This window comes from Cetorhinus maximus, chromosome 13 (assembly GCF_964194155.1).
Source record: "Cetorhinus maximus chromosome 13, sCetMax3.hap1.1, whole genome shotgun sequence".
In the NCBI taxonomy this organism is placed as follows: Eukaryota; Metazoa; Chordata; class Chondrichthyes; order Lamniformes; family Cetorhinidae; genus Cetorhinus; species Cetorhinus maximus.
The window spans coordinates 92,947,102-93,090,659 of NC_135891.1; the positions used below are offsets into that span (position 1 = coordinate 92,947,102).

Sequence of the window (143,558 nt, forward strand, 5' to 3'; positions counted from 1 at the left end):
GACGTTTGGTTAATACACAGTATGGACAGTAGTTTGCTTCATGTGCAGCAGTTCACTGACAACGGGAAACACTGTCAGTTATCGAGCACAGAGCTGGCAGGTGAGGCAGGGTCCATGTTCAACCCGTTGCACAAACCTTCCCACACAAACCTTTCCATTTGTGGGATCTTGCTGTGCACATATTGGCTGCCGCTTTTCTCCGTGTTACAACAATGACTAAACTTCATAAACTTCATTGCTTGTCAAAACGCTTTGGGATGTCCCGGGGTCGTGAAAAGGGCTATAAAACCGCAAGTGTTTTCTTTCTATTAAGTGACAACGGTTTAGATCGATTAAATAACCTTAAACACAACCTTGTCCCAATCTGTCTAACCTCAAGGTACGTTGTGCTGATATGTAAACCCAGTGAGGACTTGTTGCCATCTGCTGACCAGGAGGACACAGCCGTTTTGTTACTTAGGTGAATTGGCAGCTTGTACTGGCTGAGTGGGGTAGGAGTCCCTGACAATTATTCACAGCCATTTCTCTGAAGTGTGGCTCTGATTTAAAAGGTCCCAAACAGTTATCATGGAGATATCAGAGGAAGGGGAAAGCTGATCAGGGGCTTTCTGATTTCAGACCCTTGAATTTGACCTGGAGCCAGGGCCAGTTTAACTAAATAGAATCATACAACACAGAAGGAAGCCATTTGGCCCATCATGTCTTTGCAGGCTCTTTGAAACAGCTATCCAATTAGTCCCATTCTGCTGCTCTTTCCCCACAACCCTGCAAATCTTCCTGCTTCAAGTATTTACCCAATTCCCTTTTGATGGTTACTGTTGTGATATCGCTTTAAGTGAGAATTATCTAATGAGTTAGTAGCCAGAAAGTAAACATGTGACCAGCAGGCATTGTTCAGAGAAGCTTTCAGTTTAGCTAGCAGCATGTGGTGTGAAGCAATTGCTGCTGTACTCTCCTGTTAACAATAGCTGTTGAATCTTTATAGTAAATCTGTCTGCTGAGCAATCCTGTACTCCATCTTCAAATAAGCCAAACCTACATTTAGTTTACCAATCCAGTGTGAGATTGGTAAGTTTGTATTACGTAAACATAGAAATGCAACAGTTACTATTGAATCTATTTCCACCACCCTTTCAGGTAATACATTTCAGATCAAATGCATTCCAAATGCTAACAACTTGCTGTGTAACAAATAGATGGAGTGGGTTTCCAGTGGATCTTTACTGGAGAATATTTCCTAGCAGAGGCACTGGGAGTCAGGTTGGAATCTATTTCACACATTGGCAAAATCAGAGGGGCTGGAAAGGCAGGCACCTCTTCCACCTTCCCCACCCTCACGCCGATGGGGGTGTGGATGGGGTTGGGTGGGGGGGGTGGAGTTGGGGGGGTGGGATTTGGTTGTCCCGGGATTCCTGACATACACTCCACTTTTAGACCTAGATGGTCTTACAGCCACAGAGGGATGGCTGTAGGTGCTGTTCAAAGTCGCAGGTAAACTTCACTTAGCGTCAAACCAAGCAATCACTCCCTGAGAGAATCGGCTGTCATTTAATACAGGAGCCAGTATCGAGGGAGCATCTCCCCAAAGTCACATCAAAATCAGGCACCACTGGGGGGAGATGGTGGCATAGTGGTAATGTCACCGAACTGGCAATCCAGAGGCCCAGGCTAATTTGCTGGGGACATAGGTTCAGATCCCACCACAGCAGCTGGTGAAATTTAAATTCAACTAATAAATCTGGAATATAAAACTAGGCTCAATAATGATAAACCCACCTTGTTCACTAATGACCTTTAGGGAAGGAAATGTGCCATCATTACCTGGTCTATATGTGACTCTAGATCAACAGCAATGTGGTTGACTCTTAGCTGCTTTCTGAAATGACCTAGTGAGCTATTCAGTTCAAGGGTAAATAGGGATGGGCAATAAATGCTGGCCTTGCCAGTGATGCCCACCTCCCAGGAAAGAATAAAGAAAAAAAATAATGCCTTCAGGCTAAGTGGTCTCGGCAGAGGCAGGACATGGCTGTGTTAGCCAGTGGGGTAGGAAACCCCTGGAACATCAGGGAGGATGCATGCCCTTAATATGGTGATGACTCCAATTCCCAGGATTTGGTTGGGGTCATGATGATGTCTGTCTCTCCATCAATGCAGCAGAAAGTCTACTCTAACAGGGTGCAGGTGCACCAGGTGGTTCTCCCACTGCTGCACCAAAACAGGCAGAAGGGCTGCAGAAAAAACTTTTGCCATTTTGTTGTGATTTCTGCAGATCTTCTGGTGGGATGAGTGAGATAACCACTGCATCCTTCCGTCATCCATGAGGATGAATTCAGTTAAGATTGTTGCTTGTGAGGAGAGGCTGCCATCTGGTGGCTTATCCAAGAACTGACAACAGAAACAACAAAAACAGAAACAGAAATACTTGGAAAAACTCAGCAGGTCTGGCAGCATCGGCGGAGAAGAGCACAGTTGACGTTTCGAGTCCTCATGACCCTTCAACAGAACTAAGTAAAAATAGGAAAGGGGTGAAATATAAGCTGGTTTAAGTGGGGGGGGGGAGAAGGGGGGGTTGTTGGGACCAGCAAGCAGTGAAAGGAAGAGATAACCAAAAGATGTCACAGACAAAAGAACAAAGAGGTGTTGAAGGTGGTGATATTATCTAAAGGAATGTGCTAATTAAGAGTGGAGAGCAGGACAAACAAGGTACAGATAGCTCTAGTGGGGGTGGGGTGAAATAAGACTAAAAGGGCATAAAAGGTATAGATAAACGATGGGTGGAAATACATTTAAAAATAATAGAAATAGGTGGGAAAAGAAAAATCTATATAAATTATTGGAAAAAACAAAAAGGAGGGGGAAGAAACGGAAAGGGGGTGGGGATGGCGGAGGGAGTTCAAGATCTAAAATTGTTGAACTCAATATTCAGTCCAGAAGGCTGTAAAGTGCCTAGTCGGAAGATGAGGTGCTGTTCCTCCAGTTTGCGTTGAGCTTCACTGGAGCAATGCAGCAAGCCAAGGACAGACATGTGGGCAAGAGAGCAGGGTGGAGTGTTGAAATGGCAAGCGACAGGGAGGTCTGGGTAATGCTTGCGGACAGACCGCAGGTGTTCTGCAAAGCGGTCACCCAGTCTGCGTTTGGTCTCTCCAATGGAGAGGAAACTGCATTGGGAGAGTGAATGCAGTAGACTAGGTTGAGGGAACTGCAAGTGAAATGCTGCTTCACTTGAAAGAAGTGTTTGGGCCCTTGGACGGTGAGGAGAGGGGAAGTGAAGGGGCAGGTGTTGCATATTCTGCGTTTGCATGTGGAGGTGCCGTAGGAGGGGGTTGAGGAGCAGGGGGTGATGGAGGAGTGGACCAGGGTGTCACGGAGGGAACAATCTCTACGGAATGCCACCAGGGGGATGAAGGGAAGATGTCTTTGGTGGTGGCATCATGCTGGAGTTGGCGGAAATGGCGGAGGATGATCCTTTGCATGCGGAGGCTGGTGGGGTGATAGGTGAGGACAAGGGGGACCCTATCATGTTTCTGGGAGGGAGGAGAAGGCGTGAGGGAGGATGCGCGGGAGATGGGCCGGACACGGTTGAGGGCCCTGTCAACTACCGTGGGTGGATAACCTCGGTTAAGGAAGAAGGAGGACATGTCAGAGGAACTGTTTTTGAAGGTAGCATCATCAGAACAGATGCGACGGAGGCGAAGGAACTGAGAGAATGGGATGGAGTCCTTACAGGAAGCGGGGTGTGAGGAGCTGTAGTCGAGGTAGCTGTGGGAGTCGGTAAGCTTGTAATGGATATTGGTGGACAGTCTATCACCAGAAATTGAGACAGAGAGGTCAAGGAAGGGAAGGGAAGTGTCAGAGATGGACCATGTGAAAATGATGGAGGGGTGGAGATTAGAAGCAAAATTAATAAATTTTTCCAGGTCCCGACGAGAGCATGAAGCAGCACCGAAGTAATCATCGATGTACCGGAGAAAGAGTTGTGGGAGGGGGCCGGGTTAGGACTGGAACAAGGAATGTTCCACATACCCCATAAAGAGACAGGCATAGCTGGGGCCCATGCGGGTACCCATAGCCACACCTTTTATTTGGAGGAAGTGAGAGGAGTTAAAGGAGAAATTGTTCAGTGTGAGAACAAGTTCAGCCAAACTGAGGAGAGTAGTGGTGGATGGGGATTGTTCGGGCCTCTGTTCAAGGAAGAAGCAGAGAGCCCTCAGACCATCCCGGTGGGGGATGGAGGTGGAGAGGGATTGGACATCCATGGTGAAGAGGAGGCAGTGGGGCCAGGGAACTGGAAATTGTTGATGTGCGTAAGGTGTCAGAGGAATCACGGATGTAGGTGGGAAGGGACTGGACAAGGGGAGAGAGAAGGGAGTCAAGATAGCGAGAAATGAGTTCCGTGGGGCAGGAACAGGCTGACACGATCGGTCTGCCGGGACAGTCCTGTTTGTGGATTTTGCGTAGGAGGTAGAAGCGGGCCATCTGAGGTTGGGCAACTATCAGGTTGGAAGCCGTGGAAGGAAGATCTCCAGAGGAGATGAGGTCAGTGACAGTCCTGGAAACAATGGCTTCATGTTCAGTGGTGGGGTCAAGGTCCAGGGAGAGGTAGGAGGAAGTGTCTGCGAGTTGACGCTCAGCCTCCGCGAGGTTGAGGTCAGTGCGCCAGACAACAACAGCACCACCCTTGTCAGCGGGTTTGATGACAATGTTGGGGTTGGACCTAAGAGAACGGAGTGCAGTGAGTTCAGAGAGAGACAGATTAGAATGGGTGAGAGGAGCAGAGAAATTGAGACGACTAATGTCACGCCAACAGTTCTCAATGAAAAGATCAAGAGAAGGTAAGAAACCAGAGGGAGGGGTCCAGGTGGAGGGAGAATATTGGAGGCGGGTAAAAGTGTCCATTGAACGGGGAGAGGACTCCTGCCCAAAGAAGTGAGCACGGAGACGAAGGCGGCGGAAGAAGAGTTCAGCATCGTGCCGAGCCCGAAATTCATTGAGATGAGGGCGTAAGGGTATGAAACTAAGTCCTTTGCTGAGCACTGAACGTTCAGCATCGGAGAGGGGAAGGTCAGGGGGTATAGTGAATATGTGGCTGGGGCTGGGATTGGAAGATGGGGTGGGGACGGAGGGACAGGCAGGGGTGGAGGGTCCTGGATGGGTGTTGGTGTCGATGAGTTGTTGGAGCTTGAGTTCCTTATCACTTGAGAGAAAGAGAAAAAGTTTCTTGTTGAGGCGTCGGAGAATAAAATGAAACTGGGGGCACGCACAGCTTTGAAAAAGGGTGCGGCAGTGCTGCTGGAGGGAGAGGTCGAGTGTGTTCATATGGCGGCGCATGGCACTGAGTGTGGATCTCAGAATGCGATGGGAATTCCAAATAGCTGAAGGCATGACCACCAATGGTAGGGTGAAGTTTAGGAAGGCAAATGGCATGTTGGTCTTTATTGCAAGTGAATTGGGGTAGAGAAATAAAGAAGTCTTGCTACAATTGTGCAGAGTTATGGTGAGACTGCGTTTGGAATACTGTGCACAGTTTTGGTCCCCATATATAAGGAAGAATATACTTACATTGAACGCATTATAGCGAAGGTTCACTAAATTGGTCCCTGGGATGAGGGGATTATCATTTGATGAGAAGCCAAGTAAATTAAGCCTATATTCTCTGGAGTTTAGAATAATGAGAGGTGATCTCATTGAAACATACAAGATTCTGAAGGAATAAAGGCAAAATACTGCAGATGCTGGAAATCTGAAACAAAAACAAAAAATGCTGGAAAAACCCAGCAGGTCTGTCAGCATCTGTGGAGAGAGAGACATAGATAACGTTTCGAGTCCATATGACTCTTCTTCAGATCTAAAGGGAGGCAGAGATGTGGTGAAATATATACTGATGAAGGGGGGTGGGACAGGTGAAGCTGGATAGAAGGTCAGCGATAGGTGGAGGCAAAGGAGAGATGGCAAAAGATATCATAAACGAAAGGTCAAAGAGTTGTTGATGGTGGTGGTGCTGGCTAAAGGAGGTGCTAATGGTGACATTAAGAAAGCAAAATGTGACAATGGCCGGACCAGGGTAAGCACACTGGAAAATGACAGATGGCCCTAGTGGGGTGGGGGGAGGTAGTGGGTGGTGGGAAGAAAGATCGAAAATAGGCCAAAAGCTGGGGATAAAACAATGAATGAAAATGGAAATAAATTTAAAAAGTAATAATAATGAAAATAAGTGGGGAAAAAATTAATAAAAATTTAAAAAATATAAATGAATATGGAAAAAAGGGCGGGGGGGGGGATGGAGGAGAGAGTTCATGGTCTGAAGTTGTTGAATTCAATATTCAGTCCGGAAGGCTGTAAAGTGCCTAGTTGGAAGATGAGGTGCTGTTCCTCCAGTTTGCGTTAAGCTTCGCTGGAACATTGCAGCAGGCTAAGGATAGACATGTGGGCATGAGAGCAGGGTGGTGTGTTGAAATGGCAAGCGACAGGGAGGTCTGGGTAATGCTTGCAGACAGACCGAAGGTGTTCTGCAAAGCGGTCATCCAGTCTGCGTTTGGTCTCTCCAATGTAGAGGAAACCGCATTGGGAGCAACAAATGCAGTAGACTAAATTGAGGGAAGTGCAAGTGAAATGCTGCTTCACTTGAAAGGAATGTTTGGGCCCTTGGACGGTGAGGAAGGGGGAAGTAAAGGGGCAGGTGTTGTACCTTCTGCAGTTGCACAGGAAGGTGCCGTGGGAGGGGGTTGAGGTGTTGGGGGTGATGGAAGAGTGGACCAGGGTGTCCTGGAGGGAATAGTCCCTGTGGAATGCTGACCGGGGGGGCAAAGGGGAGATGTGTTTGGTGGTGGCATCATGCTGGAGTTGGCGGAAATGGCGGAGGATGACCCTTTGAATGCGGAGGCTGGTGGGTGAAAAGTAAGGAGAAGGGGGACCCTATCATGGTTCTGGGAGGGAGAGGAAGGTGTGAGGGCGGATGCACGGGAGATGGGCCGGACACGGTTGAGGGCCCTGTCAACCACAGTGGGTGAGAAACCTCAGTTAAGGAAGGAGGAAGACATGTGAGAAGCACTGTTTTGGAAGGTAGCATCATCGGAACAGATGTGACGGAGGCGAAGGAACTGAGAGAATGGGATGGAGTCCTTACAGGAAGCGGGGTGTGAGGAGCTGTAGTCGAGGTAGCTGTGGGAGTCGGTAGGCTTGGAATGAATATTGGTGGACAGTCTATCATCGGAAATTGAGACAGAGAGATCAAGGAAGGGAAGGGAAATGTCGGAGATGGACCATGTGAAAGTGATGGAGGGGTGGAAATTGGAAGCAAAATTGATAAATTTTTCCAGGTCCAGGCGAGAGAATGAAGCAGCACCGAAGCAACCATCGATGTACCGGAGAAAGAGTTGTGGGAGGGGGCTGGAGTAGGACTGGAACAAGGAATGTTCCACATACCCCATAAAGAGACAGGCATAGCTGGGCCCATGCGGGTACCCATAGCCACGCCTTTTATTTGGAGGAAGTGAGAGGAGTTTAAGGAGAAATTGTTCAGTGAGAGAACAGGTTCAGCCAAACGGAGGAATGTGGTGGTGGATGGGGATTGTCCGGGCCTCTGTTCGAGGAAGAAGCGGAGAGCCCTCAGACCATCCCGTTGGGGGATGGAGGTGTAGAGGGATTGGACGTCCATGGTGAAGAGGAGGTGGTTGGGGCCAGGGAACTGGATATTGTTGATATGATGTAGGGCATCAGAAGAATCACGGATGTAGTTGGGAAGAGACTGGACAAAGGGAGAGAGAACGGAGTTCAGATAGCTAGAAATGAGTTCCGTGGGACAGGAACAGGCTGACATGATCGGTCTGCCAGGACAGTCCTGTTTGTGGATTTTGGGGAGGAGGTAGAAGCGGGCTGTCTGAGGTTGGGAGACTATGAGATTAGAATCTGTGGAGGGAAGATCTCCAGAGGAGATGAGGTCAGTGACAGTCCTGGAAACAATGGCTTGATATTCAGTGGTGGGGTCAAGGTCCAGGGAGAGGTAGGAGGAAGTGTCTGCGAGTTGGCGCTCAGCCTCCGCGAGGTAGAGGTCAGTATGCCAGACAACAACAGCACCACCCTTGTCGGCAGGTTTGATGACAAAGTCAGGGTTGGACCTGAGAGAATGGAGTGCTGCAAGTTCAGAAGGAGACAGGTTAGAGTGGGTGAGAGGAGCAGAGAAATTGAGACGACTGATGTCATGCTGACAGTTCTCGATGAAAAGATCAAGAGCAGGTAAGAATCCAGAGGGAGGGGTCCAGGTAGAGGGAGAATACCGGAGGCAGGTGAAAGGATCCGTGAACGGGGTGGGGGGGGAGATGACTCCTGCCCAGAGAAGTGAGCACGGTGATGAAGGCCGCGGAAGAAGAGTTCAGCATCGTGCCGAGCCCGGTATTCATTGAGGTGAGGGGGTAAGGGTATGAAACTGAGTCCTTTGCTCAGTACTGAAGATTCTGAAGGGGCTTGATAGGGTAGACGCTGAGAGGTGGTTTCCGCTGGTCGGGGAATCTAAAATGTGGGGACACAGTCTCAGGATAAGGGACCGATCATTTAGGGCTGAGATGAGGAGAAATTACTCTACTCAAAGGGTTGTGAATTTTTGGAGTTCCCTACCCCAGAGGGTTGTGGATGCTCCATCATTGAACACATTTAAGGCTGAGATAGACAGAATTTTGGTCTCTCAGTGATTCAAGGGATATGAGGAGTGAACAGTTGAGGCCCAAGATCAGCCATGATCATATTGAATGGCGGAGCAGCCTCACCAGGCCATATGCTCTACTCCTGCTCCTGTTCTTATCTGAGTTGTAGGGTTGGAGGAGATTACAGGAATAGGGGGGACTGAGGCCATGGAGCCCTCTAAACATGAGGAAGAACATTTTAAAAATTGAAGTGTTGCTGGACTGGAAGTGTACGATGATCAGTGAACACCGACTGATGGGTGATGGGGCTTGGTACATGTTAGGATTTGAGCAGCAGAGTTTTGAATCAGTCAAATTAATGGAGGGTGCAAGTTGGGAGATCAGCAAAGTGTTGGACGAGTCAAGTGTGGAGTAACAAAAACATGGATGAGTGTTTTAACAGCTGGATCCAAAGAAGGACCCCACAGTCTCCATCAGTATAAGACCTTCTCTGGCTGATGGGCACTGCAGTGACTGGAGTCTGTGGTCAACACCAGGAACAACACATTGATTCGATTGGTAAATTTCCTTTTGGTTTCTTTATCATTTCAAGTTTATTGTTTCTGCCCCTTTAGACAGAAAGAATTTTTGTTTCTCTGAATTCTGTTGCCATCCAATTCAGTGTTTAAAGAAAATCAGAAAGAACCAACAGGAATTTGAGATGCCAGTGAGTGCTTTAAGACTAGGAGGAGAATGGATAGAACTCCTGACGCACATAGTCCAAGTGCACATCCCAGGAGTTTTAGGGAATTCTGTAATTACAAAAGGTTTGTATGCAGATACAGCAAGTAATTAGGAAAGCTAATAAAATGTTATCATTTATTGTGAGGGGTATTGATTACAAAAGTAGGGAGGTTATGCTTCAATTGTACAGGGCATTAGTGAGACCACATCTGGAGTATTGTGTACAGCACTGGTCTCCATATTTAAGAAAAGATGTGAATATGTTAGAGGCAGTTCAGAGAAGGTTTACTAGATTAATATCAGGAACGGGTGGGTTGTCTTATGAGGAAAGGCTGGACAGGTTAGGCTTGTATCCACTGGAGTTTAGAAGAGTAAGAGGCAACTTGATTGAAACCTTTAAGATCCCTGAGGGGTCTTGACAGGGTGGATGTGGAGAGGATGTTTCCTCTTGTGGGAGAATCTAGAACTAGGAGTCACTGTTTAAAAATAAGGAGTCGCTCAATTTAGTCAGAGATGAGGAGAATTTTTTTCTCTCAGAGGGTCGTGAGTCTTTGGAACTCTCTCCCTCAAAAGGCAGTGGAAGCAGAGTCTTTGAATATTTTTAAGGCAGAGCTAGATAGATTCTTGATCAACAAGGGGCTGAAAGGTTATTGGGGGTAGGTGGGAATGTGGGGTTACATTCAGATCAGCCATGATCTTATTAAATGGCAGAGCAGGCTTGAGGGGCCGAGTGGCCTACTCCTGTTCCTAATTCGTATGTTCGTATAAACAGATGTGACCAGCAGAGGGGGCCCATGGATTTCATTCACAAGGTTGAGTCAGTCGACAATTATGGTACCAACCCTCCTGGATTTCCTGGGAGTCTCCAGGATTTCAAGGTTCACCTCCTGGATGCTAATGCGAGAAACCCAGGGGGAAAAAATCTTAAGTGCATTAAAAAAACGTTTTCATGCTTTCTTTTAACACTGTATAAGAACAGAGCAGCTGTGGGGAGAAGGGGAAATATTTTACCAGCTTGTGGAGTTGGAGGTCATGTGATGAATTCTCCAGGAATATGCCCCATCAGAATTGGCAATGCTAGGATCAGGCTCAGCTCCGGTCCTGTTACATAGAATTAGATAGTATTTGCTTAACAGAAACAGGCTGTTTGGCCCATCTGGTCCATGTTCCACATGTGTCTGTGCTGCACATGAACCACCTCCCACCATATTTCATCTATCTCTATCAGCATATCCTTCTATTCCTTTGTCCCTCAGGATTTTATTTTGATTCCCCTTCAATACATCTTCACTGTAACTCCTCCCCGGGGCAGCTGGTCCCACATTCTAACCGCTCTCCCTCTGGGCGAAGACGTCCACCTGAGTTTCCTATTGGATTCATTCGTGACTATTTTATATTTATGACCCCTAACTTTGAGCTCCCCACAAGTGGAAATCTCTGTCTCCGCCCAATCAAACACTCCTATAATCTTAATGGGATTGACCCGTTTCCATTGAGAGATGGGTTAGGACAGGGAATGGACAAAATAATTAGAGGGGGGAATGTGAAAAGTTTCTTTGACGCAGATACAGCTGGAAAGAGCGGTGGAAGCAGATTCAATAATAATTTTCATAATGGATCCCAATAAATCCTTGATGTTGAGAGGTTAAAGGGTTATAGAGAGAGGAGGGTGTGGAAATAATTGGATAGCTCTTTCAGAGAGACAGCACAAACAAGGTGTGCTGAATGGCTGCCTCCTCCTATGATTTAAAGACTTCTATCTGGTCACCTCTCAGCCGGCACTTTCCTGTTGTGGATCGTTATTGGTTTCTGTTATTAAACCTGTCTGCTATTTGCTTACACAATGTTGCATGTTGACACTTGTCTCTCCACTACCTCACAGTTTGTGCTGACACTGTTTTACTGTCCTTCCCCCACCCCCTCCCCATCAGTTCATCTTAGCCCCCTGCTCAAAGCCACAGGATGCATCAATTTAGGGGAATGCAAAACTCACTTTGACCTTCCATTCACAGTAATGCCCTGTCTGCCAGACACTAGCAGTAGCATAGGCCAGGGACTGGTGGGTTTTTTAAAAATTCATTCTATGAGATGTGGGTATCACTGGCTAGGCCAGCATTTATTGCTCATCCCTAAGTGCCCTTGAGAAGGTGGTGTTGAGCTGCCTTCTTGAACCGCTGCAGTCCATGTGGTGTAGGTACATCCACAGGGTAGATAGGGAGGAAGTTCCAGGATTTTGACCCAGTGACAGTGAAGGAACGGTGATATATTTCCAAGTCAGGATGGTGAGTGACTTGGAGGGGAATTTCCAGGTGGTGGTGTTCCCATCTATCTGCTGCCCTTGTCCTTCTAGATGGTAGTGGTCGTGGGTTTAGAATGTACTGTCGAAGGAGCTGTCGAAGGAGCCTTGGTGAATTCCTGCAGTGCATCTTGTAGATGGTACACACTGCTGCTACTGTGCGTCGGTGGTGAAGGGAGTGAATGTTTGTTGATATGGTACCAATCAAGCGGGCTGCTTTGTCCTGAATGGTGTCAAGCTTCTTGAGTGTTGTTGGAGCTGCAATGTCGGAAAGTGTGGAATAAGGAATGTGCTCAGTGTAGAGAAAGCTTCATAAAGTGGGATGAATGAAGAATAGTGTATGAGGAGTGAGGAATGAGGAATGAGGATCATGGAACAGGGTTTGGGTGATGGGGAAAGGCGGACTAGGGAGCAAGGGACATTTCTATTTAATATTCAAAGAGACTAAAAAAGTTCCATAAACTGGGAATGTCCTGGGTAAGGACAACATCAACTGAGGCACAGAGGCCAGGAGGACTCATGTTTCAGCCCAGGTCGGTGCCCTGTTAGCGCAGCTCAGCTGGGTTGGGGTAAGCTGCTGCAACTGCTCTCAGTACCACAGGCTAGGGGGAGAATGAGCGCAGGGTTTCTGCTCATTATAACTGGGCAACAAAGTGGATGCTCGTGGACATTGAATAACAGAATCACATAATTGTTACAGTGCAGAAGGAGGCCATTTGGCCCATCATGTCTACACTGTGCCCTCCGAATGAACAATTCATCTAGTACCATTACCCCGCCTTCTCCCCGTAACCCTGCACATTCCTCCTTTTCAGATAACCGTCTAATTCCATCTTGAATGCTTCAATTGAAGCTGCCTCTACCACACTCCACTGCATTCTAAACCTAGCCACTCACTCTGAAATAAAAGTTTCTCCTCATATCCCTTTTGCTTCTTTTACTAATTACTTTAAATCTGTGCCCTCTCATTCTTGATCCTTTCACGACTGGGGACAGTTTCTCCCTCGCTACTCTGTCCAGACTCTTCATGGTTTTCTATACCTCTACCAAACCTCAGGTGTGTGTGTTTACCCCCCCAGTCCCAAGTGTGTGTGTGTTGGTGTTCCCCCCAGTCCCAGATGTGTGTGTGTGTGTGTGTTGGTGTTTCCCCCAGTCCCAGGTGTGTGTGTGTTGGTGTTCCCCCAAGTCCCAGGTGTGTGTGTGTTGGTGTTCCCCCCAGTCCCAGGTGTGTGTGTGTTGGTGTTCCCCCCAGTCCCACGTGTGTGTGTGTGATGGTGTTCCCCCCAGTCCCAGGTGTGTGTGTGTCGGTATTCCCCCCAGTCCCATGTGTGTGTGTGTGTCGGTGTTCCCCCCAGTCCCAGATGTGTGTGTGTGTGAGTGTGTTGGTGTTCCCCCCAGTCCCAGTTGTGTGGGTGTTGGTGTTCCCCCCAGTCCCAGGTGTGTGTGTGTGATGGTGTTCCCCCCAGTCCCAGGTGTGTGTGTGTTGGTGTTCCCCCCAGTCCCAGGTGTGTGTGTGTTGGTGTTCCCCCCAGTCCCAGGTGTGTCTGTGTGTGATGGTGTTCCCCCCAGTCCCAGGGTTGTGTGTGTGTGTGTGTGATGGTGTTCCCCCAGTCCCAGGGATGTGTGTGTGTGTGTGATGGTGTTCCCCCAGTCCTAGGTGTATCTGTGTGTGATGGTGTTCCCCCCAGTCCCAGATGTGTGTGTGTCGGTGTTCCCTCAGTCCCAGGTGTGTGCGTGTGTGTTGGTATGCCCCCAGTCCCAGGTATGTGTGTGTGTGTGTGTGTTGGTGTTCTCCCCAGTGCCAGGTGTGTGTGTGTTGGTGTTCCCCCCAGTCCCAGGTGTGTGTGTGTGTGTGTGATGGTTTTCCCCCCCAGTCCCAGGTGTGTGTGTTGGTGCTCCCCCCAGTCGCAGGTGTGTGTGTGTGTGATGGTGTTCCCCCCAGTCCCAGGTGTGTATGTGTGATGGTGTTCCCCCCAGTTCCAGGTGTATGTGTGTGTGATGGTGTTCCCCCCAGTCCCAGGTGTGTTGTGATGGTATTCCCCCCACTCCCAGGTGTGTGTGTGTGATGGTGTTCCCCCCAGTCCCAGGTGTGTGCGTGTGATGGTGTTTCCCCCAGTCCCAGGTGTGTGTGTGTGTGTGTGTGATGATGTGCCCCTCAGTCCCAGGTGTGTGTGTGTGTGTGTGTGTATGTGTGTGTGATGATGTGCCCCCCAGTGCCAGGTGTGTGTGTGTTGGTGTTCTCCCCAGTGCCAGGTGTGTGTGTGTTGGTGTTCCCCCCAGTCCCAGGTGTGTGTGTGATGGTGTACCCCCCAGTCCCAGGTGTGTGTGTGTGTGAGATGGTGTTCCCCCCAGTCCCAGGTGTGTGTGTGTTGGTGTTCTCCCCAGTGCCAGGTGTGTGTGTGTTGGTGTCTCCCCAGTGCCAGGTGTGTGTGTGTTGGTATTCCTCTCAGTCCCAGGTGTGTGTTTGTCGGTGTTCCCCCCAGTCCCAGGTGTGTGTGTGTGTGTGTATATGTGTGTGAGATGGTGTTCCCCCCAGTCCCAGGTGTGTGTGTGTGATGATGTGCCCCCCAGTGCCAGGTGTGTGTGTGTTGGTGTTCTCCCCAGTGCCAGGTGTGTGTGTGTTGGTGTTCCCCCCAGTCCCAGGTGTGTGTGTGATGGTGTTTCCCCCAGTCCCAGGTGTGTGTGTGTGTTGGTATTCCCCCAGTCCCCGGTGTGTGTGTGTGTGTGTGTGTGATGGTGTTCCCCCCAGTCCCAGGTGTGTGTGTGTGTGAGATGGTGTTCCCCCCAGTCCCAGGTGTGTGTGTGTTGGTGTTCTCCCCAGTGCCAGGTGTGTGTGTGTTGGTGTCTCCCCAGTGCCAGGTGTGTGTGTGTTGGTGTCTCCCCAGTGCCAGGTGTGTGTGTGTTGGTATTCCTCTCAGTCCCAGGTGTGTGTTTGTCGGTGTTCCCCCCAGTCCCAGGTGTGTGTGTGATGGTGTTCCCCCCAGTCCCAGTTGTGTGTGTCTTGGTGTTCCCCCCAGTCGCAGGGGTGTGTGTGTGTGATGGTGTTCCCCCCAGTCCCAGGTGTGTGTGTGTGATGGTGCTCCCCCCAGTCCCAGGTGTGTGTTTGATGGTGTTCCCCCCAGTTCCAGGTGTGTGTGTGTGTGATGGTGTTCCCCCCAGTCCCAGGTGTGTGTGTGTGTGTTGGTATTCCCTCAGTCCCAGTGTGTGTGTGTGTGATGGTGTTCCCCCCAGTCCCAGATGTGTGTGTGTGTGTGTGTGTGTGTTGGTGTTCCCCTAGTGCCAGGTGTGTGTGTGTTGGTGTTCCCCCAGTGCCAGGTGAGTGTGTGTTGGTGTTCCCCCAGTCCTAGGTTTGTGTGTGTTGGTGTTCCCCCAGTCCCAGGTGTGTGATGGTGTTCCCCCAGTCCCAGGTGTGTGTGTGTTGGTGTTCCCCCAGTGCCAGGTGTGTGTGTGTGTTGGTGTTCTCTCCAGTGCCAGGTGTGTGTTGGTGTTCCCCCAGTGCCAGGTGTGTGTGTGTTGGTGTTCCCCCAGTCCCAGGTGTGTGTTGGTGTTCCCCCAGTGCCAGGTGAGTGTGTGTTGGTGTTCCCCCAGTCCCAGGTGTGTGTGTGCTGGTGTTCCCCCAGTCCCAGGTGTGTGTTGGTGTTCCCCCACTCCCAGGTGTGTGTGTGTCGGTGTTCCCCCCAGTGCCAGGTGTGTGTGTGTCGGTGTTCCCCCACTGCCAGGTGTGTGTGTGTTGGTGTTCCACCCAGTCGCAGGTGTGTGTGTGTTGGTGTTCCCCCAGTCCCAGGTGTGTGTGTGTTGGTGTTCCCCCAGTGCCAGGTGTGTGTTGGTGTTCCCCCAGTGCCTGGTGTGTGTGTGATGGTGTTCCCCCCAGTCCCAGGTGTGTGTGTGTGTGTTGGTGTTCCCCCAGTCCCAGGTGTGTGTGTGTGTGTGTTGGTATTCCCCCAGTCCCAGGTGTGTGTGTGTATTGGTGTTCCCCCAGCGCCAGGTGTGTGTGTGTTGGTGTTCCCCCAGTGCCAGGTGTATGTGTGATGGTGTTCCCCCCCAGTCCCAGGTGTGTGTGTGTGTGTGTGTGTGTGTTGGTATTCCCCCAGTCCCAGGTGTGTGTTGGTGTTCCCCCAGTCCCAGGTGTGTGATGGTGTTCTCCCCAATCCCAGGTGTGTGATGGTGTTCCCCCAGTCCCAGGTGTGTGTGTGTTGGTGTTCCCCCAGTGCCAGGTGTGTGTGTGTGTTGGTGTTCTCTCCAGTGCCAGGTGAGTTTGTGTTGGTGTTCCCCCAGTCCTAGGTTTGTGTGTGTTGGTGTTCCCCCAGTCCCAGGTGTGTGATGGTGTTCCCCCAGTCCCAGGTGTGTGATGGTGTTCCCCCAGTCCCAGGTGTGTGTGTGTTGGTGTTCCCCCAGTGCCAGGTGTGTGTGTGATGGTGTTCCCCCAGTGCCAGGTGTGTGTGTGATGGTGTTCCCCCAGTGCCAGGTGTGTGTGTGTTGGTGTTCCCCCCAGTCCCAGGTGTGTGTGTGTGTGTGTGATGGTGTTCCACCCAGTCCCAGGTATGCGTGTGTTGGTGTTCCACCCAGTCCAAGATTTGTGTGTGTTGGGTGTTCCCCCAGTCCCAGGTGTGTGATGGTGTTCCCCCAGTGCCAGGTGTGTGTGTGTCGGTGTTCCCCCAGTCCCAGGTATGTGTGTGTGTGTTGGTGTTACCCCAGTGCCAGGTGTGTGTGTGTTGGTGTTCCCCCAGTGCCAGGTGTGTGTGTGTTGTTGTTCCCCCAGTGCCTGGTGTGTGTGTGTTGGTGTTCCCCCAGTCCCAGGTGTGTGTGTGTTGGTGTTCCACCCAGTCCCAGGTGTGTGTGTGTTGGTGTTCCCCCAGTGCCAGGTGTGTGTGTGTTGGTGTTCCCCCATGCCCAGGTGTGTGTGTGTTGGTATTCCCCCCAGTCCCAGGTGTGTGTGTGTTGGTGTTCCCCCAGTGCCAGGTATGTGTGTGTTGGTGTTCCCCCAGTGCGAGGTGTGTGTGTGTTGGTGTTCCCCCAGTCCCAGGTGTGTGTTGATGTTCCCCCAGTGCCAGGTGTGTGTGTGTTGGTGTTCCCCCAGTCCCAGGTGTGTGTTGGTGTTCCCCCAGTGCCAGGTGAGTGTGTGTTGGTGTTCCACCCAGTCCCAGGTGTGTGTGTGTCGGTGTTCCCCCAGTGCCAGGTGAGTGTGTGTTGGTGTGCCCCCAGTCCCAGGTGTGTGTGTGCTGGTGTTCCCCCAGTCCCAGGTGTGTGTTGGTGTTCCCCCACTCCCAGGTGTGTGTGTGTCGGTGTTCCCCCCAGTGCCAGGTGTGTGTATGTCGGTGTTCCCCCAGTGCCAGGTGTGTGTGTGTTGGTGTTCCACCCAGTCGCAGGTGTGTGTGTGTTGGTGTTCCACCCAGTCCCAGGTGTGTGTGTGTTGGTGTTCCCCCAGTCCCAGGTGTGTGTTGGTGTTCCCCCAGTCCCAGGTGTGTGTGTGTCGGTGTTCCCCCAGTCCTAGGTGTGTGTGTGCTGGCCTTACCCCAGTCCCAGGTGTGTGTTGGTGTTCCCCCAGTCCCAGGTGTGTGTGTGTCGGTGTTCCCCCCAGTCCCAGGTGTGTGTGTGTCGGTGTTCCCCCAGTGCCAGGTGAGTGTGTGTTGGTGTTCCACCCAGTCCCAGGTGTGTGTGTGTTGGTGTTCCCCCAGTGCCAAGTGTGTATGTGTGTGTGTGTTGGTGTTCCACCCAGTCCCAGATTTGTGTGTGTCGGTGTTCCCCCCAGTCCCAGGTGAGTGTGTGTGTTGGTGTTGCCACAGTGCCAGGTGTGTGTGTGTTGGTGTTCCCCCAGTGCCAGATGTGTGTGTGTGTTGGTGTTCCCCCAGTCCCAGGTGTGTGTGTGTGTTGGTGTTCCCCCAGTCCCAGGTGTGTGTGTGTGTTGGTGTTCCCCCAGTGCCAGATGTGTGTGTGTGTGTGTGTTGGTGTTGCCCCAGTGCCAGGTGTGTGTGTGTGTTGGTGTTGCCCCAGTCCTAGGTTTGTGTGTGTTGGTGTTCCCCCAGTCCCAGGTGTGTGATGGTGTTCCCCCAGTCCCAGGTGTGTGATGGTGTTCCCCCAGTCCCAGGTGTGTGTGTGTTGGTGTTCCCCCAGTGCCAGGTGTGTGTGTGATGGTGTTCCCCCAGTGCCAGGTGTGTGTGTGATGGTGTTCCCCCAGTGCCAGGTGTGTGTGTGTTGGTGTTCCCCCCAGTCCCAGGTGTGTGTGTGTGTGTGTGATGGTGTTCCACCCAGTCCCAGGTATGCGTGTGTTGGTGTTCCACCCAGTCCAAGATTTGTGTGTGTTGGGTGTTCCCCCAGTCCCAGGTGTGTGATGGTGTTCCCCCAGTGCCAGGTGTGTGTGTGTCGGTGTTCCCCCAGTCCCAGGTATGTGTGTGTGTGTTGGTGTTCCCCCAGTGCCAGGTGTGTGTGTGTTGGTGTTCCCCCAGTGCCAGGTGTGTGTGTGTTGTTGTTCCCCCAGTGCCTGGTGTGTGTGTGTTGGTGTTCCCCCAGTCCCAGGTGTGTGTGTGTTGGTGTTCCACCCAGTCCCAGGTGTGTGTGTGTTGGTGTTCCCCCAGTGCCAGGTGTGTGTGTGTTGGTGTTCCCCCATGCCCAGGTGTGTGTGTGTTGGTATTCCCCCCAGTCCCAGGTGTGTGTGTGTTGGTGTTCCCCCAGTGCCAGGTATGTGTGTGTTGGTGTTCCCCCAGTGCGAGGTGTGTGTGTGTTGGTGTTCCCCCAGTCCCAGGTGTGTGTTGATGTTCCCCCAGTGCCAGGTGTGTGTGTGTTGGTGTTCCCCCAGTCCCAGGTGTGTGTTGGTGTTCCCCCAGTGCCAGGTGAGTGTGTGTTGGTGTTCCACCCAGTCCCAGGTGTGTGTGTGTCGGTGTTCCCCCAGTGCCAGGTGAGTGTGTGTTGGTGTGCCCCCAGTCCCAGGTGTGTGTGTGCTGGTGTTCCCCCAGTCCCAGGTGTGTGTTGGTGTTCCCCCACTCCCAGGTGTGTGTGTGTCGGTGTTCCCCCCAGTGCCAGGTGTGTGTATGTCGGTGTTCCCCCAGTGCCAGGTGTGTGTGTGTTGGTGTTCCACCCAGTCGCAGGTGTGTGTGTGTGTTGGTGTTCCACCCAGTCCCAGGTGTGTGTGTGTTGGTGTTCCCCCAGTCCCAGGTGTGTGTTGGTGTTCCCCCAGTCCCAGGTGTGTGTGTGTCGGTGTTCCCCCAGTCCTAGGTGTGTGTGTGCTGGCCTTACCCCAGTCCCAGGTGTGTGTTGGTGTTCCCCCAGTCCCAGGTGTGTGTGTGTCGGTGTTCCCCCCAGTCCCAGGTGTGTGTGTGTCGGTGTTCCCCCAGTGCCAGGTGAGTGTGTGTTGGTGTTCCACCCAGTCCCAGGTGTGTGTGTGTTGGTGTTCCCCCAGTGCCAAGTGTGTATGTGTGTGTGTGTTGGTGTTCCACCCAGTCCCAGATTTGTGTGTGTCGGTGTTCCCCCCAGTCCCAGGTGAGTGTGTGTGTTGGTGTTGCCACAGTGCCAGGTGTGTGTGTGTTGGTGTTCCCCCAGTGCCAGATGTGTGTGTGTGTTGGTGTTCCCCCAGTCCCAGGTGTGTGTGTGTGTTGGTGTTCCCCCAGTCCCAGGTGTGTGTGTGTGTTGGTGTTCCCCCAGTGCCAGATGTGTGTGTGTGTGTGTTGGTGTTGCCCCAGTGCCAGGTGTGTGTGTGTGTGTTAGTGTTGCCACAGTGCCAGGTGTGTGTGTGTTGGTGTTCCACCCAGTGCCAGATGTGTGTGTGTGTTGGTGTTCCCCCAGTGCCAGGTGTGTGTGTGTGTTGGTGTTCCCCCAGTGCCAGGTGTGTGTGTGTGTTGGTGTTGCCACAGTGCCAGGTGTGTGTGTGTGTTGGTGTTCCCCCAGTGCCAGGTGTGTGTGTGTTGGTGTTCCACCCAGTGCCAGGTGTGTGTGTGTGTTGGTGTTCCCCCAGTGCCAGGTGTGTGTGTGTTGGGTGTTCCCCCAGTGCCACGTGAATGTGTGTTGGTGTTCCACCCAGTGCCAGGTGTGTGTGTGTTGGTGTTCCCCCAGTCCCAGGTGTGTGTTGGTGTTCCCCCAGTCCCAGGTGTGTGTGTGTGTGTTGGTGTTCCCCCAGTGCCAGGTGTGTGTGTGTGTTGGTGTTCCCCCAGTGCCAGATGTGTGTGTGTGTTGGTGTTCCCCCAGTGCCAGGTGTGTGTGTGTTGGTGTTCCCCCAGTGCCAGATGTGTGTGTGTGTTGGTATTCCCCCAGTGCCAGGTGTGTCTGTGTCGGTGTTCCCCCCAGTGCCAGGTGTGTGTGTGTTGGTGTTCCCCCAGTCCCAGGTGTGTGTTGGTGTTCCCCCAATCCCAGGTGTGTGTGTGTGTGTTGGTGTTCCCCCAGTGCCAGGTGTGTGTGTGTGTTGGTGTTGCCACAGTGCCCGGTGTGTGTGTGTTGGTCTTCCACCCAGTGCCAGGTGTGTGTGTGTGTGTTGGTGTTGCCACAGTGCCAGGTGTGTGTGTGTTGGTGTTCCACCCAGTGCCAGGTGTGTGTGTGTGTTGGTGTTCCCCCAGTGCCAGGTGTGTGTGTGTGTTGGTGTTCCCCCAGTGCCAGATGTGTGTGTGTGTTGGTGTTCCCCCAGTCCCAGGTGTGTGTGTGTGTTGGTGTTGCCACAGTGCCAGGTGTGTGTGTGTTGGTGTTCCCCCAGTCCCAGGTGTGTGTGTGTTGGTGTTCCCCCAGTGCCAGGTGTGTGTGTGTTGGTGTTCCCCCAGTCCCAGGTATGCGTGTGTTGGTGTTCCACCCAGTCCAAGATTTGTGTGTGTTGGGTGTTCCCCCAGTCCCAGGTGTGTGATGGTGTTCCCCCAGTGCCAGGTGTGTGTGTGTCGGTGTTCCCCCAGTCCCAGGTATGTGTGTGTGTGTTGGTGTTCCCCCAGTGCCAGGTGTGTGTGTGTTGGTGTTCCCCCAGTGCCAGGTGTGTGTGTGTTGTTGTTCCCCCAGTGCCTGGTGTGTGTGTGTTGGTGTTCCCCCAGTCCCAGGTGTGTGTGTGTTGGTGTTCCACCCAGTCCCAGGTGTGTGTGTGTTGGTGTTCCCCCAGTGCCAGGTGTGTGTGTGTTGGTGTTCCCCCATGCCCAGGTGTGTGTGTGTTGGTATTCCCCCCAGTCCCAGGTGTGTGTGTGTTGGTGTTCCCCCAGTGCCAGGTATGTGTGTGTTGGTGTTCCCCCAGTGCGAGGTGTGTGTGTGTTGGTGTTCCCCCAGTCCCAGGTGTGTGTTGATGTTCCCCCAGTGCCAGGTGTGTGTGTGTTGGTGTTCCCCCAGTCCCAGGTGTGTGTTGGTGTTCCCCCAGTGCCAGGTGAGTGTGTGTTGGTGTTCCACCCAGTCCCAGGTGTGTGTGTGTCGGTGTTCCCCCAGTGCCAGGTGAGTGTGTGTTGGTGTGCCCCCAGTCCCAGGTGTGTGTGTGCTGGTGTTCCCCCAGTCCCAGGTGTGTGTTGGTGTTCCCCCACTCCCAGGTGTGTGTGTGTCGGTGTTCCCCCCAGTGCCAGGTGTGTGTATGTCGGTGTTCCCCCAGTGCCAGGTGTGTGTGTGTTGGTGTTCCACCCAGTCGCAGGTGTGTGTGTGTGTTGGTGTTCCACCCAGTCCCAGGTGTGTGTGTGTTGGTGTTCCCCCAGTCCCAGGTGTGTGTTGGTGTTCCCCCAGTCCCAGGTGTGTGTGTGTCGGTGTTCCCCCAGTCCTAGGTGTGTGTGTGCTGGCCTTACCCCAGTCCCAGGTGTGTGTTGGTGTTCCCCCAGTCCCAGGTGTGTGTGTGTCGGTGTTCCCCCCAGTCCCAGGTGTGTGTGTGTCGGTGTTCCCCCAGTGCCAGGTGAGTGTGTGTTGGTGTTCCACCCAGTCCCAGGTGTGTGTGTGTTGGTGTTCCCCCAGTGCCAAGTGTGTATGTGTGTGTGTGTTGGTGTTCCACCCAGTCCCAGATTTGTGTGTGTCGGTGTTCCCCCCAGTCCCAGGTGAGTGTGTGTGTTGGTGTTGCCACAGTGCCAGGTGTGTGTGTGTTGGTGTTCCCCCAGTGCCAGATGTGTGTGTGTGTTGGTGTTCCCCCAGTCCCAGGTGTGTGTGTGTGTTGGTGTTCCCCCAGTCCCAGGTGTGTGTGTGTGTTGGTGTTCCCCCAGTGCCAGATGTGTGTGTGTGTGTGTTGGTGTTGCCCCAGTGCCAGGTGTGTGTGTGTGTGTTAGTGTTGCCACAGTGCCAGGTGTGTGTGTGTTGGTGTTCCACCCAGTGCCAGATGTGTGTGTGTGTTGGTGTTCCCCCAGTGCCAGGTGTGTGTGTGTGTTGGTGTTCCCCCAGTGCCAGGTGTGTGTGTGTGTTGGTGTTGCCACAGTGCCAGGTGTGTGTGTGTGTTGGTGTTCCCCCAGTGCCAGGTGTGTGTGTGTTGGTGTTCCACCCAGTGCCAGGTGTGTGTGTGTGTTGGTGTTCCCCCAGTGCCAGGTGTGTGTGTGTTGGGTGTTCCCCCAGTGCCACGTGAATGTGTGTTGGTGTTCCACCCAGTGCCAGGTGTGTGTGTGTTGGTGTTCCCCCAGTCCCAGGTGTGTGTTGGTGTTCCCCCAGTCCCAGGTGTGTGTGTGTGTGTTGGTGTTCCCCCAGTGCCAGGTGTGTGTGTGTGTTGGTGTTCCCCCAGTGCCAGATGTGTGTGTGTGTTGGTGTTCCCCCAGTGCCAGGTGTGTGTGTGTTGGTGTTCCCCCAGTGCCAGATGTGTGTGTGTGTTGGTATTCCCCCAGTGCCAGGTGTGTCTGTGTCGGTGTTCCCCCCAGTGCCAGGTGTGTGTGTGTTGGTGTTCCCCCAGTCCCAGGTGTGTGTTGGTGTTCCCCCAATCCCAGGTGTGTGTGTGTGTGTTGGTGTTCCCCCAGTGCCAGGTGTGTGTGTGTGTTGGTGTTGCCACAGTGCCCGGTGTGTGTGTGTTGGTCTTCCACCCAGTGCCAGGTGTGTGTGTGTGTGTTGGTGTTGCCACAGTGCCAGGTGTGTGTGTGTTGGTGTTCCACCCAGTGCCAGGTGTGTGTGTGTGTTGGTGTTCCCCCAGTGCCAGGTGTGTGTGTGTGTGTTGGTGTTCCCCCAGTGCCAGATGTGTGTGTGTGTTGGTGTTCCCCCAGTCCCAGGTGTGTGTGTGTGTTGGTGTTGCCACAGTGCCAGGTGTGTGTGTGTTGGTGTTCCCCCAGTCCCAGGTGTGTGTGTGTTGGTGTTCCCCCAGTGCCAGGTGTGTGTGTGTGTTGGTGTTCCCCCAGTCCCAGGTGTGTGTGTGTGTTGGTGTTGCCACAGTGCCAGGTGTGTGTGTGTGTTGGTGTTGCCACAGTGCCAGGTGTGTGTGTGTGTTGGTGTTGCCACAGTGCCAGGTGTGTGTGTGTTGGTGTTGCCACAGTACCAGGTGTGTGTGTGTGTTGGTGTTGCCACAGTGCCACGTGAATGTGTGTTGGTGTTCCCCCAGTCCCAGGTGTGTGTGTGTCGGTGTTCCCCCAGTCCCAGGTGTGTGTGTGTTTTGGTGTTCCCCCAGTCCCAGGTGTGTGTGTGTTGGTGTTCCCCCAGTGCCAGGTGTGTGTGTGTTGGTGTTCCCCCAGTGCCAGGTGTGTGTGTGTGTTGGTGTTCCCCCAGTGCCAGGTGTGTGTGTGTTGGTGTTCCCCCAGTCCCAGGTGTGTGTGTGTTGGTGTTCCCCCAGTCCCAGGTGTGTGTTGGTGTTCCCCCAGTGCCAGGTGTGTGTGTGTCGGTGTTCCCCCAGTGCCAGGTGTGTGTGTGTTGGTGTTCCTCCAGTGCCAGGTGTGTGTGTGTTGGTGTTCCCCAGTCCCAGGTGTGTGTGTGTGTTGGTGTTCCATCCAGTGCCGGGTGTGTGTGTGTTGGTGTTCCACCCAGTCCCGGGTGTGTGTGTGTTGGTGTTCCACCCAGTCCCAGGTGTGTGTGTGTTGGTGTTCCACCCAGTCCCAGGTGTGTGTGTGTTGGTGTTCCACCCAGTCCCAGGTGTGTGTGTGTTGGTGTTCCACCCAGTGCCAGGTGTGTGTGTGCTGGTGTTCCCCCAGTCCCAGGTGTGTGTGTGTTGGTGTCCCCCCAGTCCCAGGTGTGTGTGTGTGTTGGTGTTCCAGCCAGTGCCAGGTGTGTGTGTGTTGGTGTTCCCCCAGTGCCAGGTGTGTGTGTGTTGGGTGTTCCCCCAGTCCCAGGTGAGTGTGTGTGTTGGGTGTTCCCCCAGTCCCAGGTGAGTGTGTGTGTTGGGTGTTCCCCCAGTCCCAGGTGTGTGTGTGTTGGGTGTTCCCCCAGTCCCAGGTGAGTGTGTGTGTTGGGTGTTCCCCCAGTGCCAGGTGTGTGTGTGTTGGGTGTTCCCCCAGTCCCAGGTGAGTGTGTGTGTTGGGTGTTTCTAGTCCCCCGCCCGTGTAAATATACAGATTATCAATTGGAAGTCTCCACCTCCTGTTAGACGATGCGGTAGTTGCAGGTTTTGCACTAGGTGGCAGCTGTAGTTTAGCTCAATCCTGCTCAGGCTGATTCCTCTACCTGGATTCCCATTCTGCAGTCTGAGCTCGTCTCTCTGAAGCTGTTCGACTTCATCCCGCCCTCACCGGTCCCGTCTTGGCAGTTCTAAAAAATCAACTGTTGTGTCGAAGCCCACATCAGCTGCAAGCGGCAGGTCGGTGAGAAACTTCTAGCTGTAAATTATTACCGCAACTTCTCAAGTTGTTGACGAAATGAAAGGGGCTGGAGCGAGTGCGGTCGGAGGGGAATGTGGTGTGGAGGTGGTGTGGATAGGAAGAGGGAGAGAAGCAGGAGAGTTAGAATTGGTCATGAAAGTGGAAATGAGCACAGCACAGAGAATGGGGCAGGGAGAATGAGATGGCAAGAGAGGAAAGGACTGAAGAATAGAGACTTGTTTTTTGCTTAATTCCTTTCTTTTTCTGACCTGTTCGTTTTGGCTGAGGACATTTACAGTTGCCTTTTCACTTAGTTTTATTTGAGATTGTGAAGCTGGTTAGCTGCCTGAAATTCTGGGGATTAACTCTCCACTCAGCACTGAGTTTGATTTGTGTATTTTAAGGTGTCCCTTTGGTTAGAAGATTTCTGGCTGGTAAATTGATAGAAAAACCATTCCTGATCACCTCTTTTCCCCCGCCCCTCTGCCTCTCATCTAGAACATTCTCAATGCAGTGGGCTGAATGATCTTTTGATTCTGGAGGTTGAATGGATGATTGTAGAGTAATTTTTGACTGGTTGTGAAGGATCAGAGAGCACTTTGATGTGATCCAGATTAAGCTGGTTGTGTATATGATGTGTTGGAATTGTTCTCCTTTAAGATAACCTCATGGGGAAATGGAGGGTGCCTCCTTCAGCTTGTATGAGATATCCACAACCATGCTGTCAGGTGGCAAAGATAAGAGATCCAGTTTCAGGGAAGAAGGGTTGTGCCTTGACCCTGGAGGGAGAAGCTGGCCAAAGCCTCTTGTATGAAGACTTGGATGAAGAGTAGGCCTAACTGAGTGTATCTACGCCACATGGACTGCAGTGGTTCAAGAAGGTTGCTCACCACCACCTTCTCAATGGCAATTGGGGATAGGCAATAAATGCTGGCCTAGCCAGCAATGCCCAAGTCACATGAAAGAATTTTTTAAAAGTCCAAGACGTTGGTCTTGGACTTTTCTGAGATCTCTGATTGTCCTACATGGGTCCTTCCAACCTGCTGGTGGCAGGTACCTGGTGATGAGGGAACACTGAGGCTCGGGATGATGGCTGCTGGAAGGTGTAGCTTGGAGGCTGGGTGTGTGCATACGTCCTCCTACCCAGGGCTCGGGATCTCCCGTGATTGGGTTGTCAAAAGGCAGGCATCTGCTCCATTGGGTGGAACCAACCTATGAGGGGATTTATATTGTGTGTCCTTGCTATGGCAACCTGTGCTTCTCGTGAAGAACATGGAAGATGGCCATTCAGCCCCTCGAGCCTGTCCTACCATTAAATTCAATCATCTAGATCTCAATTTGATAGAGCCGCTGCCTTGGCCCCATGCCTTTTATTATCTAAGACCAATCTATCTCAGTTTTTCAAATTTCTAATACACTTGAAAACTTGAGTTGGATTTGTATCAATTTTCCCCCAGCCTCAACAGCTTTTTGGGCCAAGCTGATAGTTTTCACAAACCTTTGTATGAAATGCACATCCCTGAATGACCTAGCTCTGGTTTTAAGAACTCCCACTAGAAAGACGAGTTTCTCTCTAGCTACCCTATCAACTTCTTCTCCGTCAACTCCACTAACCACAAGCACTTCATTAGATCAGCCCTTAAATTTTTATACTCATGAATTTCCCATGCAACCTGTACTTTTAACCCTTTCAGCCCCAGATCTCCAGGTACTTGCTTGTCTGCCTAAGTGTGATGTGCTGCTCATTTGAATCATTTTTTGTGGGAGGGGATGATTGAACCAGTGTCTATCGTCTGATAGACTAGGTAATCCATGTCAGTCTGTATGACTAAAGGACACTCATTGATGATTGACCCGTCATCTTGGCTGATACAATGGGGCCTGTTCGGTAGCCATGTTATTCCCACTCACCTCCAAATAACTAGCAGGGCCAATGCCCCATTGGGAAGCTTACCAATACTCTAATGAACTGTATGATGTGTGTTTGTTAAATTCCATCGGTATTCTGAAAACTTCCTGAGAGGTTGAAACTCTGAACCACTCTCTTAATTTGGGTCGGTGAAGAGAGAGAAAGAAACAATTCCTCATCGGGCAAACAGAAATGGTGGATTTAGGGGTCTCCAGATCAAACATAGGAGTAGGCCACAAAAACAAAAAATGCTGGAAAAACTCAGCAGGTCTGACAGCATCCGTGGAGCGAAAGACATAGTTAACGTTTCAAATCCGTATGACTCTTCTTCAGAAGACTCTTCTTCAGAAGACTCTTCTTCACTGACAAAGAATCATACGGACTCGAAACGTTAACTCTGTCTTTCTCTCCACAGATGCTGTCAGACCTGCTGAGTTTTTCGAGCATTTTTTGTTTTTGTTTCAGATTTCCAGCATCCGCAGTATTTTGCTTTTATCTTATTATAGGAGTAGGCCATTCGGCCTGTTGAGCCTGCTGTACCATTCAAACAGATCATGGCTGATCACCTATCTCTGCACCATTTTTCCCCACTATCCCCATATCCCTTGGTGATGTTAGTGTCCAGAAATCTATCGATCTCTGTCTTGAACATACACTGCAGCCCTCTGGGATAGAGATTTCCAAAGATTCACCACCCTCTGAAGAAATTCCTCCTCATCTCAGTCTGAAATGGCCTGCCCCTTTTTCTGAGACTGTGCCCTTTAGTTCTAGACTCACCAGCTATCCGAAACATCCTATCCACATCTACCCTGTCGCTCCCTGTAAGAATTTTGTAACTTTCAATGAGATCACCTTTCATCCTTCGAAACTCTAGAGAATACAGACCCAGTTTCCACAATCTCTCCTCGTAAAACAATCCCGCCATCCCAAGGATTAGTCAGGTGAACCTCTGTTGCACTACCTCAATGGCAAATACATCCTTTCTTAGATAAGGAGACCAAAACTGGATACAATATTCCAATGTGGTCTCATCAAGGCTCTATACAATTGCAGCAATATATCTTTACTCCTGTACTCAAACTCCCTTGCAATGAAGCCCAACGTACCATTTGCCTTCCTAATTACTTGTTGCACCTGCATGCTTGCTTTTAGTGACTCAAGAACAAGGACACCCAGGTCCCTTTGGACATCAACACTTCTCACCAACCTCTCGCCATTTAAGGAAATACTCTGCCTTTCTGGTTTTTCTGCCAAAGTGAATAATTTCACATTTATTCACATATTCCATATGCCATGCTCTTGCCCGTTCATTTAGCCTGTTCAAATCACTTGAAGCCTCCTTGCATCCTCCTCACAATTTACATTCCCACTTAGTTTTGTGTCATCAGCAAATGTGGAAATATTACATTTGGTCCCCACCTCCAAATCATTTATATAGATTGTGAACAGCTGTGGCCCCAGCACTGATCCTTGTGGTACCCCACAAGTCACAGCCTGTCAACGCAAGATTGACCCATTTATTCCTACTCTCCTTGTTCTGTCTGTTAACCAATTCTCAGTCCATAGCAGTTTACTACTCCCAATCCCTTGTGCTCTATAAACCACTGTGAATATTTTTTTTCAATGTCAGGCACCTTGCAAACCAAAAGCAATTTCTGGCTGAGACTGTCCAATCATTGTTTCATTCAAAAATTGGAATCTTTAACAGACAATTAGTGTCCTGATAATGAATTCTTTGACATAAAAATAGCTGGAAAAACTTAGCAGGTCTGACAGCATCTGCGGAGAGGAACACAGTTAACGTTTCCAGTCCGAATGACTCTTCATCAGAATGAATTCTTTGTACTGCCTTTGGAACATGCTGAACTGAAAGATGTAAGAAACTTTCCTGGAATACATTACACACCTAAGGTGGATTGTGTTGTGTGCCTTTCTACACTGAGATTCTGGACTGTGCGCTGTTTGCATGTGCGAGCAGGCCTGATACCATTGGTTCCTGGCTGGTTAGCAGTGTCTAGGTGGAGAGCTTGGGCCTCAGAATCAGGCATTGAAGCACAGCCTCCAGTGTCAAGACTGACACAAGTTACTTGGGGGGGCTCTGCAGCGCTGGCAGGGGGGTTGGGGGGGGGTGTGTTCTGCAGCGCTGGCCGGGGGGTTGGGGGGGGGTGTGTTCTGCAGTGCAGGGGTGGGGGAGGTGCGCTCTGCAGTGCAGGGGTGGGGAGGGTGCCCTGTGCAGTGCTGGGTGTGGTGGGGTGCGCTCTGCGGTGCTGGTTGGGTTGGGGGGGTGCCTCTACAGTGCTGGTTGGGTTGGGTTGGGTTGCAGGGGGGGGCCCTCTGCAGTGCTGGTTGGGTTGGGGGGGGGGGCCTCTGCAGTGCTGGTTGGGTTGGGTTGTGGGGGGGGGGCCTCTGCAGTGCTGGTTGGGTTGGGTTGGGTTGGGGGGGGCCTCTGCAGTGCTGGTTGGGTTAGGGGGGTGGCCTCTGCAGTGCTGGTTGGGTTAGGGGGGTGGCCTCTGCAGTGCTGGTTGGGTTGGGTTGGGTTGGGGGGGGCCTCTGCAGTGCTGGTTGGGTTGGGTTGGGGGGGGCCTCTGCAGTGCTGGTTGGGTTGGGTTGGGGGGGGCCTCTGCAGTGCTGGTTGGGTTAGGGGGGTGGCCTCTGCAGTGCTGGTTGGGTTGGGTTGGGGGGGGGCCTCTGCAGTGCTGGTTGGGTTGGGTTGGGGGGGGGCCTCTGCAGTGCTGGTTGGGTTAGGGGGGTGGCCTCTGCAGTGCTGGTTGGGTTGGGGGGGGGGCCTCTGCAGTGCTGGTTGGGTTGGGTTGGGGGGAGGCCTCTGCAGTGCTGGTTGGGTTGGGGGGGCCTCTGCAGTGCTGGTTGGGTTGGGTTGGGGGGGGGCCTCTGCAGTGCTGGTTGGGTTGGGTTGGTGGGGGGGCCTCTGCAGTGCTGGTTGGGTTGGGGGGAGGCCTCTGCAGTGCTGGTTGGGTTGGGGGGGGGGCCTCTGCAGTGCTGGTTGGGTTGGGTTGGGGGGAGGCCTCTGCAGTGCTGGTTGGGTTGGGTTGGGGGGGGGCCTCTGCAGTGCTGGTTGGGTTGGGGGGGCCTCTGCAGTGCTGGTTGGGTTGGGTTGGGGGGGCCTCTGCAGTGCTGGTTGGGTTGGGTTGGGGGGGGGGCCTCTGCAGTGCTGGTTGGGTTGTGTTGGGGGGGCCTCTGCAGTGCTGGTTGGGTTGGGGGGGGCCTCTGCAGTGCTGATTGGGTTGTGTTGGGGGGGCCTCTGCAGTGCTGGTTGGGTTGGGTTGGGGGGTGGCCTCTGCAGTACTGGTTGGTTTGGTGGGGGGCTCTGCAGTGCTGGGGGGTGTTCTGCATTATCAGAGACATTGTCCTTTGGATGAGACATTAAAACAAGGTCTCACTTGCCTATTCCAGTGATTCAGGTGAATGTTAATGATTCCGGATGTCCTGGCTTCATTGATCCTTCCAAGACCATTAAAAGCAGATTAACGGGGCACTCATTTTATTGTTTGAGTTCTTGCTGTGTGCAAACAGCCTCTGCTCTTTTTGTTTACATAAATCACTTCAAAGAATCTTCGAACAACAGGCCCTTTGAGGGATGTGATAAGTCACTATATAAATGCAGACCTTTTGAGAAACATATATATCAATACTGAATTTTAAGTATTGTAAGTTGCTTTATGAACCCACTTTTTTTCTTTTTGACCACAGTTCTGATCACTGGCTAGAACGCATCACACACATTAGGTAATTTTATGGAGAAGGGTTTGATTTTTTTTTGTGTGTGGGATGGAATAAGTCTGAAAGTTTCAGACACTAGACTGAATAGTGAATTAGAAAAATAACTTTTGAGTCACGGAATCAGCTTGTGGATATTGCATCTTTTAATGGGGTAAACTGTTAATTCAATAATTCATGGTGTGCTCCAGCTATGCGGGGACCCATAAAATATTGATGGCACTTTTGTTTAATGTTGGAGACACAAAGAATTTAGTGTTGACGAGCAGACGAACCAAGGTCATCTCGGTGCAGTTGGGTTTGTCGCAGTTTATAAAAGGCAATTGTGCACAGTTTGGATGCTGATTCATTGTCTTTTGTGAGATAATTACAGATGAGAAATGCTATTTGGCCTATCTTCATTCTTTCACTCACTTGATGTGTTTCCTGTACTGAGCACTCAGCCAGGTCTGTGCTGAACATGCTGCATTATCTCACACGCCACCACCCCCCCCCCAACCCCCCACCCGTGAGGGAAAAGATAAAGAGTTGGACAATGCCAGAAGGTTTAAATTGGATGGAATTAGCAGCAGCCAGTGTTGGTGAGAACGTTAGGATAAGGAGAGGAAGTGGGAAGCTTGGGTGAGAGGAGACAGGTCAGGGTGTGTCTAGGTAGGGGCTGTGAGCAAGGTGACAACTTGCAGTGGGATAGGAACACATTCTGCTTGAATGAAGATCAACAACTTAGAACCACTTTTAATCACAGTGGACGATGCAGCTTGTGATGGACAGGTCCAGCCAGCCCTTGGGAATAATATTGACTTTGGGTAGTGTAAAGTGAGCGATATGAAGATTCCTTTAGATACTTCGGTCCAGATTTTCAATACCATTGAAGTCAATGCAAATCTGCAGTGTGGTTGAATCAATCTCTCCTGTTTTACACCAAAACTCAATAAAATTTAACCCCCTCGTGTTTAGTGCTTCAAATGGGATGGAATATGCTAACTTGGAACCAATGGGGTGTGGTTATGGATGGGGGTGGGGGTGGTGTTCTTTTGCAGTGGTGCAGTTTGAAGACCCATGGAGCACCAACTTGGTATTCCCCCTGCAGACCCATGTTTGTTGGGGGTGGGCTGCAGCTACTAACTTCCGGCAAGTGGTGGATAGTTGGAACAACCACCTCCAGATATGCGCAGTCGCAGGCCCCGGTGGTAGGATGTTTAGGGTTAGGTGAGGTAAAGGGTGGTGCCTCTACGTCATTGAAAACCCCCATAAGCCTACTTTACAGCACCCGGTGACATGGCAAGCAAAGGCCATCATTCCATAAGTCACACCTCAACAAAATCCTTAAATGGTGTATCAGCTGATGGTTATGAAGGCTGATGAAAGGTTGCAACAGAACTTTGTCCTCAATTATATAGGCTGGCCTGATCATTGCAACCAGGCAATGTCCCAGCAAGACAATGTGGGGCCTGCAACAGACCTCCCACTCTAAAAGATACCATGCATAGCCCCTCCTACAGATGACCATGTCTGTTGTCTTCAATTATCACAAGCAGTTAGATTTTAATGCTCTCTCCATTTAAGCAATGTTTTTTTTTTCTTTTCTTTTAGAGCGGTATCTCTCTTTCTCTATTTGCACCATCGCCCTCACACCCAGTTCCTCCACTCTGCAGTCCCAGGTAATATCTATATGGAATCACCCAGGAGCTGCTGTCCCCTGTGAGCTGGTTTATTTAAATCTTGCTGCAATAATGATAATCTACTTGTATTCGGCAGATAGGGAATCAACAGAGTAAAGGAAATGGAATTCTTAAAACGTAAGAAGTATTCCTTCCTTGAGGATGTGCATGTGCCAAGGGGAGAGACGTTGCTAGATCCAGTTTAAAAAGTCAGAGGCTGGGGAGTTAAGTGTGGGTGAGCGGCTTGAGTGCAGTGACTATAATATGGTGAGGTTTAAGACCGAAATATGAAAGGTCAGTTTTTGGAAGGTGAATGAGCTAACTGAGGTGGAAAGAGAAATTGGCGCTCAGACTCTAAATCTACAATGGAATCTTAAAGAGACTGCAACGTTGTAGAATGAATGTATCATTAATAAAGGCAAATTCAATCTGAGAGCACTGGATAAATAAAGGTTAAGAAAGGAATAAGGCAATAGGGAGAGTACAGTGTGGGCTCATTACAGTGCAGTCTGTAGACTTGGAAAAATTAGGAAGAATTATGAAAGGATGAGACAGACTGTTTGTTTCCAATAGTTGGAATGAGGGGATGGATATAAGGTTAAATGCAGGAAACCTAGGAGAGCAGGATAGGCCAATTTTATTATCACGGAGAGTTGTGAGGCCCTGAAATGCAATAGCAGAGTTAGTGGTTGAAGCAGAGACACTGTCAACATTTAAGAGTAGGTTAGAAAGGTGGTGGATGATGAGGAATGAAGAGATATGGGCACAGGTTGGTTATATGAACGGAGTACTGTACTGCTTGCGTGTAGGTTAAACCCAAAAGTATTTGGCCCAATGGCCGCCTCCTGTGTCATTTCTGTGTAATTCTAGGACAATATTTGAGAAATCATTAGGTGACATGCCATTTAGATCATGCATTTAATAAATAATAGAGCAAAGCCTGTACTCAGTCAGACTCTTAAAATATCCCTCATACAGGAAGTAACTGAGGTCCTGTGTTGATCAGACAGGTTATTTTCTGCTTGGTGGTCTATAATTTGAGGACGTGGGAACATGGGACTTAGGAGCAGGAGTAGGTTATTCAGCCCTTTGAACCTTCTCCACCATTCAATAAGATCATGGCTGATCTGGGTGTGGTCTCAGCTCCACTTTCCAGTCTGCCCCCCCATGACCCTTGACTCCCTTGTCTAACAAAAATCTATCTAACTCAGCCTGGAATAAATTTAATGACCCAGCTTCCGGTACCTTCTAGGGAAGAGAATTCCACACTGTAATGACCCTCAGAGAAAATAAATTCTCCCTATCTCTGTCTAAAAAGTGAGATCTCTTATTCTGAAACATTTTCCCCCCACAAGAGGAAACGTCCTCTGGGTATCCACCCTATCAAGTGCTCTCAAGATTTTATATCTTTCAATAAGTTTATCTCTCTTTCTTCTAAATCCAGTGGATAATGGCCTAACCTGCTCAACCTTTCTTCATAAGATAAGCCCTTCATCCCAGGAATGAATTGAGTGAACCTTCTCTGAACAGCTTCTAATGCAATTATATCTTTTTTCAAATATATAATTGCTTTCAAAGCAGTAAAACAAAAAACTGTAAATTGGAAAGCAGCTTGTCTTTCTATTCACTTCTGTGTGATGTGATGTGGAGACATAGGGAGGTTCATTACTAAGGGTTCATCAACAACCTTTTCGTATTTAAGAAAGGATAGTAACTGTAGAGCAAGCCCAACCTCAGTTCCAGGAGATTCCCCGCTCCCCAGTCTCCAGTACATCCAATACATTCGTGCCTGATTCTGCTCTCTGCAGCATGTGCTGTAATTAATCTTCACCGAAAGCTGCATGCAAATTCTCCAATCTGAACACTGTTGGATTACCTGCAACAGCCTATTGTAAAATCCTGAAAAATTAAGGACTGTGACCAGGTCTTAATTTTAAAACCTGGATTCAAGTTTTCAAACTGCCATGGTGTATTAGTCGTCCATCTTAAAACAGGCTGATTTGAGGCCACTACACAGTGCATGGTACAAAAATATGGCTGCACACAGTGCAACTGTCACCTTGTCTGAATTGGCTTTGCCTTTGCCTCTTGAGTCAAGAGGTTATCAGTTGAAGTCCCATGCTTATCAATGACCATCCCTCCTTCATAAGATCAGCAGTGGGACTGTTTGTTCCACTATGTTCCGCTCTCCTTGCAACTCTTCCAATATTGAAGCAGCACATGCCAGCCTTCAGAAGAACCTGGGAAACATCCAGGTTTGGGTTGACCTGTTAGAGGGAATATTTACACAATATAAATGATAGATAATGGTCATCAGGAAGAAGAAAAGTACAACCACTTTCCCCTTACCCTGCAGTAATTCAAGGAGAAAGTCCATCATTTTATCATAGAAATGTGGGGTAAACAATGAAGGCTTCCACCAGGATTATCAACATCCCAAATTAGAAAAAAAACAGGGCGAGCACATCAAGGAATCTGAAACTTCAGTGCTGCGTGAGTGGACATGATGTAGCATCTTTAACAAAGTAAAAATCACGAGGCATCTTGGGCTGTTTTACCAACCAGCAATTTGGCACCAAGCCATAAGGAGAGGCGACCAAAAACTTGGTTAGAAGTAAAACTTGAGAAGCATCTTAAAAAGGAGGAGGGGTTTACATAGAATATTCAGCACTGAACCTGGCCATCAGGCCCAACTATGTGCTGGTGTTTATAATCCACACAAGTCTCCTCCCATTCCACCTGCCTTATCTCAGCTCCTCCTCGTATCCTTCTATTCCCTTTTCTCTCATGCTTTTAAAAGAAAACTAGATGGATACATCTGCCTTTTGTCACCACTATTTCCTGTGATAATGAGTGGTTAGAACCACTATGAATAAAGAAATTTCTCCTTATTTTCCCATTAGATTTATTAGTAACTATCTAGTAGTTATGGCCTTTAGTTTAGAACTCTCCCACGAGTGGAAACGTTATTTCCACATTCAGGCTGTTCAAATCATTCATAATTTTAAAGATCTCAATCGGGCCTTCCAGAAGTCTTTTCTTTTCCACAGATTATCCAACCCGTTCAGCTTTCCCTGGTAGTTGTGATATCATAGTTCTGATACCTTTCTTCTAAATCTTTTTTGCACTTTTTCCAATGCTTCTGTCCTTTTTATAATATGAAGACCAGAACTGTGCACAGTATTCTAAATGAGGCCTGGCCAGGGTTTTATGCAAGTTGACTTCACTACTTCTCAATTTTGTAGAAATAAAACAAGCGCTTTGGTAGCATTTTAATTGCTTTTCTGATCTGTCATGCTACTTTAAATGACTTGTACACCTGAATCCCTAGATCCCATTGCTCTCCTATTCTATTCGGCTTCTTATTTTCTAATGTGACGTTTCCATTTTTCCTACTAAAACGCTTAGGTGTAGAATTCCAGAGCTGGGGTCTGAGTAGCTGAAAGCTCAGCTGCCAATGCTGGTGCTGTAAAAATCAGAGACGACGAAGAGTTCAAAACTGGAGGAGTGACGAGACCTTGGAGAGTTGTAGGCCTGGAGGAGGTTATAGAGGATAGGAGGGATGAGGCCATGGAGATATTTGAACAAGTGGATGAGAATTTTAGAATTGTTTCATGTTCACCGTTCGTGGTTAAAGATCCTGCTCTGGAGTTTTGCTCACTGTTTATAGTTTTCACGAGCAAGTCCTTCAAATGTTATAAGGTGTACGAGTAGCAAGCCAAGTTGCAGAGAAGCTGTTGGGAAAGATGAGCTGTATCTAATTATCATTTTCTCCAGTTAGTCCTTTTTGTTTCCCCACTGATTATAGTCTGACAATTTTCCCACTCATTGCGTTACCTATCTGTAAGGTTGGTTGGGTGTGACTAGTGGTTGCTCAATGCCTGATCCACTAAATTAGCAGCAAATGGGTACCTCCGATCCTTCCTGGTTAGTCAGTGGCTTTGCATAATTGACCATTACTAATGTCTACAAGTTTATTTTTAGCAAGAGAATGGCAGTCTTTGAGAGATTATGTACAACACAGTGTTAAAAGAAAAGGAGGCAACACAGACTGAGTAAACAGCATGGGGAATGTATGCTATGCAAAAATAACAATCAATTAAGATTAAGACCTTTCTAAATTGTTCAGCTTTTAACTGTGGCTACAGGGATTGCGTTTCAAAAATATTCTGTTCCACAGCCCCTCCTATTCCATTGTAGTCAGGTCCTGTTGTCCTGATGCTAGTGTTGTAAGAAAATCTGGCAAGAGACAAGTCCCACAAGTTTGAAAAGAGGTAGCATGAGGAGGTAGTAAATCAGGAAAAAGTGATTAGGTGACGCCTAGCTTGGGTTTTAAACACCTGCAGATTCTAGTTGGTAGCTGAGACTAATGGAGCAGAGGAATTTACCAACCTTGAGGTTCTTGGAACAACCGAGCAACATGTGAACCTGCAGCTGGAGTAGGCCATTTGGCCCCTTGAGCCTGCTCTGTCATTCAATAAGATTATAGCTGATCTGATCTTGGCCCCAACTCCACATCCCAGCCTACCCTGATAGCCTTTGATTTCCTTGTTATTCAAGAATCTAGCGCAGAAGTCGGTGCAAGCGTCTTGATGTCAACACTGAGGATGCAGGGAGGAAGAAGCACATAGCCTGGAGATTTCAGATAATCGAAGCAGGGACGGTCCTCAGTGCAGCAATGTCAGTGTTTCTTTTACTGTGTGTTTCAGGGTTTATTCTGTCTTCCACTAGGTCCTTCCAATGTTATTGGCCACTCTTTGATTTCAAATAAAGTAGCAGGAAATTGTTTCTCATTTTAGCTGGCAAGAGAAAGTAAAATGGGGTTTGTCCCAAATAGAACTTGCATTTATATAGCACCTTTCACAATCTCTTGATAGTTCAAAGTGCTTTTTGAAGTGCAGTCACTGTTGTAGACATAGCAGTCAATTTGCACACTGCAATATTTCCCAAACAGAAATAACATAGATAACTAATTAATCTGTCTGTGATAATTGGCGGATAAATATTGACCAGGGTATTAGGAGAATGCCCAATCCTCTTGGAATAATGCTATGGAATCTTTTATATCTATCTAAGAGAGCAGTCAGGGCTTTGATTTAACATCTCATCCTATAGACAGTACCTTCAAGAGTGGAGTGAAAACTCAGATATGTGCTCAAGTCTCTGGAGTGAGGGTTTGAATTGATGATCTTTTGATTCAGAGAGTGTGCTACCACTGAGCCAAGGCAAGTGGCATCTGTTTCAAGGGAGGGAAGAGAGGGAATCCTGTAGGTACCCGTGGGCTGATGAACAGGGTTTTGTTTGAGCTTCATGTACACTTGGCATTCTAGCACATGGTTATGATAACTGCCCAGAAGCAGCAAGATCCCAGTGAGCTGGAAAACTACCAAGACACCTCAATATACCAATAATTGCCCTGCTGAAGTCTGTAATCTTTAAAATACCCTCACAATATTCCTCTTTGATTCTTGATAATTAAGAAGATTAAACTTTTCTGACTAAGAACAGCAAGACACACGAGTGCCTAGTAGATAGTGTGAGTATTCAGTTGGGTTTGGGGTAGGGAAATGATTTTTATTTATGCATTGATGGATGTAGGCAAAGCTAGCAAGGCCAGCATTTATTGTCCATCCCCAATTGCCCTTCAGGAGGTGGTGGTGAGTCACCGCCTTGAACTGCTGCAGCCCATGTGGTGTAGGTACACCCACAGTGCTGTAGGGAGGGAGTTCCAAGATGTTGACCCAGTGACAGTGAAGGAATGGTAATATAGTTCCAAGTCAGAATCGTGAGTGAGTTGGAGGGGAATTTGTAGTTGGTGATGTTACCACAGGGGTCTGTACTAGGGCTTCAGCCTTTTATATCAATGACTTAGATGGTGGGAGTGAAGACGTGGTAGCTAAATTTGCAGATGACACAAAGATAGGTAGGGAAGTATGTTGAGAAGTGGACGTGAGGTTGCAGATGGATATAGACAGGTTGAGTGAGTGGGCAAAGATCTGGCAAATGGAGTTTAATGTGGGAAAATGTGAAGTTCACTTTGGCAGGAAGAACAAAAAAGCAGAGTATTATTTAAATGGAGAACGGCTGCATAATTTTGAGGTGCAGAGGGATCTAGGTGTTCTAGTACATGAGTCACAAAAAGTTAGTATGCAGGTACAGCAAGTAATCAAGAAGGCTATTGGAATGTATCCTTTATTACGAGAAGGATTGAACTAAAAAGTAAGGACGTTATGCTTCAGTTACATAAGACATTGGTGAGACCCGCACCTTGAATCCTGTGTGCAGTTTTGGTCTCCTTATTTAAGGAAGAATGTAAATGCATTGGATATGGTTCAAAGGAGGTTTACTCGATTGATACCTGGAATGAGTGGGTTGTCTTATGAGGAAACGTTGGAGAGACTGGGCTTGTTTCCACTGGAGTTTAGAAGAGTGAGGGGTGATTTGATTGAAGTATACAAGATCCTGAATGGCCTTGACAAGGTGAACGTCGAAAGGATGTTTCCTCTTGTCAGACAGCCCAGAACTAGGGGGCACTGTTTTAAAATTAGGGGTCACCCTTTTAGTACAGAGATGAAGAGAAATTTTTTCTGGGGGTTGTGTGACTTTGGAATTCTCTACCTCAGAAGGTGGTGGAGGAGGGGTTATTGAATATTTTTGAAGGTGGAAGTAGATAGATTCTTGTTAGGCAAGGGAATCAAAGGTTATCGGTGTTAGATGGGAATGTGGAAATCGAAACGCAAGATGATCAGCCATGACCTTATTGAATGGTGGAGCAGGCTCGAGGGGCTGAATGGCCTACTCCTGTTCCTATTTTTTATGTTCTTATCTTCAGTCTGTCTCAAAATGCTTCACAGCTCAATGAAATATTTTTGGGCAAGGTTTTGCATAAGAGTTGCTGCTGATGGATAGCTGATTACACCTGGTGCTATAAACTTGCATTTAATTTTGAAATTAAAGTGTGAATGCAGCCAAAACTGAACCAGGTCGTCATCTTGAACCAATCTGCAATGGTAAAACTGGGGCTGTGGGAATCTCCACCGTAACATGACAGAATCCAGCTCCAGAGTAGAAATAACGAGAGGTACGATCGTGAAGATTTAATGTACCTCAACCCTCCCTGCCTTACTTTTTGTTAAGCTTATTTAAAAAAAACACCTCTCTCAAAATAATGGAGGGAAAAGTAATATGAGCACAATAAACATCTGGGGGAAGTGGTGGCATAGCGGTATTGTCACTGGACAGGGTAATGTGCTGGGTACCTGGGTTTGAATCCCACCAAGGCAGATGGTGGGAATTTGAATTCAATAAAAAAAACCTGAAATTAAAAAAAATCTGAAACCATTGGCCTAGCAAGCCACTCAGTTGTATCAAACTACTTTAAAAAAGTCAATAAAAAGGAATGAAACTGGACAGGCCTAGGCACCAGAAACAACAACAGTAAACCCGGCCCTGTCGACCCTGCAAAGTCCCCCTTACTAACATCTGGGAGCTTGTGCCAAAATTGGGAAAGCAACAGCCTGACATAGTCTTCCCATGGAATCATACCTTATAGATAATGTCCCAGACACCACCATCGCCATCCCTGGGTTTGTCCTACCCAGCAGAGGTAGCGGCACAGTGGTATACAGTCAGGAGGGAGCTGCCCTGGGAGTCCTCAACATCGACTCTGGACCACATGAAGTCTCATGGCATAAGGTCAAAAGAAACCACGTACTGCCCCCCCATCAGCTGATCAATCAGTGCTCCTCCATGTTGAACACCACTTAGAGGAAGCACTGGGGATGGCAAGGACAAAGAATGTACTCTACGTGGGGGACTTCAATGTCCATCATCACCACCACCTCACGCTGAGCTGGCCGAGTCCTAAAGGACATAGCTGCTGGACTGGGTCTGTGGTGGTGAGGGAACCAACAAGAGGGTAAAACATACTTGACCTCATCCTCACTAACCTGACTGTCGCAGATGCATCTGTCCATGACAGTATCGGTAGGAGTGACCACCGCACGGTCCCTGGGAGACGGAGTCCCATCTTCACATTGAGGATACCCTCCACCATGTTGTGTGGCATGGATTTCAAACAGATCTAGCAACTCAAGACTGTGCATCCATGAGGCGCTGTGGGCCATCCGCAGCAGCAGAATTGCACTCAACCACAATCTGTAACCTTATGGCCCAGCATATCCCCCACTCTACCATTACCACCAAACCAGGGGATCAACCCTGGTTCAATGAAGAGTGCAGGAGGGCATGCCAGGAGCAGCATCAGGCTTACCTAAAAATGAGGTGTCAATCTGGTGAAGCTACAACACAGGACTACTTGCGTGCCAAACAGAATAAGTAGCAAGTAATAGAGCAAAGCGATTCCACAACCAACAGATCAGATCTAAGCTCTGCAGTCCTGCCACATCCAGTTGTGAATGGTGGTGGACAATTAAATAATTCACTGGAGGAGGAGGCTCCACAAATATCCCCATCCTCAATGATGGAGGAGCCCAGCACATTGGTGCATTCACAACAACCTTCAACCAGATGTGCTGAGTGATCCATCTCTGCATCTTCTGGATGTCCCCAGCATCACAGATGCCAGTCTTTAACCAATTCAATTCACTCCGTGTGATATCAAAAAACGGCTGAAGTCAGGGCTATAGGCCCTGACAATATTCCAGCAATAGTACTGAAGACTTGTGCTCCAGAACTTGCCGTGCCCCTAGCCATGCTGTTCCGATATGGCTACAACACTGGCATCTACTGGCAATGTGGAAAATTGCCCAAATCCAACCCGGCCAATTACCGCCCCATCAGTTTACTCTCTATCATCAATAAGGTGACGGAAGGGTCATCAACAGTGCTATCAAGTGGTACTTGCTTTGCAATAACCTACTCAGTGATGCTCAGCCTGTGCTCTGCCAGGGCCACTCAGCCTTGGTTCAAACATGGACAACATAAGAACTAGGAGCAGGAGTAAGCAATTCAGCCCCTCAAGCCTGCCCTGCCATTCAATACGATCGCGGATGATCTCATTTTGGCCTCAACTCCAATTTCCCACCCTCTCCCCATAACCTTTCAACCCGTTACTAATTAAAAATCTGCCTATCTCCTCAAATTTATTCAGCGTCCCGGCATCCACTGCACTCTGAGGTAGTGAATTCCACAGATTCACGACCCTTTGAGAAAAGTAATTCCTCCTCATCTCTGATTTAAATCTACCACCCCTTAGCCTAAAACTTATGTCCTCTCATTCTAGAATGCCCCACAAGGGGAAACATCTGCTCCACGTCTACTTTGTCTATCCCCTTTAGCATCTTATATACCTCAATTAGAGCTCCTCTCATCCTTCTAAACTCTAGCGAGTCTAGGCCTAAACTGCTCAATCTCTCCTCATAAGACAAGCCCCGCATCTCAATCTAGTGAACCTCCTCTGAACAGCCTCCAATGCAACTACATCCTTCCTCATGTAAGGGGACCAAAACTGTGCACAGTACTCCAGGTGTGGTCTCACCAATGCCTTGTATAGTTGCAACAACACTTCCCTATTTTTATACTCTATTCCTTTAGCAATAAATGCCAAAATTCCATTTGCCTTCTTTATTACCTGCTGTACCTGCATACTAGCTTTCAGTGATTCATGCATGTGGACACCCAGATCCCTCTGCACTGAAGCATTCTGAAGTTTCTCTCCTTTTAAATAACAAGTCGCCTTTTTATTCTTCTGACCAAAATGGATGACCTCTCACTTATCCACGTTAAACTCCATCTGCCAAATTTTGGCCCATTCACCTAACCTGTCCATATCCATTTGTAAATTTCTTATTTCTTCTTTGCAACTTACTTTCCCACCTATTTTGGTATCATCTGCAAATTTAACTATAGTAATTTCTATCCCTGAATCCAAGTCATTAATATAGATTGTAAATAGTGGGGGCCCAAGGACCGAACCCTGTGGCACCCCACTAATTACAGCTTGCCATCCAGAAAAAGACCCATTTATCCTGACTCTCTGCTTTCTAGTTAGCCAATCTTCTATCCAAGCTAATATATTACCCCTAACTCTGTGTGATCTTATCTTGTGTATTAATCTTTTGTGCGGCACCTTATCAAAGGCCTTCTGCAAGTCCAGATATACTATATCTACAGGATTTCCATTATTCACTTTGCTTGTCACATCTTCAAAGAACTCTAGCAAATTAGTCAAACACGATTTCATAAAACCATGCTGATTCTGGTGGATTGCATTTTGACTTTCCAAATGCCCCATTACTACTTCCTTAATAATGGATTCCAACAATTTCCCAACGACAGATGTTAAACTAACTGGTCTATAGTTTCCTACTTTCTGCCTCCCACCCTTTTTGAATAAGGGTGTTATATTACCATTTTTCCAATCCACTGGAAACTTTCCAGAATCCAGGGAATTTTGGAATATTATAGTTAATTCATCCACTATCTCAGGGACAAAAGAGCTGAATTCCAGAGTTGAGGTGAGAGTGACTGCCCTTGATAGCAAGACCATATTTGACCAAGTGTGGCATCAAGCAAAACTGGAGTCGGGTGTGGGGGAGGGGGGAAATCTTTCTGCTGGCTGGAGTCATACCTAGCACAAAAGAAGATGGTTGTGATTGTTGGAGGTCAATCATCTCAGTTCCAGGACATCACTGCAGGAGTTCCTCAGGGTAGTGTCCAAGTCCAACCATCTTCGGCTGCTTCATCAATGACCTTCCTTCCATCATAAGGTCAGAAGTGGGGATGTTTGCTGATGATTGTACAATGTTCAGTACTATTCGTGACTCCTCAGATACTGAAGCAGTCCATGTCCAAATGCAGCAAGACCTGGACAATAACAAGGCTTGGGTGAACAAGTGGCAAGTAGCATTCGTGCCACATAAGGGCCAGGCAAAGACCATCTCCAACAAGAGAGAATCTAACCATCGTCCCTTGACGTTCCATGGCATTACCATTGCTGAATTCCCCACTATCAACATCCTGGGAGTTACCATTGATCAGAAACTGAACTGGACTAGCCATATAAATACTGTGGCTACAAGAGCAGGTCAGAGACTAGGAATCATGTGGCTGTAACTCACCTCCTGACTCCCCAAAGTCTGTCCACCATCTACAAGGCACAAGTCAGGAGTGTGATGGAATACTCTCCACTTGCCTGGATGAGTGCAGCTCCAACAACATTCAAGAAGCTTGATACCATCCAGGACAAAGCAGCACGCTTAATTGACACCCCATCCACAAACATCTGCTCCCTTCACCACTGACACAAAGTAGCAGCAGTGTGTACCATCTACAAGATGCACTGCAGAAACTCATCAAGGCTCCTTAGGCAGCACTTTCCAAACCCACGACCACTACCATCATGAAGGACAAGGGCAGCAGTCAGATGGGAACACCACCTGGAAGCTCCCCTCCAAGCCATTCACCATCCTGACTTGGAAATATATCGCTGTTGCTTCACTACTGCTGGGTCAAAAACCCTGGAACTCTCTCCCTAAAAGCACTGTGGGTGTACCTATACCAGATGGACTGCAACAGTTCAAGAAGGTAACTCACCATCACCTCCTCAAGGGAAATTAGGGATGGGCAATAACTGCTAACTTAGCCATCGACGCCCACATCCCATAAAAATGAATTTTGAGAAAAGCATTTGTGAGACAACTTCACGCTCACTGATTTCATATGCAAAGCTTCAGTCCTGATCAAACGTGAGGTGCGCAGATGCTTAGGCACTGAATATCCCAGCCCAAATGTTGGAATGGAAGTCTTCCCTCTATAAAAGCAAAATATTGTGGATGCTGGAAGTCTGAAATAGAAACAGAAAATGCAAGAAAAACTGCAGGTCTGGCAACTTCTGTGGGGAGAGAAACAGAATTAATGTTTCAAGTCTGTATGACTTCTTCAGAGCTAAAGAGAAGTAGAAATATGTTGGATTTTATAATGTTTAAAGGTGGAGCAAAATACAAGGTCAGGGATAGGTGGGAGCTCAGGAGAGATTGCCAAAGATGTCATGGACACGTGGAAAAGGGAGTGTTAATGGTAGTGTTAAAGTCTAAAGAAGTGCTAATCGTGGCATAAAGGTAAGATAGCAGAATGTGTTAGTAGCAGAACAAGTGTCAGTGCTCTGTGAAGGCAAAACATAAAAACAAGTGACTGATGGCCCTGTTGGGAGGAGTCGGCGGAGGTGGAGTGGGTGGGTGGTTGGGGGGAAAAAATAGTAAATAGTAAATGATTTTTTTAAAAATTGTATTAAAAGGGGATAAAGATGGAGGAAAGGGTTCATGATCTGAAGTTGCTGAAAACGATGTTAAGTCTGGAAGGCTGTAAAGTGCCCTCCCTGTATTCTTGCTCTGAGGGTCCTACTAATGAGTGGGAAATTTCAACAAAGTTCCAAGTGGCCATAAGGCCTTGGCACAAATTTGCAACTTAATTCAGATGCCGCAAGACAGCTGGTGTGAGAATAGATGTTCCAAGAGTAGTAGTGATGCCTCTTTGAGGTTGGAGCTGAGGTACATCATTGCAGGGTTCAGTTCCATTAGCTAAAAGAATTAGGTCTAAAATACTAAAGGTCGAGTGACTCCACAAAACTTATATTTAAATAGCACCTATTACTCATTAAAATGGTTCCCAAAATGTTTCAAAGCAGTATTATTGAACAACACTTTACACTGAAACACAAGATATTGGGACAGGTGTACAAAGCTGGGTCAGAGACCTGGGTTTTAAGAAACAGAGTAAAGAAGGAGAGAGAAGTAGAGGTGGAGAGGTTTAGGAAGGAAATTCCAGAGCTTGAGACCTATGTAGCTGAAGGCACAGCTACCAAGGTTGGAGTGAGTAAAATCAAGGTGTTCAAGAGTTGCTCATGAATTGGAGGAGTGCAGGGATCTGGGAGGATTGTAGGGCTGGAGAAGATTAGAGAGGTGAGAAGGGGTAAGGCCATGAAGGGATTTGAAAGCAAGGTTGAAAATGTTTAAATTGAGGCATAGCTGGACCAGGAGCAATGTAGGCCAGTGAACACAGGGGTGTTGGGCAAATGGGACTAGGTCGAGTTAAGGATACAGAGTATAATCTCAAGTTCTGCAAAATGATTTTGGTATAGACAAAATGTAAAATAACCATGTTCTTTACTGATTTTGTCTTTTGAGGTTTGTGCTTTGCTGTAATATATGCAGTAGGTATTGAGGTGTTCAACAAAGCTATAATCTGAGAGTTTTTGGTTCTTAAGTTTGGTGTTGTCTAAAATCATTTCCTCCTAACTTTTTATTTCTCTTTTAAACTTTGGTGACTTTCCTGAACTCTGCCTTCCCATGTAGGCTTTTGAATTTCAGAAACATGTCTTGACTACTTTATTGGGTTATTAGTTTGGACGTTTGTGTAGTTGATGTCAGAGACACAGGTGCTGGATTAATGTAATCTTTGTCCTGATAACATCCCCTCCAAGAAAGAGTTCCTGTTTAGCTCATTAACACCTCAAGCTAGTTCCCTAATTTAGGCAGTTTGAATTTTAAATAAGCAAACATTGCAACCACCATCATTATGATGAACCAATGGCAGCAACAGCAGCGGTGACCATACTGTTTAAACAGACGCCCGTTGTTAAATTGATGGGAGATGATTGGGGTGGTAGTAAATCCATGCCATAACAGTTTTATTTGCAACAAACATGCAACCCCACCCTGATATGCCCTAGTATCTGTCCAGTTTGATTCTAGCACATTCTGTCCTAATCTTCCCACCCCTGAGAGTGTGTTTGGACTTTTCCCCACCTCCAACAAGCCACATTTACCCCCATTGCTTTTACTAATTAGTGAAGGAGAACTCAGAAATCTGATGGGGACATCTACAGAAGAGGTGGGAGCAAAGAAAAGGAGAAATGAAGGTTAGCACTCTCTGATTTTACATTTAATAATTGATATGATGAAGGGATGTTCTGTCCACTTAACAGTACTTTCAGAATCCAATTTTGGAGGGAAATATCCCAAGTTCAGTTTACCTTCTCTCCCCTCACTCCCAACAGTTTCCAGTCTCTTTTTTTTTGTCAACTACTGTGAAGGGCGAGGAACATTTCATTTGAATCGAATGGTGATGGATGCCAGTTGCATCCACCGGTTCAGGCTGCAAGAGGCCAGAGTTTAAAGAGCCTTTTAATTAGCAAGGTTTTCTGAAATGGCAATAAATGAGATCTCTTCAGCTACTTGTCCTTGTTCATTTGGCTTTGGGGTTATTTGAGGGGTTGTTTTGTTCAATTTTTATTGTAAGGGTTATTGAATTACACCCCCTTTGTGTACTCTGTATTTTGAAATGAAGCTTCATACAAGCCCTGTCTGGGAAACAGTGACCAGTATGATTCCACAGGGACCCCTGCTAGTTACAATAACTATGAATCATATGGAACTGTAGTAATAAACCTGCTCGGTGCAAAGCTTTGTCAGAAGTTAATAAGTATAAAGAAGATTTGACTATCCTCAGAAACTTGGATCAATAATGTAGATTGGCTGAGATGACATAGGGATTTTAATGTGAATAAACATAAAATACTGCATGTGCGATCAGGTAGTGGGAGCATATATAATCTGAAAGGCATTATTTTTAGATGGACTTTGCCCAAGCCTGCACTCCCACTGATCTTGAACAAGTGCCTCTCTTTAATGAGAAAATAACAAAATTGCAGGAATGGTGACTCACCCAGATTGGCTTTTCAACCATGATATTCCAATCATTGGCTCTGATTTTCAACTGGAGTATAGGTTTGGCATGTGGAGCCTGAACAAGCCACGAGATCCTTTTTTATTTTTCCCACCTCCTTCATCTTCCCTCCCTGTAAATTGTCCTGTATCTCCCCACCCTCAGTGTAAATTTGCTCCTTTGCAAGATCCTATTTTATTTTATTTTTAAAAAATGGTCTCTGGGTATCCAGCATCGTCCCAGCTCATGACTCACAACAAAATCCCAACTGACATAGTAAACATCGGCAATTAGTTGCTTACCTCCCTGCTTGCCCCCAATTTGGGTTTATACAGTGAGTAGCAAAGCCACACAACAACTTGCATTTATATAGCACTTTTAACATGATAAAATGTCCCAAGTCACTTCACAGGTATGTTTTCAAATGAAATTTGCCATTATCAGACATTATGACAGGTATTGTTCAAAGAGATAGGCTTTAAGGCAGGGGTGGGGAACCTTTGGCCCAGGGCCCAGATCCAGCCCATTGAACTCTTTCATCCGGCCCGGGGGGAGATTTCTAAATCTGGTTCCCTACCTCCTGTACCATGTTCTGATGCCTGAACCTCAGGCACAGTCACCCAAAGCCCAGGCTGTGGGCAAAGAGCGAGGCCTGAGATCTGGGAGCAGTGGTGCAGGGCAGGGACGGGAAGCTGCCGGCTGCCGATTAGGTGGTGAATTGAGAGTAATTTGGGGCAGGGGCGAAAGAGAGCAGGACACCCGGGATAGAGTGGGAAAGGAGAGGGAGGGAGAAAGAGAGAGAGAGAGAGAGACGGACAGACAATGGGAAAGAAAAGAGAGTGACGGAGAGAGAGAATGCGGAAGGAAAGCAAGCAAAACGTTGAGCAGAATTTCACGAGTGCTGTGATTGAGACACAGAAGCTGTGCTACTCATTAAGGAAAGGCAAACTCAGCCATCGCATTAAAGCAGTGGGTGAGTTGAACATTTCTGTATTCTCTCTTAGAAAAAAAGTGTTTGTGGCCCGTAACTGATTTTGTCTATGTGTGAATAGCCCTTGATAAGATAAAGGTTCCTCACCCCTGCTTTAAGGAGTGACTTAAGGGAGAAGAGAAAGGTGGACAGATTAAGGGAAGGAATTCTAAAGCTTTGGCTGAAGACATGACCATCAATGATGCAGCAATTAAAATTGGGAAATCCTGCTTCAGTCCTTGGCCCATATGTATCATTTGGTGTCAGAGCAGCATTGAGGGCTATTAGTGGGTTAATAACCTATGTTTGAGAGAGGAGAGAGAGTTGGGGTCCCTGCTTCTGTAAGTAATGCCTCGTGGGTGCAAGATGGATTAGATTTCGCTGTGATATCCCTTGTGTTCAAATCCTCAGCTGGCACTGCCTAGACACATATATGATCAATAACCATTTGGATAGTGTACCAGAATGAGCCCAGCAAACATCAACCCAGTGAGAGTCAACACCTTCAGGAGAGGGGTGGGGAATAGGGAAGAGGGCAGGTGTTAAGAAAGCATTGCTGAGGTGTCGGTTATTGCTGATCTCCACAGGGCAAGAGGTCATGTATCTTGTTTTGAGCTTTTGTGTTGGGATACAGTCTCTGTCATTCTAGTATGAGATCAGTAAGCTCCGGCAGCACTCTTAACTGTACCCAGCTACTTTGTTATGTGAAGTTAAAGTTGTCAGGAGTGGAACCATGACAACTGCAATGTTATGATTAGCAGCTTGTTGTGTCAACCCTGCTGGTTAAAGACTTTCCTTGCTGGGGGTGGAAAAAGGACTTAGCCCCAGCTTGGAGATTGGAGATCATCCTGCACCATGGCTAAGGCTGGTGTTTGTGAACAAGTGCTTTCTAACTGCAGCAAAAGAAAATTCTGCCAACAATTTAAACGGACAGCTGATCTGCTCCATCTGAAAATAACCTTGCTTTCAATATTTCAGCCTCTCCAATAGCACAGGATAATGGCCTGATCACATCTTGGACAGTAAACAAAAGTAATGGACATTACAAATTAATGTCCTTTTATACAGCTCGGCTGGATTATCCATACAGTTCTGCTGTTCGGTAAAAACTCCCTCAGCTCTGCCCCAAACTGAAAAGAATGACAGGCTGGATCAGTGCCCAAGGAGCTGAATGCCAGTGAGAAGGAGAGGGCACAGTATTTGGACAGAAAAATTAACTCTTGCTATGCCATAAGCTGATGAGGCCCAAAGTTTCCTGCAAAACTAGGATCCTCTACTTTTCCATCGTGGGAGTTACGTAGGGAGCTGACATATCTCACTTGGAGTTTGACAGAAACTTCTTACAATCAGGAAATTACTGGTGATGTGAGGTGGATATAAGATAACATTACATCAGCAAGAATCATTCTTAAAATATTAGGGATTGGGTTTCCTTTTGGCTTTCTGCTGTAAGCTGGATGCCTTATACATTCTATAGGCTTAAAATGTGGACAGTCCTAAGTGTTAATTGTATATCAATTATGTTTAATTATATACCAGTCGAGGGCATTAATTGGGGTTTTACTTGAGCACATATAAAGAGACACTTACAGAAACTGTGTGGTTGAGTTAGGGCCTTTATGCTTGTAATGTTTCACTCTATAAATCAATAGACTGAAGTAAAGATTGGCTTCAATATCATCATTTACTAGCTACTTTCTGTATACTGTTTCTTATAACAGTAAGATAATTTCATTTGTATTTTTTCTTATTTAAATTCTACTCTTCGATCTAAGATCCATTAGCAGTAACCTAAAAGCATTGGATCTCAGATGGCCAAGGACCCATTTAAAGGCTAACATTCATCTCTAACTAATTGACAGCACTGTAACCCCTGTTCTTCCAAAGAAAATCAGTTAAACAATTTTGTTTAATTCTACTCCAACCTTGCTTAACCCTCCCATCCTCCCTTTGCTGGAAAACTAAATCCTGATGGCTCAGTATTTCCTACCCATTGTGGAATAGCCATGTGAGGAAGTTGACCGGTCTCGTGACTTAGTCTGGTCAGAGAGGTAGGTTTTAAGGAGTGTCTTAAAGGAGGAGAGAGAAGTACAGAGGCTTAGGGAGGGAATTTCAGATTTTAGTGACTAAGCTACAGGCACCCTGTCAAGAAGGTTGATGAAAAGGGAGAATGCACAAGTGACAAGAATTGGAGGAATGTAGATGTCTGGGATGGTTGTAAGGTGGTGAAGGTCACTTACACCTAATGCCTCTGATCTTGCCATTGTAGGTGTGTTAATTACTTGAATGAAACTGGTCCACGCAAGACAGCTTCAGCTCCTCCTCAAAAAAAAAATTAAAACTCAAAAATACACATCTAATTGACCTAAAGTCTGATCCTTTGACTAGCTTGCATAGCTAGATGTGATGGACTAGGGGCTAGGGTTGGTTCCTGTATCTAGTGCTGTAAATACTGTAGTTTCAGCCCTACTATATATCCAGAATGCAAAATCAGATCATTGTTTCTGTGCGTTTCTTACAGTGACAGGTTATGAAATGAGTCTCCTTTTAACCTTGTGCTTGTACCTAGATGTTTTCCATGGGACAGTCAGACAGAACCTTGGGATCAACCTGACATGGCGGAGATTTTCTCTTTCCTTTCAATGAAGTTGCTCCATTTAAACATTTTCTACCACCCCAAGCTATTTTTGTTCAGTGCCTGGACACTCGATTCAGACTCCATCTCTGTGGTACCAAGATTGTACAATTTGCTGTCTTTTGGATTGAATTTCCTATGTGCTGTCTTTCACTTGTTAGCATATTACGTAAAGTTCCTGGGCATGTTTTTTGTTTTAGTCACTACCTGTTAGGTTTTTGAAACGCGTACAGGAATTTGATGGAAAATGAATTAACCAGGACACTAAAAGTTGCACAGAGGGTGTTCAGCCCACTTGTGTTTGAGTTACATATAGCAAAATGAAAATGATTAGTTGAGGGGTGCAAAGATCAGCCCCTCCCTGCCACTGTACTGACTCTCCATTGGTGTTACTGTGGAGTAGTGTGGGGATGATTCTGCCATGGCTATATGGGCATGCATTACTGCCAGTGTACCAGTCAACACCTCTTCTCATGAACCCACTTCCCGCTGATTCTTCAGAGAACCTTTGCTCCCTTCATGAAGTTTGGGTTCCCAACTCTGGTTGGATGTATTCTTGGGAATTTCTTCACATAACTTCCCATCTCCAAATGCCCTGTTCAGTTAAACAGCCTTTTCCCCATCTCCAATATTTTTATAATTAATAAACAAAGGTACTAAAATGACAAATAGTCACTTTTACAATGTCCCTGGGCTTTAAATGTCCAGGAGATTTTTCTTAGAGATGCCAATGTGGAGGGTTGGAAACCCTACTCAAAGTGCAGTCTTGGGCAGAAAAAGGCTGATGTAATCCTGTTCAGCCCAGACTAGGAGTGGCAGGAAAATGTTTGAGAAGTGGCATTTTGCTGATGCCAAGGAAGTACCTTTCAGACCCGAGTTATTTCAGCAACTCACTGGTCGAGAAATATGTTTTCAGCCCAACATAGCAGCTCTGCCTTTGTGCCAGAATGGTTTCTGAATCAAATTCAGACTCTGGTCTCAGATGCTGATAAATATTGCATCAGGTGGACTTTGGGCATCATAAATATAGCCAGATGTCCTACTTCATACTGCCTACACCCTAGATAATTTTAAACTGTTGACTGGGAAAAGGAATGTGTTGAACTTCTTCCTCCATGATCTGAAGAAGTTTCACTCATCTACAACATCCTTGTTCCAGACGAATTGCTGCAAGTGAAATGTTGCTGAAGAATAACTCTTGCTGCCGATTCATAATGAGGTTCTGCCTTCCTATACAGCACAGTTTCAATGGGCCACTGCTAATGGTGCAAGTTTGACCTTTTGATAAAATGTAAAGCGGATGGGTACAAATTTTATCTCACTATCACACTAGAAGTTATTAAATCTGATCACCAGATGTGGAGGCATTTGAATTGTTTATAATTCTGATACAGCTCCCCCTTTCTCATGTTTGTACAGTCTGGAGGTATGATTTGAAACTGCCAGGACAGGCCCTTGAATATTGGTCCTAATCATATCCTTTCACCATTTTTTAGTTGAGTTTTGACTGCAGAAAGTGCTGTCAAAGTTCAGCTTTGGTTTCGTCTCTGGCTGCATTCTGTGTGACATCAGCATTTAAGTACAGGGCTGTTATGAGTACTTCACTTATCTCTCAAGTGTATTATTGCAGTATGTTTATGGAATAACACTGATGCACATTTAGAGCTTTGACACAATTCTTTGTGATGGCTTAAATAAAACACTGATCCAAACAAATCCCTTTCAAATTGATCTGAGCAATATTGAGGGATTGATTAAATTGCCGGGAGCATTTTGGAGACTGCCAAACAGTGGAAAGGAAATTAAACTTGTAACTCTTTCAAGTTATCAACAGTCACAGATTGTAACTCTTTCGAGTACATTCACAGTTCTTGGTTTCCGGGAGTGGGACATGAACCCACAACCTTCTGATTCAAAGGCGAGGGTGCTATGAACTGAGCCACAGCTGACACCTCGTTCAGTCAAATTAGAGTTTTGTGCTTTAACATGCTTATAGATGCAGGAGATTATAACTATACAAATATAAACTGGAATAGGGAAGATATTTGTTTGTGGTGAGAAGGGGGAGGTTTTAGTTTTCGCCATTGCATTCAGAACAATTGTCTCAATGTGATGCTATCCCAACAAGGAAAGAACTGCAACTTTACCTCCTAGATAAAGTAGTGAAGCAAGTAGATGGCTTAAAAATAGGTGAGTATTTGGATAAAGTGACCCCTATTAATGTAGGAAAGTCTAATGTAGGAAAGTCTAATGTAGGAAAGTCTAATGTAGGAAAGTCTAATGTAGGAAAGTCTAATGTAGGAAAGTCTAATGTAGGAAAGTCTAATGTAGGAAAGTCTAATGTAGGAAAGTCTAATGTAGGAAAGTCTAATGTAGGAAAGTCTAATGTAGGAAAGTGTGAGGTCATGCACTTTGGTAGGAAGAATCAAAAGGCATTCTATTATTTAAATGGTGAGACACTCCAAAAAAGTGCAGCAAAGCGGAATCTGGATGTTCTTGTGCATGAAACACAAAAAGTTAATGTGCAGGTGCAGCAAGTAATTAAGAAGGCAAATGGAATTTTGGCCTGTATTGTTAGTGGGCTACAGTTTAAAAAGACGGAAGTCTTGTTACAACTGTACAGGGTGTGGGTGAGGCCGCCCCTGGAGTGCTGTGTGCAGTTTTGGTCCCCGTATTCAAGAAAGGATATACTGGCATTGGAGGCAGTTCAAAAGAGATTCACTAGGCTGATTCCTGGGATGAAGGGATTGACTTATCAAGAACGGCTAAACAGCTTAGGCCTTTATTCATTAGAGTTTAGAAGAATGAGGGGTGATCTTATTGAAACGTACAAGATTCTGAGGGGGCTTGACAGAGTAGATGTTGAGAATATGTTTCCACTAGTGGAGGAATCTCGAACTAGGGGACATAGTTACAGAATAAGGGGACACTCATTTAAAACTGAGATGTGAAGGAATTTCTTCTCTCAGAAGGTAGTGAATGTCTGGAATTCTCTACCCTAGAGAGTTGTGGAGGCTAAATCACTGCAAGTATTTAAAGAGGAGGTAGATAGATTTTTGAAATATCGGGGAGTTGAGGGCTAAGCAGAGCTGGTACAGAAGAGGAGTTGAGGCCTGGGGCAGATCAACCATTATCTTATTGAATGGCGAACAGGCTTGAGGGGCCGAATGGCCTACTCCTCATATTTCTTATGTTCTTATTAGGTTCAGTGTAGGAGGTGATCATGGTTGGGGCACCTCGCCAGGATTAAATGGAAGGAAAAATTGTAAATAAAAGTATGGAGCAGCAATGGAAATATTTAAATGAGATGCAAAGGCTACACATCAACAACCTTCCAGTCCACACTGGGGGATGCTATGGAATAGGTAGATATAAAGAAAACTTCATTTCTGCTCTGGTTCTGTCAGCATATTTTTTATTTATTCATGGGATGTGGGCATCGCTGGCTAGGCCACCATTTGTTGCCCATCCATAATTGTCCTTGAGGAGGTGGTGGTGAGCTGCCTTCTTGAACCGCTGCAGTCCATGTGCTGTAGGTACACCCACAGTGCAATTAGGGAGGGAGGTCCAGGATTTTGACCTAGCGATAGTGAAGAAACAGTGATATATTTCCAAGTCAGGATGGTGAGTGGCTTTGAGGGGAACTTCCAAGTGGTGGTGTTCCCATCTATCTGCTTGCCCTTGTCCTTCTAGATGGTAGGGGTTGTAAGTTTGGAAGATGCTGCCTAAGGAGCCTTGGTGAGTTCCTGCAGTTCATCTTGTATATGGTACAAACTGCTGCCACTGTGTGTCGGTGGTGGAGAGAGTGAATGTTTGTGGAAGGGGTGCCAATCAAGCGGGCTGCTTTGTCCTGGGTGGTGTTGAGCTTCTTGAATGTTGTTGGAGCTGCACTCATCCAGGCAAGTGGAGAGTATTCCAACACACTCCTAACTTGTGCCTTGTAGGTGGTGGACAGGCTTTGGGGAGTCAGGAGGCAAGTTACTCACTGCAGGATTCCTAGCCTCTGACCTGCTCTTGTAGCCATAGTATTTATATGGTTAGTCCTGTTCAGTTTCTGGCCAATGGTAACCCCCAGGAAGTTGATAGTGGGGGATTCAGTGATGGAAATGTCATTGAACATCAAGGGCGATGTTCAATGTTTATTGGAGATGGTCATTGCCTGGCACTGGTGTGGCCCGAATGTTACTTGTCACTTGTCAGCCCAAGCCCGGATATTGTCCATGTCTTGCTGTATTTGGACATGACTGCTTCAGTATCTGAGGAGTCGTGAGTTGTGCTGAACATTGTGCAATCATCGGCGAACATCCCCATTTCTGACCTTATGATGGAGGGAAGGTCATTGATGAAGCAGCTGAAGATGTTTGGGCCTAGAACACTACCCTGAGGAATGCCTGCAGTGATGTCCTGGAACTGAGATGATTAACCTCCGTCAACCACAAACTCTTCCTTTGTGCTAAGTATGACTCCAACCACCAGAGGGTTTTCCCCTTGATGCCCATTGACTCCAGTTTTGCTAAGGCTCCTTGATGCCACACATGGTCAAATGCTGCCTTGATGTCAATGGCAGTCACTCTCGCCTCACCTCAGGAGTTCAGCTCTTTTGTGCATGTTTGAACCAAGGCTGTAATGAGGTCTGGAGTCAAGTGGCCCCATCAGAATCCAAACTGAGCATCAGTGAGCAGGCTATTGCTAAGCATGTACTGCTAGATAGCACTGTTGATGATCCCTTCCATCACTTTACTGATGATCAAGAGGAGACTGAAGGGGTGGTAATTGGCCAGGGGAATTTGTCCTGCTTTTTGTGTACAGGACATATCTGGGCAATTTTCCACATTGCCGGGTAGATGCCAGTGTTGTAGCTGTACTGGAACAGCTTGGCTAGGAGCGTGGCAAGTTCTGGAGCACAAGTCTTCAGTACTATTGCCGGAATATTGTCAGGGCCCATAGCCCTGACTTCAGCCATTTTTTGATATCACACGGAGTGAATTGAATTGGTTAAAGACTGGCATCTGTGATGCTGGGGACCTCTGGAGGAGGCCGAGATGGATCATCCACTTGGCACTTCTGGTTGAAGGTTGTAGCAAATGCTTCAGCCTTATCTTTTGCACTGATGTGCTGGGCTCCTCCATCATTGGGGATGGGGATATTTTGGAGCCTTCTCCAGTGAGTAGTTTAATTGTCCACCACCATTCATAACTGGATGTGGCAGGACTGCGGAGCTGAGACCTGACCTGTTGGTTGTGGAATTGCTTAGCTCTGTCTATCACTTGCAGCTTATGCAAGTAGTCCTGTGTTGTAGTTTCACCAGGTTGACACCACATTTTTAGGTATGCCTGGTGCTGCTCCTGGCATGCCCTCCTGCACTCTTCATTTGAACCAGGGTTGATCCGCTGGTTTGATGGTAATTGTAGAGTGGGGGATATACTGGGACATGAGGTCACAGATTAACATCTGTGTCTGCCAGCATTTATATGGTTAGCGCTAGCCAAATCAGACATTACTTGCTGAAATGGTAGTGCTAAAAATGAAAAACTTAAGTGGAAATAATCGAGAGATGGGTTTTGAAGATTTCAAGCGATGGGGCCATGACTATTTTCTTTGGGAGCTTATTCCATTGTGGGATTGTCCTTGGGAAGAAAGATTGTTGATACACTGTCTTGGAAACAAATGGTCTTTGCAGTTTGTGTGGATGGCTGCCTTTTGTTTTGTCACTGCTGGAGGTCAAAGGTAATTGTTTCTGTCAATCCCCACCAGTCCATTTCCATATTTCATAGAACATGATCAGTCATTAGTATGTAGCACCTTCATTACATCCTCTAAGTTACTTTTTGAAGATTAATCATTATTTATATATAAATATTCATGCCTTTTTGTGCACAAGAACCCAATAACAGCACAAAACAAATGACCAGTTAATTTGCTTTAGGCATTGATTGAGTAATGTTAACCAGATCATTGGAAGAACTCCCACTTTTTTATATATGAGGATGCAGGTGGGGTCTTATTTTAATACCTCATTCAAAAGATGATCTCCCTCAGTACTGCACTAAAATGTCAACTGTTATGACACAGCAGTTGGTAAAGGCTGAGTTATTTAAAATCGCAGAGGGAAACTTTAAACAAATGTCATAACCGATATTTTCAATCAGTATGTTTGAGATGCAGCTCTGAATTCAGAAGTGAAACCCACCAAGCCCCAAGAGGTTTTTTATATAAATTAGGTTAAACATGTATTAATTTAACAAGGAATTAAACACATACACATGTCTATAAATTACTGCCATCATAATTTTTGCACAAATCCCCAAATTAATCACTCCCAGGTAAATATCTTCACCAAGGTAACAATAACCCATAGACTTAAACAGGCATTAGGCAAAGCACATTTTATCTTATGAATTCAAAATGAGGTTCCTTTCAATTTGTTTCCTTTGCAGACAGTTGTAGGGCTTACAGGCTGCTTAGATATTACATGCCTCTGACCTACACACACACAACTATTTTCTGTATATACCCAGCCTTCCCTTTGAATGCAAATTCTCATTATATCACCAGGCCCTTTGAACTCCACCTCTTCTAACAATAAAACCCCTTTCATAGTACCAATTTTATTAGTAATATAAACATATTGCTTGGTGTCTCCTAGCTAGGTGCAAGATTTCACTCCCAGTCTTTGAATGGTTTATTCAACAAAATGCAAATGTATCCTCTACCTTACTGTTTTAACATCTCAAAACTACCATATATCAAAGCACTCAGACCAGCTGGCTTTGATCCAATTAAGACGCACACACTCACACCCACAGACACAGGTCCTACTACAAGCCCAACTTAAAATAATTTCCAATAACATTATATACATTGATACCTTTGTGACACAGTCTGGATTGTGTTCAGGTACATTGTTCTTGATCCTACAACCTTCTGTTTCAGAAAAGGAAATGTCAAGGAGAAGATGTCAACTGAGTTGAGCAAACACTTGGATCGAAATTTAAGCAATCAGAGCTAACTTCCATCTTCAAAAATTTCAAGATTCACCTCCAAAAATTGCTAGTTTTGTTTTATTTCGGGTTCTTTTCCCTATAACACAACTGATGGAACATTGGGCGTAGCTGCATCTTCTGACATGAGAAGCCTCTGGCCCATGGGATTCCCATTGCTAGTTTTCTGCATCCTAAGTGAGATCATTGGGTCGCTGTTTTGACAGAAAAACAAACTGAATTGCAGTGTACAATCTGAAAACACTTTTACTGGATTTGAGAATTTATTTTTAAACATGGAGAATTTAACTTAAAGCCTTAAGTCACAGAAGTTTTTTAATGGGACTTTTTTCAATTGTCAGCATATTTTTTGGAGCAAAGTTATTCGTCAGCTTTTGCAGGTTAGCATGATGTATAGGAAACACTGGACAGTGCTCATAACCCTGGCTGATTTCCTTTTCCTTCCTCTGTCGTGTGTGCTCAGGCCAATTGTACTGTTTTATTCCTGCCCTGGCTGAGATTGCTAAACTCTGCACAGATCAGGGAATGTTTGAGGCAGAGATCATTGCATCTTTTAAGCAGATGTTGGATAACTGTATAAACCAGAAGAAGAAGAAGAAGGGCTACATGGAAGCAGCAGGACAGTGGATTAATTTTGAATTGTTCTAATCAAAGACTAGCATGCACCTGATGGGCCAAATGGCCTCTTCCTGTGCTCCAAGTTTCTATGGTTCTATCTGGGCTGCAACCTGTGACTTTCCACTTTATGTAACTCAATATCACACTGCAGTGCATTTACCCACTGATCCATTGTATGTTTAAGCACCAGTTAAAAGGCCCATAAAGGGGTCTCTGCTTTCTGTGTGGTGTTTGATCAGTGGAGTAGTGAAATGTTGCGAGCATAAGGTTAAGTCAGAAATGTTTCTTCCTCCTCACAGATGCAATACATCTCCCAACAACATTCATTGTGATGCAATGAAATAAACAGGGACAAACTGGTTCAGCAAGAAACTCATGGAAAGTGACCTGTAATTAATTACAGTAAAGAAAAGCATTGATGAGGGTAGGAATGGGGAACTACTGTAATATTGTATTTTCTTCTAGGCAGCCTGACTAATTGGATAAATAAACATGTTTTAATTGACCTTGGGTTGGTGAGAAGGAAGTGGGCACAGGCCATGGCAAGCAAGCCTACCTAACACATCCTTATCATTTCACCTAGCCTTTTTTTTGCTTTTCTCCCATCTCCTGAAGATACAAATCCCTCACTTAGGCTAGAGTTCCATGGTGCCAGTGCTTGGGCAAGATTTCAATCTTCATATTAACCTTGAGGGAGCATCAGTTGGGGTACCTTGGAGCCAAGCCTAATCCAGTTATCTATTGGTGCCTTCTCCACACCTGACTGTTATCAGCTAGGATTTCTACTCAGCAATAAAGAAGCCACAGTCCAAATGCCCCCCTTTGGATGGTGATGCCCAAAGTAGTATCTGGTTGCAATGGAAACAAGCACTAGTTCTGAGATATGCACTTATGGTTCTTCACAGTTAGGTATGGTCACCTTACTCCGTATTCGTCACACTTCATCTGGGGCAGTGTGAAAATTGGTCATGTCCATTTTTGTTCTTGAAATCCCAGTGATCACACTGGAAGCCAAACCATTGGAAAGAAGTAGTGGCTTTAAACCCTGAACATATAAAAATACTTGTATTTATATGGTGCTTTTCACAACCACTGGACCATCTCAAAGCACTTTCCAGCCAACGAAGTACTTTTTGAAGTGTAGTCACTGTTGTAATGTAGAAAATGTGGCAGCCAATTTGCACACAGCAAGCTCCCACAAACAGCAATATGATAATGATCAGTTGATCTGTTTTTTATGATGTTGATTGAAGGATAAATATTGGTCAGGACACTGGGGATAACTCCCCTGCTCTTCTTTGAAATAGTGCTGTGGGATCATTTACAACTATCCTCGCAGGCAAATGGGGCCTCAGTTTAACATCTCATCTGGAAAACAGCACTTCTGACAGTGCAGCACTCTGAGCACCACACTGGCTTGTCAGCCTTGATTTTTGCGCTTAAGTCATGGACTGTTTTCTTGTTATGATGTGATGGTATGGAAGGAGCTGGGTGAAAATTTTTCTTTTTTAAAAAAAAAAAGATTTCATTTCAAAAAAATCTTCAAAACTAACGTCTAATGTCTTTGTCCAAGAAATACAACTAGGAATCCTGTGTCCCTATCCCCGGTGTTCAGGATCTTTTTGTAACGTGAAATTGATTGCCTTTAATGTGTAGGGTTGTGCACTGAACTTGAACTCAAATTCTGGTTAATGCCTTGTTTGTAAAAGTCTAAAATGAGATTGAGGCAGATTTCAGGGAAGTGTAAGAGAATGAACTGAAAGCTGGTCAGTATTGACTTCTGCCTGAGCACCCTTTTTTTTTCCTCTTGCCTCTAGGATGTCTTCTGTCCTGGATAAGTGGCTGTGGCACCATGAATACTGGCTTCCACCGGGTATCACATGGGAAGATATGGAAGACTCTGAACATACCCGATATCCCCGACCTCGTGACCTTGCCATCACCATTCCATATGCATTTGTCTTTATCGCTGTCCGCTTTCTGTTTGAAAGGTAGTTTGGGGCCAGCTCACCCAATATTCTTACGTTTTGCACTCATTTATTTCTATATTGTGTTCTAGTCTGCATGGCTATAATTAGAAGAATCCTCTTCAATAATTTGCAGTCTAATCTAGATGAAACTACTTTGATTTGAAGATTGTTTTGTTGTTTGAAAACCTCAATAGGCAGGATTGAAGTACGAAATTTGATCAGGTATAGGCTCAATATGTTAAAAGACTTGCATTTATATCGTAGCTTTTGTGACCACTGTATGCCTCAGCACTTTACAATCAATGGAAGCATGGTCATTTTTGTAGGGTAGGAAATGTGGCAGCCAATTTGCCCTTGGCAAGCTCCAACAAACTGTAATGTGATAATGACCAGATATGTTGTGAAGCTCCAAGGAAGAGACATATTGGACTCTAAACATTAACTCTGTTTCTCTCCGTCCACAGATGCTGCCAGACCTGCTGAGTTTTTCCAGCATTTTCTATTTTTATTTCAGATAAAAATATCTGTTGTGATGCTGAATGAGGCGTAAAAGTTGGCCAGGGAGATCTTTGATATGCACCCGAGAGGGAAAGGGCCTCATCCAAAAGACGGCAGCTCAGACAGTGCTGCATTCCCTCAGTACTGCACTGGAATGTCAGCCTGCTCAATATATTGATTAACCTCTTCAAAAAAAAAAACAGCAGGGTCACTAATATCACACCATGTGATTTCAATCCATGATTTAATAATTTGATGAGCCAGTCTTTCTCTTCCTCTCTCTCTCTTTTTGACACCATTAATCCTGCAGCACCCCCACATATTAAAAATATTTTTTTTTATTGAGAAAATGGTGCCAGATAGCTGAGCAACGGGTGATAGGCTCAGGCCCTCAAGCTGCACAGCACCATCAAAATTGAAATAAGAGCAGCAAAGTTAGTATACAGGTAGAGCAAGTGATTAGGAAGGCAAATGGAATGTTGGCATTCATTGCAAGGGGAATCAAGTATAAAAGTAGGGAAGTGTTGCTACAGCTGTACAGAGCCTTAGTGAGACTGCATTTGGAGTGCTGTGTACAGTTTGGTCCCCTTACCTAGGATATAATTGCATAAGAAGCTGTTCGGAGAATGTTCACTCCACTGATTCCTGGGGTGAAGGGGCTAGCTTATAAGGAAAGGTTGAGCAGACTGGGTTAATATCTATTGGAGTTTATAAGAACAAGAGGTCATCTTACTGAAACATATAAAATCCTGAGGGGGACTTGACAGGGTGCATGCTGAAAGAATGGTTTCCCCTTGTGGGAAAGACTAGAACTAGGGGACACAGTTTAAAAATAAGGGGTCTCCCATTTAAGACGGAGTGAGAGTTTTTTTCTGAGGGTCGTAAGTCTTTGGATCTCTCTTCCCCTGAGAGTGGCAGAGTTAGGGTCATTGAATATTTTTAAGACAGAGGTAGATAGGTTCCTCGTCAAAGGGTTTTGGGGGTAGTACAGGAAAATGGTGTTGAAGTAGAAGATCAACCATGATCTCATTGAATGGTAGAGCAAACTTGAAGGGCTGAATGGCCTACTCCTCCTATTTCTTATGTTCTTATGTTCTAGCTGTTTGGTTTGTAATCCTTTGACTGCTCTAGGTAAAGAAATCCAATGATTTCAAAGCCTGAACACTGAAACACAGCAGGGTTAAGTTTAAATAAAAATAGAAAATGCTGGAAATACTCAGCAGGTCAGGCAGCATCTGTGGAGAGAAAAGCAGGGTTGATTTTAACCTATAAAAGCAAAAAACTGCAGATGCTGGAAATCCAAAACAAAAACAGAAACTGAAATACCTGGAAAAACTCAGCAGGTCTGGCAGCATTGACGGAGGAGCGCACAGTTGATATATCGAGTCCTCATGACCCTTCAACAGAACTAAGTAAAAATAGGAAAGGGGTGAAATATAAGCTGGTTTGGGGGGGGGGTGGGGTTGTTGGGACAAGCAGCCAGTAATAGGTGGAGATAACCAAAAGAAATCACAGACAAAAGGACAAAGTGGTGTTGAAGGTGGTGATATTATCGAAAGGAATGTGCTAATTAAGAGTGGAAAGCAGGACAGATAAGGTACAGATAGCTCTAGTGGGGATGGGGGAATACTAAAAGTGCTAAAAGGTAGAGATAAACAATGGGTGGAAATACATTTAAAAATAATGGAAATAGGTAGGAAAAGGAAAATCTATATAAATTATTGGAAAAAACAAAAAGGAGAAGAAACGGAAAGGGGGTGGGGATGGAGGAGAGAGTTCAAGATCTAAAATTGTTGGACTCAGTATTCAGTCCAGAAGGCTGTAAAGTGCCTAGTCAGAAGATGAGGTGCTGTTCCTCCAGTTTACGTTGAGCTTCACTGGAGCAATGCAGCAAGCCAAGGACAGACATGTGGGAATAAGAGCAGGGTGGAGTGTTGAAATGGCAAGCGACAGGGAGGTCTGGGTCATGCTTGCGGACAGACCGAAGGTGTTCTGCAAAGCGGTCATCCAGTTTGCGTTTGGTCTCTCCGATGTAGAGGAAACCGCATTGGGAGCAACGAATGCAGTAGACTAGGTTGAGGGAAGTGCAAGTGAAATGCTGCTTCACTTGAAAGGAGTGTTTGGACCCTTGGATGGTGAGGAGAGAGGAAGTGAAGGGACAGGTGTTGCATCTTCTGCGGTCGCATGGGAAGGTACCGTGGGAGGGGGTTGAGGAGTAGGGGGTGATGGAGGAGTGGACCAGGGTGTCACGGAGGGAATGATCCCTACGGAATGCCGCCAGGGGGAGTGAAGGGAAGATGTGTTTGGTGGTGGCATCATGCTGGAGTTGGTGGAAATGGCGGAGGATGATCCTTTGAATGCGGAGGCTGGAGGGGTGATAAGTGAGGACAAGGGGGACCCTATCATGTTTCTGGGAGGGAGGAGAAGGCTTGAGGGCGGATGCACGGGAGATAGGCCAGACACGGTTGAGGGCCCTGTCAACCACCGTGGGTGGAAAACCTAGGTTAAGGAAGAACCTTAACCTAGCTTGGCAAGTAGGGAAGTCATGGATGAGGTGGAAAGAAGCTCCCGCCCATTGTTACTCTCCTTTGACTTTAATGGAGAATAAGGTGGGTTAAGTTAAAATTGACCTCATGATGTGGTCATGTTCCCCGAGAGGCTCATAGACTGAGGAGGCTGTGGACATTGGGCTCAGAGAGAGCTGATTTGAGTGAAGTGGAACCAGAGTGTGAAGCCTATTTTTTTTATATATAAAAAAATCGCTTTAAAAATGAAATTCTGGTTCTTAGTCCCAAACTAAATTGCAAGCCACAATAGTGAACTTGATCTCGCCTCTTGGTTAAAAGTCTCTATTGTTACTTTGCACAGTGATAATTTTCTGGAACTGTTGATACAACCTTTTAATTGTTCCTTGGTATTTAATCCATTCACAGTGGACAGTGGTCTAGAGCATGAATATTGTCTGTGTGATTCTAATTCTCAACTTCCTGATCCAATTCTAGTTTAGAGAACTCATGCTTAATTAAGACAAATAACACTAATACATGTAGAGAGAATGAGGAGCTTAAAAAACTTAATATTAGCAAACTGGAATAATTAATGGGACTAAATGTCAAAATTCCATAGCCTACATTCTGAGGTTTTAAGAGATGGCCACAGAGATGGTGGCTGCATTGCTTTCCATCTTTCAGAATACCCCCCATTCTAAAATGGTCTCCGTGGATTGGAAAGTAGCAAATGTAACACTGCGATTTAAGAAAGAGGGAGAGAGAAAATAAGGTATTTATAGGCCAGTTAACCTGACGTAATTTGTAGGGAAAGCACTAGAATCTATTAGAGACTTGGTAAGATGACACTTTGAACCACCTAGGATTGAGTAGAGTCAACACGGATTTATGAAAGGAAAATGGCGTTTGACAAATCCTTTAGTGCTTTGAGGATGTAACTGCCACAGCAGATTAGGGGGAACCAGTCAGTGGATGTGTATTTGGATTTTCAAAAAACATTCAATAAGGTACCACAAGAAGTTGCTGCATAACTAGGACTCGGGATTGGGGGTGATATGTTAGTATGGATTGAGAATTGATTAAGGTATCAAAAATAGAGCCAGTAAACCTGTCATTTTTTGGGTTAGCAGTCTTTAACTCGTGGAATATTGTAAGGATCAGTGTTTGGGCCTCAGCTATTTAGAATCTTTATCAATGCTTTGGATTGAGCATAATGTATCCAAGCTTGCTAATGATAAAAAAAAATGGTTAGGTAAATTGTGAGGACCCAAAGACACACAGATGAGTCAAGAACATGGCAGGTGGAGAAGCCTGAAGTTATCCACTTTTCTAAGAAATGCGGAATATATTTTGAATGGTGAGAGACTGCAAAATGTTGGTTTCAGAGGCATCTGAGTGACCCTGTGCACAAATCACAGCAAGTCAACTTCAGCAAGCAATTAGGAAAGCAAATGGTATGTTAACCTTTATCATAAAGGGATTGGAGTATGAGTAAGAAATTCTTGCTACAATTGTATGGGAGCTTGGTGAGACCACACCTAGTGTACTGTGTCCAGTTTCAATCTCCTTTCCTGAGGAAGGATCTATTTGCCTTGAGTACAACAAAAAGTTCACTAGACTGATTCCTGGCATGTGGAGAGATTGAGTAGACTAGGTTTACATTCTCTAAAGTTTAGAAGAATGAGAGATGAATTCTTGAAACATATAAAATTCTGAAGAGGTTTGACAAGGTCGATCCTGGGAAGATGTTTCCTCTGGCTGCGCAGTCTAGTATTAGAAGCCTCATTTTCAAAAAAAAGTATCAACCATTTAAAATTGAGATGAGAAATATCTTCACACAAAGGGTTGTGTATCTTTGGAATCCTCCACCACAGGGCCGTGGATGTTCAGCCATTGAATATATCCAATTCTGAGATGAATACATTTTTGGACACTAAGGGAATTGAGGGATATTGGGGATAGCGTGGGAAGGTGTAGCTAAAGTATATGATCAGCCATGATCCTATTGAATGGTGGAACTGGCTCAAAAGGCCTGAAAGGCCTACACCTCCTATTTCATATGTTTTTGTGTTGTAGCACCTTGTAATGTTCATACACTGTATAAGCAAACCTTCACTGAGGAATTTCAAGAATCAGGCAGCTTGCAGTAGTGAGGTTGTGCTGACCATTTCCATGTCTGTGCAGCAAATGTTCATGTTCATGTAGCACAATCAGGATTTGTCTGAAGAAGCAATGGCTGAGCCATGGGTAGAAACAACTGTTTCTGATCTTGCAGTAAAAATGGTTAAACTTTTAACCCTGCACTTGTCTGTGGCTCAGTATAAATGCTAGCTAGACTGCCACTAATCGAAGCAATTGTATTGACAGGTCTTTCCTTTGCTGTTTATTCAGGTTGATTGCTTTACCTCTGAGCAAGCATATGGGTGTGAAGGAGAAATACAGAAGGATAGCACCTCCTCAGCCTACTTTGGAGAAGATCTATACAACACAGCACAGATGTCCTAAGGAGGTGGGCGAGTTTATTCTCTATCATTCCAACCTGGGACGGGAGGGACTTGCAGTTTGATAATACAATTCAGTACTCCTCCAATAAGCTTCACAGCAGTTTTCATCAGGTAACCAGCATCTACTTTGATCTGAAATTTGCACCCTGATCCATGACATGAATGGGTTAGTATGGCACAGGACTATGATTACCTCTGAAACTATTGTGCATTTGCATCAGATATTGCCTGGAATTTCCTGTCCATTCACAAAAATGGAAAAGTTCCATTCAGATTAAAATCAAATTCAGATTTACCATCGAGCAATATAATTATGCAGAAGCAAAATTAATTAACAGTGCAATATTCGACTTGCATAACATTTTAACTGTCCTGGGATGGTGTGGGGGTGGTGGTGGAGGAGGGAAATAAATTACAAGTCCAAAATGTTTAAAGGACTCTCTGGATGTGACATGAGCACTGACCTTCAACGGCTTGGAAATAGGTGGCCAACTGGAGAACATGGGAACATCAGCGCTATTCAGGCAGACAAACAGAGAACCCGGAAACATCAGGAAATAAGCAGCACTTGGGCAAACATGGAACAGTGGCTACACGGCTCCAAAGGGAGATACTAACGCTCCAAGAAATCATTGCCGACTATACAAGTCTGTAGGATGTTCATCGATTCGAGTAAATGGGCTTCCAATGACCATTTGGCAGGTTTCATTTCTTGTTGTGGGAAAACGTATAGAAAGTGTGGTGCGCTATTACAACATATTTTATAGAGTTGCAGAAGTGTTAATTAACCCTGTGGTTGATGTATAGTGGTTTATACTATGTAACACTTGTCAAAATTCCTGACTGGCGATGATTGTGAAACCTCGCTCTGCTCTATAAATTATTCATCTGTGTCCCTGGGTGGTAACCTGATCCTACCAGAACTGAATTCCATGTGAGACTGGGGACTGTACAGAAGAGGAAGAGTGTATAAGACTGGCATTCTGCCACCTGTTTCATGCAGTATTTGAATGGCTTTGACTTTTGATGACTCCCCACTTTGAACCAATCTGTTTTTTGTTGAAGGGCAGCCAGATATCATCCTGTTGCTACACACTCTGGGCCCAGGGCTGGCACGGGATCCTTGAGGTGCTGGAATTCCGGTAAAGAGGAAGCTCTTAACACACTGAGCAAGGAGCACTGAGCTGCAACACCACAATGACATAATTGCTGGAGGTTCCTGCTTTCCTCTTGGTCATGTGATGATGTACAATAAACATTTAGTCAACTTGCTGACTGTGCCCAAGAGTGAACCTACCCTGTGAGTCTGAGCATTCTTCAGGATGGGGCATCTTACGGAGTCACTTGTTAAATGGATTTGACAGATAGGCAGTTGGAATTGCCTAGGACTGGAATTTTTTTTTTGAGAAAAGTTCTGCCGGCAACTGTGGGAGAAGAAGTAATTCTAATATCAAGACCCTTCACTGGAAGACACACAAGGGATCTGCCTGAAACATCGACCATGTTTCTCTGTCAGTTGATTTCTGAGACCACTTTTGACACTTGATAAGTTATTGTTGTCCATTCTTCTGGGAAATAGTTACTCAAAGCAAGACGCCTCCGACTCCATCCTCTTCTGTCAACACACTCCCCAGAATTCCTGGAGGTTTTATTTCCCACCTGATGGGGATGAAAATGAGGGGAAAAAAGTTAAATTGGGGTTTATTTTGAATGCTTTTGGGGAAGTTATCTGTAAGTGTGAGGGCAGACTGTGCTGCCTAGCTGAAGCCATGTTGCAATGTGAATAACCGCTTGCCAGTACAAGCTGTATATTCATGAGTGAGCAATCAAGGTTGATCAGTGTGTTTTGCTGTCTGTTTATTGTAGAGTGATCTCCTTGCCCTTTCCAAGCAGTGTGACATGTCGGTGCAGGAGGTGACGATATGGTTTCGGCAGCGGAGAAATCAGGACAGACCCAGCATCACCCAGAAATTCTGTGAAGCCAGGTGAGGATGATTTGAAGCAATTAAACCAAGTTTAGGTTTAGGTTCGTCCTAATTTCAGGCATAAAGTTGGCTCCAATATATCAGCTTTGCATTATCCTGAGGTCACAGGGTTTATTCTGTTGTGGAGATGCTGCCTTTTCCTTGCCTGGGTGTATATTTTATACACTTTGTTTCTAACTGTGTTTGAGAATTATTTTGCAAAGTGGTCGCTTGGAGTAAACACATCATCCAGTTTGGGAAACCACTGCCTGATGTGAGACAAAGTCACACAGCAGGACTATGCTACGTTCCATCCATTACCTGTTCTGAGTTAGTGTTACAATTTGTCCATCTCCACCCCTGCTTCAGGCCATCTGCTGAAACCCTCATCCATGCTTTAGCCATGAGATGTTGAACTGGGATCACATCTGGCTGCTGTGCTGGCTGAGGTAGATCTGAAAGATCCCATGGTGCTTTTTGAAGAGGATCAGGGTATGCCCACTGTTTTGACAGACGACCATCCTTTAACCAGTAAATGCAAATAAAATATTAACGGACCATTCACCTCATTACTGTATGTGGGATCTTGCTGTGCACAAAATGGCTGCCATCTTTGTCTTGACAGCAAAGGGCTTTGCATTTCAAATGAATTAATTATGAATGGATTATGCTCGCTGTTATGTTTGGGGAGGTGGCAAATGATGTGATTCTTGTTGAATCTTAGTGCTTACTTCCAAACTTCCCATCTGATGGAACACATGTATTTGAAGTACTGCATCCAACAACCTGTTTGGCGGTGTCTTTTTAGTGAGCAATCAAACCAAGTTAGATGTAATGGCCCAATAAATATTTATTGGATCTCTGTTGATAGATTTGTGAAAGGTTGGCTGAGTACCTATTATGCAAGAAAAGGATTTCCCACCACTTTATCAAAGAGGGAGGATTGGATTGAAGAATGAAGAGAGCGTTAAGTGCAGCAAGTGTATACAGTACTTATACTGTAATCTAATCTCTCTATTCTTGCAGAGGAAAATTACAATAATGAGCAATCTGAAAGTTTGAGATTTGTAAATGGGCCTACTCAAATAATTTGATTTTTCAGCCTAATCTCTGCAAGGCTCTTTCAACATGGATTTCTAGCCTTTGAGAGAAATTTGACTCCATGGGGTGGTGAGTGGAGTCCTGCCTTCTGAGTGTTTATTGGGATATACTTTGTTTGCTGCCTCTGGAGAAAGGGTTGCACATTCTACACTCTGTTTTCTTTGCAAAGTTAACACCATTTTTATTACACAATCTGAAGTTCATTGTAGAGTGGAGAAGCAGTGTCATGTGAGAATGCCAGTAGAGCAGGGTCATAGGGGCTGAGAGCGCAGGGGCTGAGGGGTGTTGAATGGGGTTTTGGACTCAAGTCAAGGGGCTGAGAGCATGGTGAAAATGGAGTTGCCAGGGGGGTGGGGGCCAGGGGTTGAGAGTGGAACAGCATTGGTGAGGATGGGGCAGGACACTGAGCGGGGGCGGGGATCATGGGGCTGAGTGTGGGAGTTGGGGGAGATCTAGTGTCTCTGGTTGAGAACAGTGGGACCACAGAGGCTAAGATCGGGGATGGGGACGGTGTGAAAAGGACTGGATGGCGGATACTGTAAGACAGTGGGAAGGGTCCTGGACAGGGTCAAAGGGATTGAACACGGGGAGCAGCATCATGGGGGCTGAATGAAGCAGGGGGGCGCGGGGTTGCGGTGTCCAGGTCATAGGAGTGACAGGCAGGACTTGCTGAAACAAAAACAGAAAATGCTGGAAAAACTCAGCAGGTCTGACAGCATCTGTGGGGGGAAAAACAAAGTTGACGTTTCGAGTCCATATGACCCTTCTTCGTTATACGGACTCGAAACATCAACTCTGTTTCTCTCTCCATAGATGCTGTCAGACCTGCTGAGTTTTTCCAGCATTTTCTGGTTTCGTTTCAGATTTCCAGCATCCGCAGTATTTTGCTTTTAATTTAGGGCTTTATGAAATATGAGCAAATCCTCAATAATTCTCACTTTCGTACAGTTCCTCATCTGTTCAGGGAACTTTAAGAACTTGTAGACACAAAGGTAGATTTAAACTTGCTCAACCCAAATATAAGGTTAAAAGCGCTCTCGCTGTTGGAGATGGAGTGATTGCCTGTGAATATGTCATTGAGGAAAGTTCTTCTGATTGGATTGCACTAAGCAATGTGTCATTGAGTCACATGGGGCAAGAGAGTTTCAGATTTCATCCCTGGCCTTGGCTTGACAGATCTATGCAAGCATGGTATTAAGATGCTAGATTTGTTCCCAGCCAAGTCTGTATTATAGATTTCTGCACCTGATTACTATTCTGTGACCCCAATGCTGGAAAATGTGTCAACGTCTGGCTAACTTATCATAAATGGCTACACTAATTAGGAATCTGAGGACACGAGTTGAACATGAATCTATATCTCAATAGGAGCTTATACTTGGGGTATTGCAGCCTGGAGAGGATTGGTGCCTTCAGGAGTGGAATATTATGTAACAAATGTTCCAGCCTGCTTTATTGGAGCTTTGTGGGTGGGTTGGATTATCTGTGTACTTTCGTGAACAAAACCTCTGCAAACCTGCCAGACCCAGGCCCCGCGCCCCTCCACTGCTACCAAAATGCCTGCACCCCTCAATTACTATTACACTCTTCAATTCCTCTCTGCCATGGCCACCCCACCTATATCCCCCACAAGTGTAACTCCAATTCGATAATGTTTCCTACCATAAACATGCATATCTTGAGATTTGAAAAGGTAAGAGTGATATGGGTAAAGGAATATTGAAGGGTAATGGAGATATCACACTTGTGGTTTTCATGGGAAGATTGACAGACAGTGATCTGGATCCTCAAATCATCAATGAGGGGGTTGGGGAGGGAAAGAAAAGGTGGGTATGGGCCAGTGAGAGGGAATCATTGCCGGAGTTTGTCGTTTCCTTTTCTGATACGTTTCTAGTAACTAAAGCTTTTAAATCGTGAAGCCACAAATGGGGGAGAAACCAAACTTGTGGTCTCTGTTTCACATCACTGAAGTTCCCACATTGTCCTTTGAAGATTCTGACTGTTCACCCACCTGGTGTATAGATCATTTGTACAGTAGTGGCAGTGAAACAATTTGCTTAATATTTTTTGCAAAAGTTTAAGACTCATGAAAGGGGCTATTCCTCTTGTTTTACTTTGACTGCTTCTGGCTCCTCCTGTTCTGAGTCCCAGCCTGAGGTCACTCACTTCTTCTCTTCCTCTGTTGCAGTTGGAGGTTTGCGTTTTACCTGCTTGCTTTTGTTGCTGGTCTCTGTGTGCTCCTTGATGTAAGTATAAATCCTCTTGTTTGCTGCATTGTTAGCTGTGTTGGAAAGAGGCCCAAGCTTTAAAGGGCTTGGCAGGTAATTCCTAATGCTGTCCTCACCCCCTTCTCTTGTTGGGATTGCTATGGAGTCTGGATTACTACTGATGACAGAGCTTATTGATAGTCATATCCCAGTGAAATACTCGATGTTTCAAAAGCAGAATGTTAGAGAAGAAAATCACAAGCTTACAGTGATGATGTTCTGAACTTCCATGAGGCATTTTATCATGTTCCTGTTTTACTGCAGTTTTAACTGTCTATACTTTAGTTCAAAGTTCTATTTGGTTCCCTAATAACACATGTTTTGCATGAAGCTGCAGAAAGAGAATTCCCCATTTTAGTGCCTGTTTTCAGGAGCAAAGGCAGTATTTATTTAATATAGCAGGTGATTTGTAGTGCACTGATTTGATTTAATAGTTTTTCTCTCCAATTTTTTCCCCTCTTTTCTGAAAGATGTTGAACCTTCCTGTGGTGTCGGTGAATTGTTGGGATACAGTTCTACTGGCACTGTCTGCCTTGCAGTACTTTGCCTTTCAGGGTTCTGCCACTTTGTTTTTGTGAACAACAGCTCCTGGGTTATGTGTATGTGGGTGGGGGGGATGGGGTTATCCGCCCACCTGTCAGCCACCTCTGGTGCCCTCAGCTCAGGAAAGAGCGATTATCCAGCACCTGAGGGACCAAGAGTGTATCTGCTCTGCCTAGACAGCGAATATTGTCAGAATCGTTGGAGATGGGGACAATTCTAGTGCCATGTTTTTGCCCAGTATCCTGATGCAGGGATTGTCCAGCAGGAGTCATTAGACAGTGACCAGGAGCAACCTTTTGGCTATTGTTCCCCCTCTCCTCCACTTCCCCTCCCCCTCATTTCTGGGGCACTGATGCTGATTACAATTACCCAACCACCAGCCCAGGTCTGGATAAACCAGGCATGGAACCCAAGATCAAATTTTGTGTGGCTCAGTTAAATGCTACCAAGATGCTACCAACCCTGCAACTGTGGGAATTGTGACCCCACTTCTGTTGGGTGTTGCACAAGAATGTAAGGTTTGTTCTATCCCAATGGCACCATGTGAGCAGATCCAATAATGTGAGCTTCCTGAATTGGATGACTGTCTGTAGTAATTGTGCTTTGCAGATACAAGGGAAAAGGGTGGATGCAAGGAAAGTTACATTCTGGTGTCCTGATCTCCCAAACCTCTTTGCAGGACAACTTATTTTTCAGTGGAGGGGCAGGTTTAACCACAGATCTCCCAGCTGCATCCTGTTTGAGCTTCCAGTATTTGAGCTGCTCCCCTTCCAAGGACAGGTTAGGTGGCCCTGATTTCTGTTTCCTTTGCTCCATCCATACACACCTCACAGAAGATGCTCGTGAACTAACATAGCAGAGGTTTGTCTGAAATGTGTGCCATTGGGATGTCAAGAGGGGAGAAAATAAGGGAAAGAGCTCTGCTGTTTTGAGTGTTTTTCTAGTATCCTGAACAATGACATAGGGCTCTTGAGTAATGGGCCCTCGAAACTGTGTGGGGCCCATGCACTTAAACAATCAGCTATGCACTACACAGAAAAATTAGAGGGTATGTTGTTCTTCAGTATAATCACATGCAACAATAGTTTAAAGGGGTCACCAAGGTTCCAGCATGAACCCAGTTGACTGTAACAAGTTCTTATGCTTCAATTGTTAGGCACCTTCCTTCTCAGCAAGTAAAAGATGTGGCCTTGATGAGAAATCTAGAACTAGTTAAAGAAATAAATGGAAGTTAAAACAGGAAATAGGCCATTTACCCTCATTGCTAGCAAATAGTTCTAATCGCATTTACTTGCCCCGTTCCTAAATCCCTTTGTTAACATTTTCTTCACTCACCTATCCAATCTGATTGTTAGTCATTGCAAACACTTGTCTTTTGTTTACAGAAACCGTGGTTCTGGGATCAAAAGGAGTGCTGGAAAGGATACCCTCAGCAAGTATGTACTGACTGTGTTTGCAAAGTAAATATTATATGCAAAGAGCGATGCTTAAACTGGCCCAATCATCCTCTCATGTGGGCAGCCTATCGCTGGCCATGTCCTCAGCATGTTCAGTTGATATTGTTAATCCACATTATGTAAGTTAGTGGATGTTGAGTTTAAACTGTGTGCTGTGCTGATTGTACTGCATTTTGAGCACTGTGTGTTCTCCCCGTCTCAGTGACTGAAACTGCAGAGTTGGACCAGAGAGATTGCACTGACTCACAAGGGTGACATCTTGGCATCAAAAAGATTATATTATGGTGAAGACTGGAGAAACTGAGGCTCTTTAATGTCTGGGGTGACATTTGTAGATGTATAAAAGATTATGGGGCAGATAAAGGGGACAATAAAGTAGTAGTCACTGTATAGGCCGTTAGTTTAAATCACCATGGTAATGGAAATTGACTTTAATAAAACACTTAACTTGGGGAATGGTCAGAGTAAATGAATGTGAAAGCTTCTGGATTGTGACACCCCAACTAATGTTCTTCATCGAAATGTACCAGCCATCCAGTCTGGCTCACATCGGTTGAATCTGATTTAGAGCAATGGATGCTGCCTGGCCAATGTCACTCACTGTGGGGAAAGGAGAATTTAGGACAGGATGCAAAACCCTGGAATCTTTTAAGGACACGATGTTGTGTCTGGAGGAGAGCGGGTAGTAATGACCTGGAGCTCACTGCTGGAGGGTGGTGGAAGTGGAGATGGTTAATGATTTTGAAAAGAAAATTGGGTGGGCACAAACCAACTTTCAGGGCTACGGGGGATGGGACAAACTGGATTACTTTAACAGAGAGCTGGCATGGGCTTGACGGGCTGAGTGGCTGCCTCCTGTGCCATTACAACTCTGACTGTGTATGAATTGGGATGGTTCCAACAGCTCACTTCACCCCATGATCGAACGCATTCTGCATAAAATGTAAAATAGATCATTCCTGCACCATGATCCTGATTGTAGGGCAATCCCAGTCGGTCATTGCTTTCTGATTGTTTTCCCCTTTGCCCCTCTTGAAACATGGGGGGTCAAATCTAGTTTTTGTATTTGGTTCATTATTTAACCCTGTTTTGTTTTCTTGCATATGTTCTTTTTCTATAAAATATTTCAGTGTGCTGCTCTCTCATCTTGTTGGTTTCAGTTTTTAGCCCCGTTTTTCTTAAGTTACTAGTTCTGTTTCAGGTGTTCCTACCCTCCCAGTACTGGTACTATATGATAGAACTGGCTTTCTACTGGTCCCTCCTCTTCAGGGTCTCATTGGATGTGAAGAGGAAGGTAAGTGACTTCCTGATCCGTTACTGATCAATGTTAACATCTTACTGACGACAACCACAAGTTGTATTTATATAGCACCTTTAACAGAAGAAGACATCCCAAGGAACTTCACACGGGCATTATAAAACAAAAAATATGGCGCCAAGCTACAAATAGAAAATATCAGGGCAGATGCCCAAAAACTTGGTCAGAAGAAAGTTTTAAGGAGTGTCTTAAAGTATAAAAGCGAGATGGATGGGTGGAAAGGTTTAGGACGTATTCTAGAGCTTTGGGTTCAGGGAAGTGAAGGCACAGCCACCAATAATGGAGCAATTAAAATCAGGGATGCTCAAGAAGCTGGAATTGGAGCACAGATATCTCGGAGGATCGTAGGTTTGGAGAAGCTTACAGAGATAAGGAGAGGCCAGGCCATGGAAGGATGGGAAAACAAGTTTGAGAATTTTAAAATGGAGGCATTGTTTAACTCTGAGCCAGTTTAAGTCAGTGAGCACAAATAATGGGGAATGTCATTTGGAGTGAGTTAAGAAACAGGCAGCAGAATTCTGGATGATCTCAAGTTTACAGAGGGTTGAATGTGGGAGGCCAGCCAAGAATGTATTGGGATAGTGCAGTCTAGCGGTAACAAAGGCATGGATGAGGATTTCAGTAAGAGAAGAGCCAAGGCAGGGGTGGAGATGGGCAACGTTGCATAGGTTGTAATGGGTGACATCGTGGATATGTGGTTGAAAGCTCATCTCAGAGTCAACTATGACACCAAGGTCGCAAACAGTCTGGTTCAGTCTCAGTTGTCAGGGGAAAGATGGAATCAGCGGCAAGATAGCATTGTTTATGGTGAGGGTCGCTTCAGTCTTCTCAATATTTAATTGGAGGGGATTTCTGCTCAATCTGTACTGGATGTTGGATAAGTAATTTGACAATTTAGAGACGATGGAGGAGTCAAGTGAGGTACATCATCCACTGGTATAAGCTTCCTACAACGTAAGGACATCGAGGCTGAGAGTTTTGATGTGGAGATATTAAAGGTTATGTAAGCAGTGGATTCATGGAGTTCCTTTGTGGACTTGATTTGACACGGTTTTTTTTAAACTACCTTAAATAATTATCTCTCAATCACAGATTCTATATATTGTTCTACTATTGTCACACCTGACTTACCTGTGACCTAGATTTTTAAAAAATCTCAACTGTTTTAAATTGCTTCCACGTTAAAAGTTGCTATGGTTTGCAAACGCACTGGGCTCATGTTTGGAAGGGAATGTTTGGAATTACATGGTGTGATTAGTTTCTATAGATCAAAAGCCCCCCGAGGAGCTACCAATGGAATAAAATGATCTTTCGGTGTTCTGTTTCAGTATCACGTTACACAGAAAATTGAATCAGTGGCTGGAACTGAGTTTCACCCTTCACCTTGGACCAGTGCAGCTGATATCACCTCGTGCTGCTCTTACTGAAGTCTTAGTGCTACAGCACTAAGGTTGCACTCCATCTCTCATTTAAAATCTCATTGAGGCACTAAATTTCATAACTGTCGTCATCGGTCTGAGATATTTAAGGCAGCTTCTGAGGGGATTGCCTGCTGATCCAGGGGTTTGTGGCTGGCTGACTGATTTCATGAAACAATTCAGAACTAGACACATTTCTGGAGCTTGTATATTTGTTTGTTGCAATCAAGAATCTTAAATAAATATTTATAGCAAGGCCAACAGCTGAACTTGAAGTTGTCTTTAGAGCTCCCTCATTAAGGGGCACTGGATGAAGAGCCCAGTCCCATAGTACAGCACCAAGGAAGGTTGGAAAACATAGTGGAGAGGAATTAAGATAAAAGCAAAATATTGCGGATGCTGGAAATCTGAAACAAAAACAGAAAATGCTGGAAAAACTCAGCTGGTCTAGCAGCATCTTTGGAGAGAGAAACAGTTAATGTTTTGAGTCCGCATGACCCTCATATGGACTCAAAGTAAGCTCTGTTCCTCTCTCCATAGGTGCTACTAGACCTGCTGAGTTTTTCCAGCATTTTCTGTTTTTGATGGAGAGGAACTAAGTGGGCAAGTATTGGTTAGCTGATACCAAGCTTTGATTGAAGGTTGAGCAAGGTTTGGGAATACTGAGAGACAACTAAATTAGGAAGCAATGCAATAAGTCTTGTTGAATTTAACTCTCTCTTTATTGGACTGTGTTTCTGGACCCCTGCCCCCTCAATGTAAAATTAGTTCACCTCTGTGAAAAGTTTTTGGATGACACCAAATTAGGGACGATTGTCAATACTGAAGAAGACTGCAACAAATTACAGGAGGATGTTGATAAACTAGCATGATGGGCAAATAAATAACAAATTAATTTCAACATAGATAAATGTGAGGTAGTACATTTTGGTAGGAAAAATAGGGAGGTCAATTATTACTTGAATGGTGCAACTGGTAGAGGAGCAAAGGGATCTTGGAGTACATATACACCAATCGCTAAAAGCTGTGCCACAGGTTGGCAATTTCTAGCAATAGAATGAAAAGTAGGGAAGTGATGCTAAATCTGTATTGAACCTTGGTTAGAATTGTGTGCAGTTCTGGTCGCCATATTATAAAATGGATTAAGAGGTATTGGAGAAGGTGCAGAGAGTATTCAAAAGGATGATACCAGGAATGCATGGGTATACATATCAGGAAATGATTGACAGGCTGGGTTTCTTCCCTCAGCCTTCTTTTCTCGAGAGAGGTGACCTAATGGAGGTTTTTAAGATTACGAAAAATTTTAATAGAGTAGATATGGAGGAAATGTCTCCTCCTGTGGGGAAAAACATGACTACAGGCCATCAATATAAGACAGTCACCGAGAAATATAATACACAGTTCACAAAAAACATCTCTACCCAGAGAGTCATGAGAGTCTGCATCTTACTACCGTGTAATCGTTAGTGAATAGTATAGATGCATTTTAGGTGGAAACTAGACAAGCATATGAGGGACAAAGGAATAGATAGTTATGATGGTAGGTTTAGATGGGAGGAGGCTTGAGTGGAGCATAAACACCAGCATGGATTGGTTGGGCTGAATGGCCTGTTTCTGGGGCATATTTCCCATATATGACATTCCCCTGTGATTGGGTACTATATAAATGCATGAATTATAACTTACTTTTAAGCCATGTTTTCAAGTGTACAATACAGGAGATCTCTCCTTTTGGTTTTCCTCTAGATTTAAACAGGTTCATGAGAACCTGATGATGGATCATTGACTTGAAATGTTAACATTATTTCTCCCTTCACAGATGCTGCCAGACCTGCTGAGTATTTTCAACATTTTCTGTTTTTATTGGAAATCATCCAAACCCACTTGAACCCAGGTCTAGGAGGAGGTCAGGTGCTAGTAACAGCATTCTGGAGCTGTGAAAAATATGCAGACTTTAGGGACAGCTGATCCTGGTTGTTTTGGAGAGATTGTCTGCCTGAGGAGCCTGAAATACTTATTGCTTGAAGGCAATAGACTATTTTTAACTTGATTTAAGTCCTATCTGAAGGGTCGTGTGCTCTTTTAGCTCTGATTAAATTGCTTCTGTTTTCTTCTGCTGCAGGACTTCAAGGAGCAGATTGTTCACCACATTGCCACCATCTTTTTGATTGGCTTCTCCTATTGTGCCAACTACATCCGGGTGGGGACCCTGGTGATGTTAGTTCATGATGCATCTGATTATATTATGGAGGTGAGTTACTTTTACAAGATGCAGACCCATAGGGATACTGATGTGCCACTGGTCTCTCAGGATATGTCCCGATTTGCCCAGATTGGGTCAGTTTGAAATTTGGACTTTCAGTAAATGAGCAGGTTAAGGTTGAGAGGGGAGGGTTTCTAAGATATCTCTGAAAACTCTCATACATAGTTAGTCTACTAGGGTCTGCGGGAGAGAGAGAGGGATAGCAGCTAACGGCCAAATGTCTCTATGGTTCACTGCGCTTGAATGCCCGTGGAAGCTCGAGTTCGGATTGATAAGACCAAATTCGTGAGGTGTTGAAACGAAGCTGGAAGATTCACCTAGCGTGTGCTAGAGGGAGGATCTCCAGTAATACCCTCACCATGAAGGAAATTTCAGAGCATTATAAGTTACCAAGCTGAGAAAGGAAAAGAACAAAAGTAAACCCTTGAGAGCTAAGAATCATTTTTGACTGATTCTGGGAGAATTGAATATCCACTTAAAAGATAGTGTAAAGTATACCTCTGAAGTGTGTTTTTTTTGGTTGTGCTAAAAGTAAAAAGTTCTGTTCCATGGTTTAAAGTATAAATTACCTGCAAAAATAGTGTTTAGTCATTAGTGTTTTTAGTATGGTGTTACAGTAAAAGACTTAAAACGTGAAATCTTGTCATGTTATCCTTTCAGCTTTTAACTGGAAATTCGAATTTCTTTTTTTTAAAAAAACGTTATCAGTCTCTACAGGGATCGTAACAATCCATGGTAAGGTTTGGAACTTGCTGTTGAGATATTGTTTCTGTTGAATTGACTGGAACCTGACCAGTCCAGAATGAATATATGGTCAAGCGTCACATACAAGCTTCCTGCTGGCTATATGGATTAATGCATCATGTCATACTATCCGGAAAGTGACGGGTACGATCACAAATCTGTGCTGGGTTAGCTGATCCGAGGTGGGTTAGGAGTTGTGGAGAGCATAAATGGGAGGGTGTGGGAGGAGGAGGTGGCTACAATTAGCCCATACCCACATCTCTTCATCCAAGTGTTTAATGCTGATATTCACTGTTTCCCAGCCCTCGCTTCTCATCAGAAAGCACCAGTTTTGAAATATCCGAGAGGCCAGAAACAGGACTGACTCATTAAAATCTGTCGTGTATAGAATTTTCAGATACGAGTGATGTGGTAGTTCAGGGGCCCAACATGAGAGATTTAATTCTAGAGCACCTGACATTCCGACAGACCCAGACCATCACTAAAAACAACACCTTTCATTTACATAGCGCCTTTAACATAATAACATCCCAAGGTGCTTTACAGGATTGTTAGCCGACATAATTTGACATTCACAGAGATATTGGGACAAGTGACCAAAAGCTTGGTCAAAGGAGTGGGTTTAAAAGAATGGCTTAAATGAGGAGAGAGGTAGACAGGCAGAGAGTTTTAGTAAAGGAAATGCCAGAGCTTGGGTTCCAGGAAGCTGAAGTCATGATCTTCAATGGTAGAGTAAAGGAAATCCAGAGAGGCGCACTCAGGCCAAAATTGGAGCAGTGCAGAGATCTTGGAGTATTGTTCTTTTTAAAATTTATTCTTTCATGCAACGTGGGTGTCGCTGACGAGGCCAGCATTTGTTGCCCATCCCTAATTGCCCCTGAACTGAGTGGTTTGCTAGGCCATTTCAGAGGGCAGTTAAGAATCAACTACTTTACTGTGGATCTGGAGTCACACGTAGGCCAAACCAGGTAAGGGTGGCAGATTTCCTTCCCAGTGGACGTTGCTGAACCAGGTGGGTTTTTTTGACAATCGGTGATTGTTTCACCCTCTCAATTACTGAGACTAGCTTTCAATTTCAGGCTTTACTCATTGACTATAAATCCCACCAGCTACCGTGGTGGAATTTGAACCCATGTCCCCAGAGCATTAGTGCAGACCTCTGGAGTACTAGTCCAGTGATGTTCCCACTACACCAATGTCTTTCCCCCATGCTGGGTAGAACGGTATAGAGATGGGGATGGGTAAGGCCTTGGACAGATTTGAGGGTGGGAATTTCAAAATGGAGGTGCTGCCAGCCAGATGCTACCAGACTGGGAGCTAACATAGGTCATCAGCCACTGGGGTGATGGGTGAGCAGGACTTAGTGCAAGTTCAGAAGTTAGCAGCAGAGTTTTGGATGAGCTCAAGTTTATGGAGGGTGGGAAGCTGGCCAGGAAGACATCAGAATAGTTGAGGTATCGAAGGTTTCTCAGCAGCAGATGAGCGGAGGTGGAGCGGAGACAGGTGATGTTACGGAGGTGGAAGTAAGTGGCCTTGGTAATGGAGAGGATGTGAGTTTGGAAGATCATCTCAGGGTCAAATAGTTGCTGAGGTTACAAGCAGTCCGGTTCAATCTGTAGGGGGTTCCCTTTTCTCGGAGACCATCCCCATACTCAAGGTCACGACACCAGATTCACAAGTGTATGACTTGAACAGAATGACCAGCGAGACAAGTTTCTTCTGATAATTCACAATCGCTTTATTGAATCACCCACAACCCCACAGTACAAAACACCAAAAGTTAAAACATCCCGGTTCCCAATACCCGACACAAAGTCACCACGACTCGGACTTAAACTTACAAAAAATGCTAACTCCATACAAAGTCCCCACAACTTGGTTTAAACTTACAAAAACACAGGCGAAACACCTCCCGAAACTTTAAGAAAAAATCCCTCAGACCAATATTACCAAGATATATGGCTGAAACAAGTTACAAGGTACCAGCAAAAAACACCAAGTTTTCACCCCAAACCTTCACAAAACCCTCAGACCAATAACACTGTGATTTGGCTGAAACTTGCAATCCCCAATGGTGTAGAATGTAGGCCTGAGTCAAGATGACCAGCCCTGACCCTGCTTCCAAATGCAGCCCAGATACTCAGATCCACCCTTCTTTTATAATAATTTAACTCGGACATGTCAAAACATATTTCCTGTTGCTCCAATGTCCATTTAGTTGATTCCACACAAAGTCCAGACAAGTGTCATCAGCTCCTGCCGGTTGAAATAATACAGGGTTTTCCATGGAAGATGTATCCAGACAAATATGAGCAGTTCTCCTGCTGTTTGAGGTGGCACAGTGACAGCACCTGGCTCCAAAGTTAATGAGGATTTGAATGACCCTATTTCCAGTACTGTTGGCTGTGATGCAGACCTTATTGCATAATTCCTTGAGTGTATTGTGTTGATGCTATATCCTTTGTACCATTGTATTGGGTAATCAGACTTCTTGATTGCATCAGTTGATGGCAGGTAATGGCATTTCCCTGGTGCCATTGTTCCCTGATAGTAGTCAGTCAATGTCCAAACCCTTTTGTTGAGTCACTTTTTGTTTTAACTAAGGCCAGGATTTTACATTCAGCGTTCGGGGGCAGGCCCAACATGCTGGAACGTAAAACAACGTCATTGCGCTGTCTCACGATATTTCATTTAGCGGGCACACGCCGGAGTCAGCTGCACGCCCGCCGATAACTGAAAGGCCTATTAAGGCCATTAATGAACTAATTAACTTCAAATTTACACTGCCCGTCCAACCTAATGGTTGGCAGGCGAAAAGGCCAAGTGGAAACCTCATCCACAAGCGGGATGAGGTTTCCTACAGCTTTTACAAATTGAATAAAAACTTTTTTTGAAAAATAAAAACATGTCCCATCTCATGTGACACAGTCACATAAGGGGACATGTTTCATTAAATTTTTAATGTCTTTTATAATTTCTTTAAAAAGTGCTTCAATCTACCTAAGGCAGCTCCGTGCCTCAGGGAGATTGAAGCGCCCTTTCGCGCATGTGCAAAAGAGCACTGGACCTGACTCTCCCTCCTCCCCCCACCCACACAGGTAGCTCTCAGCGCTACCACTCGCAATCCATGCTGGGGGCCTTAATTGGCCTGCCCGCGTGAAATCGTGGTGCCGAGCCAATCGCGGGCGGCGGTCGGCTCCGTGGCTAAGCCCGCCTGACACGAGAAAAATTCAGGCCTAAATGTCCGAATTAACCCTTTGCTGTCCAGCCCTGTACTGCTAACTGCAACTTATCTTTCTTTGTAATTTATAGTTCCAATCATGAGGTCAAAACATGTTTGTGGGTTTTGAAATTATGTTCCATAAATTTCCTAGTTAGAGGGAATTCCAATCCCACAAGTCTCAGACAGTGGTTAGGAATGGAGATGGGAGTCAGTGGCTAAGGAATAGAGTTTGTGGTGGGGACTGAAGACAATGGCTTCAATCTTCCAAGTATTTAATTGGCCAATGTTCAAAGAGGAATTTGAAATAAATCCCGAGTTTGAGGACCGATTCCCAAGACGAGTTTCAGTTCATGAATCCTTTGTCTTTTTATTTAATTTGCAGTGCGCGAAAATGTTGAACTATGCAGAATGGCGAAAGAGTTGTGACACGCTGTTCGTGGTCTTTGCTGTGGTCTTTCTGATTACACGGCTTATCATCTTTCCAAATGTGTGAGTAGTTCTTTGCTTGGGATGTTGTGTTTTTCCCACTTTGGATAATTTGGGGGTGTCCAAAAGGGTTCAGTGTTGATGAGAAATCAATCTATTATCATTCAAGCTAATGAGAAACTCTTCTACTGCAGGATCAAGGAGATGGTCTGCCACAGGCTGCCAATTGTACTGGACACTAGACACAACCTTTCTAGGAGCCCTGTGAAAACAGTCTTACAGTACAGGAGGAGGCCATTTAGCACATCCTGCCTGTGCCCACTTTCTGAAAGAGTTATCCAATTAGTTGCATTCCCCTGCTCTGCAAATTTTTCTTTTCAATTATGTACCCAATTTCCTTTTGAAAGTTACTCTTGAAGCTGTGTTACTGCAGTTCTAATTAAGGCCCATTTTAATACTACCAGTAGCCCCAAAGTCAAAAAGGCTGCAATGAATAAAATTCATGTTGCTGACGTGGAGATTCTTTTATCTGTTTTTGTTGATATCTAATGCTGAGATATGTGAAGGATAGATCAAGGGAGGGACTATGCCCTTCCTGAATCTTTGGCAATCATTCCTGGCACCGCCCACTGTCACTCTGATTTGGGGTGTGTGGATGCTTACCCTGGTCTTGATTGCCTGCAGGTATCTCTTATAGTAAATTACTCATTTAGAAAAAGCAGAAAACTGGTCTGTAGGCAGGGTGCAATGCAGATTGAGAAAATCACCTAGAAAATCAGGTTATTCAAATTTCCAGCTGACATTCAGGATAAATACAACACTCGGAATCTCAAACAGAAAATGCTGGAAACACACATCTGCCTGTCAGCATCTGAAACACTAAAGACAAGTTGAAGGCTTTTCACCTGAAAGCTTACGTGCCCCAGTGGTCAGTTCCTATTGGACAATATGCCAATGCTGTAGATAACTGCACTTAAAGACTGACTCAAACAAAAGTACAAGTCAGTAATTAAGTACCTAAATGTTAATTTGCCTAAGGCCAAACAACTCTGGAAAAACGCAAACCTGAAAGCTGAACAAAGATGCAAAATAAAAACAGAAACTGTTGGAAATGTTGAACAGACCTGGCAGCATCTGTGGAGGGAGAGTCAGGGAGGTTAATGCTGTTTGTTGTAGCCTTTGTGACAGTGGTGGGGTGGGGGATGGAGATGTAAATTGCACCTTACTTAAGGCTTCAGTAACACAGGTCCCACAGGTGGTGCTGTTGAGTAAAGTCTGTGCAAGCTCAGTGATGCCACCATCAGGGCCTTGATGATACAGCAGTTGCATGGGGCAGGTTTAACGTGCAGCTTGTTTTAAATCTTAATTCAAAGTTGACTGCATGTATCTGTGTTTTAGGGCTAGTGAGTATCTTTGAGAACTCTCCTTACTCTTTACGTGCCAACCAATGCACCAATTGCACCAAACAAAGAGGTTAGACAGGCAAATGTTTGTTTGTGGAACTGTTATACATCAGAGAGCGGCTATGGGTTTACCCACAATAAATGTTTTGTTTCCCATTCTGTGGGGTTAGGTGTTTTACCTTAACTCTGCCTCGCCTAATATCTGACCAAGTAGGAGTAAAGCAATGAGGAACTGTACACATGAACTCTGACCTATATATACCCAGCTGAACCCCTTTAGTGCATGCAATTTGCTGTACAGAATCCATGCAAACATTCTTTTAACCCCACCCTTCCAACCACCAGCCTTTGAATATAAAGACCTTCCCACCAGCAACCTGTGTCATTAAAGAGATGCAGTTACTGAGATGAGACTGAACTGAATGTCAATACACCTATGAATCTCGAGCCAATAGATGTGAGTTGGGATGATGTTTGATGCTTTCTTTCCCTGTCACCTATCTGTCTTTGCTAACTGTTGAAAACTATCATTTGCAGGGTAATTTACACCACTTTCTACCACTCCATGGAGATTTTCCAGCCCTTCTTTGGTTACTATTTTTTCAATGTTCTCCTGATGGTCCTGCAGCTGTTGCACATATTTTGGGCCTACCTCATTTTGAGAATGGTAGCCAAGTTCGTGTTTGTTGGGAAGGTAAGGATGTGCTACATGTGAAATGCATTGGAAATACATAGTGAGCAGACTTCGAGGGTGATAGCAACACAACTGGGGCTGGTAAACCTGGTTGGTTACCAGAGTTAGGTCAGTTTCACAACAGGATTTTGAACTCTCCTCACTGGGCTCAGTTGTTCATCAACTTGAACCATAAGTTTGGAAAAGGAGCTTGATCATTCCAAATCCACAGTGAATGAGATGATCCAGTAAACTGCCCAAACCTCTGCTCCCTTCATTTAATGTTATAGCCTATTGCTGTGTAACAACAGATCAACAGAAGGCCCAAATGAGAGTTATGATGGCAACTCTTAAATGAGAGATGAATGGCACTAGGATCTGCTGTGAGCAATGACATCTGGAGTCCTGATTCCAAGGAAGATCGCTAATTAATATTTAGAAGACCATAATCACCTTTTTTTAAAAAAAAAAGTACTTTGCATTGCAAGTATATCACACAGGTCATCCTTAGTACACCATTTTCATGTCACCCACCTCTAAGTGAAATGGTATCAATCAATGGCAAATACAGGCAATTGCACAATGAACTGATGTCCAAGGGAACCAGAGCAGAAAATGGTGGGCACAGTACATCCATTGTCATGACCCAGACTTTGCACTCAATGTTCACCTTTTACTGGCCCTGATGGAGGTGCGGTGTATTTCCAACACTGACTCTTTCTTTCTTTTTCTCTTTCCGTCTGTGTCCCACTCGATTGCAGGCTGACCAGCTGAGCTTGTTTTGCTCAGAGCTGTTCCAGTTGTCACAGAAGTGATTATATCTGCTTCCCATTCCGATGATTTTCTCACACTCCTAATCTTGCAGCTATCTAAATGATGCCCTCATATCCAATGATAAAACTAAGGATAATAAAGAACTGATACCTGAACCTGGCTTTGATGCTCATTTCATTGCTCTGGGCTGGTTTTGAACTTTGGCTTTTGGCCAACTTTGCAGAGTTTCGAGGAACTTGCTGAAAAAAAACATTCACCTTAAGAGGCTGTCCCTGAGAAGGCATTGAGAATCTTTCAGAAATTGCAGGTCTCGTGCGTGACAGTTCAAAGATCCAGTTTGGTTGAGCAGCACTTAATCATGTTCAGTATTTCCCCATCTTACCTTGTTGGATTCCCTGAGGGGAGGGATCAGAACATCCCTTGACCAGAAGAGGTGAGTAGTGGGGGTGTCTATTCTCCACTCTGCTGCTCCATTTCCTTCCTGATCCGAGACGGGAAAGTGTCCTGGGTGGAAGTAATCAGACTAATAGAACGATGTACACTTTACAGAAATTGATGGAAGAAGGCCAGCTGAGGGGATCTTGCATGAATAGCCTAAGCGATAGATTATTTAAAGTATAGAATCTCCCTTTGGAAATTTAAGTGAGGTTTTTTTGGATCTGCTGTAGATTGATAAGGATGAAAGGAGTGACGATGAAGAAAGTGACAGGACTGAGGAGGAGGAAGATGGGAGGATGGAATCAAAGTCTGCATCATCGACCAGTCACATTGGTGTGCTAAATAAAATGACAAATGGGATGAAAAGCAAATCAAATGAAAGGAACAAGCTGCCCAAAGTCAGGTAGCTGGCAGCTGCGTAATGAAGGATGAGGTTAGCACCGACTTATTAAAAGATTTGTTCTTTAGATTTTTGCTGATGAACACTAACAACTGCCTGCTATGACACTCATCCTATACATTTGTAAAAAGGATCTCAAAGCTGCAGAATCTACAATTATCCACAATTCAACTGAATGGACCTGCCTCTCCTTCATAACCTCGGTCAAACCTCACATTTTTCATTTGACTTCAAATATTTTGTCAGGGGGCATGTGTTTAACACAATGTTCCCATTTCATACATCACATCATCACTATTGAGACCTTCACGCCGATAAAGAATTCAGGATCTCATCCAGGAAACACTTCCAATATTGAAATACTGATTAACAAAGTGAAGTTATTTGAACGATTTTGTCGAACTGACCAGTTTTATTTGTGTTTTCGGCCCCCCCATCCCCCATCCCCCACCCCCATTGTGTCATTAATTCCCCAGGACTTTGCAGTGTGGTTCTCATAGTGGACACTATGTATTGCACAAGACCAGCCTGGGCTGATTCATTCTTGGGAGATGCCTGAGCTGATAAGCAGCATAGCTGAGATAAGGAACTCTCTGGCAGAATGACATGACAATCCAGACCCCAGTGTAAGCTGTTTTTGTCCTGATATGCTAAACATTTGAAATATTTAGTGTTATATTTTTATGTATTTATTGGTGGATGTATTTTGGGGTGTGTTTGAGTGTTTAGTCCTTGACAGGTTACAAATCCTAGTAGTATCACTGGGCTGAGCACAGAGCATCAAACTGGATTTAAATCCAGCTTCTGATTTAAGGGATTTTTAATGGCGTTTCAGTAGTTTTCTGGAAATGATCAAAGTGCTGAGATATGATAGTGATCCAGCTTCCAACACGTTTTCTCACTAGGATTAGCATATTCTCACAGACATTGAACCGGAAAGGGATGTGCTTCAAGAGTTTTAATTTCTGCAGCTCTGCCTCCTTCCGCCACTGAGGAAAGCCAATGGTTTCTGTTGTACCCAGTCTGTAAAATTTCAGCATTAAGGGGCACTATTCCTTTTACTTCCAGTGTACTGTGTAGGTAAGCTGGCATCACTTGTAATGGAGGTTAACTTTTCCATGAACTTTCCATCAAAAATACATTTTTAAAAGTTGGAATTCAAATTTCTGTGTGTTGAGCTGCAACGATGTCTGCTTTCCTGGATTTCACTAAAGGGAGCATCAAGAACAGCAATCTCTGCTGGTGTGAAAAGGTGCAATGATACAAGATGCCTTCCAGGAATGAGCAATTGAGATGGGGTGTGGTGCAATCGGTCTCATGGCATTTACTTGTAGGATGCTCGAGTGTACCTGCTATTTAGTTTCTCAGATCTAATCTTCACAAAGTGGACCATTTCAAGACGTGAAGTACTTCAGTCTCCAGATGTTTTGTGTATAACTGAGTAAAGCTATGGGGAAGAAGTCAATGGGCCCAGAGGAATCTTGTTTTAATACTGAAAACCATGCCAATCATGTTGACTTTGACCAATTATTGAGTATAGTCTGAATTCTGAAGGGGAGAAGATGGGTCGTTGCAGGACAGTTTGAAAGAAACTCCTTTTGCAATCATGAACACTGTAGGGCATGAGATGCAACAACCAAGACTGAAATAATCTTATGGACTTTCTCATTGCATGTTTAAGTTGCTCATGCACCCTCTTGCACATGTTTATTTAACCTTTTTGGAGTTGAACTGTATCCAGACTGAATGATGCTGTTGTACAGATGACAGTCTTAGTTACACTGCTTGTAAATATATAAAAATCTGAGTGCACATCTTTGATTTAAATACCTGAACTGATTGACATACTAAGTGTCTGATTCTGCACCACTTAGTCAATTTCAGTAGAAATTTAAATAAGATTTGTTTTGAAATATCTGAATAAATTAAATTTTTTACAAAGTTTTTCCATCAGTGGTTCTGATATTAATTGAAGTTGAGGCCAGAGGTTGCCAGCAGTGGTGTATCTTGTATGGTCACTGCCTGTAGTTGTACTCTGGTTAGTTTACGACTCCCTATGCATTGCCTCTAGCTAGATCTTTGGAAGAGCAATGATTTAAACACTTGGGGATCAGAGTTCAAATCTAGTCCAGACTGATGGGAGGAAAGAAGTGCAACCGGTATTTTTCACTTCTTTCATCATCAAATCCATCATACACTGCTTCATAGCAAATGAAATCCACAGTCACTGTGATGTAGGTAAGACACTGCAGCCAATTTGTGGACAGCAGGCTCCCATAAACAGAAAAGTTATAAATGACTATATGGTTTGTAATTAGTGTTTGAGGGATAAACATTGGCCAGCACACTGACAGAATGCTTTGGATAGAGTTGAAGGATTTTATTTTTTTTTTGCACCCGAGGGGGAAGCTCAGGCCTCTACTTAACATTTCACCTGAAAGACAGCATCTTTGAGGGTGCAGCACTCCCTCAGTACTGTACTTGAAGTATCAGTAAAGATTACATGCCTAAGTCTCTGGATTGGGCAGGAGACCACACTACAAAACTGCCCCTAATGCAGCCCTAACATTTTTTTTTATTTTATGGGATGTGTGCGTTGCTGGCTAGGCCAGCATTTATTACCCATCCCTAATTGCCCTCAAAGGTGGTGGTGAGCTGCCTTTTTGAACTGCTGCAGTCCGTGTGGTGTAGGTACACCCATAGTGCTGTTAAGAAGGGAGTTCCAGGATTTTGACCCAGTAACAGTGAAGGAGTGGTGATATATTTCCAAGTCGAGATGGTGTGTGGCTTGGAGGGGAATTTGCAGCTGGTGGTATTCCCATGCACTGCTGCCCTTGTCTTTCTAGGTGGTAGAAGTCCCTGGTTTGGAAGGTAGTGTCAAAGGAGCCTTGGTGAGTTGCTGCAGTGCATCTTGTCCATGGTACACATGGCTGCCACAGTGGTGGAGGGGGTGAATGTTGAAGGTGGTGGATGGGTTGCCAAACAAGCAGGCTGTTTTGTCCTGGATGGTGTCAAGTTTCTTGTGTGTTTTGAAACTCCACTCAACCAGGCAAGCGGAGAGTATTCCATCACACCCTGTTGGACAGCCTTTGGGGAGTCAGGAGCTGCAGAATTCTCAGCCTCTGACCTACTCCTGTAGCCACAGTATTTATATGGCTGGTCCAGTCAGGTTTGGTCAATGGTGACCCCCAGAATGTTGTTAGTGTGGCGTTCAGTGATGGCAACACCATTGAATTTCAAGGGGAGATGGTTAGATTCTCTTGTTGGAGATGGTCATCGCCTGGCACTAGTGTGGCATGAATGTTACTTGCCATTTATCAGCCCAAGCCTGAATGTTGTCCAGGTCTTGCTGCATATGGACATGGACTGCTTCAGTATCTGAGGAGTCGCAAATGGTGCTGAACATTGTGCAATCATCAGCAAACATCCCAACTTCTGACCTTTTGATGGAGAGGAGGTCATTGAAGCAGCAAAAGATAATGGGCCTTGGACATTACCCTGAGGAACTCCTGCAACAATGTCCTGGGACTGAAATGATTGGGCTCCAATAACCACAACCATCTTCCTTTGTGCTAGGTATGACTCCAATCAGTGGCGAGTTTTCCCCCTGATTCCCATTGACTCCAGTCTTGCTAGCACTCCTTGATGCCACACTCGGTCAAATGCTGCCATGATGTCAAAGGCAGTGACGCTCACCTGGGTTCAGCTCTTTTGTCCATGTTTGGACCAAGGCCAATGGATGTTATCTACTTGGACTTCCAGAAGGCCTTTGACAAGGTGCCGCACAGGAGACTGTTCAGTAAGATAAGAGCCCATGGTGTTAGAGGCAAGGTACTAGCATGGATAGAATATTGGCTGTCTGGCAGAAGGCAGAGAGTGGGGATAAGGGGGTCCTTCTTAGGATGGCGGCTGGTGACTAGTGGAGTTCCGCAAGGGTCAGTGTTGGGACCGCAACTTTTCACTTTATACATTAATGATCTAGATGAAGGAACTGAGGGTATTCTGGCTAAGTTTGCAGATGATACAAAAATAGGTGGAGGGACAGGTAGTATTGAGGAGGCGGGGAGGCTGCAGAAGGATTTGGACAGGTTAGGAGAATGAGCAAAGAAATGGCAGATGGAATACAACGTGGGAAAGTGTGAGGTCATGCACTTTGGTAGGAAGAACAGAGGCATAGAATATTTTCTAAATGGGGAGTGAATTCAGAAATCTGGAGAGCAAAGGGACTTGGGAGTCCTAGTCCAGGATTCTCTTACGGTTAACTTGCAGGTTGAGTCAGTAGTTAGGAAGGCAAATGCAATGTTGGCATTTATTTCGAGAGGACTAGAATATAAAAGCAGGGATGTGCTGCTGAGGCTTTATAAGGTTCTGGTCAGACCACATTTAGAATATTGTGAGCAGTTTTGGGCCCCGTATCTCAGGAAGGACGTGCTGGCCCTGGAGGGGGTCCAGAGGAAGTTCACGAGAATGATCCTAGGAATGAAAGGCTTAACATATGAGGAACGTTTGAGGACTCTGGGTCTATACTCGATGGAGTTTAGAAGGATGAGGGGGGATCTGATTGAAATTTACAGAATACTGAAAGGCCTGGATAGAGTGGACGTGGGAAAGATGTTTCTATTAGTAGGAGAGACTAGGACCCGAGGGCACAGTCTCAGAGTAAAGGGAAGACCTTTTAGAACAGAGATGAGGAGAAACTTCTTTAGCCAGAGAGTGGTGAATCTATGGAATTCATTGCCACAAAAGGCTGTGGAGGCCAGGTCACTGAGTGTATTTAAGACCGAGATAGATAGGTTCTTGATTGGTAAGGGGATCAAAGGTTATGGGGAGAAGGAGGGAGAATGGGGTTGAGAAACTTATCAGCCATGATTGAATGGCGGAGAGGACTCGATGGGCTGAATGGCCTAATTTCTGCTCCTATGTCTTATGGTCTAAGGCTGTAATGAGGTCAGGAGTGAGTGGCTCTGCCAGAACCCAAGCTGAGCATCAGTGAGCAGGTTATTGCTGAGTAAGTGCTGTTTGATAGCACCTTCGACAACATCTTCCATCATTTTTCTGATGATCATCAGTAGATTGATGTGGCGGTAACTGGCCAGGTTGGAGTTGTCCTTTTTGTGAACAGGAAATATCTGGGCAATTTTCCACATAGCCAGGTAGATGCCACTGTTGTAGCTATACTGGAACAGCTTGTCTAGGGGCGCAGCAAGTTCTGGAGCACAAGTCTTCAGTCCTATTGCCGAAATATTGTCAGGGCCCGTAGCCTTTGCAGTATCCAGCATGCTCAGCTGTTTCTTGGTATCACGTGGAGCGAATCAACTTGGCTGAAGACTGGATCTTTGATGCTGGGGACCTCAGGAGAAGGCCGAGATGGATCATCCACTTAGTACTTCTGGCTGAAGATGGTTGCAAATGCTTCAGCCTTGTCTTCTGCATTGATGTGCTGGGCTCCCCCCATCATGGAGGATGGGGATATTTGTGGAGCTGCCTCCTTTTGTTTAATTGTCCACCACCATTCGTGACTGGATGTGGCAGGTCTGCAGAGCTTAGATTTGATCCGTTGGTTGTGGGATTGCTTAGCTGTGTCTATTGCATGTTGCTTTCGCTGCTTGGCAGGCAAGTAGTCCTATGTTGTACCTTCACCAGGTTGACACCTCATTTTTAGGTATGCCTGCTGCTGTTCCTGACATGCCCTCCTGCACTCTTCATTGAACAAGGGTTGATCCCTGGCTTGATGATAATGGTGGAGTGGGGAATCTGCCAGGCATGAGGTTACAGATTGTAGTTGAATACAATTTTGCTGCTGATGGCCCACAGCGCCTCATGGCTGCCCTGTTCAAAATCTATCCCATTTAGCACAGTGGTAGTACCACACAAAACAATGGAGGTCTCCACAAGGACCATGTGGTGGTTACTCCTACCAGTACTGTCATGGACAGATGCATCTATGACAGCTAGATTAGTGAGGATGATGTAAAGCAGGTTTTTCCCTCTTGGTTCCCTCACCACCTGCCGCAGACCTAGTCTAGTATCGATGTACTTTAGGGCTCAGTCAGTAGTGCTGAAATCCCCCACCCAGAGTACATTCTGTGCCCTTGCCTCCCTCCATGCATCCTCCAAGTGGTGTTCAACATGGAGTACTGATTCATCAGCTGAGGGTGGGGGTGCGTGGGGTACATGGTAATCAGCTGGAGGTTTCCTTGCCCATGTTTGACCTGATGCCATGAGATTTCATGGGGCCGGTGTCAATGTTGAGGACTTCAGGGTAACTCCATCCTGCTGTATACCACTGTGTTGCCATCTCAGGTGGGTCTGTCCTGCCAGTGGGACAGGACATGCTCAGGGATGGTGATGGTGGTGTCTGGGACATGCTCACAGAACCATACCGTATAGACAATGTCAGGCTGATGCTTGACTTATCTGTCGGTTAGCTTTCCCAATTTTGGCACAAGCCCCCATATGTTAGAAAGGAGATCTTTGCAGAGTCGACAGGGCTGGGTGTGCTGTTGTCGTTTCTGATGCCTAGGTTGATGCCGGGTGGTCTGCCCGGTTTCATTCCTTAACAACTTTGCTGTAGTGATTTGATATAACTGAGTAGCTTGCTAGGTCATTTCAGAGGGCAGTTCAGAGTCAACCACATTGCTGTGGGTCTGGAGTCACATGTAGGCCAGACCAGGTAAGGATGGCAGATTTCCTTCCCTAAAGGGCATGAGTGAACCAGATGGGTTTTTACGATAATGGTTTCATATTTACCAAGACTAGCTTTTAATTCCAGATTTGTTCATTTAAATTCTACCATATGCCACGGAGTGATTTGAACCATGTCCCCAGAACATTAGCCTGGACCCCTGGATTGCTAGTCCAGTGACAACTGCTAACTGGTAGTTCTCCTAAGAGACACAGTGAAGGAGAGACTCCTCTCATGAGATTGTAATAGTGCAGCATGAGCTTGACCGCATCCATCCCAGGTAAGGCCTTCATGGCCTTTCCAGGGAAATTTGGCCCAAAAGGTCATTGTCTCTCCCCAGGGCAGTAGGCGAATGTGACTGGCTTTCTATTTTGAGATAATCTACTTCCATAGGAGTTAGATTACTGACTCTGGCATGTAACCAGCAACAGTGAACAGTTTGAAGTTTTATTTTAATTGTAAACACTTAGTTTGCAATGTTCACCAGCTGGGAGTACAGTATATTTTTCAGGCATTGGAATGTGTGTAGAAAAAAAACTATTAATGTCATGGAGGAAATGTCTCATCACAAATCACTCTGGGATGATGGAAGAAACAGAGCTAAATGAGAATTGTTTCCAGATCTGTAATCCTACAGTCATAACACACTAGATGGAAGCCTTCAAACTGAATTATTTATAAGAGCTGGGTAGTTTAGTGGTTATGTTACGGACTAACAATGTGACAACATGAATTCAAATCCCACCATGCCAACTGGGAAACTTAAATAAATCTGGAATAAAAAGTTAGCATCAGTAATGGTGACCATGAAACTGTTGGATTGTTGCAAAAATCCATCTGATTCACTAATTTCCTTTAGAAGAAATCTGCTGTCCTTATTTATCTGACCTTCAATGTGGTTGACTTTTAATTACTCTCTCAAATGGTCAGTTATTCAACTTTCTTGTGGTTAGATAAAAGAATAAAACTGGATCAGCTGTCAGGGCATTATCTAGCCTGTGGACCCTGCAACATCTTCCTCACTAACATCTGGGCTTATGCCAAAATTGGGAGAGCTGCCCCTCTAGACTATGTTAGGCAGCTGCTCAACGAGTCATTCTCACAAAATCATACATTTCAGCCAACATACCAGACTCCTCCATCACCATCTCTCAGTATGTCCTGTCCCATTGGCAGGACAGACCCAACAGAAGTGGTGGCATAGTGGTACACAGTCAGGAGGGGGTGCCCCTGGGAGTCTTCAACATTAACTTCAGACCCCAATCTCATGGCATCAGGTCAAACATGGATAAGGAAACCACCTGCTGACTACCACCCTTCCTCCATCAGTGCTTCTCCATGCTGAACACCACTTGGAAGAAGCACTGAAGGTAGCAAAGGCACAATCTACTTTGGGTGGAGGGCTTCAATATCCAACACCAAGAGTGGATCAGTAGCACTACTGGCTGGGTCCTGAAAGCCAGATATGCCCAATTCGGCCTGTGGCAGATGGTGAGAGAACATCCTCACCAAATTCTCAGTTATAAATACATCTATCCATGATACTATTGGTAGGAGTGACCACTGTACAGTCCTTGTGCTGATGAAGTCCTGCCTGCATTGTGTTGTGTGATATTACCACCATGCTAAAGGAAATAGATTCAGAAGAGATCTAGTAATTCAAAAACTTGGCAACTATGAAGCACTATAGGCCATCAGCAGCAACATAATTGTATTCCACCACAACCTGTCACCTCATGTGTCTTGGCATTTCCTTCACTTTGCAGAGAGGCGATGGTGTAGTGGTATTGTCACTGGACCTGTAAAAATCTGGAATTAAAAGTCTGATGATGACCATGAAATCATTGTCAATTGTCATTAAAAACCCATCTGATTCACTAATGTTCTTTAGGGAAGGAAACCTGGTCTGATACATGACTCCGGACCCACAGCAATGTGGTTGACTCTTAAATGCCCTGTGAACAAGGTCAATTAGGGATAGACAACAAATTCTCACCTAGCCAGCGACACCCATGAATGAATAAAAATAAAGCACCATTACCATAAAGCCAGAGGTTAACCATTTTTTTATAATGTGTGTTTATGACAGGAGCAGCAACTGCCACAAAATGAATTGCGAAACTGGTGAACAGTAGAAGCAGCATGCTATAGCCAGAACTAAATAATCTCTCAACCAATGAATCAGATCAAAGCTCTGCAGTCCTATCACATCCAGTTGTGAATGGTGGTGGACAATTAATCAACTAAGAGGAGGAAGCTTCATGAAAATCACCATCCTCAATAGTGGCATAGCCCACTGCCTGAGTACAAAACACAAGGCTGACATGTTCACAACCATCTTTAGCCAGAAGTGCTAATCGAATGATCCATCTCAGCCATCATATGAGGGCCTCAGGATCACAGATCTCAGTCTTCAATCAATTCGATTCACTCCATGTGATAGAGATAGCCTAAGGGAAATGCATATAGAAAAGGCTATGGGCCCCAACAACATCCTGGCTATAGTACTGAAGACTTGTACTCCTGAACTAGCCATACCCCTACACGAGCTGTTCCAGTAAAACTACAACACTGGCATCCATCCAATAATGTGGAAAATTGCTCGGGTATGTCCTGTCTGCAAAAAGCTGGACAATTACCACCTCATCAGTCTACTCTCAATCATCAGCAAAGTAATGGAACATGGCATTGACAGTGCTATCAAGTGGCACTTACTCATCATTAACCTGCTCACTGATGCTCAGTTTGAGTTCTGCCAGGGCTCCTGACTGGAGATCTTGGCTCCAGATCTCGGTACAGATTCAGTCCAAACATGGACAAAAGAGCTTAAATACAAAGGGGAGGTGAGAGAGACTGCCCTTGCCATAAGGCAGTATTTGACCAAGTGTGGCATCAAGTAGCCTTGGAAAATTGAAGTCAATGGAATTCAGGGGAAGTTTACGGGAGTTCAGGAGAATTACATCTATCACAAAGGAAGATGGTTGTGGTTGTTGGAGGCCAATCATCTCAGTCCCAGGACATCGCTGCAGAGGTTCTCCATAATAGTGAACTAGGCCCAACCAACTTCAGCTGCTTCATCAATGATTTTTCTTCCATCATAAAGTCAGAAGTGGGGATGTTTGCACTGTTTAGTACCATTCACAAAAACACAAGAAATAAGAGCATGAGTAGAACATATGCCCCTGCTTCACTATTCAATGTGATTATGGCTGATTTTTGGCTCCAACTTCAGTTTCCCGTCTACTCCCCATACCCCTCGAGTCCCTGAGAGACCAAAAATCTGTCTATCTCAGCCTTAAATATATTCAATGATGGAGCATCCACAAACTTCTGGAGTAGAAAAGACCTGGACAACATTCAGACTTGGGCTGATAAGTGGCAAGTAATATTTGTACCAGGCAATGATCATCTCCAACAAAAGAAATCTGACCATCTCCCCATGATAGTCAACAGCATTATCATCGCTGAATCCGCCAACATTAACATCCTGGGGATTATCATTTACCAGAAACTGAACTGGACAAGAGCAGCTCAAAGGCTGTGAATTCTGCAGTCAGTTACTCACCTCCTAACTCCCCAAATCCTGTCCACTAGGCACAAGTCAGGAGTATGATAGCATACTGTCCACTTGCCTGAATGAGTGCAACTTCAACAACCAGCAAGAAGCTTGACACTTTCCAGGACAAAGCAGCCCACTTGATCAGCACGTCATCCGCTGCCTTAAACATTCACTCCCTCCTCCACTGATGCACAGTGGCAGCAGTGCATACCATCTACAAGGTGCATTGCATGGGGAGGCATAGTGATGTTGTCACCAGACTAGTAATCCAGAAACCAGGCTAAATCTCCGAGGTTCAAATCCCACCATAGCAGATGTTGGAATTTGAATTCAATAAAAATTCTGGAATTAAAAGTCTACTGATGACTAAAGCCATTGTTGATTGTGGCTAATGCCCTTTAGGGAAGGAAATCTGCTGTCCTTACCTGGTCAGACCCACGGCAATGGCCTCTGAAATAGCCAGTGATGCCCCCATCCCACGAACGAACAGAAAAAAAACTTACCTGGTAAACAGCACCTTCCACGACCTCTACCACCTAGAAAAACAAGGGCAGCAGGTACATGGGAACACCACCACTACCTGCATGTTCCTTCCAAGCCACGCACCATCCTGACTTGGAACTTTATCACCATTCCCTCACTCTTTCTGGGTCAAAATCCTGGAACATCCTTCTTAATGGCACTGAGTGTGGCTACACCAGAAGACTGCAGTGGTTCAAGAAGGTGGCTCACCACCACTTTCTCAAGAGCAATTAGGAATGGGCAATAAATCCTGGCCTGGATAAAAAGGAAAGGATGAAAAAAAAGCATCCTGACTTGGAACTAGATTGCTGTTCCTTCACTGTCATGGGTCAAATTTCTAGACCTCCCTTATTAACAGCACTGTATGTGTACACCTACTCCACAGGAATTGCAGCAGTTCAAGAAGATAGCTCACCTTCTCAAGGGTGATTATGGATGGGCAGCAAGTACCAGGGTCACCCACTTCTTGGTTTTGTCTGAAAATAGTGAGGGGAGAAAACAGATACGAGCAGTTATTAGGCTAGCTCAGCCAAGTTCTGTGCCAACACTGGCAGAGCTTGTACAGGTCTGTATTAACCTAGACCTGTACCAGTCCAAGTATGCACCATTATCAGCAAGGACCAACCCATGCTTGCACTGAAACAGACTAGTAACTGTCCAGGCCTGAACCAATATTAGGCAGTACCCATTCAGACCTGGAGCAGCATCAGAGAGTATCAGAAAAACAGAGTTTGGGAAGTCAGTTAACTCTTTATCCCCTTTTCCTAAACCTTGGAATGACTCGAAGTTCATCTTAACTAAGAGTTATCCCTTATTGGTGACAGCAGTTATATTTTATTTAACATAAATAAGACCTGACACATACTAATGTCCAAGCAGCACTATCAAAGTGCAACAGTATCGCCATTACACACTGGTTAGAGGCACGATCTCCACGTAAACACTCCCTGGTCTGCCCAAATGCCAGAGAACCATCAGTAGTCAATGCAAAATGTAAGATTTCTATAAATCTCTGTGCTCGAGGAATCTCGTCTTATACCATCTTTTTCACAGCAAAACCTACAGAGACTGATTTAACCCAATCATTGCCTAGCAATTGAGCAGCCCAATTACAAAACCTGTCATTGAACCATCTGTGCCCACCCAAGCTCCATCAAACTTTCAAACAATTGGCTTCCTATGCTCTGTCCCTGGTACAGGGTATCAGCATTCCCATGCCAAGCACTGAAAACATGGTGGCCTCGACACCCAGGTGTCTTGTCTGGGATTCAAGGCACTACTGTTCCTCTGGGAGCTGTTTTTTACCATGTTCCCACAGCAAGTTGTCTGTTCTCACACTTTACTGGACTACTGCTAAAGTTTGCATTTTGACCATTTGGCCTCTTCTACACCTTTCAGCCAGTAAAACTTTTGGTCAATGAAGGCCCAAACTACAATTTCCCATCTTTTCACCAGTCAACCATCGTTACCCAAAGTATAATCCCAACACGAATAAAAACAGGATAAGTGCAACAATAACATTTTTTTAAAAATGCATAACATTTAATTTAGTGTTCAATCATTAGTGAGAAAGCTTAAATTAGGCATTCCCCAGATTCTTACAACAGTACCTGCCCAATATTACACTGTACTCACCCAGACCTGTACCAATATTAGGCTGTGCCTGTCCAGACCTGTAGCAACCTCAGACAGTATCACCCAGACCTGTACCAACATCAGACAGTACCTGCCCAGACCTGCACCAGAATTAGACAGTACCCGCCCAGACCTGCACCAACATCACACAGTACCTGCCCAGACCTGTACCAAAATCAGATAGTACACGCCCAGACCTGTACCAATATCCGACAGGACCTGCCCAGGTGTGTAACAATTTCAGAAGGTACCTGCCCAGAATGGCAGGTGGGACTTGCCCAGACCTGTACCAATACTCACAATTTTCCTTCATCCAGTATTGCCTATTCAAAATTATTTTTATGCTTTTATATTTTTAAAATGCTGTGACAAAATAAAAATCACTCAAAAACTATTTGTTCCAAGTTGAAAATATTTCACCTTGAGAGAGATAAGTTGAGCTAAAATGAAACATTGTGCTGTTTTCAAATTTGAGTTTTTTTTAAATGCAGCCTGGTCTAGTTATATGGGAACATTTCAGACAATACAAAGCAATTTTCACTTCAGCTTTGGAAGTGAATATCTGGCAGAGACAAGTCTCTTCTCTTAGCATGACGTAGTCTGGTAGTCCCAGCAGTAGGAAAAGCACAAAGCTCTATTCAGAAACGGAGACTGAATTACAGCCTCTGTTTACAGTTAGTAACTTAGCCCTGATAAATATTATCATTTCTCACCCAAACAACCAGAGGAACAGTTACACTGATCAACTATGGCTCAAGCAAAGACTATCAGTGGTGTTACACACTGAGGTATTGGGGACTAAATTGGTGTCACACACTGATGGCATAGCTGGGCCTGGTGTCGGGAGCTGAGCTGATGTCATATACTGAGATGTCACGGTCTGATGTGTCACATGAATGATGTTTGTGGATCCAGACTCAGCAGCAGCCTTCAAATGAGAATTGATAAACACTTGGAGGAGAAAAAAAATTACAGGGGTATGGAGAAAGATCGGGGAGTGGGGCTAACTTGATTATGTTGAAATAACTGGCACAGACTCTATGGGCTGAAAGGCCTCCTCCCACTCTATGAACGCAGTAATGGGAGCTGATGCAACATTGGTGCTGATGCTGATCAGCTGTCTGTGACACTTCAGTGTGTTACAAAAATGAACATAGACTGACCATTTAATTTTCCCAGAAGAAATTCCTTGGAGTCCTGGCAACTGGCAGAAATCTGGGATAGATGTCTAAAGGAGGTTTCTGTCACAGGTACAGTAGCTGATTGGCAGAGCTCTCGAGGAAATTTCCGGTGTTTTTCTCTTTCTATTGCAGTGAAGCTACAGCCACTTTTAATGCCCAGTGTTGGATGTCATTTTGCTCCCTGCTAATTCCACAATCCCAACAAAGGGCAGTTTCTACTTAGTGATCCATAAGGAACAGACAGATCCACTTAAAAAGCTGACACCGGCTCGATGGGCTGAATGGCTATAATTTCTATGATTCTACATGGTCCTAGTAACTCAACTCCTGGCATCTTACTGCCTACCAGCAACAATTGGTAACTCATGCCAAAGAGATGTCTGCAATTTCAGTGCCACAGCTAAGGGTGGTAAAATTAGACATACCTGAAATCCAGCCTGCTCTAACTTTGAAGTTGCAAGGGCAAAAATGCTGACAATGTGAAACAAAAATAGAAAATTCTGGAACTACACAGCAGACTTGTCAGTATCTAAGAGAGAAAAAGCAGGTTAACATTTCGGGCAACAACCTCAACCATGGCTCCCATCCTCAACACATGCTTGTCCTTTCCCTCTGATGCTAAAGGACTTGATGTGTATTTCTTAGAATTTCCTGTTAGCACAGTGATGTGACATTAGATGTTTTGATTTCAGTAGTTTTTAAACAGCATCCAGATGTCTGTGGGCAGATCCTGTCGGATAACTCATGAGTAGCCCTTGTTCCACCCCCAGCTGTGTGTGGTAATGAAGGGACGACTCGTGGATTGCTCCAAATCTGGTCTCTGGAGTACCGTTGATTCCTCATTGTTCCACCACTGGCGGCCATACCTTCAACTGCCCGGGTCCTAAGGTCTGGAATTCCCTCCTTAAGCCTTTCCACCATTCTCTTCTCCTTTAAGACTTGCCTTAAAACCTAACTCTTTGACCAAGCTTCTGATCACTCCTCCTGATATCTCCTTATGTGGCTTAAGAGTCCAATTTTGTTGAATAATGCTCCTGAGAAGTGCCTTGGGACATTTTACTATGCTAAAGGTGCTATACAAATGTAAGTTATTTTTGTAATGGCTGGGGGTGATGGAGGACAATAAACAATACCATTGCTGAATATAACAGTTCATTTATTCAAAGAAACTGATTTCTTGACTTTCTCACCAGCGTCCACTATTGTGTGCTCATTCTCTTGAATCTTTCACTTTCTGCGTTTCAGTGATGTTGCAAACAAAGGCAGGGAAATACAACATTGCTTTCGGTCCGTAATATGCACTCACAGTGAACAGAAACAAAAGCCCCTAAAGGGGTCAACTGATTGCTGGTGAAAAATTCACTGTATTGGTCCCTGCCAACTGCAGAACAGTAGGACCAAGTAGGGCTCTGGGAAAACAACTTGCCTCTCTAATGTATAGCAACATTCCAAGGCATAAGAAAAATGGATACTGAGCCAAAGAAAGATAGGAGGGTTGAGGTGGGCTTTAAGGAGGATCTTAAAACAGCAGAGGAGTTGCTGGAGGGAGGGGGGGAGGGGTTTATGAAGGAATTCTAGTGCATGTGGTCGAGGTGGCTGAAGGTATGATTGCCTATAGTGGAGTGAAGGGAGCAGGAGAGGGAGAAGTGCACAAGAGTCACAGTCAGAGGAACAGAGGTGAGGGGATGCTTAAAGGACTGCAAGAGGTTACAGAGATAGGGAGGAATCTGGTGATGGGGTGATTTACCTTTGCAGCAAAGGACAACCAATCCAAGTCAGTAAGGATGGAGGCGATGAGCAAACAAGATTTGTTGTGGGATAGGATTCATGCAGCAGAATTTTGGTTGAGCTGAAAGATAGCAGGCTGGCTAGGAACTTTGACTTAGACTTAGTTCCTCCATTCCCATGCAGGGCAGTGGCTAGGAAAGCATTATATTCAAATCTGGAAGCACGAAAGGCATGGATGAGGGAGAAAAAGGAAATTCAACCCACTGTCAAAGAGAGCAGGATATGTAGCCATATAGGAAACAGCCTGTAGGTAGGAGCTTATAATTAATGCATACTCCATGGGTTATTAAGGGGCAAGTCGCAAGGTGCCTTTTAATGGTACATTAGATAAAGTACCAATCAGGATCCCAGATTCTGTTCATGGCAGCCTCAGTGCGATAGCGATTGCAGTCTCTCCTGTACTGGGAAAGCTGGCAGTGATTTCCCCAGTCTTGATGCCACTCTCAAAAGGTAGCACAGATCTGAGGCTAGCAATACAAACGATGCATCCTCTCTTAAACTGTATCTGATTAGACCCCAGACCTCACATTGAACTTTTGGATGGACACACAGCTTCGTATAGGGAGTGGGCAGGGCACAGCCACATCCACCACCTGACATGTGTCTGTATAAGGGTCGAAGAGAATCATGTTTGGGATCGATGTGTTCCCGCTCCTCTCTGCAAGGAGAAAGATCCTCCCATTAACAGTAGTGCAGCCGCTGAAGAACTTTTGATTCAAGCATTCCTCGTTCACTGGGGTCCACTCGTCAGTGTCTCTGTCCAGACGGAATGTCTGACCTCCCACTACGTATATTGCACCATTCAGAATGGTGGCACAGAGATCATACCTTAAACAGGTAAAGAAAAAACCAGTGTCAGTGACAGTGCTGCTGAACTGTGTTTAATTCTGAGATATCTGATACAGTGCAGCTACCTTACACTCAGTTACAACTCATCACAGGCAAAGTTAACCTTAAACAGAATCAACACGAACTTAGATATAACAGAAAATGCAGAAGAAGTTCAGCAGGTCAAAAGGTAACTGAGCAGAGAGAAACACAGTTAACGTTTCAGGTTTGTGACCTTTTGGAAAAAGTTAAGAGATGTAACATTTTAAGGAAGTACAGAAGCAAGAAAAGGAAGGATAAGGCGGAAGGCAGGAGAGATTTAATTAACAAATAGGATGCTGGGGCAAGGCAAAAGGGAAGTGGTAATGGGACAGGAAACAGAAGATGGATCTAGAGAGGCCAAGCAGGAGGTTAGGCAGAGAGCTTAAACATGATCAATCCAAGCTGAAAGCTATCAGGGTAGTTGGAAACATGCACACAACTGCAAGTTAGTGTCAAATTAACAAACCTCCTCATGAAAATTAAACATGACCTACCGAGGAAGTGGGGAGAAGGAGATCACATCCCAAACGTCACTTTCCACGTCCAGCCGCTGCACCCCGCTGTAAACGTCGCCTTTTTCATCCAGTCCGCACAAAACATATATATTGGTGCCGGCACTGACCACTGCAGCCCTCTCCACGGGTTCCACCATTGGTTCCATGTCCTCCCACTCTGTGGCCATCAATGGTAGTCGCTCAACATCAGCGATAACAGCTGCATCAGTACTCCCGCCCAGCACGTAAAGGTACATCCCAACACCAACTGCACAGTGCCAGTTGCGAGACTGCTTCATCACCGGTCCTTCCATCCAACTGTCTTCACAGTAGTTATAAATCAGCACCCAGTCCACACAGTACCACACCACCTCATCTCGGAAGTACCCTCCCGTCACAAAGATGAAATTCCCTGTTACAGAAACACACAAGGAACAGCTTAATCTGAGAATGGGAAACCTGATAGGATAAGGATTTGTACAGACTGAAATGGATAATCTCCCAGTGATTCGCCCAGTGATTTACAAACGTTTCTGTGTGGAACAAACTGAAAATAAAATCAAAAGTACCTGCAGCTTTAAGACTTGTGACTTAGAATCCAAGCCCGTTTTAGAGTCATAGAGGTCTACAACACAGAAAAAGGCCCTTCAGCCCATCGAGTCTGTGCCAGTCAAACAAGTACCTAACTATTCTAATCCCATTTTCCAGCAGTAGGCCCATAGCCTTGTGTGCCATGGCATTGTAAGTGCACATCCAAATACTTCTTAAGTGTTATGAGGGTTTCTGCCTCTTCTACCCTTTCAGGCAGTGAGTTCCAGATTCCCACCACGCTCGGTGAAAAAATTCTTCCTCACATCCCCTCTAAATCTCCTGTCCCTTACCTTGAATCTATGCCCCCTGGTTATTGATCCCTCCACCAAGGGGAAAAGTTCCTACCTGTCTACCCCATCTATGCCCCTCATAATTTTATACACCTCAATCATGTCCCCCCCCTCAATCTCCTCTGCTCCAAGGAAAATAACCCAGTCTAACCAATCTCTCCTCATAACTAAAACTCTCCAGCCCAGGCAACATCCTGGTAAATCTCCTCTGCACTCTCTCTACTGCAATCACATCCTTCCTATAATGCGGATTCCAGAACTGCACGCAATACTCTAGCTGTGGCCTAACCAGCGTTTTATACAGTTTCAGCATAACCTCCCTGCTCTTATATTCTATGCCTTGACTAATAAAGGCAAGTATCCCATATGCCTTCTTAACAACCTTATCTACCTGTCCCGCTACCTTAAGGGACCGATGGACATGCACACCAAGGTCCCTCTGATCCTTGGTACTTCCCAGGGTCCTACCATTCATCATGTATTCCCATGCCTTATTTGTCCTGCCCAAGTGCATCACCTCACACTTAGCTGGATTAAATTCCATTTGCCACTGATCAGCCCATCTGACCAGCCAGTCTATATCCTCCTGTAATCTAAGGCTATCCTCCTCACTATTTACCACCCCACCAATTTTCGTGTCATCCACGAACTTACTGATCAACCCCCCTACATTCAAGTCTAAATCGTTTATATATACCACAAACAGCAAAGGACCCAACATCGATCCCTGTGGAACCCCACTGGACACAGGCATCCAGTCACAAAAATATCCCTTGACCATCACCCTCTGCTTCCTGCCACTCAGCCAATTCTGGATCAAATTTGTCAAATTGCCTTGGATCCCATGGGCTCCTACCTTCGTTATCAATCTCCCATGCGGGACCTTATCAAAAGCCTTGCTGAAGTCCAAGTAGACTACATCAAATGCATTGCCCTCATCTACACACCTGGTCACCTCTTTGAAAAATTCAATCAAATTGGTCAGACATGACCTTCCCTTAACAAAACCATGTTGACTGTCCTTGATTAACCCCTGCCTCTCCAAGTGTAGATTAATTCTGTTCCTCAGAATTCCTTCCAAAAGTTTCCCCACCACTGAGGTTAGGCTGACTGGCCTGTAGTTCCCTGGTTTATCTCTTCCTCCCTTCTTGAATAACAGTACCACATTGGTTGTCCTCCAGTCCTCTGGCACCTCTCCTGTGGCCAGAGAGGTTTTCTCTGAAACGAATAGCTCTCTAAAGCAATTGCAATTCTTCGGTATTGTATTTACAGCCACAATTTCTTGCAATCTAGTTCCTGGGTTATCAATTACACAGAAATAATAGCATTGCCCATTTTTCATTGAGGAATATCATTTCCTTGGTCATTCTTTGACTTAAGGTATTGATTAGTAAAGCTTCATCTTTGCTATTTAGTGACCACACCACCTCACAGTTAGTTCCTATTCAACTAATAAAAGCTACTACATGCTTCGAAAAATTGCTTAACAGTAGCATAAATCACTTTCTACCTGATTGTAATGAGACATGGGTTGCTCTGGTGAACTATGGGTATTGTAGTCCCACAGGACCATGGTGTAAACTATAACTCTCATGATCCAACGCTCTCTTGCATGCAATTATTCCACAATAGTTAAAACTCAGGAGAGTCTCAAGATTCAGCAGAAGCTTTGAAATCAAAGCACAATAAAAGGCCAACACAGAGAAATTTCTTGCAAGCAATTGTAATACTAAATAACTAACTTTATGGCTGAACTTTGTGTACTCTATTGTCTTTGTTACGATATAAATGTTATTTTTAACTGTGAAAAAGCACTTGCATTTATAGTCCTTTCATGACCTCAGGGTGTCCCAAAGCACTTTACAGCCACTTTACAGCTGTTACAGCCAGCTCTTTGATTGAAGTGCAGTCACTGTTGTAATGCAGAAAATGTAGCAACCAATTAGCACACAGCAAGGTTCCATAAACAGGAATGTGATAATGAGATTATCTGTCTTAGTTAAAAGCAAAAAACTGCGGATGCTGGAAATCCAAAACAAAAATAAAAATACCTGGAAAAACTCAGCAGGTCTGACAGCATCTGCGGAGAGGAACACAATTAACATTTCGAGTCCGTATGACTCTTCAACAGAACTAAGGAAAAATAGAAAAGAGGTGAAATATAAACTGGTTTAAGGAGGGGACAGGTAGAGCTGGATAGAGGGCCAGTGATGGGTGGAGATAGCCAAAAGATGTCATAGACAAAAGGACAAAGACGTGCTGAAGGTGGTGATATTATCTAAGGAATGTGCTAATAGGTGACATTAAGGGTAGAAAGCAGGACGAGCAAGGTACAGATAGCCCTAGTAGGGGTGGGGTGGGGGGAAGGGATCGAAATAGGCTAAAAGGTAGAGATAAAACAATGGATGGAAATACATTTAAAAATAATGGAAATAGGTGGAAAAAGAAAAATCTATATAAATTATTGGAAAAAAGGGGGATCGGAAAGTGGGTGGGGATGGAGGAGAGAGTTCATGATCTAAAATTGTTGAACTCAATATTCAGTCCGGAAGGCTGTAAAGTGCCTAGTTGGAAGATGAGGTGCTGTTCCTCCAGTTTGCGTTGAGCTTCACTGGAACAATGCAGCAGGCCAAGGACAGACATGTGGGCATGAGAGCAGAGTGGAGTGTTGAAATGGCAAGCGACAGGGAGGTCTGGGTCATGCTTGCGGAGAGACCGAAGGTTTCCGCAAAGCGGTCACCCAGTCTGCGTTTGGTCTCTCCAATGTAGAGGAAACCGCATTGGAAGCAGCGAATGCAGTAGACTAAATTGAGGGAAGTGCAAGTGAAATGCTGCTTCACTTGAAAGGAGTGTTTGGGCCCTTGGACGGTGAGGAGAGGGGAAGTAAAGGGGCAGGTGCTGCACCTTCTGCGGTTGCATGGGAAGGTGCCGTGGGAGGGGGTTGAGGTGTAGGGGGTGATGGAGGAGTGGACCAGTGTGTCGCGGAGGGAACGATCCCTGCGGAATGCCGTCATGGGGGGTGAAGGGAAGATGTGTTTGGTGGTGACATCATGCTGGAGTTTTCGGAAATGGCGGAGGATGATCCTTTGAATGCAGAGGCTGGTGGGGTGATAGGTGAGGACAAGGGGGACCCTATCATGTTTCTGGGAGGGAGAAGAAGGTGTGAGGGCGGATGCGCGGGAGATGGGCCGGACACGATTGAGGGCCCTGTCAACCACCATGGGTGGAAAACCTCGGTTAAGGAAGAAGGAAGACATGTCAGAGGAACTGTTTATGAAAGTGGCATAATCAGAATAGATGCGACGGAGGCGAAGGAACTGAGAGAATGGGGTGGAGTCCTTACAGGAAGCGGGGTGTGAGGAGCTGTAGTCGAGGTAGCTGTGGGAGTCGGTAGGCTTGTAATGAATATTGGTGGACAGTCTATCACCAGAAATTGAGACAGAGAGGTCAAGGAAGGGAAGGGAAGTGTCAGAGATGGACCATGTGAAAATGATGGAGGGGTGGAAATTGGAAGCAAAATTAATAAATTTTTCCAGGTTCAGACAAGAGCATGAAGCAGCACCAAAACAATCATCAATGTACCAGAGAAAGAGTTGTGGGAAGGGGCCTGAGTAGGACTGGAACAAGGAATGTTCCACATACCCTATAACGAGACAGGCATAACTGGGGCCCATGCAGGTACCCATAGCCACACTTTTTATTTGGAGGAAGTGAGAGGAGTTTAAAGAGAAATTGTTCAGTGAGAGAACAAGTTCAGCCAGACGGAGGAGAGTAGTGGTGGATGGGGATTGTTCTGGCCTCTGTTCGAGGAAGAAGCGGCAAGCCATCAGACCATCCCAGTGGGGGATGGAGGTGTAGAGGGATTGGACGCCCGTGGTGAAGAGGAGGCGGTTGGGGCCAGGGAACTGGAAATTGTTGATATGATGTAGGGTTTCAGAGGAATCACGGATGTAGGTAGGAAGGGACTGGACAAGGGGAGAGAGAATGGAGTCAAGATAGCAAGAAATGAGTTCCGTGGGGCGGGAACAGGCTGACATGATCGGTCTGCCGGGACAGTCCTGTTTGTGGATTTTGGGTAGGAGGTAGAAGTGGGCCGTCCAAGGTTGGGAGGCTATGAGGTTGGAAGCTGTGGAGGGAAGATCTCCAAAGGAAAAGAGGTCAGTAATGGTCCCAGAAACAATGGCTTGATGTTCAGTGGTGGGGTCATGGTCCAGGGGAAGGTAGGAGGAAATGTCTGCGAGTTGACGCTCAGCCTCAGCGAGGTAGAGGTCAGTGCGCCAGACAACAACAAGACCTTTTTTCCAATAATTTATATAGATTTTTCTTTTCCCACCTATTTCCATTATTTTTAAATGTATTTCCATCCATTGTTTTATCTCTACCTTTTAGCCTATTTCGATCCCTTCCCCCCACCCCACCCCCACTAGGGCTATCTGTACCTTGCTCGTCCTGCTTTCTACCATTAAAGTCACCTATTAGCAAATTCCTTAGATAATATCACCACCTTCAACACCTTTTTCCTTTTGTCTATGACATCTTTTGGCTATCTCCACCTATCACTGGCCCTCTATCAAGCCCTACCTGTCCCACCCCACCTTAAACCAGCTTATATTTCACCTCTTTTCTATTTTTCCTTAGTTCTGTTGAAGAGTCATACAGATTCGAAACGTTAACTGTGTTCCTCTCCACAGATGCTGTCAGACCTGCTAAGTTTTTCCAGGTATTTTTATTTTTATCTGTCTTAGTGTTGATTGAGGGATAGATATTGACAAGGACAGAACCGATAACTTTCTTGTATTTTACAAATAGCATTGTGGGATCTGTCACCTGCACCTGAAAGGGTAGGTTTAATGTCTCATCTGAAAGACAGTTCTTCTGACAGTTGCACTCTCCCAGTATTGTCAGCCTATGGATTTTGTGCTCAAGCCCCTGCAGTTGGGCTTAAACCCACAATCTTCTGACTCAGAGGCAAGATTTTTAAAAAATTCATTCAGAGGATGTGGGCTTCACTGGCTGGGCCAGCATTTATTGCCCATCCCTAGTTGCCCTTGAGAAGGTGGTGGGGAGCTGCCTTCTTGAACAGCTGCAAACCATGTGGTATAGGTATACCCACTGTTAGGAAGGGAGTTTGCGGAGTTTGACCTAGATTCATAGTATTGAGCCACAGCTGAGATGCTACTGCGTGACCTGCGTGATAGTGACCTAAACAGAGTGCAAACACAGTTTGAAGAAATTACTTGTGATTTGATTGGTTGGTTTTGTCATACATGCTATTTTGGATGGTATCTTTTAGAAAAAAAACAATGATTTATTGCTTGGCTTTCTCTGGGTTACTCAGCCTTGATTGTTACCTTTGCTACTTGTGATTCATCACATTTAGTGAATCAGATATTTGATTGATAACTTAACAAATAAGTAGTTAATTCAGCCAAACACTTCATTTGTGCTAAGGATATATGACAGCTCTGGCATATGATGTTGTTGACATATGATGTCTTTGACAAGAGACATTATGGATGTGGCTGAACCCCTGACCTCCCATCCAAAGTTTGGAAGCCATTTTTCTTTCCTTTCTTTAACCACCTAAAAATATGCACTAATCCTGTTACAGGAAGACCGAAATAACCCTGGGTCACTTGCCTGATATTCCAGTTTTCTTACCTAGGGGAAACTACTTAATCATCTTTTGATAGATTTTGCTCTGTGAGGATTGTGGGCATAAATTGGGATAAATGTGAATGAGAGGTCGATGTATTTCTGGAGACAGAGAGAGAGTGTGAGGTAGGAATACAATGAGAAATCAGAGAAGTGAGGTTGATCTACCAATAGGCCTGTTGAGCTTTTTTTGTTGTTCGTAAGGAATTTATGTACTAACCAACCCCCCCCAACTCAAGCTCTTGACGTTGAGGGTGTGAGGTCTGTGATGAAATGGCTTTTATTTATATTACTGTCACCAAACTCGGAATCTTATTTATGTTTCTAATTTTGTCCTTATAAGCTAAGGAGCCAAAAATTAATTAACACTAAGTACCAGAGGCTGAATGGCACAGTGGGATTAAACCCTGTACTTTAAATTCTGAGGTCTGTGTTCAAATCCATCCCAGAATGACAGACTGGAATTCTCCTTTGCCTCCTAGGCTATAAACATTGAGCAGTAAAAATTCACACGGGATGCTCATCCAAGATTGGGTTTGAGGGAGCGATTTTCACCCCACCAGCCTCCGCCATTTCCGCCAACTCCAGCATGATGCCACCACCAAACGCATCTTCCCTTCACCCCGCCATGTCGGCATTCTGTAGGGACCGTTCCCTCCGGGACAGCCTGGTCCACTCCTCCATCACCCCGACCACCTTATCCCCCTCCCATGGCACCTTCCCATGCAATCGCTGAAGGTGCAACCCTTGCCCTTTTACCTCCTCCCTCCTTACTGTCCAAGGGCCCAAACATTCCTTTCAGGTGAAGCAGCGCTTCACTTGCACCTCCTTCAATTTGGTCTACTACATTCGCTGCTCCCAATGCAGTCTCCTCTACGATGGAGAGACCAAACGCAGACTGGGTGACAGCTTTGCGGAACACCTTCGGTCTGTCCACAACCATCACCCAGGCTTTCCTGTCGCTAGCCATTTCAACACACCATCCTGCTCTCATGCCCACATGTCCATCCTTGGCCTGCTACAATGTTCTGGTGAAGCCCAACACAAACTGGAGGAACAGCACCTCATCTTCCGATTAGGCATTTTATAGCCTTCCAGACTTAACATTGAGTTCAACAACTTCAGACCATGAACTCTCGCTTCCATCCTCACCCCTGCTTTTTTATCCCCTTTTTTCAATATTCATTTTTATTTTTATTTGTTATCCACTTATTTTTATTTATCTTTATTTATTTTCATTTTTATTCATTGTTTTATCCCCACCTTTTATCCTATTTTCGATCTTCTTTCCCACCACCGTCCCATCCCACCACTCACCCCACCCCAACGGGGCCATCTGTCACTTGTTCATGCTGTTCTTTCCAGAGTGCTCACCCTTGTCCTGCTATTACCGCATTCTGCTTTCTGACCTTAATGCCACCATCAGCACCTCCTTTAGCCAGTACCACTACCATTAACACCTCTTTTTCCTTTAGTTCATGATATCTTTGTCAATCTCTCCTTTGCCTCCACCTTTTGCTGGCCTTCTAACCAACTTCACCTGCTCTACCCCCCCTTAAACAGTATAAATTTAATCACATTTTTACTTCTCTTTAGCTCTGAAGAAGAGTCATACGGACTCGAAATGTTAACTCTGTCTTTCACTCCTCAGATACTGTTAGATTTGCTGAGTTTTCCCAGCATTTTCTGTTCTTGTTTGAGGGAGTGTTATCTGCATCTAAACAGGGCTGCACTTCACCTGGGAACGTTTGTAGAGGAACTTTACATTTAACCCATGCAGCTAGAGTAAATTTCCCTCCCGGTTTGATCCAGACACTGGGTACCTGGAAGGGAATTTTTCCTTGCCCCTGCAATGATATGTATTATCTTGATGGGCATTGAAACAAGTTTTTAAATTAGCCTACAAACATAATATCATTGTATTCATTTGAATAGGCAGCTAAGTTTTAAACTACCCCCAAACACTAGAACTGTACCAAGCACCTGACGCAACCTTATTATAGCAACCTACTGTGCTATAATTTGCACATCGCGTTACCTACTGCTGCTACCGCATATTGGGTGAGGTTTCTGCGTCGAAGAGGAGAGCAGGCTTGCCAGGTGTTGGTTTTAGGGTGAAACTGAAATAGTTCCTGCTGTTCTTGATCGTGTTTACCCCCCAGAACATACATGGTCTCATAGCTCCTGCTGCTTAGGGGCTGGGATTGGGCCTTGGTCCAGCTCTGGGGAAGGTGGTGGTTTAATATTCTCAGGAACCTGCTGTGAGGGTCATCCTCCAGGCGGCGCTTGGAGCGTTTAATGAGCCGATCAAGGAAGGCCAGGCTCAGGAAGGGGGCCCTGACCAAGGCCAGCAGCTCCAGGAGTTGGCCTTCTCTGCTGCCGTGGTGACCCACCCACTTCATCACTGCTTCAAACACCTGGTCTTCCTTGGTCACGTACAGGTGGTCACTGGCCAAGAGCTCAGCCAGAGCCTCTTTGGGCAGTTGCAGGAACTCTTCCTCCTCGGCCATGAAGGCGGCCAGGTGGGTGAGGGCCACCCCGCGGGCGGCGGCAGCTAGGCTGGGGCAGGCGAGGCGCTGGGCCAAGGCCAGGGCCCCCGCGCAGTTTCCCACCCGCAGCTCCCGTTGCAGGAAGGCGGCGCACAGCAGCTTGACCCGGTCAAAGAGCAGGAAATCGGCCGCCTCCAGCAAGGCCTCCACATTCTGCCGGTCCACACTCACTCGGCCCCGGGCGGCGAAGCCCAGCAGCAGCTGGAAGGCCTCGGGATCCAGGCCTCGCAGCACGATGTGACTCTCCGAGCTTTCTCTGGCGCCGCCGCCGAACAAGGCCCGGAAATACTCGCTGGCCGACGCCAGCATAACCCTGTTGACATTGAAAAGTCTCTGACCAACTTCAAGCACAGTGTCGGTGGCCGGATTCCTGTCCCTGTGGCTGGTCGCCTCGCAGGCCATTTCCCCCGATCCAGAGAGCAGCTGGAGGCCAGAGCTATTTCTGGCATCTTGGCCTGTTTTAATGGACCAATAAGGGTAACACAAATGCCCTTATAGGGCACCTCTGATATATGGTCTAATCAAACTGAAAGAAACTCAAAATTAGCATTAAAAAATAGACCCAACAAAAACCAAGTGCACCCAACCTACCCAACTAAATCAGAATGTTGTCTAGAAAACAAGGTCTGTCCTGCAGTGCCCACATGGTCAAAAAAAAGGACTTAGACATGCCAGCGGACTCTGGATGTTCCCTGTCCAAACCACCCAGTCAGAATACCATGGAAGAGAGTCAGGCAGCCAGGGCAGAGTGTGACAGCTAAGTCTCAGCTAAAAAAAAGCAAGTCTTCAATTTGCTCCACCATAGCAACTTGTGTATATCACAGCATGTACAGTGGACAGATCACAGCATCAAACCCCAGGGAGACCAAGTCTTAAGGAATAAAATAAGGGACACTTAAACTGTGGGATCGGGGCAAACGTGTGTCTGCTTCTTGCATTTTACATGTGTTTTGGCTTGTCTCGTTTGAACTTCTGTCTTCAAAGTGGTTAAAAACTGATCTTCCATTACATTGCTGACAGGTAGTCCAGTAACTGGAGTGCATTTATGGATGTCTACTACAATGGTGATGCATCCCAAACAATATACACAATTTACTGATACTCAAAGACATAGGTGGTAGGATTCTGGCTCTTTCCAACACTTAGGTCTGTATTCACTGTCAAAAAGTCATTTCCATAAAAAAGCTAAGACTTCAATAATGTAAGAACTGGAGAGTGTGTCAATAATCACCCTTACACAACCCAGCCCTGAGATAATATCCTAGTAGAGTATTAAAAATTGCCCTTACAAATCTCTGGGATAGTGTTCCCAGTATTAACAATTGCCCTTACATGTCTTATCTCTGGAATACAGTGCCCAGAATAAAGAATTACCTTTAGACAGTCCATCTCTGGGATAGTTATTCTATGAAAAAATTTACTTTATTCATAAAATTTGCTAAGGGACATTACAAAACAGTTTAAATTTGCCATTTCATAAAGACCATAAGACATAGGAGCAGAAATTAGACCATTCGGCCTATCGAGTCTGCTCCGCCATTCAATCATGGCTGATAAGTTTCTCAACCCCATTCTCCTGCCTTCTCCCCGTAACCTTTGATCCCCTTACCAATCAAGAACCTATCTATCTCGGTCTTAAATACACTCAATGACCTGGCCTCCACAGCCTTCTGTGGCAATGAATTCCATAGATTCGCCACTCTCTGGCTAAAGAAGTTTCTCCTCATCTCTGTTCTAAAAGGTCTTCCCTTTACTCTGAGGCTGTGTCCTCAGGTCCTGGTCTCTCCTAATGGAAACATCTTCCCCATGTCCACTCTATCCAGGCCTTTCAGTATTCTGTATGTTTCAATCAGATCCCCCCTCATCCTTCTAAACGCCATCGAATATAGACCCAGAGTCCTCAAATGTTCCTCATATGTTAAGCCTTTCATTCCTGGGATCGTTCTCATGAACCTCCTCTGGACCCTCTCCAGGGCCAGAACATCCTCCCTGAGATACGGGGCCCAAAATTGCTCACAATATTCTAAATGTGGTCTGACCAGAGCCTTATAAAGCCTCAGCAGTACATCTCTGATTTTATAATCTAGTCCTCTCGAAATAAATGCCAACATTGTATTTGCCTTCCTAACTACCGAATCAACCTGCAAGTTAACCTTAAGAGAATCCTGGACGAGGACTCCCAAGTCCCTTTGCACTCCAGATTTCTGAATTCTCTCCCCATTTAGAAAATATTCTATGCCTCTATTCTTCCTACCAAAGTGCATGACATCACACTTACCCACATTGTATTCCATCTGCCACTTCTTTGCCTCCTAACCTGTCCAAATCCTCCTGCAGCCTCCCCGCCTCCTCAATACTACCTGTCCCTCCACCTATCTTTGTACCATCTGCAAACTTAGCCAGGATGCCCTCAGTTCCTTCATCTAGATCATTAATGTATAAAGTGAAAAGTTGTGGTCCCAACACTGACCCCTGCAGAACTCCACTAGTCACCGGCCGCCATCCTGAGAAGGACCCCCTTATCCCCACTCTCTGCTTCCTGCCAGACAGCCAATCTTTTATCCATGCTAGTACCTTGCCTCTAACACCATGGGCTCTTATCTTACTGAGCAGCCTCCTGTGCGGCACCTTGTCAAAGGCCTTCTGGAAGTCCAGGTAGATAACATCCATTGGCTCTCCTTTGTCTAACCTACTCGTTACCTCCTCAAAGAATTCTAACAGATTTGTCAGGCATGACCTCCCTTTGATGAAACCATGCTGACTTTGTCCTATTTTACCATGCACTTCCAAGTATTCTGAAATCTCATCTTTAATAATGGAGTCTAAAATCTTACCAACGACTGAGGTCAGGCTAATCGGCCTGTAATTTCCTGTCTTTTGCCTCACTCCCTTCTTAAACAGGGGGGTTACGTTAGCGATTTTCCAGTCCTCTGGGACCCTCCCTGACTCGAGTGATTCCTGAAAGATTACCACTAACGCCTCCACTATCTCCTTCAGAACTCTGGGGTGTAATCCATCTGGTCCAGGTGATTTATCCATCTTCAGACCTTTCAGTTTTCCTAGCACCTTCTCCTTGGTAATGGCCACCATACTCACCTCTGCCCCCCGACTCTCTTGAACTTTGGGAATGTTACTCGTGTCTTCCACCATGAAGACTGACGCAAATTACCTATTCAGTTCCTCCGCCATTTCTTTGTTCCCCACTACTACTTCTCCAGCACCATTTTCCAGCGGCCCAATGTCCACTTTTGCCTCTCTCTTACCCTTTATATATCTAAAAAAACTCTTGCGATCTTCTTTTATATTACTGGCTAGTTTACCCTCATATTTAATCTTGTCCCTCCTTATTTCTTTTTTAGTTGTCCTCTCTTGGTCTTTGTAGGCTTCCCAATCCCCTGGTTTCCTGCCGCATTGTATGCTTTCTCTTTAGCTTTTATGCTGTCCCTGACTTCCTTTGTCAGCCATGGTTGCCTCGTCCTCCCTTTAGTATGCTTCTTCTTCCTAGGGATGAATTTTTGCTGTGTCTCCCAAATTACTCCCAGAAACTCCTGCCATTGCTGTTCCACTGTCTTTCCTGCTAGGCTCATCTCCCAGTCAATTCTGGCCAGCTCCTCCCTCATGACTCTGTAGTTGCCTTTATTCAACTGTAATACCGTTACATCTGATTCCAGCTTTTTCCTCTCAAATTGCAGGGTAAATTCTATCATATTATGGTCAATTCCTCCTAAGGGTTCCTTCACCTTAAACTCCCTTATCAAATCTGCCTCATTACACATCACTAAATCTAGAATTGCCTGTTCCCTAGTGGACTGCACCACAAGCTGCTCCAAAAAGCCATCTCATAGACATTCCACAAATTCCTTTTCTTGGGATCCACCACCAACCTGATTTTCCCAGTCTACCTGCATATTGAAATCCCCCATGATCACTGTAACCTTGCCTTTCTTACACGCCTTTTCTATCTCCTGGTGTATCTTGTGCCCCACATCCTGACTACTGTTCAGAGGCCTGTACATAACTCCCATTATGGTTTTTTTACCTTTGCGGTTCCTCAACTCTACCCACACAGATTCTACATCATCTGACCCTACGTCATTTCTTGCTATCGATTTAATTTCATTTCTTACTAACAAAGCAACCCCACCCCCTCTGCCAACCTGCCTATCTTTTCGATAGGATGTATATCCTTGGATATTTTGCTCCCAGTCCTGATCCCCTTGCAGCCATGTCTCCGTGATGCCCACCACATCATACCTGCCAATTTCAAACTGCGCCACAAGCTCATTTACCTTATTTCGTATACTGCGTGCATTCAGATACAACACCTTCAGTCCTGTATTTCCCATCCCCTTTCTCATTGTCGTCCTTTTATCTGATGTGCTTGAAGTTAGATTCCTAGCCATTTCCAAACACTCTGTCCTATTTTGTGTTCTACAGATCAGTTTCCTTCAATATAGTAGGAGTTGCCTCACTACACTTACCATTACAGGTTATACAACTCGAGGGCTTTTACACAGTTTCTAATCCCTCAGTGTACTATGGCAGGAGGCCATAGACAACAGCCTTTCCCCATTAAGCCTTCACAGCAGCTGCCCCAAGCTTTAGTGCACTCCTCAGCATGTAGTCCTGGACCTTGCAATGTGCCAGTCTGCAACACTCGGTAGTTGACAGCCCTTTGCACTGGAAGACCAATAAATTTCAAGCAGACCAAAAAGTGTCTTTCACCAAGTTGATGGTCCTTAAACAGCAATTGCTGCTCATCTCAGGGCAGGTCCCTGGGAACAGTCCATAGCACACAGAGTTCTGCAGCCATGTTGAAATAGAAATTCTGCATGTGGGAGTGATGCTCCCCTTCCATTGTGGGTAAAAACCTGGTCATCAGGTGCTAGGCACTCTCAATGCTGCTGTACATGGCGCAGGTCTGGCCCATACCCAGTTTCCTGCGACTTGGCTGCCTCAAGCTTTGTGTATACCCTTGGTTCACAAACACCAAGTGTCACTACATGCTAAGTTTCTATCTGTCTCCAGTGTTGCAAAGGATGGGTCAGTCCATGTGGCCACAGAACGCTCCATTCAGATGGACCATGCCATACCACCTGCCCCTCATGGAAGTGTTTGTGCATGGAGCTCTGCATTACAGAGCAGTTCAGGATGAACCATGACCAAAAACCACTGCATCTTTTTCCAGACCTGCGATGCAAAGCCACATTCTAGAAGGGGATGGGCGGTGGTCACTTCAAGGGCAGCGTACAGAGGCAGTGAGATTCCGAGCATGCAGAAAGGATCTGACAGGGAGGGTCCTTTTCACCACCAGCCAAGCTATGTCTTGGTGTTTGTTTGAAAGTTCTGGCTATGAGGTGTTCTGCCAAATGACTTTTACTGTCTGCTCAGCGAACCATCTGACATGATCCACCATCTCCTTTTCCCAAAGGACTTTGAGGACATTACATGCGGAGCACTGCCTGATGGATTTGTTGTTAAAGGTGTTTTTCTACACAGACATTTCCATGAGGGGCAGGTGGTATGGCACGGTCCAACTGAATGAAGCGTTCTGTGGCCACATGGCCTGACCCATCCTTTGCAACACTGGAGACATAGAAACTTAGCATGTAGTGACACTTGGTGTTTGTGTACCAAGGGTATACACAAAGCTTGATGCAGCCAAGTCACAGGAAACTGGGTATGGACCAGACCTGTGCCATGTACAGCAGCATTGAGAGTGCCTAGCACCTGATGACCAGGCTTTTACCCACAATGGAAGGGGAGCATCACTCCTACATGCAGAATTTCTATTTCAACATGGCTGCATGCCCCTTCCAGATTTTGGTGCATGAGCTGCCCCCTCCAAACCACATTCCCGATACCTTCAGACAGTCTAAGCTGACAGTAAAGGATCCAGAATAACATGGCCTTGCTCTTACTTTGGCTCCCGAGGCTAGTTCGAATAAGTCACAGATGCTCATCAGTCTGCGAGGCGACAATGAATACGAGCAGAAGACAGCGACATTGTCCATGTAGAGGGAGACTTTGACTTGAGTGCCCCGCTGCCTGGGATTGTCACCTCTCTTAAGCCCACATCCTTCCTGATGGGCTTGGCAAAAGGCTCAGTACACCACATGAATAGGAGCGAGGACAGCCTTGCCTGATTCCAGATTTGATCGTAAAACTTTCTGCTTCCCTGGGATAGTATTCCAGTATCGACAATTGTCCTTACACATTTCATCTCTGGGCACAGGATTAAGAATTACCCTTACACATAATGGGTGCCCATTAATAACATTACCCTTACACATTACACCTCTAAGATATTGTGCCCAGGAGTGGGCACTGGGTGACATAAACTTTAGGTTTTAAAGCTCAATGACTGCGGAAGGAAGGGAGGGTCATATAATTTCATTTATATTGATTTAAAGTGCATGGTCCTTTTTAAGATATTGTCATTGATACTGTCACATGCTGTGTTTTTAAAACTGCAATGTTGGCCTTTTCTAGCTTAGCTTATAGCAGGGTGGTAAAGAGCACATCACCAGCAGACTTCAGTTGAGTCACACTGACAGTTAATATAAAATCATAGGCCCTATCTATGAGGAAACTTCAAAAGAAAATGAAATACATGATTTCATTACCCATTCTCCCCTCAACCTCACCCCCAAACAAAAAAATCTTTTGGTTGATTCTTTTTTGCGGTGAACTTAGCTGTGGGTATGATAACCAGGCCCGGGGGAAATAAATTAATTTTTGACTTTTAAGTTGAATACACAGTTCAGCAAGACAGCGGTGCAGGGAAAACAGAAGTAATAGACAATATTGCTCCTCACCCTAAACTTTACCTAATTTCAGTGAAAAAAATGGTCCAATAGGGGTTGCAGAAACTGTATTAGGTTATCTAAGATGATTAAACTATATCCTGTGTTTCTGTAAAACACAAAATATTCCCACACTAATCTTTCATTTACAGGTCCTTCTGCAAATATAAGTTCCCAAAGGAGTTCCAGCATCACAGTCTCAATCCACTGAGCAATTTCTAATATTAGGAAATAAGTCATGATATGTACTTGGAAAGCTAAGAAGCTGCATTTTTTTAAAAATGCAGGAATTAAAAGAGATGAATGTTACATGTCACACATTATTGTGTATACCTAGGTACAAACACAAGTACGTAGAGCTACAGCAGTTTACAGCATTTGACTGCTTGTATTTTTCTACTTCAAGGGTGCTATGTATGCTGTTTTGTTGTTCTTCAGGATAGTTTTGTAACTGAGGTGAAGATGTGTTGTCAGACTGGTTATTCAATATCAAGTCTTGAACGAGCCATAATTTCCTCCAGTGAAACATTGGGAATGTTGGAGCCATCATCTTTAGTTCCCGCCATCTCCATCTCCATCTCCTTCTCAGCCACTGTCTTAGGCTGAACCAGGCTGTTCTCAAACTTGGACACCTGCTCAACCCCAACTGGAGCTTCCAACTCCACTTCCTCGCCATCACCAGACTGCTTACATTCAGCTCCACCTCTACCCCTATCTGACTAGTACCCTGAAACATGCTATTGTCACTGTCAGAATTCAAATGCTTCAAACTTGATACCAATTCATTACAGCGAACCTTTTTATTGGAACACAGCAGAGATAAACACATTACAGTGTCTAGTTGTTCTCTTTAGTGAAAAGAAGTTTGAGAGGAGATTTGATAAAGGTGTTCAAAATCATGTGTAGTCTAGACAGGGTAGATAGGGATAAAGTTTCCGTTGGTGGAAGGATTGAGAACCAGAGGAAATCGATTTAAGGTGATTGACAAAAGAACGAAAGGCAACAAGAGGAAAAGCATTTTTATGCAGCAAGTGTTTAGGATCTTGAATGCACTATGATGAGAGTGTGATGGAGGCAGATTCTATTGTGTCTTTGAAAAGGGAATTGGACAATTATCTAAAGAGAAAAGAAGTGCAGGGCTACGTGGAAAAGGCAGGGCAGTGGGACTAGCTGAGTAGTTCTTACATAGAGCAAGCACAGACACAATGAGCTGAATAGCCTCCTCCTGTGCTATGACCATTCTATGATCACTAAGCCCACCTATTTCTACCTTTGTTAGATTGCCTGACTCCTCCTGCATGATCAGCTTATCTGTTGCTGAAACCCTCAATTATGCCTTTGTTACATCTAGACTGAACGACTCCAACAATCTCCTGGCCAGCCCCCACATTTCACTCTCTGTAAACTTGAGGTCATCCAAAATTTTGCTGCCCATGTCCTAACTTGCACTCAGTCCCATTCATGAATCACCGCTGTGCTTATTGACCTGCATTTGCTCCCAGTTACGCAATGCCTCAACTTTAAAATTCTCAACCTAGTTTCCGGATCCCTCTATGACCTCCCATCCCTATTTCAATCTCCTCCAGCTCCACAACTCTCCGAAGCATGTTTTGAAGGCAGAGGAAACAAAGATTAGAAAATAGACAACAAGGGAGTTTGGTAGTGTTAAATGGTACAAACTTCAATGCAACTAGTCCAAAAAATAAGGCAGAACAGCTGAGAGCACAGAGTGGTGTGGAAATATGATAAGCATTACTGAGACATGCTGAAAGAATGACAGCTCTACATTCCTGGTTACAGGATTTTCAGGTGAGATAGGGGTAAAAAAGAAAGGGGGTAGCAATATTGATTAAAGAAACAATTATAACTTTGAGGAGGGATGATATGCTCAAAGGATCATCAAATGAGGCCATCTGGTTTGAAATGAAGAACAACAAAGGAGCAATCACACTATCAGGTATGTAAAATAGGCCCCCAAACAGTGAAGAGGCAGATAGAGGAGAAAATATGTAGGCAAATCTTTGAGAAATGCAAAACAATAGGGCAGAAATAGCGGGGTGTTTCAACTACCCTAATTTTAACTGGGTTATAATTACTGTGTGAGGCACAGAGGGAGCAGAATTCTTTAAAAGCATTCAGGAGAACTTTTTTGTCACCAGTACATAGCAAGCCTAACAAGAGAGGGCATGGACCTGGACTTTGTTTTAGGGAATAAAGCTGGGCAAGTGGAAGGGGCATCAGTTGGAGGGCACTTTGGCAGAGGTGATCATAATTCAGTTAGGTTTAGGGTAGTTATAGAAAAGGACAAAGATAGATCAGGAATAAAAGTTCTCAACTTGGGAAAAGCTACTTTTACTAAACTGAGATGTGATTTAGCTATAGTGGATTGGAAACAGCTACTTGAAGCTAATTCAGTGCCAGGTCATTGGGAGATATTCAAGGATGAAATAGTGAAGGTTCTTAGCAAGTATGTTGCCTAATAAAAAGGTGGCTCAAACAAATCCAGAGCCTTCGGAATGTTAAGGGATTTAAAGGAAAGGATAAAGAATAAGAGGAAGTTTTGAAAGATACCTTAAACTCAATATCACAGAAAATCTAGAGTATAACAAGTGTGGAGTGAAATTAAAAAGGAAATTAAGAAATTAAAGAGAGGGCATGATAAAATATTGGCAAGTAAAATCAAGGCAAACCCATGGATCTTTTTAAATAAATTCATAAAGAGCAAGAGGATAAATAAAGAGTAGGAAACAAAAACAGAATTACCTGGAAAAACTTAGCAAGTCTGGCAGCATCGGTGGAGAAGAAATCAGTTAACGTTTCGAGTCCTCATGACCCTTCGGCAGAATAGTTCTGCCGAAGGGTCATGAGGACTCGAAACGTTAACTGATTTCTTCTCCACCGATGCTGCCAGACTTGCTGAGTTTTTCCAGGTAATTCTGTTTTTGTTTTGGATTTCCAGCAACCGCAGTAGCTTTTTGTTTTTAAATAAAGAGTAGGGTCTATTAGGAGTCATAAGGGTAACTGGTGTGTGGAGACAAAGGACATGGGTATGAATATTTTGTGTCTGATTTCATAAATGAGAGGGACAATAGAGATTGCAATCAGGGAGGAGTGTGAAATATTAGATGAAGTTAACATAATGAGAGATGAAGTATTAAGGGATTTAACATCTTTGAAAGTGGATAAATCCCTAGGCCCAGATGGAATATGTCCTGTGCCACTAAGGGAAAGCAAGAGAAGAAACAACAGAGGCTCTGACCATCATTTTCGAATCCTCTGTGGCTACAGGAGTGGAGCCAGAGGACTGGAGGACATCTACCATTGTACCATTGTTTAAAAGGGATAGACTGAGTAATTACAGGCCAGTCAGCCTAAACCTGCTTGTGGGAAAATTATTGAAAAAAAATTGAGGGATAGGAAGAATCCTCATTTAGAAAGACATGGATTAATCAAAGATAATCAGCACTGAATTATTAAGGGAATGTCATGTCTGACTAACATGATTGAATTTTTTAAGGAGGTAACAAGGGGGGTTAATGAGGGTAGTGCCTTTGATGTAGTCTCTATGGATTTTAGTAAGGCTTTTGATAAGGCCACTGGTTGCAAAAGTAAATGCCCTTGGGATCCAAAGCAAAGTGGCAAGTTACTTCCAAAATTGGCTCAGTGGCAGGAAGCCAAGGATAACAGCCAATGGCAACGTTTGTGACTGGAAGGCTGTTTCCAGTAAAGTTCTACAGGGTTTAGCACTAGCTTTTCATGGTATATTTCAATGATTTGGACTTGAATGTAGGGGCCATGATTAACAAGTTTGCAGATGATGCAAAAATTGTCCTATTGCTTGATAATGAAGAAGCTGTAGAAAGGGAAATTAATGGTTTAGTCAGGTGGAGAGAACAGTGGCAAGTGGAATTCAATCGGGAAAAGTATGAGGTAATGCATTTAGGGAAAGCTAACAAGGCAAGGAAATACACAATAAATGGTAGGATACTGAGAAGTGTAGAGGAACAGAGAGACCTTGGAATGCATGTCCATAGATCCCTGAAGGTGGCTGGACAGGTAGGTAAAGTGGTCAAGAAGGCATAAGGATACTTGCCTTTATTAGTTGAGGCACAGAATATAAGGAGGTTATCCTGGAACTATATAAAACACCGGTTAGGCCTCAAATAGTGTACCACGTGTAGTTCTGGCCACTGCACTATCAGAAAAATGTGATAGCACTAGAGAGATTATAGAGGAGATTTATGAGTATGTTGCCTGAACTGGAAAATTTTAGTTATGAGGAAAGATTAGATAGGCTGGGGTTGTTTTCCTTGGAACAGAGGAGGCAGTGGGGAGACCTAATTGAAGTGTATAAAATTGAGGGATCCAGATAGGGAGGCCCTATTCCACTTGGTTGAGGAGTCCATAACTAGAGGGCAGAGACCTAGGGTAAGAGGTAGGTGGTTTAGAGGTGGTTTTTATCCAGAGAATGGTGGGGATCTGGAACTCACTGCCTGAAGTGGTTGAGGCAGAAACCCTTGTAACTTGGTTATGCACCTTAAGTCCTTTAACCTACGGGACCATGGACCAAGAGCACTGCATGGCTCCTTGTTGGCTGGCATAGTCATGATGCGCCAAATGGCCTCCTTGCATCCTGTAAATTCACTATGATGATTTCCACGATATCTGCGTGAATTCTTGTTTCTTGAGCACTCTGATTTGAATTAGTGGCCGTGCCTTCAGTTGCCTGGACCCTAAGCTCTGGAATACCCGCCAAACATCTCTGCACCTCTCCATCTGGCTGTCCTCCTTTAAGAGACCCATTAAAACCTACCTCTTTGATCAAGCTTTTGGTCACCTGACCAAATGTCACCTTATGGGGCACAGTGACAAATTGATGATGCTCCTTTGAAGCACCTTGGGATGTTTTACTATTTGAAAGGAGCACATAGTTGGATGTTGCAGGATGCGTTCAGTTTAGGATGTTTACAAAAATGGTTCTAGGGATGAAGATATATTGGAGAAGTTGGACCTGTTTGCCTTGGGCAAGAGAAGGCTAAGAGGAGATTTGATTGAGGTGTTCAAAATCATGAGGGGGCTGAACAGGGTAGATAGGGAGAAACTGTTCCTGCTCATGTAAGAACCAAGAACGAATGCACAGATTTAAAGTGATTTGCAAAAGAAGCAAATGCAACATGAGAAAAAACTTTTTCACACAACGAGTGGTTCAGGTCTGGAATGCACCGCCTGGAAGTGCGGTGGAGGCAGGTTATATTGCAGGCATTAGATTATTATTTAAATAGAAACATTGTGCAAGGTTACTGGAAAAAGGCAGGAGAATGGCACTGAGTCATTATGCTCATTTGGAGAATCAGCGTAAACACGATGGCCTAAATGCCTCCTTCTGTACCGTCACGATGCTATGTTACTTAGCAGCAGCCAGTGACCTTTGACAGATCTCTGACGTCAGCGCCGGCGGTTTCCGGGCGCGAGGAGGCGGTGTAGGATTGAGCGGCCGGAGAGGGACGGACGTCGGCCGGAGAAGGACGGACATCGGCGGCCCTGACTGCAGGCTGGGCCCCCTCAGGTAAACTCCTGAATGAGTTTCCACTCCCATCTCCGGAGCAACCCACTGCGATGGTGGGCGGGAGACCGTTGACTGTGATTGACGGGGAGATCGACCAATCAGAATGGGCCGCACGCCGGCAGCCGTTACGTGATTGGCCGGCTATTGCGAGGGGCGGGTATTGGCGGGGTAGCAGGATAGGTTGAGAGGCCTTACCCCGGCTTGTCTCCCCTGGAGCCAGATGGCTGTGAATACAAGCGGATCGTCATTGGGGTGTGTGTTTATTTAATTACAGTGCTTCATTCTGCGCCTGTTAAATGGGAAATCCGGTTAGCTCTACAACTGAGGTCTGATGGAGAGCAACTCTATCTACTGATAAATTTCTGGCTGCAGATCGGAAGAACCCAGCAAGAAATAAGATCTCTTTTGAATTGTGAGCCAATGAAGTTTGACAGATTTACATTAGACTCTAGTCTTTTATATAATGTATATGAAGATATTTCCCAATGGATGATAGAATACATAAAAGCCCAGTTTTCCCTTCATCCACCATAAGATATTTTCTTATACGTTTTAAATGTATTATGTACCCCCTGGTGAATTTGTTGTGTGAGTTTTAGTTGAGTATCAAACAGTGGAGGGACTTCACAGCTGAGTTGCATCCAATTTGGATAGGAATCAGATGCAGGAGTCCTGTTTGGCTACCTTTTCCTCCCTTTACTATCCTCAACCCTTCCAAGGTTGCAGGGACTAATCGTAAAGTCCCTGCCAGTACTTCAGATGAGGTAAGCTAACTCAACATAGGTCACTAACGTAACCTGTGACCTTTCTGATCTTTATGGCTCAATCCCTCACCATTTAAATCAGCTGAGCCATTGAAGTGGCTCACAACAGGTACAACTTATGAAAACCTTATAAAATTAGTGATTTGTAGAGAATTTGGATTAATTAGTTAAGAGAACACTCCTGCTCTGCTTAATGAATGCAATGCCACATGATGAAAAGATACAAAACCCTCAGAGTGACATGTATTATGCCATCTCCTACAGTAACCTGTTGTGAGCTTGTTTCTGAGTAGAGATGACTGACTCCGTGACTCAAATTGGATCAGGCTGTGTGCTGAGGAATTTGAATCTTGAGGATATCCTACCTGTGTCTGGATCAGTGAAGATATTCAGGATATCTTGCCTACATTGGAATCAGTAAAGATTTGCTCAAATTACTAGTTTAAATTAGTTAGAATTTGGAACACACAACCATCTCAAAAGAAAAATATATGCCTATCGCATCTGAAAAGCAAGGACACAAGTTGCTGATGGAACTGTCTTGTATTTCCAATGTTTTCTGTTTTAATTTTAGATTCCCTGCAGTTTTTTAATTTTTATCTCAAAATGCAGTTCATTTTGTGCACATTCCTCGTCTCCATGGTAGCAAAACTCCATGAGTGGAAATCCTCTTGAATCACAGTAAGGGTCCCACCCAAAATAATGCTCTTTTCATTCAGGTGCTGCATTTCAATTTTTATTTTAATTCCTCATATGGCATTTCCACAGGAAAATTTCACTCACTAACAGAAAAATACACAGCTTGGAAAACACAGTGCCATAGAAGAGGTCACATTATACACAGGGTATCGATTTCTATTTGGCCTACAGTGTAAAAACCACAATCCCTGTGCCTTCTACCCTCAATCAGCCTTTTATAAATGCACAGATGTTCTCACATAAGTATACCCAACACTAGAACCTTTCCCGATGACTCTGTGAGTTTATCTAGTGAGTACCCAAGTCACGCAGAAAGCTTCCAGATTCCTTTCACAGATTAGCTGATCTCTTGCATAACAGCAGTAAGGGTACTATGACTAACCGTATAATTCATCAGTTACAAAGGGGAAAAAGAGCCTCTAACCAGTGATTCCTGCTACAGTAAGGAGGAGTAACTTTTGCTAAACGACAGTATCCCAGTATAGAGGGGTGACTGTCCCTGTGGGACTGTATCCCAATGGGATTCAATGTCTTGAGTGAAGAAAATTGATGAAAAATATCAAAAGAAGAAACATTTGCAGACGTTGGGCAGAATTTTCTGTGCCCGCTGGTGGTGGGCATGATAGGTGGTGTGAGTGGACAGTATGGCGGGATCAGTTTCACGATGGCGGGAAGGCAGGTCGCGATTGTACGCTCAGCCTACTGATGGCGGGCTGCATTTCCCGCAATCAGTTGTTGGGAACCTCATTGTAATACATCAGCATATCATTGCCAGACCATCCCACTAGGCCTTGCACCCCCGCTGGGTTGTACACCCACATCATCGGGAAAGTACGCCGACATGTTTCACAACAGCAGAGGCGATGTGCACTTGGTGGTCTGCACTTTGGGTGAACTGGAGGTGTGTGCACAGCAACATTCTGCTGAGCTCGCCAGGGTCGCCTGTTGCTTTGCAAGCTTCAGGGAGGGTGCCTCCAGATTCCTCTTCAGAGGTTTCTTTGGGGTTTGATTGGAGGCCCTAGGTCATGGACTTTGTCAGCTGTTTGGCTGATGTACCTGTGAAAGCAAGGAGAGATAATTAGTGCATGACAGTGGTCTGTGAAAGAGGACACATCACTCACAGCATAGCTGTCTGATGGCTGTTGCACTGCTGGATCCTCACTTGGTAGAGCAGCGCCAACCTCACCGTCAGCACAGGACCGGTCCTTGCCGGCCAGCTGGATGGCTGTGTTTTCAAAGTCCATGAGGACCTTGATTTCGGGCATTCAGCCACCGGTCTTCGACCTCATTGTGTGCCAGCTTGTCCTGCATGGATAGAGATGGGGAAAGTTTAAGCAGGGATGCCTGCTGTGCCAGATGATAAATGTGCCTGGCCTTTACGGGTGGTGAGTGGTCCCATGGACGGGATGAGGACAATGACGGTGAGTGCGAGAGAGCGAATGGTGATGTCCCTTGAACTGGCAGTGAGTGAGAGCCCTGTGGATGTGTGCTAGGATTGTGAGTGTGTGTGTTGAGAGTGATGAAGAGTGACTTACCCTGGCGGAACAGAGGGGATCATCCATCCTCTTGTGGCACTAGGTGGCTGCCCTCTTCTGAAGGACATTGGCACTGACCACCACTGCCACCGCCTCCCAAGCCGGATTGGCCACATTACTGCCCATCCTATAGTCAGAGCGAGGGTACATGACATCCCGGCGGGCCTCCACAGCATCCAGCAGTTGCTTGAGGGACCCGTCATTAAACCGTGGGGCTGCAGTCTTCTTGCCTTTGAGGGCCATGTCTCCCGGGCAGCAGTAGTGAGCTGAAGCAAAGAGTGTTGTGCTTGTGGCTGGCCTATAAACATGGCGCCTAGTGTGATGCATTGGTGGAGTGATGGTGGGCGGGTGAATGAGCAAGCCCGCCTGCCATGGGAATGGTGTGTTTCCTGGGAGTCCATAAATAATGAGGTGGGCTTGGGGCGATACGGCGTGAAAACCCACCATCGCCGTCGACGGGCAGCACGCTGTTTTACCTGCATGCTACCGCACTTAGTACAAATTTGGGAAAATTCCGCCTTTTTTAGGCAAAACTAGTGGTATTTTGAAAACTGAAAATTCCCCATTACAGTTTTCATGTGGTGTTCTAGGATACAGTGTTGTCAGTGTGAAATGACCCAATAATCTGGTTATGATCTAACAGACTAGAAATGTTTTCTAATGACTTCAGAATGGTGGAGTGTCAGATTGTGCTAAGACCTTATTCTGCTTTAACTTACTGGAGCAACTGATTCAATGAGTACGATTCAGTAACGGAATCAGCTAAACTGGAACTAACTTTGTATGGAGTTACAGATGATTTATAAAAAGATTGAAAAATCCACAATTATTGTGTCCTGGGGTTTGACAGTTGTTTTACACTGAGAACCGTATGGTCCAACTAGTATAAGTGCTTTTACTAAAGATATAGTTTTACTTGAATGTTCCAACATTTACCACAATATCTGACTAACTGGGTAATGACTACTTTGTAAAGACACTGACACATACTGTGAATGTCTGAGTCATGGGGCAAGCTACCAAAATATTTCCCAGTGGAAAGTGCAGCTTCCCATGGTTTACGCAGAGAGATAAAAATCCAACTGCCTAGCAGAACACCAGAGTCCTGTCTAACAGTCAGAGGGACACCATCCATTTGGTCGTGCTGCATATTTGGGTGAGAATATTGCTGTGAAATGGCTGGGAGCGAGCTGTATGGGTAGATGCTTACATGCTGTATTTTTCCGACAGTGATGCTCTTCAGAGAAGTTTGACAGAATTCACATGTAAGACAAGTACTTACATTTTATTACTTGTTCACGGTTGTTTTTATTTATTTAGATTTTCCCTTACTGTGCCAATTTTCTTCTCTCCTGAAGGAGTAGCTCTCTCAGGGGTTTGGTTCCTGAGCACTCGAGTTGTGTTCCCCGTGTTGCCACTCTCACTGTAGTTCAGTTTCACGTGTGCTGACTGTCACTGGAGGTTTCCGTTCCCTGGATACTGACTCTCCTTGGGGTTTGGGTACCCCATGTGCTGATTCTCAGTGGGCTTCGGGCTCCCCGTGTGCTGGCTTGCACTTGGTTTTGGCTTCCCATGCTTTGATTCTCATTGGGATACAAGTTCCCTAAAAATTGAATTTCCCTGATGTTTGGGTTCCCTGGGTGCTGTCTCAGACTTAAGTTTGGCCTCCATAGGCACTGATTCTTGCTTGGGTAGAGTTTCTAGTCACTAATTCTTACGAAGTGGGAACTTCCAAACTGAGCCAACATCACAAATATGCATCCTAGAAGGATCAGTTGTTAGTAATCAGGAGTCAGATTATTTTTTCATCCTCCCTATTTTGCAGGCAACAAAGCCAATTATAAAAACCCCCCCCCCCCCCCCCCCCAACCAAACACAGCCCGAGCTCTGCTGGCTCAGCACAACTAAGATTGAAGCTGGAACCTTGCTGCACTATTTGACTTGGATACTCACTGGAAAAGCTCTGTGACCCACCATGAGAATTGTATTTTCTGTTTTTGAAGTTAATGAAAAGCCATGTAGTGTTGAGTGCTTGGTAATTGTGGAGCCTCAGTGATGCCTCACTACTTGGGCCGAATAAATTAATACAAAAATAAAACCAGATATTATTTCTCAAGTGCAAATATTTATTTTGTTTCTGCAGTTTGGCTACGGCAGCACTGGTGATACGCAAAGCTGATGCAGCATTGGTAGGAGAAATCATTTCAGTAGGAAGACTGATAACCTACCGCAAGATTACTGAACTCTAGTTTGACAGCAGAAGTACCAGAACCTGAGTGTCCAGCTATATTCACATTGCTTGCCCAAGTTTCTTCAGAGACAGCTAACATAGTCAAAGTGATCCTGGATTTATCAAACACGGCAAAACAGTTTGTAACAATGAGTGAATTCTGGTTATGCTTTAACTGCTGCATCGCAGAACAGCCGCAGCCAGTAAGTGTGTTTTTTAAGTGAATGAATCCCATAATTTTAACTGTTTATTGAGTTTATTGTAGTGCAGAGCTATACGTTTGGATTTCAGTGGCTTGTTATATACTTATTAAAGAGAAGGGGCAGGGATTAGAATGGAATATCTGCTTTCAGGTTTGTATTCCTGGGAACTCTATGATATCGGATTTGTGTTTTATTGAGTGGGGTGGTGAGGAAAATTAGAACACTAACCATCTATAATACATGCAATGTCTGTAATGCTTAGTTACTCCTTAAAGTACTTTCTACAGAGACTAGATTGATTGCATATTTATATAAATATTTATATTTAGATAGGGTATAACTTTCGTCATGAGAATGCCTCATGGCTGTTTGTATTAATAAATCTATTGTATATTTATGGTAATCTATGGGATGTAATCACTTTACAATTGACATATCCATGTGTTGTCGTAGTGCAGGACCTCACTCCTGATCTTGGTACCTCTTTTGACAGAAAAGACGCAGACGAATAGACAGAAGTATGATTGGAGAGCCAACAAACTTTGTTCACACATCTCACATGGGGGCTGGAGATATGTTTGGGGATCGAATGAGCTCTGTAAGTGTCTCTAAAAATATTTTAAGGGTATTAAATCTCTTTTGATTGCTGCTTTGTTATTTTATCTGTTTTGGAACTGGAGTGGGGCTGAGAGGGTGAACAAGCTTCTAAGACCTTAATAAGCCATATGAAGTCAGCCACAGGCACCATGCCTGCCTGCCTTGTTTGTCAGCACACTACCATCAGTAAGATTGGAAATTCATTGTGTGGGGAGACTGCAGATGCTAAATTCAGTTTTATTTTAATGTTACTGTTCACTGTAGTGTTGCAGTATGAGGGAGTTCAGTTGTTGGTTCTCAGTGTTACCCACTGAGTACTTCAACTACTCGGATTCAAGAAATAAAAGGCTTTTGTTACATTTTATGTCAAGCCAGGATATAAATGGCCCATTTGGTATATAGTGGCACTCATACTCTGAGCCGCCTTCTGCTCTAACTACCTCTTCCCACCCTGGCCCCATATCCCTCCATCCCCTTCTCCTCATGGATCAAGCCCACCTCACTCAAATGCATCGGTGTTATATGCTTCACCCACTCGATGTGGCAGCAAGTTTCACCACTGTGTAATTAAAATCCTCCTAAAATTCTATATTTGATCTGTTAGTATCCATGATCCACTTGGTCTGGACTCACTTTGAGTGGAATTAGTTTTTTTATATCCACCATCTTGAACCTCTTCACTGATCAGGTTTCCTCTTAATATTCTCTTTGCAGAGAAAAGAGTCCTAAACAGCTTAATCTTCTCTGATATTTGCACCCTCTTAGTTCTGGTAACATTCTTGTGAATCTTTTCTGCACTTTCTCCAGTTTTTAAATATCCTTTATATAGAATGGAGATGAGAACTGCACAACAGCACGCTTAGGTATGATAATAACAAGATTCTATATAAATTCAATATTAGCTCCCTGCTTTTGTATTCTATTCCTCGCGAAATGAACCCAGTTCTTTGTACTCTATATAGCCTTAACAACCTGTTTTGTTACTTTTAACAATTTGTTCATTTACAATTCCCAGATTTCTTTACTCCTCTACCCCATTCAGTTTCTCGACTTCTATGGAATAAATGGCCTTCCTATTCTTCCTACCAAAATAAACCAACTCACACTTGCTATATTGAATTTAAATTGCCATTTATCTACCCGCTCTGCAAGCCTGTTTATGGCTTCCTTATTTTGTACAGCTGGTGACATTATCAGCTTTATTCCCCCAATTATATATTATCCACAAATGTTGACATCATACCTCCAATTTCTAAATGATTTATGTGTATGATGAAAACAGTGGTGCCAGCATGATCCCTGCAGGACATTCTACTAGTTTGAGAAGCTTCCGTTGATTCCTTGTTTTGTTATTATCTTTCAATTCATTCTGCCACTTGGTCTCTGACTCCACATGCCCTGATCTTTGTAATGAACCTCTTATGTGGCACCTTTTTGAAGGACTTTTGAAAGTCCATGTTTACCACATCCACTGCATTAGCCTTGTTTATTATTGTTTCTTCAAAGGTTTCAATAAGGTTTGTGAAACGTGATCTTTCATTTAGAAATCCAAGTTGACTATTTTTATTATATTCTCTGTCTATAGATGTTTTGTTATATCACTAATGCTAGTCTAACTTGTCTGTAGTTCCCTGGGTTAGTTTTATTTCTCTTTTGAAGATTGGAGTTATATTTGCTGTTCATCAATGCTCTAACACTATTCCTTTGAATTTTACTGAATTTTTATAAATTCTGCTGGTGTTTCTGCTGCCTCTTCCCCAGTTTCTTTGACTATCCATGATTACAATCCATCTGGACCAAGGTCTTGTTCTCCTTAGGTTTGACTAGTTTGTCTATTATCATCTTTCTTCCTATCTTAACTGTTGTAATATCTCTCTGGATTCCTTCTACCATTGTAACTTTCTCTTCAGTAAAAGTTGAGGCACTGTATCTGTTCATTATCCCTGCCATTTCATTATCATCTCCTGTGAGTTTATCTTGCTCAGCCCTGAGTTGTCATATCCTTAACTTAATTGTCCTTTTGTTATTTATGTGTCTATAGAATATTTCTCTACTTTTTATATTTTTTACCATTTTTATTTCATCTTTCCTCTTTGCCTTCCTAATTTTTTTAACCTCCTTTCTAAGCTAGTTATATTCCCTTTTGTCATCCTCTCCTTTCTGTGGTGAGGCCACAGCTGGAAGAGTGTGTGCAGTTCTGGTCACCACATTATAAGAAGGATGTGATTGCACTGGACGGGGTGCAGAGGAGATTCACCAGGATGTTGCTTGGGATGAAACATTTAAGTTATGAAGAGAGATAAAAACAAAAAAAGCTAAAAGCTAAGTTAATTGATTTCTTCTCCACCGATGCTGCCAGACCTGCTGAGTTTTTCCAGGTAATTCTGTTTTTGTTATGAAGAGAGGTTGGATAGACTTGGGTTGTTTTTGTTGGAGCAGAGAAGACTGAGGGGCGACCTGATCGAGGTGTACAAGATTATGAGGGGCATGGACAAGGTGGATAGGGAGCAGCTGTTTCCCTTAATTGAAGGGTCAGTTACGAGGGGACATAAATTCAAGGTGAGGGGCAGGAGGTTTAGGGGGGATGTGAGGAAAACCTTTTTTACCCAGAAGGTGGTGACAGTCTGGAATGCACTGCCTGGGAGGGTGGTGGATGCGGATTGCCTCACATCCTTTAAAAAGTACCTGGATGAGCACTTGGCACGTCATAACATTCAAGGCTATGGGCCAAGTGCTGGAAAATGGGTTTAGGTAGGTAGGTCAGGTGTTTCTCACGTGTCGGTGCAGACTCGATGGGCTGAAGGGCCTCTTCTGCACTGTGAGATTCTGTGATTCTTACTTATGTACCTTAAGTGAGCTCTTTACTTTAGTTTTCATTTTAACCTCACCTTTTTATTTATCCATGACATCTTATTTTTTGCTTGGTTGTTCTTATTTTTTAATGGAATATATTTCCCCGTAAATTCTATTAACCTCTATCTTAAATATTACTCATTGTTCTTCTTTGTTATTTTACCATCTTCCAATTTACCCTCCTTATCTCCATCCTCAATCCCTCGTAGATTATTTTTTTCCAGTCTATTCCTTCTTGCCCTGTCTGCAGCCTTTGACATGGCAGACCACACCATTCTCCTCCAAAGCCTCTCTACTGTTGTCCAGCTGGGTACGAATGCTCTTGGCAGGTTCCATTCTTGTTTATCTATTTGCAGCTAGAATATCAGTGGCTTCACGTCCTCTCCCACACCATTATCTCTGGTGTCCCCCAAGAATTTTTCCTTGGCCTCTTATTTCTCAACCATGTGCTGCCCCTTGGCAACATCATTGGAAAGCTCAGCTTTAGTTTCCACTTGTTTGCTGACGACACCCAGCTCTATCTCACCACCACCTCACTTGACTTCTCCACTGTTGCTAAATTATCTGACTGCTCCCACATTTAGTGCTGTATAATGTTATCAACAATGTATAATTTTAGGTTGAATTCATATATATATTAGTGTGTTAAGAAAGGTAAAAGTGGTTTTAGTTTCATTTAGGGTTTGTTTCTGAACCTTGGTGCATGGGAGTCCAGAGAGGCTTGTGACTAAAAGGTTTCAGGTCTTTTGGGTTTGTTTGTGTCTATGCATTTTTAATGAGGTCTTACAAATCCTGAAGTTAGAGAGAGGGGTTGAAAGTAATTCTGAAAAAAAAATAGAAAAGCTCTACTATTGCCTAGCAACAGTGATCCAGTAACACAGACACAGAAAAGAAAGGAGTTGAGAGAAGGGGTGTTCAGTGTGGGTTAGAGAGAGAAGATAGGGATTTGAAACTCTGAGAAGAAAACTACAAGGCCATAGGGACAGTAGTTAACTGAATCAAAAACAAAAATACCTGGAAAACCTCAGCAGGTCTGACAGCAACTGCGGAGAGGAATACAGTCAACGTTTCGAGTCCGTATGACTCTTCATCAGAACTAAGAAATATAGAAATGAGGTGGAATATAAGCTGGTTGAAGGGGCGGTGGGGTGGGACAGGTAGAGCTGGATACAGGGCCAATGATAGGTGGGGCTCTCCGCTTCTTCCTCGAACAGAGGCCCGAACAATCCCCATCCACCACTACTCTCCTCGTTCTGGCTGAACCTGTTCTCTCACTAAACAATTTCTCCTTAAACTCCTCTCACTTCCTCCAAATAAAAGGTGTGGCTATGGGTACCCGCATGGGCCCCAGTTACGCCTGTCTCTTTATGGGGTATGTGGAACATTCCTTGTTCCAGTCCTACTCAGGCCCCCTCCCACAACTCTTTCTCTGGTACATCGATGACTGCTTCGGTGCTGCTTCATGCTCTCGTCTGGACCTGGAAAAAATTATTAATTTTGCTTCCAATTTCCACCCTTCCATGGTTTTCACATGGTCCATCTCTGACACTTCCCTTCCCTTCCTTGACACCTCTGTCTCAATTTCTGGTGATAGACTGTCCACCAATATTCATTACAAGCCTACCGACTCCCACAGCTACCTCGACTACAGCTCCTCACACCCCGCTTCCTGTAAGGACTCCATCCCATTCTCTCAGTTCCTTCGCCTCCGTCGCATCTGTTCTGATGATGCCACTTTCAAAAACTGTTCCTCTGACATGTCTTCCTTCTTCCGTAACCGAGGTTTTCCAACCAGGGTGGTTTACAGGGCCCTAAATCGTGTCCGGCCCATCTCCCGCGCATCTGCCCTCACGCCTTCCTCTCCCTCCCAGAAACATGATAGGGTCCCCCTTGTCCTCACTTATCACCCCACCAACCTCCGCATTCAAAGGATCATTCTCCGCCATTTCCGCCCCCCCCCCCCCACCCCCCCACCCCCCAGTGCGGCATTCCACAGGGATCGTTCCCTCCGGGACACCCTGGTCCATTCCTCCATCACCCCCTACACCTCAACCCCCTCCCACGGCACCTTCCCATGCAACCGCAGAAGGTACAACACCTGCCCCTTTATTTCCCTCCTCCTCACCGTCCAAGGGCACAAACACTCCTTTCAAGTGAAGCAGCATTTCACTTGCACTTCCCTCAATTTAGTCTACTGCATTCGCTGCTCCCAATGCGGTCTCCTCTACATTGGAGAGACCAAACGCAGACTGGGTGACCGCTTTGCGGAACACCAATCTGTGTGCAAGCATGACCCAGACCTCCCTGTCGCTTGCCATTTCAACACACCACCCTGCTCTCATGCCCACATGTCCGTCCTTGGCCTGCTGCAATGTTCCAGTGAAGCTCAACGCAAACTGGAGGAACAGCACCTCAGCTTCTGACTAGGCACTTTACAGCCTTCCGGACTTAATATTGAGTTCAACAACTTCAGATCATGAACTCACTCCTCCATCCCCACCCCCTTTCTGATCCCCCTTTTTCCATTAATTTATAATTTTTTATATATTTTTTCCCCCCACCTATTTCCATTATTTTTAAATGTATTTCCATCCATTATTTTATCTCTACCTTTTAGCCTATTTCGATCCCTTCCCCCACCCCACCCCCACTAGGGCTATCTGTCACTTGCTTGTCCTGCTTTCTACCCTTAATGTCATCATTAGCACATTCCTCAGCTAATATCACCACCGTCAACACCCCTTTGTCCTTTTGTCTATGACATCTTTGGCAATCTCTTCTTTGCCTCCATCTATCACTGGCCCTCTAGCCAGCTCTACCTGTACCACCCACCTTCAACCAGCTTATATTCCACCTCATTTCTATATTTCTTAGTTCTGATGAAGAGTCATTCAAACTCGAAACGTTGACTGTATTCCTCTCCGCAGATGCTGTCAGACCTGCTGAGTTTTTCCAGGTATTTTTGTTTTTATTTCAGATTTCCAGCATCCACAGTATTTTGCTTTTATCTGAGTAGTTAACTGAATAATCAGTTATAGGACTCAGTAAAGTGATTGGTTTAGCAGAAGTGCGACTGGAAAACTGAGTTTAGGGGACTCATTCTGCAGTTGAAGGAACAGTGAGTTTAGAGTGTAGTTTTGGGTGTCTTGGGGAGAGATACAAGTTGGGTGAGAAATATTAAATGAATGCTCAGGTATTCACTGAAAGAAAACTGTTACAGCTATGCCAGTCCCAAGCGAGAAGCCTTTGTGTCAAGCTTATGGTAACTCTTCACTGGTTTATGTGTCTGTAAAGATATTGCGGGGGCCAAAGAATAGTGGAAATTTGAATCATTGTCTTGCGTTTGTATTGTGATCTTTCCAACCTTTTTTTCTGGTGTAATAAACCTTTTCTTGTTTTAATAAATATTTTATTCTTTGTATTAAAAGTTCATCAAAATCCTGTGAATATGTTCAGTAACTTTCCTCCACAGTTTCAAAAAAAAGTGGTCTATCAAGTCAGGTTTCACTCTGGGATCTGACTTGTCCAGTATTAACAGCAGCTGGGATTGTAACAATAAGCAGAAATTTCCTCCAATTAAATATTGGGAAGAATGAAGGTATTGTTTTTGGTCCCCACTCCAAAATCTGTTGCAGATGCCTCGTTGTTGGGCTTGAGGAGATTGTAAAGATAGAGGGGGACAGGAGTGCACTGGAATAATCAAGTCTAGAGGTAACAAAGACATGAATGAGAGATTCAGCAACAGATGAGCTGAGACAGGGATTAAATTGGGCGATGTTTTCGAGATGGAAATAGGTAGTGTTAGTGCTGACATGAATATGTGGTCGGAAGTTCATTTCAGACTTAAATATCAACTCCATTCCTCTCCCTAGCAACAGTCTGAGATCAAACCAATCTGTTCACAAACTGGCTGGTCTCTCACATTCTACCTGTGCAATGAGAAAGGCTAATTTATAATCTTGTTGTAAAGGAGCCTTTAGGGAAGAGTGATCATAATATGATAGAATTTTATATTATGATTGAAAGTAAGGTAGCTAAATCAGAAAGTAAATCTAAACAAAGGAAACTACGAAGTTATGAGGGGCAAGTTGAGTATGGTAGATTGGGAAACTACATTAAAAGGTATGACGATAGACAAGAAATGGCTAGCATTTAAAGAATTAATATGTGGTTTACAACAAATTTACATTCCTTTCACGCACAAAAACCCAACAGGAAAGGTGCTATAATGGCTAACGAGAGAAGTTAAAGATTGTATTAGATCAAAGGGAGTGGCTTATAAAGTTGCCAAAAATAAGTAAAAATAAGCCTGAGGATTGGGAGCTATTTTGAACTCAGCAAAGGAGGACCAAGAAACTGATAAAAAGAAAATAGAATATGAGAGTAAACTAGCGAGAAACATAAAAACAGACTGCAAAAGCTTCTATAGTTATGTAAAAAGGATAAGATTAGCAAATACAAATGTGGGCCCATTACAGACAGAGACAGGAGAAATACTAGAGAACTGAGGGACTAGTGAGTGTGAGGAACTGAAAGAAATTAGTATTAGTGAAAAAGAGTACTGGAGAAATTAATGGGATTGAAAGTTGATAAATTCCTTGAACCTGATGCTCTGTATCTCAGTGTTGAAAGAAGTGGCTGTAAAGATAGTGGATGTTTTGGTGGTCATATTCCAGAAGGTAGCAAATGTGACCCTCTATTTAAGGAAGGAGGAAGAGAGAAAACTGGGAACTATAGATCTTGAGTATTGATGAAAAAAGACACGTCGAAGCTTTTTGTCTTGCATTCATCAGGACATTTGTAAGAATACCAAATGTAAAGGTAACAACAACAGACCTGTTAGCCTGACATCATTAGTAGGGAAAATGCTAGAATATGTTATAAAGGATGTGATAACTGAACACTTAGAATATAATGATCGAATTTAGCAGAGTCAACATGGATTTATGAAAGGGAAATCATGTTTGACAAACTTGTTGGTGTAACTAGCAGAACAGAGAAGGAGAAACCACTGGATGTAATGTATTTGGATTTTCTGAAGGCTTTCGATAAGGTCCCACACGAGTTTAGTCAACAAAATTAGAGAACGCGTGCAATTGGGGTAATATACTGGTATGGATTGAAAATTGGTTAACGGACAGAAAACAGAGAGTAGGAATAAATGGGCCATTCTCAGCTTGGCAGGCTGTGACTCGTGGGGTAACGCACAGATCAGTGCATGGGCCCCAGCTATTCATGATCTTTATCAGTAATTTGGATATGGGGAACAAATGTAATATTTCCAAGTTTGCCGATGAGTGAAATGATAGCTGTTGTCTCCAGAATGGTATCTGGTTGAGTGGGTGGAAAGGTGGCAGATGGATTTCAATCCAGAGAAGTGTGAGGTAATGCATTTGGGGAGGGCAAACAAAGCTAGGGAATACACAATAAATGGAAGGATATTGAGAGGTGTGGAGGAAGTGAGAAAACTTAGAATGCATGTCCGCAGGTCCCTGAAGGTGGCAGGACAGGTGGATAAGTGGTAAAGAAAGCACATGGAATGCTTTCAGTTATTGAATGAGGCATAGAATACAAAAGCAGGGATGTAATGATGGAACTGTGTAAAATGCTGGTTAGGCCGCAGCTGGAATTTTGTGTACAGTTCTGGTTGCCACATTATAGGAAGGACATAATAGCTCTGGAGAGAGTACAGAGGAGATTTACAAGAATGTTGCAAGGATTTGAAAATTGCATTTATGAGGAAAGTTTGGATAGGCTGGGGTTGTTTTCCTTGGAACTGAGAAGGCTGAGGGGTGACCTGATTGAGGTCTACAAGATTGAGTGTCCTAGACAGAGTAGACAAGGGTGCCCTGTTTCCCCCAGCGGAGAGGCCAATTACCGGGGGCACAGATATAAGGTGATTGCTAGAAGGACTGGAGGGGACATGAGGAAAAACTTCTTTACCCAAAGGGCGGTGGGTGTTTGGAATTCACTGTCCGGTTTGGTGGTGGAGGCAGAAACCCTCAACTCATTTAAAAGGTACCTGGATCTGCACCTAAAGTGCTGTAACCTGTAAGGCTAAGGACCGGGTGCTGGAAGGTGGGATTAGAATAGGCAGCTAGTTTTTTATTTTTTATTTTTCAGCCAGCACAGACACAATGGGCTGTAATTTTTCTATGGTTCTAAACTAGGTGGGAATGCGTGTTTTGAGGAGGATGCAATGGGCTTCAAGAGGATTTAAAAAGGCTTAGTGAGTGGGCAGGAACATGGCAGATGGAATATAATGTGAAAAAATGTGGAGTTATCCACTTTGGTAGGAAAAACAGAAATGCAGAGTATTTCTTAAATGATGAGATTGGGGAGTGCTGATGTCCAAAGGGACCTGGGTGTTCTTGTTCATGAGTCACTGAAAGCTAACATGCAGGTGCAGCAAGCAATTAGGGAGGAAATGGTATGTTGGCCTTCATTGCAAGAGGATTTGAGTACATGAGTAAAGATGTCTTGCTTCAGTTGTGTAGAGCCTTGGTGAGACCGCACATGGAGTATTGTGTATAGTTTTGGTCTTACTAAAGGAAGGATGTACTTGCCATATAAGGGGTGCAATGAAAGTTCACCAGACTGATTCATGGGATGGCGGGATTGTTCTATGAGGAGTGACTGAGGAGACTGAGTCTGTATTCTCTAGAGTTTCAAAGAATGAGAGGTGGTCTCATTGAAACATACAGAACTCTTACAGGTCTTAACAAGGTAAATGCAGGAAGGATGATTCCCCAGGCTGGGGATTCTAGAAACCGGGCACATAGTCTCAGAATAAGAGGTAGGCCATTTCTCCAGTCACACATTAACCCTTGGTCTGCCGAGCACCTTTACATCACAGATGCATGCAGGCGCATACAACATCATAAAACAGTGGAGGCTCAGTCATTGAGTATGTTCAAGACAGAAATCAATAGATTTCTAGAGTAAAGATATCAAGAGATATGGGGATAATGCGGAGAAATGGCGTCGATGTAGAAGATCAGCCATGATCTAATCGAAAGGCACAGCAGGCTCAAGGGGCCAAATAGCCCACTCCTGCTCCTGTTTCCTATGTACCTTCCGTAAACTGGAGGCCATCCAAAACTCTGCTGCCCTCTGTCTTAACTTGCACCAAGTCCTCTTCACTTATCACCCCTGTGTTCGCTGACCTATATTGGCTCCCAGTCATGTAATGTCTTGATTTTAAAATTCTCATCCTTGTTTTCAAATCCCTCCCAGGGCCTCACCCCTCCCTAACTTTGTGACATTCTCCAGCTCCACAACCCTCCGAGGTATCTGCGCAGATCTAATTCTATTGTCCTTATTATATCTACTTCATCACTTTTAATTATTTACTTCCATTCCCCTGTTTGTCACTGATATTCTATATGTTGCTGCATGGTTAACCTAATATTCTGTTATTTTTCATTACCCCTGCTTTATTTTTGTCAGCTATTTTATTATTACTTCACATAACTTTTTCTATTTCCTGAGTATTTATGTTATCTTCATCTCTTTTTATATGCTCATCTTTGCTCACATCTCTATTTTTCCTTATCTTTAAATTATTATGTCTACTTGAACCCTTCCCTCCCTCCTTTATTAGTTTATAGCCCTATCAACAACGGTGTTTATACTTTCTGTAGTGAACACGTATTCGTTTATAAAAGATCCAGAGCAAATACCACCAACATCAATTTGCACTTCTAATGTAGCAAAACATCCCAAATGGCTCCACAGAGGAATGAAGAAAAATTAGCTGCCAAGCTGAAAGAAGAGACATTAGTCAAGGTGACTTAAAGCTTGGTCAAAGAGATGGGTTTTAAGGCAGGTCCTAAAAAAGAAAGCTGGAATGAGAGAGCGATTAATTCTAGAATGTGGGGTCCAAACCAGCTTAAGGGTGGCTGTCAATGGTGGGGAAAAGAGAGGGAGTGATGCGTAAGAGGTTGGAGTCCGAGCAACTGAGAGTTTGTGCAGGAAGGTCAACAATTCCATCCCTGACTCCATCCACCAAAGATGGAGGTGGAGCTTTGAAGTCTTGCTCTCACCTACAGATCATGTGTCAAATAGAAGAGCAGATGAAAGGTTCTGATATTACCATACAGTGCCTCTCAGTTTTCAGGATGTGGCCAGTGCACTTGTACAGGGAGAATGAAACATGTCCTAAAATGTTGTCATTGCTCCACCTAGCTGTGATAATTAAAAAAGTTTTTTTTTGTTCTATTTTTCTCCCCTCCCCTCCTCTGACTGACTCACGTTGGGTTATACTTCCAGTACTACCTAAGTGGCTGTTCTTCATGTGTGAGTTCCGAACATGAGTATTGTCTATTCAGCTCTGAGAAGATCCCACACTTAACCTGACATCCGCATATTTCAGCTAGGGTCTCTGGAGGGCAAGCTTGAGGCCTAATGACCGACTGGCCTACTTCTGCTCCTATTTCGTATGTTCATATGATCATGAAAGACTAATTTTTTTTCATACCCAGTCTGGAGGCACTGAGGTCGATTATAGTATCTCAAATAACTCAGTACAGGCTATGGATTGGACCAGGTACCTCAGTGTCTGCCCTGTCACTTACTGAAGAAAGTGCTTCTAAATGAAAGATCAAATGATTGACTTGCCATAGAAGTGACAACTCATGATGCTAGCCCTGAGGGAGTTAGTAACAGGCCTGATATGTAGAGCATTGGTAGCTTATAAAACGCAAATATTTTCAAAAAATGCTTGCATTTTGAACAAGCTAAAGTGAAAGAGTGCAGCTTTCACAAAAGGAATTAGAATGAAAACTACAGGTGGGTAAATTTTGACAGTACAGTATTACATTAACCTGATCTCCCATACTAATACTCTTCTTTCTGTTACAGATTGATGTACATGGCCAAATGCAATCTAAGGGTGGCTACAGTCACACAGTGCCAATTAGTATTCAAACAATGCAACTCATCGATACGACTGCAGCGTAGTGTTACCTGGCTAACGAGTTACATAACTCAGGTAAGTATTGCTGTTACTGTAGTTCTGATTATAGACTCAAGTCACTATTACCATGGTGCTGAGTTACAGAACTCGGGCAGAGTCGGGGTGGGGGGAATCCATTAATAAAAGACACTATTACCATGGTACTGAGTTAAAAAACTTGGGTAAACCTATTAATAAATATCACCATCTGCTTAAATAGTAGTTCTACTCTTTTCTCAGCTTCACTGCTGACGGTGCTGACTCTTGCTAAGGTACAATTTATCAGGCACCAGCCACTCACTTGAGTGTCCATTCTTCATGAGTGCACACAGAGTCCTGGCAGGATATTAAACCATGGAGGGCATTGCAGTTAAATCTGATTCTGTCCTTGGTATTAACACATATGCACTTTGCAGTAGACATAACTAAAGACCTGACTGATTTTTCTCCTCCCTGACTCCTGGAGGCTGCCTTAGCTGAAAACAAACTTAGCACAACCCAGAGAATAAACCTAGGCTCTTCCTAGCCTGTATACCTCATTACCATCATTACCGCATACACTGAAAGACTTTTCCAGGCCAGAGAAAAAAGGTAAGAAAGGTAAGGCACCAAGCAGCCCTGAAATAACAAATAAACTTATTTGTTCCATTTATTAATTTTATTTTGCAGTTCAAAAACATTTTTTTAAATTGCTTCATCATGGCTGTTTTTCCAGCCCCTCTTCAGCTACCTCTTTGTTTATTTCCAGTGATCTATTATCAGTAACCTTGCTTGGGACGCACATGCAAATCTTAGCTCTTGTCTCAGTTTATGATCATGCTTTGGTGTCAAAATTTACCATTGTAAATTGCTATATTAACTTTACCCATTCAGTTTTACTATGCCAGATGTCACAATGCATTTGAAGGTCGTGACCATGAGATGCTCTGTGTGGAGAATTTCTTAAGTCTCCCAACTTCAGTGGCAACTTCTGTGAAAAGAGTTTCAATAATTGACCACAGTTAATGGCACAATCAATTTATTAGTACATAATTAATATTCAGGTGCTATTGTACTATTCCACATTATATTTTTTGAATAGATTAATGTTTTCGCATACTGTGGCACATTGTAGTGGTATTCCATATCACTGGGTCAGTCATGACCTGACCATGTAAAAATTTGGCCAGCAGTTAGAAGAAATTTGTTTTGTAACTTATTTATTTGGATTTGCTGTTTGTTTTATCTGCATAAGTGACATGTACAAAGCAATCTCATAGGGTAAAACTTACTTATCTCCTGAATATGTGGGGTTTTTTGTACCACATTGCATCCTCCCTTACTGGCTCTTGTGACCCAAAAATAAAAGCATCATTTGAGCTAGTTGCTTTATTCTTTCCCTCAGGAATCTACTTAATCTAGTTATATTTTAATTGCAATTTTTCTCAGCCCAGTACAGCAGTGACTTTATCATTGCCTGAAAAATTCAGAATCCACTTTGTGCTTCCTCCTCCTTGTGGTTATTACAGTAATTACCTTAATACACAGTGGCTGGCAACTTAACATATAAAAAGGAATTTATTCTTTCTATTATAAACCCAGCAAAGAAAAGTGATCTTTGTCTTCAGACGGTTCTGAGAGTTTATTCATTGAGATGCTACAGACAAGGAAAGCAGGTTCTGTTCCTGACCCGTGCGACTAGCTGATCACAGCTGACCATTATAATTGGCCTCAGCATACCCAAGATAGGGGGAAGAAAACCAGGCAGAGTTTTCCCTCTTGATCACTAACATAACTGTGTAATATGGTTCTATCTGACTGTGACCATAGTTTCTCCCACCATCCTCCTCCAACACCTCTCCACCATTGTCCAGCTGAGTGGGAATGCCCTTGCCTGGTACCACTCTTATCTATCCAGTCTTACCCAGAGAATCTCCTTCACTTTTCTTTCTGGAGGCCTAAAAGAATCTATTCTTAGCCCCCTCTTATTTCTTCTTTACATGCTGACATCATCTGAAAACACACTGTCAGGTTCCACACTACACTGACAACACCCAACTCTACCTTACCACCATCTTTCTTGACCCTTCCATTATCTCTATGCTCTCAGACTACTTGACAATGGTCTAGCCCTGGAAGAGGCAAAATTTCCTCCAATTAAGCATGGGCAAAAT

General features: G+C 44.9%; 3 protein-coding genes across 12 annotated transcripts in view; 2 read left to right on the forward strand and 1 right to left on the reverse strand.

Annotated features, from left to right (window-relative positions):
• The first annotated feature begins 24,115 nt into the window (after positions 1 to 24,115).
• Positions 24,116 to 86,065, forward strand: LOC144688822 (ceramide synthase 2-like). Of its 7 annotated transcripts, XM_078555791.1 has the most exons (12): positions 24,123 to 24,271; positions 45,386 to 45,456; positions 59,304 to 59,477; positions 64,853 to 64,970; positions 66,832 to 66,950; positions 70,219 to 70,276; positions 72,226 to 72,276; positions 73,499 to 73,591; positions 77,156 to 77,284; positions 81,646 to 81,752; positions 83,630 to 83,786; positions 85,208 to 86,065. In XM_078555791.1, the coding sequence occupies exons 3-12, from the start codon at positions 59,305 to 59,307 to the stop codon at positions 85,382 to 85,384; spliced, it is 1,182 nt and encodes a 393-aa protein (XP_078411917.1). In that variant the 5' UTR covers positions 24,123 to 24,271; positions 45,386 to 45,456; position 59,304; the 3' UTR covers positions 85,385 to 86,065. The 7 variants fall into 7 exon arrangements, with proteins under 7 accessions (XP_078411919.1, XP_078411923.1, XP_078411917.1 ...); XM_078555793.1 differs by lacking the exon at positions 45,386 to 45,456 and having other exon boundaries at positions 24,116 to 24,275; XM_078555797.1 differs by lacking the exon at positions 83,630 to 83,786 and having other exon boundaries at positions 24,120 to 24,271.
• Positions 86,066 to 100,109: 14,044 nt separating this feature from the next.
• Positions 100,110 to 111,598, reverse strand: LOC144688314 (kelch-like protein 23). The gene is made up of 3 exons (XM_078554744.1): positions 110,686 to 111,598; positions 102,112 to 102,523; positions 100,110 to 101,575 (listed from the first exon to the last, which is right to left on the reverse strand). Exons 1-3 carry the CDS (start codon positions 111,596 to 111,598, stop codon positions 101,257 to 101,259), a joined length of 1,644 nt encoding a protein of 547 aa, XP_078410870.1. The 3' UTR covers positions 100,110 to 101,256.
• Positions 111,599 to 123,423: 11,825 nt separating this feature from the next.
• LOC144688825 (CDC42 small effector protein 2-like) overlaps positions 123,424 to 143,558 on the forward strand; it is a 23,598-nt gene continuing 3,463 nt past the window's right edge. The window contains exons 1-4 of one of the 4 annotated variants that reach the window (XM_078555798.1): positions 123,424 to 123,568; positions 128,710 to 128,999; positions 129,493 to 129,597; positions 141,312 to 141,441. In XM_078555798.1, coding sequence (XP_078411924.1) covers positions 128,946 to 128,999; positions 129,493 to 129,597; positions 141,312 to 141,410 — 258 coding nt within the window. In that variant the 5' untranslated portion in view covers positions 123,424 to 123,568; positions 128,710 to 128,945 and the 3' untranslated portion in view covers positions 141,411 to 141,441. Of the gene's footprint in view, positions 123,569 to 123,715; positions 123,821 to 123,881; positions 123,981 to 124,180; positions 124,333 to 128,709; positions 129,000 to 129,492; positions 129,598 to 141,311; positions 141,442 to 143,558 lie in introns of those variants that run through there. The other 3 variants (XM_078555799.1, XM_078555801.1, XM_078555800.1) reach the window with 3 other exon arrangements.

Coding starts and splice junctions, on each gene's coding strand:
- LOC144688314 (XM_078554744.1), bottom strand. CDS start 111,598: ATGGCCTGCGAGGCGACCAGCCACAGGGACAGGAATCCGGCCACCGAC. Junction 102,524..110,685: donor ATATGCGGTAGCAGCAGTAG/GTAACGCGATGT, acceptor TTTCTGTAACAG/GGAATTTCATCTTTGTGACG. Junction 101,576..102,111: donor TCCTTCTCCCCACTTCCTCG/GTAGGTCATGTT, acceptor TACCTGTTTAAG/GTATGATCTCTGTGCCACCA.
- LOC144688822 (XM_078555793.1), top strand. CDS start 59,305: ATGTCTTCTGTCCTGGATAAGTGGCTGTGGCACCATGAATACTGGCTT. Junction 77,285..81,645: donor CATCTGATTATATTATGGAG/GTGAGTTACTTT, acceptor TTTAATTTGCAG/TGCGCGAAAATGTTGAACTA. Junction 83,787..85,207: donor AGTTCGTGTTTGTTGGGAAG/GTAAGGATGTGC, acceptor GATCTGCTGTAG/ATTGATAAGGATGAAAGGAG.